Source organism: Anabas testudineus, chromosome 11 (genome assembly GCF_900324465.2).
Source record: "Anabas testudineus chromosome 11, fAnaTes1.2, whole genome shotgun sequence".
Taxonomy (NCBI): Eukaryota; Metazoa; Chordata; class Actinopteri; order Anabantiformes; family Anabantidae; genus Anabas; species Anabas testudineus.
The window spans coordinates 8491874-8632727 of record NC_046620.1 but is presented as its reverse complement, the minus strand read 5'-3'; the positions used below and the strand labels follow the sequence as shown (position 1 = coordinate 8632727).

The following is a 140854-nucleotide window of genomic DNA, read 5'->3' as shown; positions in this document are numbered from 1 at the left end:
GTGTGAAAGGGAAAGTATGTGTGTGTGTATGTGTGTTTTAAAGTGAGAATAAGAAGATGTTCGCAAGGGAACAAGGGAGCGATTGATTAGACGAGTGATGAGACAACATGTTTTTCTGCCAAAAGCAAATACTGAGATGTTACGTGCATCGGAGAGAGGCTGGACTTCTCTGTTTGTTGGTTCTTGGCGCCTGTTTTGGCTAAACTGCCTGAAGATCTGGTATCAAATCTGTATCTGTATTACTGCAGGACCCGACCCTGTGTATCATGGTGCTTTTGTTCATGTTTCCAATCCGCTTTAGAAAACATGCATTTACTTCACACACAGTAAAGTTGTCCGCTATTTAGACCTTCAGAATAACTATCACAGGTTTAGATAATTTGAAAATGATACAGTCACCAGTTCACACCAGACAAGACACAGCATCAAAGTGAGTTGCCAAGCACATCCTCACCTGACAGGCTGGTTTAATCAGCATAGCACAACACTAGGCCTATATGACTACCATTGAAGTTGGTCCTTTTTTTATCTGAATTCTTGTTACCTACTTTTGTACATGTGTAAGTAAGAGACGTGTATAATATGTGTAAAGATATATATATATATATGCGTGTATATATATATATATATATATATATAGAAGATTATATAAAACATCTGTTTGATAAATATGCTAAATGTGAAATTTTCATGTGAAATAAAGGATATTTTTGGAAAATCAGAAAAGCTTTTTGTGACTATTGTAACCAAGCCAGACCATGGTTAGGCATGGTGTGGTCGACATGGGTCTAGACATGCCAGTGTAGGTATTCATTACTGCCAGAGGTAGACGTGATGATCATCCTGATCACTGGCCCTCAGGGGGCCAACTATTGGAGAGTTTATTACAAAGGACTTGTTCACAGGAGGTTCTCAGAATCTTAATCAGTTTAATTAGCCAAATATGCACACATACAAAGGGAATAGTGTCTTGGTGGTAGCTTCCCTAATTCATCATATTACAATAAGAATAAAAATATTCAAGGCAAGATGTCCGTTGTAATCAGAACTTACAAACTTATAGAGTTACTGTTTGCATTATGCGTTAAGAGTGAAGTCAAATTAAATTACATTTTTAAGATCATAGGTCAAACATAAATTAAAACGTTCTTCACCAGTCCATCAGTCACCTGCTGCAAGCAGAGCAAGATTACTCAGTCATCCAGGAAACTTCTAAAAAAGCTTCTCTGAGCATTTGTTATTAATACTTCGAAGCAACTGACAAATAATATATTCAAGTTTTATTTTACAAATTAGGATTCAAGATATTAAACCTGTGAAGACTGTATTTGTTGTTAAAAAGGATAAATCAACACAAAAACCAGAGTGTTGTCTTTCAGAGAATCATCATGAAGCAAAACAATGATCCAATACACTCTGCCAACTCAATATAAGACTTCTTCAGAGGGGAACATGGAAGGTAAATTAAATCAGGACGATCAACAGACCTTAACCCAGTTGAACACGCATTTGACCTGCTGAAAAAAAAAAGGCTGGAGGGAGAAACGCTGGCAGTGATGCAGAGTTCACTCTGAATCCATGTGAATGGATGAATGACGTTGAACTATCAACAAACTGGAAAATGTAGTTTAACAACTAGACCAGTGTAACTGCATGTACTGTAGAGTCACACTGAATGTTGTGATGCCTGCTGTAGCATTTAACACAATGCTCATTGCTTACTCATGATTTGGGGTAAAAGTTGAATTATGTACATTGAAAAACAATCCATTGTCATTTCCTTCCCATCATTCTAAGTGAAAGATCACCTTTTATCCTTTGAACTATAGTCATTTTTGTGCTAAAGGTTTTCAGGAAACCAAGCCCACTTCTCCTTTTGATTACACCGGAAAGATTTTCACAGACAGGGCCAACAGTAGATAATGGCTCACACACAATAATGTGACAAAAGTTGAATACAATGAAGGCCAAGGTGGCCAGAGACACGGTAAACAGCTACAATGGGGAGATAAAGGAAAAACAAGAAGAGGAATACTGTATGTTTATTACTATTGGGTAATAAATGAAACGTACATGTATGTATGTATGATGCCTTCACTGTCTTTACCTCGACCTTCTAGCGAGACTCCATGCAGTCTCAGCACACACATACACATCATGTTTTTCCTCCAACCATGAGACTTGCATGCAAGCTGCATGACAACCCATTGTTTTCATCTCTCCTTCTCTTGTCTCTCCCTTCCCAGGGGAACTTTACGGCCGTGACAGTAACAACAGCTGTAGCACCAAAAGCTGGTGCCACAGCCTCACAACTCCCCAGTGTTTTCAAAGAGACGGCCATAAATTATAACCGTCCTGACAGGCCCCTTAACCGCTAGACCTCTGGAAGAGGCTCCAGTGAGTGGTAGCTCATCAAGAGGAGACAATCCTTTTTATTTATTTGCTCGTTCAGTGAACCAGCTTGAGTAAATGTGAACAGCAAGCGTGAAACCTTTAACACTGTAATAAATGTTAGGGCCAGCGAGGTGATAACCAGCGCAGAAAGTTCCCAGCTCTTTACAGGCCTGAGAGAAGATACGGGATGTTTGCCTAAGACTTGTGTCTCTACTCATCATACAAATCTCTGCTGTTGAGATGATTAATGAAGATTGACAATGCTTTGAGCACCACCCTCAGTTTCTGTGTAAGAATATGGTTTAATAACATACAATAACATGTTTTTTTGTTTGTTTGATTGGTTTTTCCAGGATTCTCAAAAAACTTGTAAGTCGTGCAACCATCTGGATGTAATATTTCATCTGCACCAAAACATTTTTAGCCCATTTCCCAAGTTGCAACCATATTTTCTAACGTGGTGGCTGAAAATGACACATGTACTCATGTATCTCTCTGCTTGATTTGTATGATACAGGAATAACATAAATCAGTTATATTGTATGAAGTTGTGAAACATACAATGAAATATAAATGTAAACTACAAAAACTTTGTTTTTACATTACACAATTTTTGGCACATGCATGCCATTATTTGGAAAAATAGATGATGGATAAAAAATATTTTTGTGCAGGAGAGAGATGTTGTGTTTTTTTTTCATCCAGATGGTTAAAGCAGTGTTGACAGAATAGTGGTCACTGTTAAAGAGCCCCCTGGGTTTTTCAAAGATCACAGAGTGTTTATTTCTCAGAAAACCAAACTCCGTGACTCAAAGGTAAAAGCAACACATGAGAGACACAAACAGGCTAAATTAAATCAAACGATTTCCGTGAAGCTTGTTGGAAAAAAAAAATTAGCATTTAGCAGATCTGAGCCAACAGCGTGCGACATTAAAAACTGGGAGGAGGCCATGAGACGCAGCAAGAAAGATGCACAATTCAGAGTAGGTTTGACATGGCCAGCTGGTCTATCTCTGCATCTCTTGACTGAGTCAGGCCTCACTATCAGCGGGACACATGACGACCTGTCTCTGTCTGCCAGCTAGCGTATGGTACTACTCAGAAGAGCCAGCAGTAACTGACTTACAGGCCCAGTGGAAGGTTACCTAATATTATTGTAGCTATTTGAAGCATTTATAAGCCTCCATGCCGTCCCACAATGGGAGCCCAGTGTGCTGTAAGAATCAAAGCTGCTGTTTACGAGCAGCTAAAGAACAATAGCCTGACCCATCAGTGACTTTTTGGCCTCGATCACATAATTTTTATGTGGTGATGATGCAATGGATTATGGATTAAATGTCTTTTTAATGTAGCAAAATGTTTGGAAGCTGCTTTATTACCTCTTCTGCTTAGTGCCTGTAAAAGCTTTAAATGGCAGCCGGGGTCAGACAAGGTAGATTGGAAGGAATCACCTTGATTATACAGAATAAGTCGGAGTCACTGGACCAAATAGGGCACAATTTGGTCCCCTGCCATGAGCAGCGGTCGGGGTGTGGTCTACTCTTCCCGAAAAAGTTTTGTCACTCACTCTCGGCTGTCTCCACTGCCAGGGTCATCTGTCTTGTTCCAGCTCATGCTTTGGTTTCCCGTCCATGTCACTTACTCACTCTCCTGTTTTTGTTCTGTATCACATCCCCACTTCTTTTGTTCTGCTCTTTTAATTTCTCTTTATCTAATTCCAGCTTTGATTTGTCCTCATGTCACCGTCTCATCCTGTTATTATTGTTCTTTACCTTTTTCTGTATATCTATCTAATGTATCAGATCTCCATCTCCTTCAGCTCCGGCCCTCAATTACTAACTCCATCTCACTTTCTACTCGTCTCTTGATGGGTTTGAGGTTTTGCTGTGAAATGTGTGGGTGGGGAAAAAAAATCTTTTCTGTGCAGAAAAATGATAACCTATCATTTTTCAGTCTTGGTTCTCAGCCTGTCAAGATGTATTTGCTCCCAGCAATGTCTCTGAGCGTCTCTAGAAATGACTTTTTTATAGTATCATGAGGTCTCAGTGGGGCCATGCTACGGGCACAACCTCATGGCCTGTCCCTCTCAATGTATCAATCCCCATAAGGTTTCCTTCTGTTTTTCAGCTACTATCTGAATTTCACCAACACCTCTCACCTTGCCAATTAGGAGCAGAAAGTGAAGAACATTCTGTGCACGGTTGTCGTCTTCCTCCCTGTCGAAATCCTCTATTTACCAAGTCAGGCTGAGCAATTATGAAATAGTGGCTCTTATACCCAAAGCCCCAAAACAAGAATACATGCACAAAAACTGAAGCAAGACATTTCTGAAATTACCACTTAGACATGTTACCTCACTGGGAGACTTTGACGCATGAACAAATGAACAGAACTTACCACTTTGTGATACAGAAGTGAATGTATAATTTAGGTAATTCCTAACAATACGGTTTCATAGCCTCAATGTGAAAATCAACTAAAAGCTAACTTTGGTTTTGTAACATTTTAAATCCAGTGTACGTGGACCTTTAACTTGCCTGATGCAGTAAAGGATATAATGAATGTTTTTATTTGATTCCCTCAGCTGTATGAAAGCTAACTGCCAGAGAAAGAGTCCATGAACAGTTCAGCATAAAATACTCATAGTTTGCAATTTCTGACTCATTAAGGCTCCGCATTTGGCAGGTGCTCAGGTAACAAATCTAGTCTTGTTGTACTCCCCCCTTAACAGCCTCAAAGTCTTTAAAAGGTCCTTTGAAATGCAAGGCCAGCTGCATGGTTACCGACCAGAGGGGCAAACCACTCACCTCCCTTAGGCAGGCAGAGATAAAGAATTACTACTCTATCATAATGATGGATTTTGCTCAGTGATTCAAGTTACTGCGCTCTGTCAAATCCACTCGTTGTTGTGAATAATGCCTTTCATCCAATGGTGATGCTGTAGTGTCGTTACATTTGTCAATAATAATGCTTGGAAATGTTTTATTTGTCTAGTGTGTTTGAGGTCATTTGCATTGAGACAGCTTTATATGCTTTAGATTACACTTACTTACACCTGCACTTACAATTTATGTAAATACTAAGGGCTAAATCTTCAGTGAAGCAAATGTTGTGTATGTTTAAAAAAGGGGATTAAAAAAAACAGCATAAAAATGATTACACTGTTCATATATGTGCTGTACTGTACACAGCCAAATCTCATTTCTACTTTTGAAAGCCTTCAGGAAAAAAAAATTAACAGATGGATATCTTCAAAGTTGGATTTGGGGAGAATGATGACAAAGAATAGTGATCAACTTGCCCGTTCCACATGTGGCTGCGAGTAAGAACATAACTGCCTACAGAGGGAAGCTTTTGGTGTAATTGCCAACATAGAAGGTTTTCTGGTAAATAACAGGTTGCCTTTCATCCAGTCTGCTCTAGCAACAGCTTGCAGACATTCATGGGGGGTGACGTTGCAAGGCATGATGGAGCTGATGCCAAATAGCACAACAGGCAGAGCATGCACACTGAGAACTGCCAACTCTTTTGCATTTGTTCTGAAGTTATGGGAGCTTTTGAAACCCTATAATGATGCCTTTGGCCAGGCTATGCTTTGTTTATGCACAGCAGGGACTCAGTGAAAATGAGCGTAGGCAGCTTTTTAAGGCTCACACAAAAGAAAAGCACTTGCCAATGTGGGATTACTTCACAACTACATAGTTACATTTTCTGATTGGAAAAAACATCTATAAGAGAAGAAAAGAAAATGTATAATGCATAGTTCATATCACTAACTATAAAACAGGACAAAGGAGATCTGTCTCCTGCACAGAGGAAGCATTGAGCAGATATAAAGCCCTTAGGCTATGTGGGTTATGCTTGAAGACAGAATGCATGATGTATGCAAGCAGTCATACACATACTCACATTCCTCTTGGCACTATCTGAACCCCAAACCCACAAACACACACATCTGTAGCCAGAAAACCTGAAGAAGCAGGACTCCCATTTAATTAAGCTCCAGCAATAGCTGCAGGGCACAAGACTGAAACTGGACAAGGGAATGTACACTTCTGTACAGATAAAATCTGACAGGCAACAATCTCCAGACACACACAAGGTCCATACTGTCTGGTACCATTATGGAGCTGACGCAGATTGGAAGTCCCAGTTGAAGCAGTCTTTAGTCAGAACATGTGACCTTTGGGTATCATTTGTAAGCATTTTAGAAATCAGCAACTGGTGACAGATAATAGTTTGGCATTCTAGTGATATGAACTCAGGGATATTTGACTGTATGTGGTTTCTACTGAAGCAAAGTGTGTTCACCGTCCACCTTCTTTAATCTACTTTTAAATGTCTCAGTCAGTACAGCCCCTTACTACACACTGATGAACACAAACTCAAACAGTTTTAAAACGTTTTCTCTGCTGTCACTTGACATGGCTAACCCAGAAAACATCCTTTAGAACTTTAATTTCCTGAATCATATCTGATCAATATTTAATTTAAAAGACATGACGGGCTTTATAAAAACAAACACTGCTCTGAAAATGGTTTGATTGATATTGAGGCGAGGCCCAGTGGATATTAATTCAGAGTTCTGTCACAGTTTCATATTCACAAATTCCCAATAAGAGTCATCACAAGTGCAGACACTGGGTTGTGTGCACAGCAGTCCGTGCGTCCCTTTCAGTAAGTCACAGTTTACAACCTAATCCGATCTGAAGTTCTACATCTTTAATCCCTTCTTCCTCAAGTCCTCCTTGGCTTCTTTTATTTGTTCCTGCAGCTCTTTTGCTGCCTCATCACAGTCATTGAAGGTGGCCACCCTGTATCCCACCGTGGCCAAGGAGTAGCAGCCGAATGAAACCAGTAGATACAGGGGCATCGGCCAGGCAACTTCTCTGTAGGTCTGCGGCAGTTTTAGGTCAAACAGGTCGAAAGTTACCGAAGCCCAGACTCCGCCCAGGACCGACACACCGAACAGCCACTCCAAAAGTTTAGTCATGATGAGAAGTGCTCCGGGGATTTCAGGTGAGCAGCCAGAAAAACAATCTGAGAGAAGGAAACGAACAGTTAACTAAGTAGCTTAGCTTTAGCACTGACAGTTAGCACCGCGCTACAACCAACGAAGACAACACACATCATGTCAGCGTTAGAAAAACAACTATCGTACAAAAGTAATTAATTCAGTCAGTAAAACCACTCGTTTGTGTATTTTATTCAATAATCAGAGTTTAAGATAAACGAACGATGTGTTTACCTCGATGTAAACGCCAGCTCAGCTCTGCGCAGATTTATGACGTAGAAAGCCGTGGTGCCTTATGGGAAATGCATTTTAGGTATTTATGTTTCCAATCAGGTGATCTTGTTTAATTTTCCAATGAGTCTTTGGAAATTTCATATATTTATAAATGTCTTTATTCTTACAATTTAAAATTGTATAATATTATATTCAGTTACATTTATAGCTTTATTAATAGCATTAAGTATTCGTAAATTACCTAAAATCTCACATAGACAATATTTGAGGTTAAAAACCAAAATAATAAAATAAAATGTGGGTACAAGTCACATATTTGCACCAAGGGCTTTACAGTCTTTAGAATAAACCACATCATCTGTCATTTGACCGTCAAATCAGAAAACAAAATTATTATTGTTATAAAACATTATTTTATATGTATACTTTTCTTTACATAACCAGTGTTCACTAAGTAGCATGATTGCATATCTTAACTACGTGAGAAACAAAACAAATGCTTTGAGAGAACAATGCATTATTATTTATGCACTTATGCACATTTTATTTTATTAACATATGAATAAATCCTTTATGTAACTGTGTCATAAGTTTATAATGCAGTTCACGTTTCTTCTTTTGTGTTTGAAAACAGTTGTCAGAAAGGTAATTACTCAACTCATTGGGTTTTTTAGTCCCCTTAGTAAATGTTACTGTTGTCGCTGTCTGTGTTTTCCATTAAATATACTACCCTAGACTGTTAGATGCATTAACAACTTAAATATACTGTCAGCTGAAAGAAAGAAAACATTTTATTTCAACTGCGATTTAATGAAGCCCCTAGTCAGGCTTTTAAAGCACATTAGACCTCTAACTGTTTCTGTGTTTCATCCTCTTAATTTAGAAAAGCTATTTTGAAAATTAGATTACCATTAGCACTAGCTGAAAGCCATCCATAAATACTGTTATTCCAAGGCAAGGAATCCAACAACAATTTCATTAGGCTATCACAAGCTCACTGTTGTTAGCTCTCCATGTGTATTTAGGTGCTGTGGGGCACATCTATTCATTCAGAGCAGTGAACTGTCCAGGTGCAGAGGGCACACACCTCTCCAGGGTGAAATCAGGAGGAGTGGAAGACGTAAACATCATTCAGTAAACTGGAGAGAGAGACACTAAAGAGCCAATGAGAAATAAACATTATTCTTTGGGGGAAAATGGAGAGCTATTCTTAGGTTATTCTTAGGACAGATGTGTTTATGCTTGTCTGCACCAGTGTTAATAGTTTAAGTGTCTATCTGCATGTCTCCCACAACAGTAAAACTACTTTTTTCTGTTTATAGAGAATGTAAGAAGTTTGTCAGGCTGTCTGACAGTGTCAATCAATCCCAATAATCATATAGTTTGATAAAGCTTTATTCTTTATGAATGATTTTGTTGCTTTGTAAAACAGCTGCGATGCTGCAGCGTGTATGGCAAAATCTAAAAGTCTCTTTATGTTTCCATTTCATTTTCCTATAAAGAGCTGCAGGCAAGGAGCACCTTGCCTTCATTACTGATACTTTGTATGAATCTTTTAATAATTCATGATTTAATTCATGAGGTCTGTGAAAATGATAACAACACCTCACATTGTAAAAAAAATAAAAGGCCCAAAGATTACAATGATGTAAAGCAGAAGGAAAGCAGCACAATATTTATCACTGAAGGTTTAGGTTCAAATAAGTAAATCGTTGACACATCTTTGCCTAATTATTTTATGGTCTGTTAATATGTTATTAACCAGGTGATATTTCAGAGACACAAAATGAAAATGTTTCTCTGAAATAAAGTGGTAAATAGAAAAGGTAGAGATTACAGCGAAAAAAAAAAAAAAGGCATATAACCAAATAACAGTCTACTATTTTGAGCTGGTTTGAAACTAGCCAGGACCCATTCCCCTATAGGCCAGTCCAGGGACGGTTACTCCATTGCATCAATAGCATAAACTGAATCCAGGTGGAATTACCAATGACATGCTGCATCATTGCATACATCATAGTGTGTACTGTGTCTTGCCTGTGTTACATCGGTATGAGCAGCAGTGTGAGCGTGTGTGACACTCAGTGGGAACAGTCAAGCTGGCTTTTCTCAGTGTATCTCCCTGCCAGCTCATGTTCCGTTCCAGTACTCAGGAAACCTGTGCTCCAACCGAGAAGGCCTGGCAGACACAACAGCCCGTGTGCGGGAGGGGCACTGAAACAGAGAAAATGAAAGAGTGAACAGCGAAAAGAGAGCATGAGACGGGCAGCATGCAGAGAGAGACAGAAAAGGAGACATGGATGTGGGTTACCAGAGTTTGATAGGTATGACGCAGTGGCAGCAGTTATATTTGATAAAGAACCAGAAAAAAGTGAGGAGAGGATTTCATAGCTGACAGGGCAAGAGAGAGAGAGAAAGCTGAGAGCGCCAGGAATCGAAAGAATGGGTGACCGAGAGTGTGGAGGAAAGAGGAGAGGACAACAGAGAAAAGAGGAGAGGAGGTAGGGGAGGGAGCAGACAGGGGAGAGAGGTTTAGACAGGGGGGTGAAATCAGGGGATTTTCAGGTGCAGCTTGAACAACCAATGACCTTAATGGTGCATTAAATCCAGCTGTTGCTTATCCAGACTTTTCTTCAAGCCCCCTAACACCTTCAGCTGCGCAATAGACTGCAAATAGCACCTTGGTTCCCATAACGGGGTGTGAGTGTAGCAGTGTAGGCACAATGAAGGAAACGGCAAGACAGTGTGTGAGCAGCATTGGCAAGAGACAGAGCGATGGCAGAGGACCTACTTGATCCTCAAGTGTAGAAATAGGAGTGACTGTGCGACTCCTTCCAAAGACCAAAGATAAGAGGCATAGATAAAACAGGAAAAGTGGTAATGGAGAGTTGTGTTGACTCTATCTCTCTGGTTTTGTCAATATTAGTAGAGTGAAAGGTCCAGATAAGAATGTGTGCTACTAAAGGGCTATATAAGGAACAAGATTTAGATAGATAGTAATTGTGTAATATTTCAAGTGTGTGAAGCCAAAGCTGGGAAGGGCAGGGAAAGCCAGACGGAGAGAGCGAGAGAGAGCATGTACTGTCAAAATGCTGTTTAAGATAACAATAGATCTTGGACTCAAAAACAGGAACCCTCTGTTTCCTGAGCTGGAGATCATAGCCGTGTGTTATGTTATCATTAGATATGTGTGTGTGCAGATGTGTGTGGGAAAAGGAAAGAGTTACTAAAAGTGCGTCATCGTATCCAGGTTTCAGGGATACAGCTGGCCAAAGAGCGAGAACTAATACTTGTTCGAGAGAGGTGAGCCTGGTAAAACCAACCAAAATCTTTCAAGCTTAGGTTTTGCTATGAATTATTGGTCTGGAAAGTGGCAGTTGAAGTTAGTGGAGCCTGACAGCTAAATGTTAGAGCAATCAACAATGTATAAAGCGACCTCTTAGATTTCCTGGACCTTATTAACCTCAGTTTAAGTTACAGTATGTGTGATGTTAAATGGTTTCCGTGATTTATGACTTTATATTTTCTTCTTCAGATTTTAAAAATGTAAAAAAGGCTGCTTCGAAGTCTTTTGGGGCAAGTCCAATTTAGGTTTTAAGAGATGCAAATCTTTGCCAAATCTCACTTAAAGAATTATCTTTAGTCCTCCTTTAGATGAGCAGTTAGAAAAATTCTATGAATACCTAAAATGGCATTTAGACTTTGCTAATGCCTTTTGTGTCTGGACAACCAATGTCTTCACTCAGTCAAATTGAGTGAAGCGAAGTTTTGAACAGGTGAAATGACTTTGCAAGTTTAAAAAAACAAAGCTCCTTAGACAGGTGAGGTGACCACGCTTCAAAGTGGATGCATCAGGGTGGAGAGGCCTGTGATACCTCCCATCAGGGGTTCTGAATTCAAGGCAGGGCTTTTGACGTTTTGACGTTGATGAATATGCTGCTCATAAATATCCTTGAGCCAAGATCATTTAGGGACAGCAAGAGGCTGTGTTAAATTGCCAAGATAATAGTTGTGGGACCCCTGCGTTACTTAGGGCCTACTTAATGAAGTCTTGGGCTACTCAAGTGGGTGTAAGGTCAAAGTGTGGTCAAGTGTGACCAGTCTGAACCATGTGAGAATAGCACTTGTATTGACCTCGGCGCCCCGAGTAAAGACACACACCTGTTTCAGCTGCTGCTGTGATGGCCGCAGCGAAACAGTGAAGGAATGCGGCCTCCCTATCCCCTCTTTCTCTCTCTCCACGCTCCCAACGCTGTCCTAATGAATCTCATCACACGGCCTGTGTTTGTCCCACTAGTGCTTTGTTTGTTGACCTTTATAAGACGTCATTGCTTATTATCTTCACGGGTTGTGTAATTCTTCCCCATAACACAACCCCCTTAACCACATCCACGGCCCACAATATGTGTGTGAGTCTGATCAAATGCTTCTTGTCAGTGTAACATCCATTAACAATGAACAACGGGCATGAGCTTGATGATGTCTCCCTCCTCTCCACTCACCCTAGAACACAATGTCCTTTAGCATTACCATTATTGACAGTGGAACTAATTGGCACATGGTTATGAAAGTTCCCCCCGGGCCTATTTAAATTGGACTGCACAATTTTCTTCAGCATCTGATAGGCGGGTCTATGCACGGGACCTGAGGAGGTATTGATTATAAATGCATTAATGTGGGTCAGTGCAGTGTACTCAGCAAGGGGCGGATGATGTAGGGCTACTTGTCTAGACTGGAATAAACTGACCTCATCTTGTGTGTAAATAATGGATGGAAATGGGAGCAAGAAAGAAATTCTGTCTAGCAGCCCTATCTGCTCACTATATTGTTTTCCAATGATGTATCTATTGCAAAGAGGTCTTTGACAGACGTAGCTGCTGTGGGTGAAATCAATCTGATTGCTAGTCACATACATCAGGAAGGCAACATATCTCTGGCTAATGCCGCATTGATTTTTAGTGTAGACATTGGAAACTTTATCGAATCGTGTCACTGATGTGGTGAGGAGGTAGTGAGGAAACTAGGACATGCATTAGATAGCCAAACATGCCAAACTGAACATGGAGCCACACACAAAAGCTTATTAAGTCCAGCCAATGGATGCAATCATCACTGACTGCGTTCAAGAGATTTCCTTTGGTCTCTCATTATATAGAAGATGTCCTGCCTTGTTCCACTGGATTAAGTCACTTCAAAGGAGGGGACTATTTCACAATCACAGATCTGAGCGAGGTCTCAAATGCACTGCACATTTGTGGAATCCATTGTGACCATTATTGACTTTATGCTGGACATGCAAAAGGTCAAGGATTCAAGGATTATGGATTTCTGGTGGGCAATGGGTAATACCCTGAAAGCTGATTGTGGCCATCTAAGGCAGACATGTCTGTCTGTCTGTCTCCCACTGTCTGCAAATGAAGTTGATTAGGTGAGACGGCTGCTCTGTGGTCCCGTCTATCTCCTGTTCTGGACACTAACCATATTGTGAACCCTCCTCATGCCTTCCACCCTAAGACCACGACTATTTGACCTGTAAGAAATCTAACCCTGAGACTCCACGCTACATCCCCCAGGCACCTGCCAACCTTTCACCCTTTCACTGAGCATCTGGAAGGTGAGGAGGGACAGATGAGGAAGCCAGGGTGGGCTGTTGTTGTAGTATTGAAAGATCAGACTGCACATTTATTCATATGTAACTATCATTCCTGTTGGTGTCTATCGCTTATGTCTGTTTCTTTCTTTATGTTTGTTCTTCCCTTCTCTGTTTTTCCCTCTTTTAACTGTACACACAGATCATGCAGCCTTTAATGTATGCACAGCTGGTCTTGACAGAGCCGTCCAGGAAATGTGTGCTTTATGGATCCCCTGATGACGTTGTGATTTGACTTGCCTTTCACTTTTCACAGAACTGGAATTTTAACTCTGTAGGGTCTGTTGAGGTCCACCTCAGCATGTTTGACCAGAGTGGAAATCCACTCAAAATACGCTGAATACGTCCTGAATGACTGACTGACTTACTGGATGTGTCACATCGTACATAAAGCCCAATTCGTTGTCATAGTTTCTAACCACACGTGCAATTCTCCCACACCTGCTCACACCATTTGTGACAAAGAGTCATTAGTCTCGCTAAAATGCTATTCCACACTTTAGTTTTATGGAAACAATAATATCCTAGTTGTTAAGTTACAGACAGAGTGTAAAAAATGAAAGTATGTCTGAAGTTACGCCAGCCTTAAAGTTACAACCTAGGCCAAAATATGTGAAATATAGTTTGGTCCACTTCACACATTTGATGCAAAATACATGAAACCACTGAACCATTCAGTTGAGCTCAGAATGAAATACTTAAAAACAGGATATCCACATTCTGGGTTTCATTTAAAGGAACAGTTAGACATTTTGTGAAGTATAACTTTTGCCAAATAACTTTCTCATATCTGTAAATGTAAGTCACAACTTCCACCCAAGAAATAGTCCGTCGTTTTTCGCTTTCTTTCTGTACAGGTTAGAAAAAGGAAATCGTTGCACGTAAGAGGTGCAAGCAGGCAGATTTTATTATCTGCTAAGATAAGCTACTCAGCTGCCAGCTGTATAGATTCATGTTTAGTGTACAGCTTCTGTAACTGTTGGCAATAAAACTAATGTGTTGCTTATTTCTTATTTTGCAACAGCAGCATTGTGTTCGTGGACATTAGGCTGAAAAAGCCAACTCGCTACTGAGGTGACAAAATTATTCCTGTGCAGTAAAACACGGCACTGGACTGGAAGTATATGTCAGTAAGGAAGGCTGCATGAAAGATATGGTTGTGTCTTAACACAACTGTGAAGTGACGGCCGTACTATCTGCCGTAATAGTTGTGATATTATAAAACAGAGACAATCCAGTAGAGTAGGATATGCCAATGGACTCTAAATGTTAAACTCAATTAGCCATGTGACTTCTCTAACAAGTGCAGTGCACTAGGTTACAGTATGTGGCCATATGGGCTCTGTCTAGCATTACTGTCACCCCTCATTTATTATGGTGAGGGTAGATGGCCCAGTGATGGCTCTCAAATCCTCTTAGCCAACGTTTAGCTGATTGATTTTTTTCCTACTACCCCAATTCAGATTATCAATGCGATAAAAGCAGGAAGTTTTATATTATTAATGTTATCTGGTCTCGTGGGTGGATAGATGGACCATAAATGTTTCAGTAGTGGCCACGTCTGAAGAATAATATCAAGGAAACATTATTGAATTTAAAGGCTGAGCAAACTGAGTAAAAGGAAAGAATAACGTTAATGTAGGTTCCCCTGATACAGTTTGTTCTACCTCAGGCTATAGAAGTTACATAGGGCGTTCACCAAACAAGCCAGGTCTTTTGAAAATGCTGTTTAGCTTCATGTAGTCTAAGACAGCTGCGATAGCGGATTCCAGCAGACTCTGCCCTATGTGTTCTCCAGATGGCACCACACACTGTCTCTAACAGACTGTATACAGCTCTGAGATCCTTCATAAATTCAGATGATTCCCTCCCCCATCCTCTCCCTCTGAACTGTACTAAATGATGATCTTGGAGATTATGTATTGGTAATTCCTGCCAGGTCTTTAAAAGAATGCCCATGCTGTGTGCTTAATACTCAGTGGAGGGATTATGCAGACCCCTACATGTGGTGTTGTGGCTGCATACCTCCAGTCAGACTAAACCCAATCTGTTACAGATTTAGACTAAAGAAGAGAGGTGCAGCAAGCACAAGGGGGTGGATGGTGGGTTGTGTGGTGCTGTATTCATATATTACAGTACATTCCACTTCTTCTATATCATGGGGGATCAGTGTTAAACCTCCCCTTGGAGGTAGTATTTTTATCTCTCTGCATTAGGACATTAAAAAAGAACTTTGACTTGTATCAAGACTGTACATTTTATTATTTCTTTCTCTATTCTGTCTTTTTTTCTGCATTTTTATTTTCCCTTTGTGGTTGAGACAACCCCAAATCCCTGTGCAGTTTCCCCTTGAATGTGGGACCAATTAAACACATATGTGGATTTTCATATTGAAGCTCATAAAAGGTGAACTCCAGCGATTTACATTACATTTACATAAGGAATGCTAACTACCTACACATGTGAGGTGTTAATATCTCTATCAAAAGCAGATGGGCATCACTATTCATTATTTGCACTCAAGGTTGTTCATTGAGCAAGAATCTCAAGCAGGCATGATTTTTGATATGCGTAAAAATCCATAAGGATATTATTTCCTATCACCTCTTCAACATTTTGGGGGTATTTAAGGGCTCTGGGATTAGCCAATAAGTGGCAGCCTGAAAACTCATAAATTCATACAGCAGCAAGAAAAAGGATGCAAACCTTTCATTAATTTCATGATTTTCTGCATTAATTTGTCATAAAACGTGTTCTGAGCTTCATCTAAGTCAAAAGTATTAACAAATATAATGTGCCTAAAATAATAACAACAAGCTTTCTTTATTGAGAACAACCATAAAAACCTCATAGTGCTAGTTGTCTAGTGGACGTCTCATGTGTGGCTCTCTTCCATAGCATCTCTATCGGGTGGAGCTCTGGACTTTGACTTGGCCACTCCAAAGGGCAGATTTTGTTTTTCTGAACCCATTCTGTTGTGTGTTTTGGGTCATTGAATCATCCAACTTCTACAGAGTTTCAGCTGATGTACAGACATTCTCACATTATGATGAAGGATTTTTTATACACTTATCTTCCCCCCAATCACTGCAAGCTGGCCCTGATGCAGCAAAGCAGGCCCAAATCATGATGTTACCTTCACCATACTGTGATTGGGATGATGTTTTCATGATGATATGCAGAGACCTTTTTATATGATGTAGTGCTGTGTGTTCTTTCCAAATAGTTCCTCAGGCCACAAAACATTTTGCAAATACTGCTATGGAGTGTCAATGTGCTCTTTGGCAAACACCAGGCGTGCAGCAATGTTCTTTATAGTAAGCAGCAGCTTCCTTCGTGGTGTTCTGCCATAGACACCCTGCTTGTTCAATGTTTTACCTACTGTAGAGTCATGAACACAGATGTTAGCCAGTTCCAATGATGCCTTCAAATCTTTGGCTGTCTCTCGGGGGTTGCTTGATGTGATTGATGTGTTGTTGTGTTCTTGGGGTCATTTTGACTGGCCGTCCACTTCTTCATAGAGTAGCCACAGTCCCAATGTGTCTCCGTTTGTAGATTGTTTGCTTAACTGTAGACTGGTGAATTTCTAAAGTCTTTGACATCACTGTGTAACCCTTTCCAGCTTTATGTAAATCAACAATTCTTGATCGTAGATCCTCTGAAAGCTTCTTTTGGTGAGGCATGGCTCACATAAGCGTTTTTCTTCTTGTGCAGAGCAAACTCAAAAAGACTTAGTGGTTTTGTCAGTCAAAGTAACTCTAATTCACACCTCCAAACTAATTCTCTTAACTTATGCTAAGACCTGACTCCAATTAGCTTTTTTGAGGTGATTATTCAAAAAAGGTTTCACATACTTTTTCCACTTGCACTGTGAGGTTTTATGGTTGTTCTCAATAAAGACATGAAAGATAAAATCATATTTTATGACAAATTAATGCAGACAATGAACTTCTAAACGGTTCACATACTTTTTCTTGCTACTGTATTTGCAGTACATTTAGAACTATAGGACTAGTATAGAAGTATATTATGTCTGTAATTATGTGACTTTTTTATTACATGAGTGTAAGTAATACAGTTTGATTTAGCTGTAATCAATAGTTCAGTCCTACAGTCCATCCATAAGAGAACATGTGTAAAGATTTATGTATTAATAAAACAGTGTCTGGACTGTCAGTGGCCGGTTAGTGTGCAGCAAAGCATATGTGGTTATAGATTTAAAAAGCTGATGAAGATGTAGTCTTACATCCCTTTTCTTCTAAACAGTTTTAATAAATGGCACATTTTAGATTCTTTAATGTTATACATTTAATACATTAGTAAGTTCTGTGTTAGTTTTAAAATGGAAATAAAATTACAAAAAACATTTGCGATGTAAACTGCATTAAAGTGAAAATAGGTGCTATTACTCATCTTTCTAAATTAAAATATTCTGACCTTTACAAATCTGCATAGTGTGATAAAATGAGGTTGAACATGTCTCTGGTGTTCTGTTATGTGTTGCTGCACCCTAGTGGTGAAACAACGACTGACTCCTCCTCACAGTGAAGTGGCTAATAAATATTGAATGAGTGAAAAACTCTGATGAAGCTAATTGAATTCTAAACAACAAAAGGAAGCAGAAGGTGTTTTGGTATTTTAAACAATTTGTATTTATTCAGTGTTTATTTCCTTAATCTATTTTTCCTTTGCAAACATTCTGCCAGCAGGTGAAGTTTACATGAATTTAATCTGCTAATCGTTCATAAGAAGCGCTGCTCATTAACTCACAATCAAGCAAGGTTAAAAAAAAAAAATCAAAAGTATTGTTTGCGAGAAAACAAATTTTACCATCAGCCAATGAATCAGTGCTGTTATCAATCAAAACACATGCGCACCCATGCGCGTAGGGGAAGTAAACACACACATGTGCAAACACACTCCCACACACACACACAGACATTAGAGTCAAAACAGCTATGCACAAACAGAACCGTGGAAACTAGTGATTAGCTGTGAAGCGGAGGTATAATTGAAGCTTCTAATTACAGTACTGACTCATTGTTATTCTCTACCTCTAATTTACCACATTTACATCCCAGAAAAACAATAACTTTGGTTGGGATCATAATGGGCGACTGACTCGAAAGTTTAGTCATAGATGCCATAAAGTATACAAAGCTTTTTTTTTTGTTTTGTTCACATAATCATATCTCTAATACATAAGAAATTTCAAGCTTTTAGCATTAAGGACTTGAAATGTAAAAGCCTCCAAGAGAAAGACAACATTGTGTGGTGCTGTATCTACATTAGCTTTATAAATGTACAGTATGCAATATAGCCTGGCTACAAGTGTAAGCATCAGTGTTACATATCAAGTGTTGGATATACCAAACACTACTTAAGCATCAGTTCCTGCAAAACTGCATATAACAAAAACGTAAGAAACTTAATTACATTGCATATTTGTTGCTATAGAAACATTTTCTTATACAAAGAAAATTAAAATACAAAACAAAATCGCTGAGATGTCTAATTTTTCGCTCTAGCTGAGTAAATACTTCACAATTACGACTTACATTCCAAATGACCATATAACCTCAGATCAGGCCTCAGTTGTTGTTTAAATTAGAGACACGGGGTTGAATTGTTACCCTCCTCACCGGAGTCTGATCTGCGTTGCGATTTGCTACCAGCTCCTGCAGCTGCAGTGCCCCCCCACCGATGAAGCAGAAAGCTGGACACACAGGGCCGGAGCAATCTACGTGACCCTCCCACAGGGGTCGCAGAGAGTGGGCGTCATAGAAGGTGACACGACCTTTCTCAAAGTCAAGGCAAACCCCAAGCCGGGGCGGCAGTGGGTAGGTGAGGCCCGTGGGGGAGGAGGGGCTGTTGCCATTGGCGACAGGGTCTCGTATACCATTCCCGTGGCTACTGTGGTGGTAGTTGTGCTGAGGCATGTAGATTTTACCCATTCCCATAGTGAGGAAGCAGAAGGGTGGAGCAGAGTCCAAGGCATCCTCTGCTCCACTGTCATGACCGCTGTCTGGGTCATAGCTAAACAAAGAGAGAGAGCACAGTTTGAAATATAATAATGAGATGTCTTCTTGGTCAGTTTTTCATGTTTTATCAGGCTACAGGTGTACACATCAGGGTAAGTATACACCTGATTTGCAAAGACTTTCACACACCACTAGTCCTTATATTCCAGTAAACTAATATACACTTCATTGTCTTGCTACTCACCGTGGACTGGCCATGTCTTGTGGAAGATGAAACCACTCCTGCAGTTTGGATTCAAGACCAACTCCCACCTGATCGAAAGAGAACAAATCATTAGTAAACATGCTACTTGTAGCAAATCTTTAAATAACTGATTGACCTATGTCCTATAAAATCACAAGGTATACATCTGTAATAATTATCTACAGTGCTACAATGCATTAGGACCAGGATATGTAGATCAGATGATACATACAACATGTGTACAATATATGGAAACACATGTGACATATTAATAATTTGCAACCTTGACATCTGCATACAAAAATTGCCTCACCATTCTCTAACGATCTACAAATTAGTTCACAACTTACAAAGTGTACTGTAGTTAGTCTGCAGGAGCAAATATTTCTCCTACTCAAAAATCATATTTTGGCTCAGGCTCTCTAACCTTCTCCTCACCCTTTCCTACCAAGTTTTGCTGCATAGCTAAAACTATGTGTTTTAAAACAGATTCGGGGAGAGTAAAACATATAACCTGAGCATTGATTTTGTCCTTATTTCTTTGCTGTTCTCTACTTGGATCTAAAAACCGAGATGCATTAAAGACACAAAGGTATTATTGGACGCCTTTAGGCAACACCTGCCACAAACAAACATTTTACACCTCTGTCACTTGGTCTCACTGCAAACAGGCAGAATCTCTCCTCTGCTGCTTTTATTGTTTGACCAAAAACCGGAATATGAACAAAAAATGATGTCAAGCTCACTGATCCTTAATGAAACTTCTGGTTAAAATTCAAGTCTGCATTCGAAATACTGAGCAGTTTGCACTAGTAGTGTTAAATACATAGTGTCGAGAATGTACATGCCTTAACAAGGTATGAGCCTGGCTCCACTGAGCATGCCCAGTAGTGGCGCCCCTGTGTAATAGCTACATCCCCAACCAGGAGGTCTGAAGTCAGGTGACAGGAAGTAAGGGCATGGTCAGCAGCCTGCAGCAGAGAGAGACCAGGGACACTGCGAGCACAGCGCTGCTCTTTACTGACCACCAGCCGGTCAGCATGAAGGCCCCAACGAGAGTCCAGGTAAAAGTTGAGCACTAAGAGGAGACAGAGAGCAAGGAGCACAACAGAAAGAAAAAGAGAGGGTCGGAAAAGAGAAAGAGGGCGGAAAGAAGATGTGAGGGTAAAGAGAAGACAAAGAGACAAAGAGGTGCATTCAAAAATTATATTTAGGGGTTTTAGATGCAACAGGAAACGTTTGGGAGACAACAGAGGAAAAGTGATTCAGATTTGCAGTCAGAAAGCAGCAAGGAGAGGAGAAATAAGGACAATCATAAGCAACTGAGAGGAGAGTCTAGAGGGAGAGGAACAGAGAGCAGGCATGCACCTCCTCCCAACAGCACTGGAAGAGAAAAGGACACTGATGTGTACATCGATGAGTCAGGGAGCAAAATACAAAAGGTTTTGCAGAGATGCTCTGGCTGTAGGGAGTGTAGCTTGTTCCAGAAGACAAACAGTTTACAAAGGGAGGATACGCAATAGCAGAAAGGAAAAACAGTCAGCAGTAGAGGGACACAAGGAATTCACCAATCACTAAGTTTGACTATTAAAAAGCCCTGGATCTGAATCCGATCCATGTTGTTAAGCCTCAGGTCTTAACAAACTGCAAACCTCATCATCAGCGTTCAGACAGATCTCGTTATAGGAGGTAGAGTGGGAGGCCGAGGGGTGAGTGGGCGTCTAGATGCAGGTGGAAAAACACTGTGCACGGGATGAGGAGAAGGAGGCGATAATGATGCCGCATGGGTTACAGAGGGGTGGCCAAGAGATATGAATGCACTTCTTACGTTCTGTAGGAGGCATGTAGGTTGGCAGCATGGAAGTAGTGTAGAGGAGGATGACAAGTACAAAGCTGTGAAATGGAAATAAAATATGAGAGAAAGATGAGGAAATAATGTGTAAGACAGTGAGAATGTGTTGAAAGTGGAGACAGGTGGAAAAATGAAAAAGGAAATGGGAATGGGCAGAAAAAAAAGATAATGAATTATTAAGTGTTTCACCATGGTAACCATCTTAATGCTTTTATTCTGACTGAAAAACAATAGTAGGTGTGAAAAGATGAATAGCTCCTAGGTGACAGTAACTATTGCTGGTGTGGTGATATAATGATATTTTTTGGTAACACTGTCAGAGATTTCAGTGATTTTAAGTCATTAAGTAAAAATAGCAAGTTGGAATATATAAAAGGAAATGTTATGTATAAAAACGGCACACTCTGGACACTTAATGCAGCTAAGAGATGAAACCTCTGACATCTTGAATATCAAGTTTCAAATGTACAATTGGGTGTAATCCAATAATTTATTAGTTGTTAAAGTTGAAAGTGTCCGAAACGGGATAATTATTGTTGGAGACTCGGTAGTGAAGTTGTACTGGAGTGCATTATATTGGAAGGTGTCCAAATGTTTTGGTTTTCATTTTATATAGTGTGGCCAAAACATTAGAAACACCTAATAACATAATACACTCCAGTATGACTCCACCACCTCCTACGGCCTCAATAATAACTATACTGTAAAATTTTCACCTTTGTAGTTAAACTAAAACTAGAACCAACTTTTTGCATCTTTGCTGAAAAATTACTCTGATATTGAATAACGCACAATTATTTTTCATTCATTGACTAATCAGTGAATGTAATCATCATTCCCATGATCACACATGTCAGCAAATACTGAAAACACTGTTAGATAGAAAATATGGCTAAAACTAATAAAAAGCTGAAATAAAAAATACAGCATTATCCTTTGACCATGCAGACAACACAAAATCCACAGCAATGATGGATTGATGTTCTTCATCATGAAGGCTGCATTCTAGTTCATCCCTGGTAAAGTGTGTACTCTCACCTGGTGCAGGCGGGGTGTGCAGATACACCTCCTCACTGTACTCCCCGTAGCCCGCCTTGTTGCAGCCTCTCACCCGCAGCACGTACACGCTGTCCATCTCTAGCCTGTCAATCACAGCACTGGTTCCACTCACTTCATCCAATCGCTGCCAGCCCCATCGGGCAGCAGCCAATCCACCTCTGATCCCGCCTCTGGATGCTCCTCCAGGTACCACACCTCGACGGCGATACTCCACGGAGTAGTGCCAGGCGGGTGCAGATTCTTGGGGCAGTCGCCAGCACAGGAAGAGCTGGTCATAGGCCAGGGTACGCTGGGTGTCAATCACTGGAGCCAAGGGGGCTGTGACAAATATAAGCGATACAGTCTATAAGTGATACAACAAAGAAATCAAAGCCTATCCTTCTCCGCCTTTTCACTTTCCTACTTTCTTATGTTGGTCCCTTCCACCATTTTGCATCCATACTTTCCCTTTCTCACCCTGGATGAAGTTCAACTCTGTCAAGAGTTTGAGCTCCTTGGTGACATCCAGCTGGAAGTGTCTGAAGGATGGATCAGCCGCCAGAGTGAAATGCTGGAGATTCTCAATTGCTTTGCTCAACCTGGTGTAGTAAAACAAAAACAACAGCAACAAGGAGGAACAGTGTTTACAAGATGGGTGGAACAGGCCGATGCAGGGCAGAGGTGTATGATCATCATTTAAACAGAATGTGACATGCAGTGAATCCTGGGTCTCATATACTGTAAGCGTTGTTTTGCTTTTTCGAGAACAGCTGAGGTTTATGGCACCGAAAATTAAGTTGTATCACAACAGACACAATATTAAAAGTCTCACAGATCCAATTGCCAAGACATAATCATTTACATCTAGTCATTTGGCAGATGCTTTTATCTAAAGTGATTTACATATGAGGTATAATCAAGTCATCATTTCTTCCTGTTACTGTGAGCTATTACTATCAACAGAGGAATACAGACAGAACACTAACTAACTAAACAGACTATTTTCTATTACAAGCTGGTTGTTTTTCTACAGAAACATTAGGTGTGAGAGAACCCTGCTAATGAATTAAAATAAGCTGACAAATAAAGACAGAGCTAATCTAAGATCTGCTTCAATCAAAACAGAAAACAGTGCCAAAGATTAAAAAAATGAAAAACCTATTATGGGTCTGGCGAGCAGCCTGCACAAAGCAGGGCTGGTCTGTTTCTTTCAGCAGCTCTTGTGTAAACGCCATGAGCCCTGCGTGTTCCATCAAGGCCCGTCTTTCTGCCACTTGAGCAGCCAACGCCTCGCCACGTTTGTGTCGCGCCGCCTCCAGAGCCTGGGTGAGGGAAGCGTGGCGCTCGGCCAGAGCGGCCGTCAGATCCCTGATGCTCTGAGCCAGCTGCTCTCTGGCAGACACGCTGTTTACCTGGAGATGAATAACACAGACGGACAAGTATTAAAAATCTGAAAACTAACACCCCGCTGATGCTATCGTACACTTCTTACACTTTTAAGTTGAGTTGATTCATAAGAGTTCTTCAATTATACAGTATTTTTACAAACACTGACATAACGATCTAAACCCAGTCAGCTGATGAAGGGCATGAGATGAAACTTTAGGGGATTTTTAGATGCTCATTGGTTTTAATTCCATGTTTAGAAGCATTCTGTCAGCCGTAAGTATTAATCACCTCGGTCTGTGTGATGCCACTCTCCAGCTGGGTAATCTGAGCCAAAACTGTGTCCTGGTTGGACAGAATGTAGTTCATCTCCTTTGTAATCTTCTCCTGTAAAACAAACAGCAAAAAACACAACATACAAACAGCAATTACGCACCAGACAGTTTGGTTGTTGCACGCAGACTTACCATAACTTGGCATTAGCACATTGTGTACTGTATACTGCATTTCTTTGTGGACATTATAGAAAACTCGCTCAGGATATGTCTGATTTCCTCAGTCCTACCTTCAAGGCTTGGTATGCCTGGGCTACAGGAAGGATTTTGTGTCCGCTGTGGATGCGTCTCAGTTTGCAGAGAGGGCAGAGCAGCCGCTGACAGGACCTACAATAGAACTGTAGCTTCTCCTGGTCATGGTCTGGACAGGTCAGGACCTGAGGGGGAGAGTCAAATTAAATCAGAACTCATTTATTTGGAGCACGATTTGCCTGTGTGGAGAAAATATAAACCCTTTATTAAGAGATATTGTTTTGATTTTAGTAAGTTACTAGCATTTTAAAGACCTTTGGTCTGAAGTTGAGTGTAGGCAGGATGTGTTCATGCTGTGCTCGTGGTGTCCCCCATGGGTGATACAGCTTGAAACACTCGTTGCAGAAATTGGCCCTGCAGTCAGCACAGCCTTTGGTGGCCTCCAGAGCTTGAGGAGGTTTACAAAACTGGCACATCACAGCCACATTGCCCAGACTCACTGTGTGTCTGTACCTGGTAATGGAAAGGAAAGGATGTAAGAAAGGTAGCAAAGACACAGAGGAGAAGAGAGATTGGTTTAGCTCTTCTTATCAAGAGGGATTTTCTAAGGAACAAACAATACATAAAAAAGTCTGAAACAATTCAAACTGAAGGTTAAAGTGAAAGGAAAAGAGGTTCAGTGTGTGAGACAAGCAGTGGTGAATATGTGATGTAGTGAACACAAAGCTACTAGACTGTGAAAACACACAGTCAGCCAGGGCAGCTACAGTATGTTACAGTGCAGGACTGCACTACTCTGCAGGATTCTTCGACAGCTCGGCTGCTCCTGAATAATTACACTAAATGGGACATGTTTCCACACCAGGCCAACTATTCATTTATTCATTTACATCTGGACTGGAACATCATTGACACTGAAAGACAATATTGTTGTGGCTTTTCTGTTCCTACCCTCGTATTTCTGTGTGTCTGTTTGTGTGGCAGCTACCGTTCTACGATACGCTCCAAAGTGAGGTTGCGCAGACAGTCACTGAGACCCTTCTCTCCCAGCTCCACATCTCGACCACAGGGGATACAAGGGAACATCATCACCAGGGGTGGACCCTCTTTACGGCGTCGCCCTGGATACGTCCCATATCCTGGAGACCGAGGCATGGATGGCGAAGGCGGGTGGGGACCTCAAAGCAAGAAAAAAAGTAATGTTATCCCATGTTAGTATTAGAGGGAGACATGAGAAATTAAATTGATTGTTTCTTTATAAATGCTAAATATTTGACAGTGACCTTAAGGAATAAGTTGAACTTATATGTAATTACATAGTTTCTATAAACATGGATTCACTGTATATGGCAAATGAAGAGTTGTTCCACACCTGATCGCAGAACGCGGTCAATGGGTCGCTGCTCAGTCTTGGGTGTAGGCCTGCGTGCCTGACGAGGTGAGCGGGTGTTGGGCGTGGAAGCTGGGGAGTTGGGCTCTGGCGGAAGTTCTGGAGGTGGGTAGCCATTTGCCACTAAGATCTCGGAGGCACACATGAGGCAGACGCTGTGCTGGCATGGCAGGACCACAGGCTGTTTGACTATCTCCTTACACACTGGACAATGCAGCTCATGCTCCAGGCTCTTCATGTTAGACTGTCGAAGGAAAAGAGGTGAGTGTGTTGGGATCTGTACATGAGCATGTAACATAACAAGTGAAACAAAATAGCCACAAGCACGAAATGCTTGATTTTGTCAAGACAGTTTTTGCTACCTTACAGTTGTTGATGATCAAATCTAATGAGATTTAATCCACAGCCCTACTTGAACGTGCATTACAGAGAAGGGACAGTATTGAATCATTAAAGAAACTGAACTGAGGAAGAGACAGAGCAAAGGCGAGAGTCGTCCCAGACAGGCAGCACAGGGCATCGTTCTTGCTAAATATGGATTAGGACTAGACATAAATTATTCAACCATAGCAGAGTGCAGCCCTTCACTTAGGCTTTTTAGTCAGGAGCCACACAATATGTGTTTTTATGTCGCTGAGATGTTTCCGTATGTCTCCGTGAGATGTTTATTGCATATTTTTATTCTGGACTGGCAATGCATTACATTTATTGACTGCACAGGCCACGAATAACCAGAGGGCCATAGCTTATAATATGCAGTGCACAGACTCAGTATATTACACGTATCACAGACAGTAGCAGTGTTCATTTTAATCAGTTTATATCACCTCATAAAACAAAGCTTGATAATAGGTTTGTTCACTGTATAGCTCATCACCCTGGAGCCTAGCGAGCAGTTAGTGTGTCACTGTCCTGCTCAAGGACATGGATTTGACAGACAAGGACACACTGGGTATTGTAGAAACCTGTTACTGCAGTCACTCTAACTACAAGGCTTCAAAGTGAGATGAGATGGTCAAAAGAGCAATCAGTCCATAAGCCATTTTAATTTTGAGTAACACTGTCATTTTGCCAGACTGCATGACCTGCTTTCTTTTGCTTCCCGGATGTCCTTGACACACAACCAAACTGTTGCAGGGCCAGCGGCGGGTACATCTACATCACTGACACTACAAGTCAAATTCAAAACCAGGACAACAGAAACTGACTGACTGTGCTGCATAGGGGATTTAGGGACTTTGTCACAGTGATGTGATGTGACGTGTGATAGCAGCATCAGGACAACTTTTCACAGCACACAATAAAGCACATTAAAACGGCCGTGCATGTGGATGCAGACTGAAAAAGGATAATTTGGGATCATGCAGTAAATTCTTGACTATTCACTTTAGGCTGAGGACTCACATCCTGTTAAACAGCTGGATGACCAAACCCTCAAATGCAGCACAGATCTGAGTAATGTCTTTCCAGCTGACATGTTAAATAATAAAGCTAGAGGCCCAGTTAACACATAATTAGGCTGCTGCGAAGCGCAAATCGACCAATACTGGAATAATTAGAGATTATAAAACAACCTACTTCCTCTCTCCGTGCACCTCAATGTCAACTCCGGCCTGCCTTTCTCTCCTCCTCTTGCAATTTAGCCTGTGAGGATTTCAGGCTAAGCAGTTCGCATGGAGCACTAACAGCGACAAATTGCGGGCACGCTGCCGGTCTCCATCTGAACTGGACCGTGTGCACTGCTAATGCTGAAGTGACGGCGTAAAGCAGGCGTTGCGACAGCGCATCCTTACCTTCACCTGGAATCTAGGCGCCATGACAGTAGACTACGTGTTTCCAGCACCAACAGTGCGCGGTGCAGAGGGGAGGGGTTGGAGGCACTGCATCCCCAGCGATGAGCCCCCGAAAGACGCTTTGGAGTAAATGACTCTAGTGGCTGATTAACATGGCCGTTTCAAAGTTGAGAACCATTGTCAGCTCCCCCTCTGCTGCTGTGACCATGTCTGTGTTTCAACCCTGTTCTTAGGCCGATGCTAAAAGCAGCATCTACACACATCTCCTCCCTTTGCCTCAGCAGCAACTGATGGTCCTGCATCCCGTCTCCATGGAAACGGGCATCCAATGAGCCCAAAAAAGAAACATGTCCTTTCAGTTTTTACTGTTTTCATTTGATAATGTTTCAAACACATCTGTATCTAATATAGAAGGAAACTATTTCCTCTCTATTCTGATTGTTTTAGCTCGAGTGAGCTAAAATATTCCGAACGAGGATTGTAGGACCTCCATTAGTGTGGGTTAAAGCAACACGACGAAATAACAAACAAACCTTAAGATATAGCTTTTTACAGCAAGGGTTGAGGATTGTCAGTATTTTATCTGCTACAGGCAATGGATTTCATTTTCAGAAAAGTCCATTTTACAGAAATGCTTCAGGGGTGAAACGCTGAGACGCGTCGTGCACATCGTTTCTTCGGTCCTTCTCTTAAAATTACACACAGACTGTCTCTCAGATTAAAAAAATACACTGTATTCTGAATAAACATCCAGAGACCATTCAAAAACACACATATACTCACACTGATACGAACCAGAGCTTCCATCGTTGATGTTTTGAAATCCATCTCTGCCATTTTAAGAAAATAGCTGCCGTCTCTTTTCATCATCTGGATATAAACCGCGATGTATCTAGGCCATAGGCCATTTGGTACATATTAACGAATCAATACTTGCAACTTTAGCCCTATAGATAATCAGATTTTTTCCTTTTAACCGTGCAGTAAATTCATGTTTTAAAAACCACTTGATCCGGACATTTTTACGCATGTAAAACAAAACGCATGTAGTAGGCTGCTGTAATCTTCCTAGTATATAAAAACACGAAGAAAACGATTTGTAGTTAATGTGAGTGTGTATTTATATATATCCAGGGTGAATGTTAACAGATGCCTGCTGCTCTACTCCTCACCCAGACGTCCCGCCCCCCACCCTTACCATCCCGCACCGGATGCACTCAGCAGGGTGGACGCTTGATGTTAGTGGAAGAGAAACGCGGTGTGAATCCTCTATTAGAAAGAAAAGATGACTCTCTAATCAAGCCACGATGTTACCTAACGATGGAGCAATATTTTTAACCTTCACAGTGATCTACTGTATTACTGGTCACATGGTATCAACTATTAGTAAAAGGTCATGGGTTATTACTAAGAAACATTTTTCATGTATTTATGTTTTGACATTTACCAAAACCATCAAATGTGCAAAGATAGGACATTAGATTGTACACATTACACTGACAACAAATATATACAGGGTGAGATCTTTGCAGTTATTTATTATTGTTTATTTTGTTTTTGCAGTGAACATTAATCATAACAGAATATGACATTCGTTTAATTAAGATAAACACAATCAAACATCAGAAATTACATAAAAAGTGTTGCAAACAATACATTAAATGAAACAGGCCTGCAATATCCAAGTCAGGCTACATAGAATACCGCATAGGAACCAATGGATAAAAGCACTGTGACCATGAAGTGCAAACATCTGTAAAAGGCTCAGCTAAAACCTGTCTGATGGTCGACACGTTCAAACACGTAAAGAAAATGTGATAGTTTACTGCTGCAGCCGAGTTGCTGCTTGTGCAGTTAGTGCAAGCTGGATTAGATTGGCCCTGACACAGACAGATTCTGCTTAAGCAAACACAGCTAAGAAAGGATGATGCAAGTGGCTCCGGGATATAAATACAGGGATATTTCATGTATGTAGTTTGGGTGTACTGTGAAGAGTGAAGAGAGACCTGCATGTCCAGGCAAGAATCGTGTGCTGTAGTGTCAGTGAGCACCCAAGAATCCAAACAGCAGACTATACAGTTGTTAGAAAAGTTGTTAATAAAGGCTTTCACCTAAATAGCCATACAAGTAAATGTCCTGCTTAGAAAATTGTGCTTAAGTGAAAGCGCATAAATGCACATTGATGAATACTGTACTTTAAGCAGTGTCAGATTGTAATACCAGAAGAGGGCCACAAGAGGGCCCACAGTTCACCCAAACACACCAGAGCACGCAGAGAGACAAATATACAAAAAACTAAAATGAATAAAATACAAACGTAACTCTAGTACAAAAGTAGATAATCATGTGTGTTGATTTACTGAAAACTATAAACTGATTGTTCTCAGGTGGAGAACAGACTTTGTTTAGTAACTTTGTCTTGTGTGTGATAAATGTCTATTGATTGCTGCTGATTACATTAAGTCCCAGTTCGATCAGTTCTGTTATCAGTTGTAAGTCCTCTAATTAATAATATTGGGTTCGTTTTTTTGTTTTTGTTTTTTTTTTCTTGAAGGAACTGGTCTGGTTGAAAAACCAATCTTCTCCAGTTTTTACAGTATAGTTAGTATTGAAGAAGAAACAGAAACACGTCCCACAAACTTAGATTTAATTACCACTGGTGTGTGCGGTGTCTGTTCAGGCGCACCAGGGGTCGAGTCCACCGTCCGTATCACAGGTTGACTCACACACCGGGGCGGTGCCGGGCTATAAAACTTGTGCCGCACTCAGTCCCAGCTTTTGCACATTCCCACCTCTCCTCTGCAGACCACGTCCCAGCTGTGCACGGTAAGACCTGACGACGCAGCTCGTTTCTGACGCTTTTCACAAACTCTGCTCGACTCCTGCAGGTCGGCTGCAAAGAGTTTAGTTATTTACTTCTAAAACAGTGTGAACTGTCGTTTTTATCTGGATCTGTGTCGTTTCTTCTGCTCTCAGGCAGCTTTTTACATGTGAATTTTTAGTTTCTCTTTGAAAATCACACATTTCAGCTGTGTTGATCAGATGCAGGTTTTAAATACACAGTGTTTGGAGCATTACTCTGTTGAAAAGGTTAAAGGTTTATAATTCCTACACTAGTCTGGCACAGCACTGACAACCATCTTTCTTGTGTTTCTTAAGGTGGATGTCTGTAAGTAGAGGGTGTGGTTGCACTGTGCCCTACTGCTTTAGTTTCCTCTGTCATTTGCTGCATCAGTTTCCAACATGCCACATTTTTTCCTCATGAAGTTTTTCCATTCCCACTTACACAAGTAACACACGACTCCTCTTTTTCCTTTTTCCTCCACAGCAACATGCACAGTGTTTTCACAGTGTGTTGGGTTTTTCTTATTTCTATATGTGCACTGCTATCTCAGTTGTCTGTTTTCTAGCAAATTAACACATCTTTCACTTCTCGTGGTTATTACTCATCCCCAATGAGGGCGTTGGAGCACCGTGTTGCTTCCTCTCCAATGGGCTACACCTTGTTCTCCTCCAAAGCCTCTTGGTCGTCTTGACTCTTTCCTTTACTTTGTCCAGATGAGGTGATAGATTTGTTGATTGGTCAAACATACATGCATTTTATACCAGAGATACCTCTTGTTTACCTGGCTTTTGAACTCTGCTGTGCCTCTTAGATAAGATAACCAGTGAATACAGTATGTTCCTCTTTTGACAGATGTAACAAATCAAATACCTGAGTGAACAATAAAGTTCTATTTGTACTTTATTTCTCAGTCTAGACCCATCGAGCCACCATGCCTTCAGAACTGGAAAACGCTATGGAGTCACTCATCAAGGTGTTCCACCGTTACGCCTCTAAGGATAACAAGGACACCACGCTCAGCCGGCGAGAGCTGAGGGAGCTGATGGAGCATGAGTTGCCTAACTTCCTTAAGGTGAGAAGGGTTCAACACATGAAACACACAATCACAGCGCCCCCCACTTTAAACCCAGTTGTTCATTTATCGTGTCATGTTTATCATCACAGTCCCAGAGGGACCCTGCTGCTGTAGACAAGATCATGAAGGACCTGGACACCAACGGAGATGGTCAGGTGGACTTTGAGGAGTTTGTTTCTCTGGTTGTCGGACTTTCCGTAGCTTGTGAGCAGTGCTATCAGATGCACATGAAGAAGATGGGAAAGAAGTAAAAGCCCAGCAGAAGAAACCAAAATGCATTTCATATTTTGTAAAGATTGTTTTGTCCATTAAATACACCTAAGACTGTCAAACCTGTTTTGTTTAGTGGTCATTATGTGTTGGAAATGATCGTGCATTTTCTCTGATTTGAATATAAAATCCACCTTAATAGACGAGTGTTTGTGTTTCAAAAAAGTCCCACACCTGGTAACTCGGTCACGAGGTCACAATGTACTTGCTTTTAGGCAGATGTACGTGTAACAATAGGTGCGCTGAGATAAATTCCCAACCGCATTTTTAGCTTTCCTGAGTGTGAACCTCTCCCTCGCTGGTTGATAAATCTCTGCTTATCGCCGCCCTGAGGAATCTGCAGAATGTTCTAGTCATGAACACGCCCCTCTGTAAAACATAATCACTTAACTGATGTGGCAACCGCACTTTCACAAACTGATAAATGAGACGATGGGCTGGTTTAAAAGTGACTAAAGTTAGCATTTTTACTCGATAAACCAAGGCAGGCCTGGGCACTGTGAGGAAGACTGAGGGGTGTGAGTCACAGGGCAGGGCACATCAGTACACCACAGTTTTTCCACCAAATACTTTTCATTGTGTTTCACGTCTGGTAAAAATACCAGAGAGGCAGAAAAACTCAACTATCCGAGTCTGAACTCAGGATGAAGTCTCCCAGGCAGCACTTTTTCTCAGGCCATGTTCTGGCACTGATTGAGCTCCACTAATCAAAAGTTTTAATCATCAATGTAAAGCATATAATCCTTAAGGTTTAAGGCCAGGGGTTGTGGTGATGGTCTGTCAATCCCAGCTATGTTCAAAGAACTTTTACTGACTAAGAAACGCCTCCCTGGAAGTCTACACTGAGGGCCAAGTAACTGATGATCCTCTTGTACACACCTCCTTGGGCAGGGCCTGAGTCTGAGTCTGTGGCCTACCCATGTTCATGGTTACACGCAAACACTCAGGTTGCTAGGTTACCATGCTCTGTGTGTGTGTGTGTGTGTGTGTGTGTGTGTGTGTGTGTGTGTTAGAGTTTGTATTCACCCCTCCGCAACTACCACACCCATGTGACCCACTGCTGAGCTTGGGGCCGGGAATTCCTACTTTGCTGACTGTTTTCTCAACATCCCTTTTGTGCAGCTGATCTATTTTCTTAAATCCTGCCGTCATCTACCTGCAACCTGAAACAACACAACACCATAAGATGAAGCAAGAGACCAAACGGGACAAATCTTACTAACACTGAGATCATAGCTAATGTCACAACTTTTCTCAAGTGCAGGCTCTTGTAGTTTTATTGTTTCTGGTCATTCTTGGAGGAGGTGTGTAATGGTGTGAGTTCAAAGATTAACAAACAATGCCACACCTTTCTGGAACACACAGAACAGCTCTTCTCTGGTTTGACTGCTTAGATAATAACATCAATGTTGCGAAAAAGCCAACAAGGAACATCCGTTTTGAAACTGGTTGCCATGGGAAATGACATCAAGCTGTTGCGATCATGTTACGGCCGATGATTGTGTTTTCTTTGTGCTGTTGCTTAGATGTCCTAGTAACAGCTGAAAGGACTTGTGCGCAGTTTTTGCCAGAACAAAACTGATCAAATTCAGAGTGGGTAGAGCAACAAGTTCCCTTCTTGTCTTCATGAGGAGCCAGTCCTCGTGGCTTGGTCCCATGTATAAAGGGTGGATACACACACACACACACACACACACAAGACATTTTTTAGAACAGTTTTAGAAAGCACGGGTTTAAATAATGAAATAAACGGTCGCTGAATAAGATTATGTTGCTTCTGTTTCAGGATTATGGCTCAGATATACAGTTAAGGCTTACTGGGACGATTAAATAGAACTAAGTCCATGTTAATGTTGTTAGAAAGTAACTTTTAGGTTTATTATAATAAGTAGTTATTATTACTTATTATTACGCTCTTTGAAGGAATTCTTCATACATTACATCATGAGCATTTTTACTTCAGCTGTGTTTAGTATTTTTCAGCCCAGTATCTCCTCCATTACTTTATTGCACAGTTTGAAATGTGCATTGAACCAGCATTGAGATTTCATGGTGGTAAATACAGTTTATAGTCGAGTATCATTTAGCAGTTAAGTCAATAACTTAACCTAGGGCACCCCACAGTGGCAAACGGAACAAGCCACCTTTATACTCCCCTCTTTTTCTTTTTAAAAATAACACAAAATAACACAAAATGCCTTTAAATATAATACAATCCAAATTAAACTTTAAAACAAACAAACTAAAACAGATAAATTATGAACCTCCTTTTTGGTTTCTGGTCAAAATCTGCTTTACCACTAGATGGCATAAGAATATAACTGGAATCATAACGTTGGCCATAAGTATTTGATAAGTTATTAAAACAGCTCCAGCTGCATTGAAAATACTTTCCAATGAGTTACAGCTGGTTATAAATCCTAGTGTGGTTTTTATGCTTAGTCCCTGCCTTATTTGGTAGCTCTGGGTGAGTAATTTGAGGAAGGAAGAAGACAAGAAAATGTTTGACCAATGTTTTCCATGTAAAAAGAAATGTAAAAGAGGCTCTCCGATAGTTTTTCCATAATAGATTCACATGTAGAAAGTATGTATGATGGTGACATGGACAAGGACAAGGACGTGAAGCAAAGTGGTAAATTACAAGTTAATTAAAGTGAAGCAAATTACAGAGCAAAACAATTGTACCCTGACCGAATTCAAGAGACAAGAAAAGATCTTTGATATTTAACTCTAAAGTTACACTACAGACCACACACACATAGAAACAAACATACACAGAGTTGCCACGGTGCAGATTCTTTTTTTTTTTTTTTTTTTGGTCTCTGATTTCTGGTCTCTGCAGTATGACTCACGGGCTTCAGAGACATGACTGTGAGTCACAGCCTACACCACCAAATTGCAAGGAAGAGTGGACCCACTCAAGACCATAACAATCAACACTCAGTGAGTCACTGTGTCCAACGTTTTCATTTTAGTATCATGCACATTTCACACAATTTATAATGTAGAAAAAACGGCAGCTACTTGCAACATATGCAATTAAATTGTTCTCCGATACATTTGTGGATAGAAACCAAAAAAATGCAGCTGATTTATCAATAAAGAGGAAAGCAACTGATACTTTACTCAGGCAATCACTCAAGTATACTTTTCAATTCAATTTTATTTGTAGAGCGCTTTTTACAATTGACATAGTCGCAAAGCAACTTTACACAACAAAAGTAACTATGGAAGTTTACATGAACAGTGAATGTGTATGAATCATAATAATCAGATTGTCCCTAATGAGCAAGCTGAGGGTAACGGTGGCAAGGAAAACTCCCTGAGAAGGCAACAGGAAGAAACCTTGTGAGGAACCAGACTCAACAGGGAACCCATCCCCATATGGGTGAAACAGTACAGTACAGTTCTGAAGTACTTGTATTCAGGTACATCACATTTTATACTTTATATGCATTATGTACTTATACATCTGCTTCGTTACGTTTCATAGTGAATCTTTTTTCCCTCCATATAAACAAAGAGTGTCTCCTTGGGACTGCTTGTCACAGTTTTATGATTGCTGCTTTGGTGGCAGAGAAACAAACTCTGTGTCTCTCTGTGTTAGTCAAATGGTTTCATTTAAATTTTTGAGGTCGAAAAAGGTAACATTATTCCATGTTTCACAAAAACAAAGACTAGAGAAAAGTGCAAAAAACTATGAGCAGAAGAACTTTAATTACTTTCCTTTCCCATTAATCCTGCTCTCAGATTTTTTCCTATGTTAGGAACCACTGGTATGTAACATAGTGAAACTACCTGCACCTTCACCAGCTGCAACATTCAAATGCTACTTGTCCACTGATGCATTATGACTAACAACCTGAAAATGTATGATAGTGTATCATTCAGAGGGACAACATACTTTATAAGTACTGTTTGAAGTACTGTGTCTTGATCATACTTTGTTGCTTTTACTTGAGTAGGATGTTAATACAGCACCTTTATTTGTAATAGAGTATTCCTACAGTATTGTATTGGTATTTCCACTCAAGTAAAGCTTTTGAGTAATTCCTCTATCACTGGCAGTGAAACTCTCCTCACATTTAGTCTTTATCTTTAGCCTAAAAGCATATTTGGCACTTGTTGCACAGAGATACTGCATATGACAGACATACAGTGCTGGAAGAAGTTGATCTTTTATTTAAATTAGTGGCAGCACGCTGTAGAAGTACTTTGTTAGAAGTAGAAGACATTCAAAAGCTACTGAAACTTTCTAGTGTACAAAATACTACCTCATTTTCATAAAAATTTACTGTATATTTATAAAAGTGATGCATTAATATATGCACTACTATTATTATATTATAAAATACAATATTTCCCTGGATAAAAAAAACAAGTACCTCAAAACTGTAACTAAGTGCTGTCCTTGAGTAAATCCAATCAGTTTCTTTTCACCACTGCAAACATGTAAACCCAAACTCAGACGTTTGAGTGGGATAAAAATTTTAAAGCAAATATTTTATAAAAATGTAGTCACAAGCAAGCATAAACAAACAAAAGGTATACAGTACCATAAGCAAACAGGACAGAAAAAGTAACAGAGTAAAAGAAAAGTAGCACGGAGATGGATTAACACATGCAAACTATAAAAGGAGCTTCTGTGTGTGACTACATCACTACAGAAGTTGATTCAGTTCACATAGTAATTAACTATTCACACAGTCAAAAAAAGCTTTTTTAAGACTATTACATGACTACATTTAATTATACTGTACTCGTAGCAAGCACGAAGTAGTACAAAACATCCAATTTTTGCTTTGAAAAGAACGAACTGCTATTATTATGATTATGGCACACTGACTGCAGTAGTTTTTGTGAAAGTTTATGCAGTTTTTTAGTGCAGAAGTTGTGAATGCACTATATTAGTCAGCCAGTCAAATATTGTAAATCACACTTTATAACAGCCAGCATGACTAATGGTCTGTTTGTTTGTTGATCTGCTGATGGTTTTCACAGCAACGATACACAAATCTAGAGTTTGTCAAAGAATAAATGAGAAAACCAACGGGGCACCGAGGATAGGTAGGAGTGGTCAAAGATGAAAGGAGCACTATGGAGGGAGGAATAAAGGGTGTGGTGTATGTCTTATAAAGCATCCTCTGCATCGATTTCTCCATCACCACAGCCCTCCGAAGACTCACGGTCACTCTCTATTCTCATCAAAGCTCAGCCTTGGTGAGTACAAACTGTTTGTTGTTGTTTAGTTTAGTTTTCTGTAGTTTAAATGACTTTCTACATATTATTCTGTGTTATTATTTGAACCTTTGTGTGTTGTGTGACTAGTATTCATAAGTGTAAAGTAACTGTGAATTTTCTTCCGTACTTGCAAAACTATGCAACCGCTTTGCTAATTTTGTTCCAATGCCAATGTTTGCTCAACTTTAACCTGAAACATCCTTTTACTGAATCATTGCACGCTCAAATGCTGGCACCAACTTTTACTTTTTATTGCAACCAAATGAAAGAACTGAACAGTAATATGATACGTGCATTCTCTACCTCCGCATTCCCATCTGTTTACAACCCCTCTGATGCCACAGTTTCCTTAGTCTACCACACCCCAGAGAGGGAGCAGCACTGTGTGAGTCAAAATGCCACCAGAACAAACTCTCTAGGGTCTAAGGAGACAAAAACACTTTTCAGTGTAGAGAGTCAAGAGAACGGACATCCGACAACACTGATGCAAACAAGTTCAGCTGAATTATCTGGAGAGATTAAACAGTTTCCATAACGATGGCTTACGTGACTCGGCTAGTTCTTTAGAGACTAATGATGGAGGTTTATTTTTATCCAGCTCTATGGAAAATCTAGAGAAAAACACAGACAGAGAAAAACAATGAGCCTCTGTTTTATATATATATATATATATATATATATATATATATATATATATATATATATATATATATATATATGAAGTAAGTCAAAACAAAACAGAGCAGAGAAAAGTATGTAAGTGAGTATCTATAAAAGGAGCTGCTGCATAAAAACACAATGCAAAACAACTGGCCAACACTGGCACAATAGTGGAGCAGACTTAAAACAAAAATACTTTGACCAAACAGTGCCCACACTCCTCTTCATTTCCTTCCCCTGCAGCCACTCCCTCCAGTTGTGGGTGTTAAGGATGTTCTTTGTTACCACACGTACCACATGATCCGTTATAACGTGCATCGCTGAAAGTTAACAGACTTCAATCTGACCTCTAGATGGAGTCAAAGCAGCTTTCAATGATCACTAACAAATCTCTGCTGTAAATGTATAATCATAGCATGCAGGGACATAATGACTTTTTTTTTCGTATCTCTTTTCTTTAAACAGATATCACCATGTCTAACATTCAGCAGGCTATGACCCTCCTCATCACTACCTTTGATAAATACTCTAGCAAGGAGGGAGACAGTAGCACCCTGAGTAAGGCAGAGCTGAAAGATCTGCTTGAGAATGAATTTGGGCAGATGCTGATGGTGAGTGATCCCTCTTCTCTTTCTGACCCACACACCCAAAGGGATCAGTGGATAAAATCACTTTGCTGAGGGTGTTTGAGATGTTGAGAACTAGACTAGACCTAACGACTAACACTCTTCACCTGCAGAAAGCCAACGACAAGGCAGCACTAGACCGCATCTTCAGTGACCTGGACAGAAACAAGGACAACAGTGTTGACTTCGGTGAGTTTGTCACGCTGGTGTGCTGCCTCACTCAGTTGTGCCATGAGTACTTCATCAGCAAGAAATAGGGAGGAGAGCGCCATCTTGGGGCCAGCAAAGAAAGCTGCCTTTCTGTGATGCAGAAATGTCCTTTGACCGCTGTCCTGAGGAAGGAATATTTACCACTACTTAAAGGCACTAACACAAAAGAATGACAATTGAGTCGCAAACATTATATTGTAATGCAAAATTAAATAAACATTTTTTTCTTTGAAACTCTTGAGGTGTGGACTATGTGTTACAGCATGAACGGGGGAATGAAATTGGCCAGATGCTCAGACATGTTTAAGAAACTTGTGATGTTTGCCCAAAACACTCGGGGTTTTACTTTTGTTGCCACAACACATTATGCCTTAAACCTTTAAGCTAAGTTCACAAAAGGAACAACAAACTGCAGGTTTCAACAGGAAGGATGTCATTAATGTTGGTTGTATCAAAGAGGTAACAGCGCACATGCCCTAAAGTATTCCACGTGAAGTAAGACTGTAATTTTTTTAGAACCAACACAATATTTCGCTTACAAATAAAATGTTAAAGTCACGCTGTGAGGAAAAGAAAAAGAAGAACACTAAAAATCACAAAGTTTGGGTTGAGTCATTTTCAGATTTCCAGTTCTCAACATATTCCAAGTTGGAGCAACAATCTTATTATTGTCACAAGTCAAATACTTTACTTCTTTTAGCTTACTCAGATGTAACTCAAATCGTTGCATTGTATCTGCTTGAATTTCACTTTTAAGATACAATATTATAAATAATAATGAAACCTCATGAACCAATATAAAACAGTTGCAGTGTTATTCTTAGAACAGGCCCAGGGTCTTTATTTGTCAGCACAATCCCTGAGGACTACTGTTTAAGTACAGATACTGTAGGAATCTATGGTTTCCATTGTTTTAATTTTGCTCAAAAAGCGCCTGACTCCTGTGAGGCACATGTATAAACTGGACAGCTGTAAATCTTACTTTTTTTAAGAATAAAAAAATAAATACTAACGCATTTTAACTTAGATGAAATGCATGCTGGGAAGCATATGCAAATAAGCAAGCAATGTTTGTAGCAACCTAGTTTGATGAATTAACTAGGCTAATTAATCCATTTGACATTTAGTAAATTAAAGAGATCACTTGAAGTTATTTAATTATAATGAGTTAAAAATAAATGTTTATTAAATATTGATAACGTATTTTAAATGAAACCTGACCAGAGGTCTATCTGTGCTCACTTGAGATTTAGTATTCAGCCTTGGAAACAACGTGTTTCATTCAGTTTCTGAGGAAGACAGAAAGTGCCTTTTGTTTTAATTTGAATGAGGCTGAAAATGAAGTTGAAAAAATGTATTAGCCTTTTTCATCATGATTTCAGAGTTAAACCTTTTTAGAAAATACTTAATAGGAATTATAGTTCGCTTGATATGTCTGATAAGTGTAGATTACTGTAGGTCTACATCTAGGATTTCTGACATAGCCCAGTTTATTTTAGATGCTTACCATCAACACATGAGAGCACTGTATATGTAATGGATTATATGCATATATATTGTAATATGTTTTAGAATTTATCCTTATTTCCTCTAAAAGTAATGGGGCCTGGGCGCCTTGTGGTTTTGTAAATAAAGCATGAATTATTAATATTAATAATTACTATTTACAAGTTTACTGAACTTCCTTAGCTTTTGAACTTGTAACTTTTATTGATGCAAACAAATATATATATATATATTACAGTCATAAATTGTTGGTGAATGATGATGTACTGTCGGCAAACTTTAGGTGTTGTTGTACAATAAGTTGACTTTATATTTACATTTTAGCATTTACCATTATCCTGTAATTGTGGTGTGTGGTCACAGTGAGTGGTGTTCAGCAAAGGTTTTTGGTTTTAAGACACCCTGAAGTGACTTTTCCAGGATCCTGGAGAAGCCTTTTTATCTGAAATCATATACATGCACTCTCCAAACTAGACGTGTAAGAAGGAAGTTGAAAACTGCTGAAATCACCCTTTAACAAATGATATATGGAAGTATTGAGCATTGAAAACATGGGAGCAGACTTCCGGTGACGCCTCCGGGAGGAGGTCACGTTGTGAGTCCGTGTCTTGTGACACTAAGAGGGGCGGGTTATCAACAACAGAGTCGGTCTGTGCGGCGGGGACAGAGCTCGAGTGTTGTTTTGAATTTGCTAGAATACACCCTCTGGAGGGGGGTAGGGCCTGTGGATAAGATGGCGGATGTAGAAGGCGATGAAACTCGGTCGGCTCCACCGTCAGCATCCCGTAACGGTCCGGCCGTGTGCTCGTCGGTGGGCACCCCGGGTCAGAACACCGTTACGGTGTCGTCAGGTCCGCGGATAGTGAGGATCGTCAAGTCGGAGTCCGGCTACGGGTTTAATGTTCGCGGTCAAGTCAGCGAAGGAGGACAGCTCCGGAGCATCAACGGCGAACTGTACGCTCCTCTCCAGCATGTCAGCGCGGTTTTGCCCGGGGGTGCGGCGGACCGAGCCGGGATAGTAAAAGGTGACAGGATCCTGGAAGTGTAAGTCAGCTTGTGTCCGTCCAGTGGAGCCACAGAGTGACCAAGTGAGGCTAGCTGTCGAGGTTAGCCCGTGTGGATCCAGTGTCCAGCATGTGTTAACGTTAGCCACCTTCAAGACATAATGCACCTCGCTTGTGTGTTATGACAACAAAAGCACAGCTAATGAGTTATTTGTGAAGTTTACGACAATCTGTACTTAGCTAATTAAACATTTGCCCCTGTAGCTTCCCCAAGCTAACGCTGCTGGCTAGCTAACCAGCGAAAGCTAACCAGCTTACATAAGTTGAACAGCCTGTGCATGTTGATTAGCTTTAGCTAGCTAGCGAGTCAGGTAGCTGACATCTTGTTTAGCTAGCCCTTGGCGCAGTGACTGTTTCAGCATAACAGTTGCAAGGAAGGAATTTTAATGACAGCCTTGTTGACATTGCATTATTGTACACAAAGTAGTGTGGATGTGCATTTCGACCCTGCCCGAAGACAGTGGCTGACAGTGCTGTCACTCAAATTAAACATCACACAGTGAGATGTGAAGGCTTGTTGTCTTGAGACAGAGGAGCTTGAGTATTCCTGCTGTTTACATGAGACACTGTATATGCTGTTTGCTGTTTTCGTCTTTTATCAATACCAGTGTCCTTGAATGGTTTTGATATATGTGGCCAGATCCTGGAGACTCCTTGAACAAGTGGGTTTCTTTGGCCAGACTTTGTTGGTGTCAAGTGAACTGTCAGTCAGTTAGAAGAGATGTTGATTAAATTACTGCAATAACAGATGTGTAACAGCTGATTTAAATAGAAAAAATGTCCCCACATAGTGTATTTAATTCAAATATACAGACAGGTTTATAATACCCTCTGCCTCCATGACTGCATTCGGTCGTACTTCTATGCATATTATCAGTGACTCACTCGACACGAATGTAAACTTTGACCCTAACACGAGGTAAATGCTGGAAAGGGATATACAATACTACAGTTCTAAATGTTTCTGAGTCAGTGAGTATGTTCGATCATAATCTTGAGCATAATCTTTAAAGTTTGGGCTGTGAAATTATGTGTTTGTGTGATAGTACTGACTTCATAGCTACTGACTTTACTACTCTTCACATAAAAGAGAAGGGAAACAAAAAATAAGGAACTCTGGACCTACGGTTACTTGCTGATTTATCGGAAAGGTTTAACCCAACCTGTGTTTTCTCCATTATAGCAGCTAAATCTCCCTGTGGTCATATGACAAGAGCAATACCAATCATGTGACTTATTAACCAGCTTGACCATTTCACAAAAACTTAAAACGGTAATCTTGTAAATCGTGTCATATAGCAATATTTAATTTAAGTCTTATAAATCAGAAAAGGTAAACAAAAAAAATCTGCACTCTTTAGATTTGATAAAATATTCAGATATTTATTCATTAAAAAAATAACCATTATCTTTCCGTTGAGGTCTGCTTGCATATGACTATTTGATATAAATTTTTTTCTTTTGCTCTGTTTTAGCTTATCAGACACAATATTCCTACTTTATTTTTAAATTGGTTTAATTTATATTCTAGACTAATTTAAGGTACCAGTTCATTTGTTGCTAACACCTAACTGAGGCACCTTTCTGGCACTGCTGTATTTCTGTTTTGTCTAACAAGAGAATAACGGGATCCCAGTTGTGTTGATACCAAAACATCTCCCTTTAGTTAAATCTTTTTGGTCACCGCTTAGCACAAGTTTAACTATTCAGCAAAGCAACACAAAATTTACACAATACAGGTAGTATTTTTATTTTCACTAAATTATTCCTAAGGTTTTTTTCACTCAGTCTCATGTGAACATAACACATTGCATGGACCTACTGAATGCTCACACTCTTGCTTGCTCTTTTCATGTCATGCTGTTTCTCATAGGAAGATTAGCAGAGACACCTGATGCTGGTGCCATCTGGCCTCAGCCAAGCCAAAAAGGGAGGTGTCTCAACACTAAATGGAAAGGAGACATTAGACCCGACCTGGTTACTTAGCACTCCCAACATTGTCTTTGTCCATGAAGGGCAAAATGTGCTGACTTATCACACATTATAACAGAACAATGTACAGGAAGCATATTTATAGCGTATAACAAAATGGTATAAATATGCACTGCATAACTGAGCTTGTCATGTCATTGTTATTTTTAGGAAACCTAACCTTATTTATTATTTAAACCTAATTTATTAAGCCGTAAAATGTTTGTATTACCAGTTGTATTCATTCAGTCACGGCAAGCTGACAACTCGGTTTTTGCGCCACAGCCTGGTTTCATTTTACCTTACATGAAACTGATTATTCACAGGATTTTAAATGCAGTAAAAACAAACTACCCATATCAGGTCCATATTTGATTAGGGTATTGAAATCTGTTTGTGGAGATGTTTTCAAAAGTGCTGTGCTGTGCATTACTAGTATGGCAGACGATTTCTAGAAAGTGAAATGACACTGAAATGTAATTTTGAAACATTTATTGATCATGTGAAATATGTGTGCATAAAAGTTTTCTAATTCTTTGTTTACTTTTCCCTACCCTTTCCTCCATCCTCCTCTTTCTGTCACTTTTTCTCCAGTAATGGGGTGAGTGTGGAAGGTGCCACCCATAAACAAGTAGTGGACCTGATCCGTGCAGGGGAAAAAGAGCTGGTTCTGACTGTGCTATCTGTTCCACCTCAAGAGGCTGATGGATTGGAAGGAGGGGAGGATGTCCAACCCAACTACGACTACAGTGACAAGCAGGCTGTGCCCATTTCTATTCCCACATACAAACATGTAGAACAGCACTCCGAGAGGTTTGTGGTAAGTGCAGACTGGACGAATGACCCTTTTTTCTTCCTCAAAACAGCCTCGTGTGGCTTCTCTAATTCTGTTCTGATTTTGTTTAATGGCCATAGGTGTACAATGTGTACATGTCGGGTAGGCAGCTCTGCTCAAAGCGGTACCGGGAGTTTGCCATCCTCCACCAGAACCTTAAGAGGGAGTTTTCCAACTTCAACTTCCCAAAGCTTCCCGGGAAATGGCCCTTCTCCTTGTCTGAACAGCAATTGGATGCTCGTCGTAGAGGCTTGGAGGAATATCTTGAGCGAGGTAGACTAAATTTGAAAAGTCACTAGTATATGTTAACAGCTGTGTGTTTTCAAAGCCCAAAAGCTGTTCAGGCTGTTTAGTTCTATCAAAGTACATATTACCTACAAATACCTAAAGAGTAAAATGTTATTTTAGTTTTAGTTTTTAGATTTACTTTGACTTCCCTCTTTCTCTCCTTCCATCTACATTTGTAGTTTGCTCTGTGCGGGTGATTGGGGAAAGTGACATCATGCAGGAGTTTCTGTCTGAATCAGATGAGGTATGTATTTGCCTATCTGATGTACTTTCTGTGATGTTCCAGTTTGAAAGAAATTGATTTTGTATTTTATAAATTCTGTGGTATGAAAGATGTTCTTGGTATCCAATATCGGAAACTGAGCTTATTTAAGAAAATCTTGACAAATTCTTGACCTGCTCCTGTTTAAACAACACCTGTTGCAGTTAGGTTTCATTGCTTGAAAGTAGCTGACTGGAAGTCTGGAAATCAGATAGTTTATTGCATTGCCTTCCTAGAGTGAGAAATTACCTCAGCAAATTAAATTCAGTATTACTGATTTAATTCCATACTTAAAGAAACACAATTAAGAGGATTACCAGGGCTGAAACAATTCCTCAAGTAACTCAAATAACTGGATTACTAAAAATCCTTGAGGCAAATTCTTTTCATCAGGGCTTTGTTTAATCCATATATTTATATACAGTTTGCTGTATTTTGCATGGATAGGTATTAGTGCTGAGCAATGTGGCATGTAGTACTGTGGCGTGTAGTAGAATATTGACACTATTACTTTGTGCAATTTAAGAAAAGAAAAAATGTATTTTTTTGTTAAAGAAAGCCAATTAGTTGTTTATTTTAGGTGATTTGTCTAATTTGTACATGGAATGATTAGTAGAATGCTTAAATACTAGAATAATTGACAGCATAACTGCAGCCCTGCCTCTTGCAGATGTGGTTGTAGCTGTGGTTTCGTTTTTTTGCTGAAAGCTGCACTTGCATGCACACTCTTGCAGGCACATATCCCTGTTAAACTTCACAAGTTATTTCAGCTCTCCAACCGTTCTTGTTATGTTGTGCTTCGCTTCACAGAACTACAATGGAGTGACAGATGTAGAACTGCGGATAGCACTGCCAGACAAGACCACTATCTCGGTCAGAGTCCGCAAGAACAGTACCACAGACCAGGTTTACCAGGTGAGACTAAATAATACTCTGCCCACCAAAAAAAAAAAAAAGTCACACACTCTAATATTTTGTTAGACCGCCTTTAGCTTTGATTATGGCACACATTCACCGTGGCATAGTTTCAATAAGCTTCTGCAATGTCACAACATTTTATTCACGTCCAGAGTTGCATTCATTTTTTGCCAAGATCTTGTGTTAATGATGAGAGAGTCAGACCGCTGCGCAAAGTCTCCTCCAGCGCATCTCATAGATTTTCATGGGGGTTAGGGTCTGGACTCTGTCTCTGATGTGTCGTGCCCCCTAAATCACTCTTATACAATTTGAGCCCGATTAATCCTGACATTGTCATCTTGGAATATGCCCATTGATGGAATAACCTGGTCATTGACCTCATTCTTTGAACACATAATGTTGCTGAACCTAGACCTGACCAACTGCAGCAACGCCAGATCATAGCACTGCCCCCACAGATTTGACAGTTAGGGTTAACTTGTTTTTGGATGGACAATGTATCTGCAGATGCAAATAAATAGTTTTACTGTTGCTTGCTTGTTTTCTGAACTGGGCTTTGCATTCAGTCCTTTGCTTGAATTATGGTGGTAAATGCATGACTAATTTTTATATGTTTAGAAATAACATTTATGCTCAAAGAAAACCTGTAAGACCGAATTTATAAAACACACCTGTTAGGTTTAAACATATTACATTACTGATTCTGTAATTTTCTTCCCGTAGGCGTTAGTGATGAAGGTTGGAATGGACAGTATTATGGCAAGCTACTTTGCCCTTTTTGAAGTCATCAACCACACCTTTGGTAAGAACTGTTTATGTTTGAGTGTTTCACAGAGAAACTTTGTAAACCATTTCACATACATTTGTGTTAAATTTAAAAGCCTGGGGCAAAATCATTGTGTGACCACTATTTTTGAACTAAAGACTTGTGTTGTCCCACTGATGAGTTACATTCATTGTGTCTCGGGGTGTGTGCACCTTTCTTTCAATTTTTGTTGCAGTACGGAAGCTGGCGCCTAATGAATTTCCTCACAAGCTTTATGTGCAAAACTACACATCGGCAGTGCCAGGGACATGCTTGGCACTCCGCAAATGGTTGTTCAGCTTTCAGGAGGAAGAATTACTAAGAGACAACCCACTTGCACTACACTACTGCTTTCACCAGGTAATAATATAAATATATATTTTTTCAATAATAATCAAATCCAACTTTATTTTTTACATTTATTCATGGGAACTTGGCACAGAGTGTGATGTTCTGGGGTTTTCTCTGAAGGTCTTGAATGTTTGTTTCTGACATTTTGAGCTTTCATCATTTTTGGTCATAGATAATTTCTAGCCATAATCATGGAAATTTACTATAATCCTCTGCTTCTTTTTCCTGAACCTCATTTATAGTTTTTTTTATGTTTAAAGTGTGAACCAGTTTATTTACATTGGCCTCCATGCCAATGAACTAAAAATAGCCATAGCAGCAGAATCATCCTACAGGCTGTCCTCTGCCTAGCAAAGGTCACTAACTGAAACATTACAGGCATGTGAGGTTCAGCAGTGACCCAATAAAGTAAAATCTACTAGAAAAGTCAGCATTTCTCAGTGCTTGTACTACTGACAAGCAAGAAAACAAACTTTCCAGAATAGCAAAACGTGCAATAACTATGTGGAAGTTGAGTCATGGCAACTTCTTGTTAGATTGAAATGCTACTCATCCAAGTATCTTCTTCAGTGCAATAACTAGCACTTAGCAGCAGTGGAAGCAAGCTGTGAACAACAACACGGGATATCTTTCAGTGCTGGTTTTGGTAACTGCCAGCTCCAGAAGGAAATCTGGCTCTTTAGCTGCTAAATGCTCCACTATTTTCACCAGTTGCTAACTGTTTCTAATTGCTCTGACCACATGGCGTAAAGCTCTTTTCTACCACATGGTATCAACTTTACTCAGATATTTTGGATTTCCATCAGGCAAAAGTTGTGGATGGTAGCTGGTACTTTTTTATGTGACACTAAGGTTGTAAGCCAGCTGAGGTGATGCCAAAAGATGTTAAAAACGCTACTGCTAGCCACTGATTGGTGTAAACGGCTACAACCACAGTTGTCATTGTTGTTATTTCCAAAACTCTCAAGAATTTTTTTTTTCAGCAATGCAATAATATCATTATTATTATTATTATTATTATTATTATTATTATTATTATTATTATTATTATTATTATTATTATTATTATTATTATTATTATTAGCAGCAGCTTTTACAGCTGAAAACATCTGTCTGCTATGATTGCAAATGATGTTATGAGACCAGACAGCTGGACACTGAGCTCCTCAAACTTCATGACAACTGAAAAGTCATGTGATAGTTCTCTTTAGTTTTACCACTTTGAACAACCTCCTTTACACATTTCACACTCACATATTTAATATTAACACCCCTTTTCAAATGTACACAAGAGCAGACTTTGTTCTTGCTCAGTGTTTTAAATGAATAATCATTTTTGTTCTCTAACCTCAAATGAATAATGTTGTATCTTTACATACTATCGTGACTCCCTATTAACCCTACCTCTTATCTGTCCAGGCTTTGGATGATGTGAAGAAGGGATTCATAAAAACAGAGGACAAATCCTACCAGCTGCAGAAACTGGCAGAACAGCGCAAAATGGCCACGGTCAGTCTCACAGATCAGTCTTTGTTCGGGGAGGGGATTAGGATGACTACACTTTTTGCCTGCTGACCAGAGCCATCACCAAAATGTTACCAAATAAGAAAGGGCTGAAGAGTCGAAGACTTTTTCACACTTCACAATACAGCCCTGTATGGTATAAACAGAGATAAAGCCACTGTGTTTAGATTAATGATTAACTGAAAGTGACTTGTGCATGTGAATGTGACGGCTCCTTTGTGGATTCAAACTACATTCATAGCTATGCAGCCGCTAAGCATTACATTTACAAGCTTTAAGGCACAACTTTAGATGATCATTTATTTACACTTCAGTGATCCAACAGTTACAAATGATCCTGTGACTAAAAACAACCAGGGGGAGAAACTAATGCTGTCAATCATAGTCTTTAAAAGAAAGGATATTGACAGAGATTATTTTAAGAAATAAAAAAGAAAAGGAAACTGCATTCGGAGCATCTATAGTATGATGTTTTATGACCTAAATTCATGTGTCTGAAAGTTTCTGTTCTTCTGCATGAGCTGTAATCATGGCTTAAGAAGACATTTAGGACTTATGGACAGTAATGTTAACTGTGGTTAACAGCGGGGCCACAGCTACTTACTGACACTCCCCCACAAACACACACCAGCGAGTGTCTCATCTGTAAACTGTTAACCTGGCACCACTGATATCCACACATTGACTATCTCAAAGAGCCATTTGTGTGCTTGTAGTGACCATCAAATCTCCAACTGACTCTCTGTTTCATCGGTGAAAAGTTTGACACTATCTTCTTGTGACTGTTAACTTTGATACTGTGTTCTCACTGCTTTGTTGAATTTTTAAATATATTGCGAGGCTTCTAACAGAATGCGATGGTGTAGTTAATCTTTTAAGTCTAGATTTGCACTGCCTTTAGATACAACAGTAATGTAGTTGGGAGTACAAAGTATTTGGACAAATAAAACTGATGTTTTGACCGTAATTAAGTTATAGTGACTGATGTATGTGCTGTATAATGCTTTTCTTTTAGTACCTGAGCCTATTGCGAACATGTGAGGGTTACAATGAGGTGGCCTTCCCCCACTGCTCCTGTGACTCCAGGAGGAAGGGACACGTCATTACAGCTATCAGCATCCATCACTTCAAGCTGCACGCTTGCACTGAGGACGGCACATTGGAGGTGAGTGTGTGCTTGTGCTAGTTTGAGGAAAAAGTGACATAGCACAATGCAAATGAATGATACACCTTATTCCTATTTAAAAGAATTGGACCAGTCTAAGCAATCATTTATTGTGGTGAAAATTTCATAGATATACAAACCGACTCTGTCTTTTATAATAAAAATAATTTCTCTATTTTCTCAAACAGATTAGTCAAATATTGAATTGTGATTCAAACTTTTGTTAGGCTAAACATATACGGCTACAGTGGTCGTAGAAAGTTTAATATTACGTAATAAGTCCGATTTAACCGAATGAGGAAATAAATCACACATATTTATTTGTTGTGGATTATGATCACAACATAGATATTTATGTGTCGAAAAAGTACATGAACCTTCAGTAACAAGTGAACCCATTTTTGCAGCACTAACTTTGACTGAATGTTTATGGTAACAGTTAACCAGCCCTGCACATCCTTTGGACTTTTAGCTTATTCCCCCTTCAAGGCTTCACACCTAAGAACGTTGTTGCCTGTCTTATATGAACTTCCTGCTTCAGTTGTTCCACAGCATTTGTTTACGATTAAGATCAGGACTTTCTCTCAGCCAATCTAAAACATTAAATATATACTAACACAATCCCTTTTAGTAGATTTCTGATTTATCCACATGGCCTTTAGCTGTAGACAAGCCAAGAATTGCTTCTTTTGAGAGTAGCAGCTTCCTCGTTGCTATCTTTCATGATCACCATTGTCGTTTAATGTTGACTGAATGGTGAACCAGTGCACATTGATATTAACCACTGCAAGAGATGTCTTTAGTTTGTTGTCCCCTGGGGTTTCTTGTGACTTCATTGTGATTGCACATGTTGCTCTTGGTATGATTTTTGTCGTTCAACCACTCTTGCCTCCACCGATAGAATACATACTTTTTAGAAAATACTTTTCTATCCCTTTTCAGCATGGTGAGGATCAACACGTCTTTTTTGTTGTTTTGTTGTTGTCATATTTATGCAGAAATAAAGAAAATTTAATAAACTTAAAAAAAAACGCTGTGTGTATGCACAAGGTTTACATATTCTCACCTCTTTCTCTAATTCAGAACCAGGTGATAGTTTTTGAGTGGGGGGAGATGCAGCGCTGGGATACTGACGAAGAGGGAATGGCTTTCTGCTTTGAATATGCTAGAGGAGAGAAGAAACCTCGCTGGGTCAAGATCTTCACTCCATATGTGAGTGTACACACCCCTGCACCATTTGTTTTTCTGTTATGCTTATACACTTACATATTCAGCACATTTACTTCACAAGAAAAAGAAGAAGCAAAAGCGACTGATAAAAACTTAACTTGTGTCTGTGACTTTGCAGGCTGGTTGTAGAATATAAAAAATGTATATAACAATTGTTTTTGCTTTTTTTCCCCTCTTAGTTTAACTATATGCATGAGTGTTTTGAGCGGGTCTTTTGTGAGCTGAAGTGGAGGAAACAGGTAAGGACCACTCCTTTCCCATTCCGAGAACCACATGACTCATTGCCAAGTTAGATGTTTTGTTTTGTTTTGTTTTTTCTAAACTATTTTTTTTATTATTCATTCAATAAGCTACTCACATGCTTTCTTCAAACTTTTGTTTAAAGTTATTAATTGTGTATTTCCTGCTTAATTATTTCTTTGCTGCCAGGTTGAGGAAGAAGCGTCTGACAAAGACAACAAAAACTGCAGTAACAATGGTAAGCAGCAACTCCAGTTAGTTTTATTGGCCTGAATACAAACAGATATTGTGATAATGTTTCACCCAGGGGGCATAAAAAGAGCTTTTTATAATTTATAGATATGTATTCAGAAATGCAACTGAGGTGGGCTTTGAACGATGGTGCCCATCAGCCAATATGAATTATGCATGTCTGGCTAAAGCTAAAAGGGCAAGGGCCGAAGTTGTATAAAAGTTGTATAAAAAAATCACGAGGAACATTAGTTCAGTGATATAAAATAACATCTATTCCTAGAAAATGTGCTTTTATAAACTTTGTATAGTTTATTATATCTTTGTGGCAGCTTGTATTGCATTTTTAAGAAACTGAACAAAGTGGAGGGAAAATTGCAAAGGCTGCATTTTATAAACAATTCGCTAGATCCTTACAACATACTTAGAAACTTAAAAAAGAGTAGGTTCTCCTTCAGTATTATCTGATTATCAGAGTAAGGCACACTGTTGTATTTGTGCATACAGTGGAACAAGGAGACAGTATAGACATGTCTGTGTCTTGGAGATAGAGACACATAAGGGAGAAGCTGAAACGTATTACCCATGTGAGACAGCACATGACCAGCAATACAAAATTACTGTGTGGACAAGCAACTGCAAGGCAAGAGGATAAGGGACAAACCTTTTAAGTTACAGGAACAGACACTGAGCAGAGGACTGAGATGCTGAGATAAGTGAGAAACACCCAGATATAGTATGAGGGCTTCAGCAGAGGGACAGTTAAAAACTGGCCTCAATGCCACCGCTGCTCAGACGCACTGACATCTCTGTTGTTGCAGCGTTTTCGAAAGTCACATGACACGCGGAAAAAGCCAGTCATTCAGACTTGTCTTGTGAACTGTCTCTCTGTGTTCCAGAGTATCTGCCTCCTCTGGAGACACAGCAGAAGGGATGGCGCCACCTAGGGGGGGAGATTGCAACTTCCTAAAACCATTATCACTTAAACTAGAACTGGTTCACTTGCCATCATCACAGCCACCCCCAGAGAACGCCCATCAACAAATACAGAACTGAGTGACAGACTGAGGCGATCCATGCCCCGAAAACGAACTGGAAGTGACAAATTTGGGAAATTGGAATAGATACATTTAACCTAACCCAGGGATACACACAGAAAGAAGAGGAATGAAGGAAAATAAGCAAATGTCAACTTTTATGTCATTTACTAGATCTTCATAGTGTGTCTGTTGTTTTCCTCCATGTATCCCTCCTGCAATTTGGGCAGGACACAAGAAAATTCTCGCCAATGATCAAAAGGTAACGCGTGCATGTGGTGGGTGAGGTCAGGGTTACTACAACTCTGCAACACTATTTGCGCAAAGGGAGCACCTTAATGAAACGTCACGTGACAAAGGAACTGACATCCAGGATGGGATTGTGATGATTGGCTCGGCCCCAAGCGGATGGAGGATGATGGAAAATAAGAAGGGAGGGATACAGAAAAATGTGGTTTTTCATGTCACAGTAAATGATAAAGAAGAAAAGCAAAGAAACGCTTGACACTGATGGTGGACATTAACACAAAAATTATGTTTTCTATCTATCAAGTCAGAAATATTCTGTCTTTGTCAGAAAACATACGTGACACAAATGTAACTAACAGAAAACTGATGTGAGGGGACATGTTCATAATTATGTGTATGTTTAACAATCTTACTTCTGATGAAATATAAATTAATATAAGACCTATAATAATTGGTTTCTTGATCTAACACAATGAAACACTAACTGAACTGCGTTCGAGCTGCTCTAACTAATCTCCATTGTCTTCTGGTCTAACCCACAGTATTTCAGTAACGCTGTCTGTTGGCAGTTGGCCATTAATGTCACTTGGGTATATATTCCTCTCTGAAGTGTTTTACTGTGGTGATTTTGCAGAGCTTGGAAGTTGAAAGGAAGAGGCTTTCTCATTCTCAGCTTTGTGCAGAGATGGCGTCCTGAACAAAGCACTGATGCATATTTTTCTCATGTTCTACACAGGGAACATGAACAGTGAATTGTGAATATAAGGATGGGGCTGTTGAGCTGCAGTTTTGTAAACAGGCAGCAGGGAGCAGCAGAGTGCAAGACAGATTTAGTTGGAGGCTTTGAGCAGAAATAGAAATCTACTCAGAGTCTTAAAGACTGATCCCTTGGGATGTGTAACTCACCTAAAAGTATCACTCCACAGTCTGTCCATTTACCACCTTAGGAGGACAGGCGTGTGTGTGTGTGTGTGTGTGTGTGTGTGCGCGTGCGTATGTGCGCGTGTGTGTGTGTAGATGGTGTAGGAAGTGGTGTGACTGCATCCACAGCCATCAGCATACGTAGCAATGCAGGCAGCTGCCTGCCTCTTACTGCACCTACATGGATACAGTATTAGTTGTGTGTGAGCACATGTCATGATTATAGGACCGATTACTACGATTTACACGATTTGTTGTTTGTTTTCAAGCTTGTCACAAAATGACGTGTGTTTGTGTTCTTCTTTTTCTCTGTAGACTTCAGCTTAAAAACAATTCTCATTAAGTGAGTAAAATGCAAGTTTAAATGTTGATTTTAAAAAAAAAATAGCATCTGAATTAAGACATTGTTTGTCAATGTAGTCATTTGAACTGAATGCTACAGAGTTTTGTTTATCCCTCCTAAGGGCTCGTACTTTATCTCAGACGATTCAACCTACTCATTCTCGTCCTTCACTCACTTTCTGGCAGCAACGGAAAAAACAGAAATGGAAGATGTTTATTTTCTAATCACCCGCACTATTAGAGCACAAGTTTAACTTTAAGGATTTGTTTTTACAGTTGTATTATGTTGATTTCAGTCAGTTACAACAGAGTGTGTATGTGTGTCCTCTGTGTTTATCATTGACATTGCTGATAAGCTTTTAGGCTCTGATTAGATGTTTCTGATGAGCTGTCAGTGTGAGATCCACAAAATGAAGATGGGTTTTTGTCTCTGTGTGACAGCGGGGACGCCAGACAGATGGAGACAAATGAGAGGCGTCTCCTATTGTCTAGCAAACATTCACAATCGCTCATCGTCTCTCAGCCTAACACACACACACACACATATCCATATCTCCGTCCTTCTCTGTATTTATAGTTTGACAAAAATGGTTAGTGCAACATCACAAGATAGTTTGTTGCTCCAGTTGTTGCCTCTGAGGGCAGGTCTCACTTACTCAACAGCCTATAGCAATACATACCACACTGTAGCAGCATGATGTGTCTTACACACACAGCAGAGATCGCTGGATAGAGAAAGACACAGCAATGTGAAGATTCCTGGATGGTCATTTTGACAGCCAAAGTAATAGCCAATTTAGAGATGGATGACATAAGAATTGGAGCTGTTCAACCATGATGTTTTGGTTTTTTTTGTTGTTGATGTAGAGGGAGAGGCAGATGGGGGTTATGTGATTGTGTGTGTTGGCATGTCTGTCCTCTGCTCTTACTCTCTCCAGGTTGGTCTCCCATCATCATAGGTGGATGTGGTTGCCGTGGCAGCACCACGTTGGCTCAACACGCTCAGTGCAGCCTCTGTTCCTTTTATTCCTGTCAGCCAACTGACTCACTCCTCCCAATAATGTATTCAAAGCAGTGTTTTTTACTGTTTGATGTTTGTTCTATGTCCCTGTGGCTTGTGCTGCTGTGAATAGGCGTTTAGAAAGCTGCTGTCTTTTTGTTTTGTGTTTGTGTGTTTTGGTTTGTCTCGTCTACGCCAGGTGCCATCATACGCTCAGTGTCAGTCAGAGGCAGTTGTGCGTACCGTCAATTGTTGTCCGTTTTGGTCATCAGTGACATTTATGTCATAGACACAGCGTTTAGGTGAAAGCAGAGGGATGACGGGAATGTTAAGAAGCGCGTCTTTGTACGGTTGGCCTGTGTTTGGTTTGTGTTTTTGCTTGTCTGTGTATGCTGTGCTATGGGCCTGTGATGACATGCTGGAAAGCATGGGCTTGTAGGTAAATGACTTATTTACGAAAAGAGGATTAAGTTTCACACAGGACCTTAGAGATAAAAAAAAAAAGAATAATGCTGGATTGTGCAACAAACACAGTGGCAGTAGAATAAAAAAAAAAACATTTCTGCATGTGTGGACCGCACATGAGCCACAGAAAGTTTGTTCTTCACAAATACCACAGAAATGATCATTTAATGGATGCAGTTACTATAGTAACACATCAGTTTTCTGAGACTTGTGTACCAAATCAGCATCGATTGCCATAGCATTCAGTGGTTAATATCGTTTCAGATATTTTCTGTATGACTTCTTCAGCATTTTACAAAAGTCAGACTTGAGTGTTTGAAGTGATTTTTGATAAGGCCTCTCAGTCGGCCTCTTTGCTTTGACACTGTTAAGTCAGAGCTGCTACATTAGTCTTATCATCAGCGGTTTTCTGTAAACTATTGAAGTTCATCAACCTCTGGAATGCACATCTGGTTCAGAGGGCACCAGCTGCTGGCTTTTCCATTTCAACTGACATGCCCTACCTATGAACATGAAGGGTGGATGTAAGTGCTGTTTAAAAAGTGTTTGCCTTTTGTGTAATTAATTTCTGTTCATTACTTTTAAACACAGGGCTTCTCCATAGCAAGTAGACAACAGCATTAATTAAAAACCTTGTTTGTCTGTCTTCAGCATAATCTGTAAATAGGTGTTTTAAAAGAAAAGAATATCCTTTGGACAAAATGCACTCGTTTTTTTTTTTTTTTTCTCCAATCAAAACGTTTATTTATTTAAGCAGAAATTATAAAAATTAGTAAATGACAGTGTCCAATGCAAGAGCCACTGTCTGTCATTAATGTTGTGGGGAGCAGCTGTATGGAGAATTAGCTAACCACACAATGAAACAAGTTATTTAAAAGACAACTGGTCTCACATTTACTAAGTGTCTAAAGACAATTAACACTTGATGCTGAACTAGGCAGCAAAATGGAGTTTTATATCTTAAAAAAGAAAAAACAGAGGTTTACTAACCAATATAAGAAAAAGGAACAAAGCTTTGAAAATGTTGTGTAGAGTTATAAATTGTAACAATATTTTAAATAAAGTTATATATTGGGAAAAATGCTGTTGGGCTGCATGTATTTACTCTCTCGGGATATTAAATAAACCAGGCTTATTTTCTTTATGCTGCCAGTAATCTGAATTGACTTCCCCGAGGCTTTTTACCTGTTGTTAAATGAAGCACTGAGCTTGTGTTTATCAATGTATGGATTCTCTTCCTGTCTAGAGAGACCTAGCCAATGTCAGGCCTGTCCCTCCCATAAAGACATAAAATGATAAATCTAGAGCAGTGCTCATCGGGGACCAATTATTCTCTTGAAGGAGAAAGACAAGTGCACCTAATAAGATTTTAATGTCTTTAAATTAGAATTGGTCAAAATGTTACAGCTCTACTGCAGATATTGTTTTAATGAGTGTTTCTCTTGTGAGCTGCCAAGCAAGGTGGTGATAGAATCTCAGTGATGCACTTTATTAAGTCTCAAGGTTTACTTTAACTACCTCCACTTTGGAGAAAGAAGTCCTGTAATTTGCGCATGTGTGGGAGGCATTTATGCAAATGGAGTTCTTATTGAGTCGCTGGTGGCAAATGTTAAGTTCAAAATTGTTTGTACAAAATAACTGAGCTTAGAGGCTGATATGTCTTTTTTTTTCTCAGCATTTCTAAACTGCGCTGCACAATTAAAAGTGAAGGACAGCTCATGAGAAGAAACAGATGTGACAGTTTATTGGTACATTTCAGTATCCTTATTCGTCTTTCAGTAGTTTAAGGATTCTCATGTGCTGTAAATACAAATGTACAATGTCAGTACTTTTCTGAAGTTAAGAACCAGTACTTTTCTGGTCCCTTGACAGGGAGCATGGTCACAAATGAAAGGTCCACAGGCACATTATTCTGGCAGAAACAGGCAAAGTGACATTTCTATGGTCACATTCTGCACACATCTTATTACTGTGCTGCAGGAGTGTTGCAGTCTGTGGGGTGTTGGTGGGAATCTGAGGTGAGGCTCTTTTCTTTTTTTTCTAGTCCAAAAATACAAGGCCCCTTAATGCACCTCATGGAACCAAGCCCATAAAATGTGTGCATTGGCACTGCTGAGGTGAAAATACTCATCTCATTAGAGCTGTCTCACGTGTGCACTATACACTGACAGCAGGCTGCCACCCTGACTTCGTTACCTGCCCCTGCGCTTCATGTTTATGTCTAACTCAGAGAAAAGGTAGAATATACAGTAAAATCTCTATAATTGATACTTATTCTCTGTCTGGTTTGAATTTTGACTCTTTGGTAGAACTGCTACTTCTGATGCCAATAACGAATGCAAGTCTTCAGAGTAAAAGTCCAATGATTGTTAGGCAGCAGGACTGTCTCCAGTAACACCCACTGGATACTGATTAGATGATCAAAATGTCTAGACATCAAGGTTAAAACTGAACTGAACTAAACTTGGATGAAGAAAGTGAGTTTTTAGATGTCTCATTGAACCAGAGCTGAACTCTGGCTCCTCTCAACCACATACAATATCACAGTGTTGCTTTGCAGCTTTCAGATGATAGCTCACACTGACTTCATTGAATAGTGTCACACAGCTGCATTTGTGCCATATTGAGAGAGGGGGCTGTGCAAAATTGATGCAACCTTTTAGTACCTATCTACAGGTAGAGACTGTAGGTCTCTTTCCAAGTCTGCCTAGTGTTTTAAAAAATGGCTACAGGCAGTGTATGCGGGGGTTTTAGTAGTGTTATTGTCATTTGAAGGAAGCAAATCCACATTACCAATAAAGATAAGAACATGTGTAGCATCTCCCCAGAGTAGTGCCTGCGTTTTGATAAATTTAATTTGAGATTTGTCTTTGAAATGACAACATAATGGAATTTAATTTGTTGTAGGGCAATTATAAAATAGCATTCAGTATGTATAATTGTTTCGACCTGACAGTTCACATCCACAGATCACATGCACCGTTTTTATTGGAGGCTTTTGAAGAAATGGTCCCCATGAAAACTGGTCTGTGAAAACCGTCTCACCCATACCTAAGCCCCCAAACCTAATTTGTCAAAGACTCCCCCTACTTGCAAATCCAAATGAAGCCCCTGCATGTAACTGCAGACTAACAGAACTGAAAGACAAATGTGTTTGGCGACATGTCCAGGGTTTACCCCGCCTCTTCGTTCAGTCACGGCTGGGGCTCCAGCACCTCTGCAACCCCTTAACAGGATAAACGGTTCAGATGATGAATGGATGGATGTAACTACTGCTTAAACAGCACTTCTGTGACTTTAATTCATTGTGCGTTAAGTGCTTCTTCACCTTGAAATAAAGTAATTAAAATGCTGGTGAACCCGTCTAAATATAGCTTTAAATGAAACCTTTTCATTTAATTAAATCTTTATTTTAAGTTTTGTATGTAAAATACAATGTTTTACAGCTGTTACGTAAAAATCCAGCAAAACATATAGTAGATGTTGGATTAGATTGTATCTATAATAATCTACCCAGTAAAAACTAATATTATAATGTATAATAATCTACAGTATAAGACTGAACAATATAGGAAAATAAAACAAGCCTTTTTAAGAGTAATGTTGTGTTTTGGTATGTTGAAACAGTAGTACATTTGTTGCGTGCTTGTGTTACTGTGGTGGTTGTGGTTTTCATTTGCACTCCTGAATTTCAGTCCTACTTGGAAACTTGCTTTTTTGCTTATTGAACTTTCTTAGTTTTTGGTCACGCTCACTCACTTCCTCTACAGGTTTAACATGAACTTTGTCCTTTGAAGTAAAATATAAAACAAGATGTCTAGGGTAAAACAAATAGACTAAATTTAATTAAAAATGGAACATGCTGCTGCTGAATCATCTGGAACAAAATATTTATGTAATCCTAATTTTGTAACCAAATCAGCTCATATTTATTCTAAATGTCTAAATTTCTATGAGCTGCAAATTAAGAAATCAATCCTTAGTAGGAAGGAGAGAAAGTGAGTCTTTTCCTACAGTAGGAGCAGCTCTCTCTCTGAACAGCCGAGCAATTTTATCTGTCAGGTTGGAATAATGTCCTCAGACTCACAGAGTGGCTGTTTAACCGGTGGTCACACCTGAGGCAAACTGTGTTAAGTCCATTTAATCTCCACTTCTGTTGAGGCTTCAGTGAAAACGGTGTGGGAGTCTCTCCAATGTGCCATTCTCAGTTTTATACAGAGGCAGCTGTGGCGGTCTTGTTCTGCTGGATTTATCCTTTGTGTGTGTGTGTGTTTATCCACCAACCCAAGCAAATTGCTTTTTTGTGTCTGTTCCTTGTCTGCTTCTCAGAATAGAAAGATGGATCTGACATCTCACATAATATTATATAACACAAAAAATGGTGTAATTATGTAATGTATAATTAAAAGGCACAGCAGCTGTAATTCCCTTCGTGTATAGGAGTTCTGGATTTTCCCTGTTTGTGTCTCCTTTTTTAGTAAACCCACTTGAGTTGCACTCAGTTGCAACATTCTCCAGAGAGGGGCCACTAAAGATGGTTTATAAGAACAGTTTGTCCCACAAACTGCTGTCGCATGTCAGAACATTTAAATACAGTTTCATCATTGTCATTACTTAGAAACACTTCTTAACTAGCGTCACAGTCTAGTTGCTGGTGCACAAAAATACAAAAAACACTTTTTCTCTTCCTGATGATACATGCGTGCAGTTTGTGAGACATTTGTCTTAAATTTTTTTAATGTTTTAGTCACAGGCTTTTGATGTGATTTATTGTGACTCTGTAATCTCGAGGAACATAACAAAGTGTCTAAAATAATCAGTGTCTGGAAAAGGCGGGCTGCATTGTGATTCCAGCCTCAGTGCTTTTCATCAGCCAGATCATTCACATGACATTTTAGCACTTCACCAGTTGACCTTGGCACTGTTTAAAAATAATAATAATAATGAACAGATGAGTCTCACTTCATCATTTCCAGTGCATAAAAAACTTGATTGATCCTCTCCGGTTGGAAATTGAGTATAATTGTTAATTAATTATAACTGGCGCCTTTGCCAGTGCTGTAGATTTTATAGGTCACTGAGTAGTAACTTCATAAATGAAACTCACCTAAATAAGGTAGATGTATTTTTATTGCACTGTCTTCTCCAGTTTAAGTTAGATATCAGAACTCAATCAACTCAGAGTCTGACTACAGCAGTACTGTAACATCCAGCCACCCTTGACTTATTGGTTAAGAGACCTGTGTTCTTCAGTATGGACACCTTGTGTCCACTTAACCTTGTGACCGTGGCGGCCCAGGCTGGTTAAACAGCCTCCAAAAGGTCTGTGAAGTGAGTGAATGTGGCTTGGCAGGATTAATCAAGCCCAATGACACATCTGTAGGATGGCTCGCTAGGAGAAGCGAGCATCAATCACCGTCTGAAGCATCTCTCGTGCTCTCTCTCTCTCTGCTTCTCGTCAGCCGTATCGACCAGTGCTTTGGGCCCTTGGTAATTAAAAGGCATTGATCAGCCTCAGCCGCAAAATGTTGGGATGCATTCATGCAGCACAGCACACTGGGACCATTAGAGAGAACAGGTGTGTATGCATACGGGTGGGTGATTCTGAATATGTTCAAACATGCTACATGTTTGCAATAAGCATGTTGTGCAAATGCTTAACGTGTAATGGATATGTGTGTTTTTCTGCAGCGCGTTTGCCTCCTACTGTTCCTCCTGGTGTGTTCAGCCGCTCTCTTTCTTTTTGGAGGTGAACTTATTTCTGATTCATTTGTATGCTTTGCAGATTTTAGCTACATACATATCGCCGGCCCATTTACACAGTCAGGGAACTGTGTGAGGCCTAATGTGCCTCCAGTGAGGTTCAGCTGAATTACTCTTCAGGGTAAAACATCTGAGGTCTGGGAGAAACCAATTGGTCCGCACTCTCTTATTAAATGAGAATTGGAGCAGAGAAAAAAAACAACAACAGCTGATTGATTCTGTGCATACACAAACCCTGAGGCTCATCTTTCCCATAGACACACACACACAGACAGTGTTTACACACGTTCTCCCTCTCTCTCTTTTATTCCATCTGAGCGAACACAGTAAATCTAAGTGCCTCTACATTGCTAGCACTGCACATTTTTTCGACCTCAGAGTGAAAGAGAGTTAGCCCGTGAAACAGGGCTGAATAAGGACCAGCTCACTACTATAAATACGCCTCTGACTCTTTACTCTGACACTGAGTTATACAGTGAAGGCCACAGAGCTACACACAATCCCAAAATCTGATGGACAATTTCTTGCATGAAACTCTGTCTCTAAATTCTGTTTATTTCTGTAGTACATATTTTCCCTTATAGTGTGATATATTACAGTGGCCTTTCATTTAATGCCGGTGACTGAGTTATGCTTGTCTGAGCGCCCATCTCTCATGACTCTGTCCCTCATAAATCCAATGAATTACCCAGAATACCCCCTCTTTTTGCCATTAAACCCCCCCTACTCTTTCTCTCATCTTACCTTCCCCCCTTCTTCACTTCCTGAAGGAGTGATCAATTAAATCCCTGTCCAGCTCTCACTGTGCGTCAGCACTTTCTCTCCTGCTCTTCCCCCCTTGCTCTGTCATTTTTCTCTTCTTTTTTGGCTGTCGGGCCAGCCACTGTCAACACAGAGACTAGGGAGCAGACCAGAGGTGATAGAAAACAAGATAATCCTTTATTTTTGGGATCTGAAATGCTCTGTACAGATGTGAGTGTTTAGGTGTCAGTATGTGCTGAAAGGAGAACATCCTTCTGCAAAAACCCCCAGGCAGGAAGTTTTCTTTCCACCTGCTACTTGACTTTAGAGAGGAAGTGAGAGGAAACAGAAGATGAAAAGAGGTTTAGAAATTGTTGCACTACTGTATCTACGCTCGATGAAGCAGTTCACAGTGTAAGAATGCATCAGCATAGACACTTGAGACAGACAGTGTAGGTCAGGAATGTAGTAAACATGTTTTTGTTCTGTTGGTATAACTTAAAACAATAATTTTAATAAATCTGCCCGTAATATCTATTTTTTATTGGAAAAAAATAGAGACTATGAAAACTAATAATGCCTAGATTTAGTTCTTTTCGTGGAATTTGTTGAAGATGAAGAAAAAAAACATAAAAACTCCACTCGAACTTTTTTTTTTGTACATTTCTCCAACTACAGCCAAGCAAACTGATTTCTCTATGTCTCTGCTTACAGTTTGAACGTGCGGTTAAACATTGTTGTTCATCCAAGGTTGTTATTTATACATTTATTTAAGCAAACCACAGGTACTCTTTATAGCATTACTGCTTTCACAAATATAGAAAGGTACATATATTCTGTCATGTATATCTATATATATCTATATTTGCTTTTTAGCAGCTGTGTTCCATAGCTGTGTCCCAAAAGTAGAAGAAAATGTGACAATATCTTGGAATCAGTGAAGCATCAGGAGGCTCAGCTATTACCTGTGCTGAAGTGTACAGAGAACAGTTGTTAAAGGCACAATTGTAGCTGAATGTCTGCTCTAGCTATTTCCTCTAGGTAGTTTGAATGACGCATTGTTCCCTTTTAATCGTGGCCTATGTGTGTAATCACTCCTTCATACAACATTGCCTGTACAATATACTTTTACTCTATAGTGAGCAGCAAATTGAAATTTCAGAAACTTGTGAATCATCATTTTGCATCATCAGTAATGTAGTGTCACTCTGGTAATTTGTATAAAATGTGACACAATGCATTGTATGATTGTTTGCAGAAATGATGCATGCCATCCTGGGAAGTGTGGGAACGAAATCATAAAAGTCACAAATTTCACACTAGGAATTCAGAAACTCTCCACTATATAGTACAAAGGGAACTGATTTTTGGCTCAGTGAGAAGTATAAAAGAAGTAGAAAATTTAAAGTCTAATTTATCTGTTAATTCAAAATTGTTTATGCATAATACAACTTCACAACGTGGCCACGCTGTGAGATTTTTAACATTTAATAGGAGCAGCTCTTTGTACCATGAACATTCAGCATACATTCAAAGTGCTGGCAGAGACACAAGAAAATCATTTATGGTTGTTTGTAAGTAAGTTCAGTCTCTCAAAGCCAAGACAGTTATCAATTATCTCTGGCAGCAGATTGTAAATCACCACTTTAACTGGAGTAAATGTCATGAAAATACACATGTAGTCAAATCTTATCTTTCATTTTAAAATTTTTTGTGAAATCAATCACCAAGCTGTAAACCTCTGCAGGTTGATGGGATGTTACTTCTCCTTATTTCCTTTAGGATATTATGTCCTGATTTGTGCGTCTCATTTTCTTTTAAAGACATGAGCTCCCATTTCAGTTATTGAACTTTTAATATGAAATCCAATTAGATCTGTTGGTCTATTAGGATCTGTCAGATACACTTAGGTAACTGCTTCATGAGTTATTATTGGTGTAGGCCTCTACTGTGGTGCAGCTACTGGCCACTGCGTTGCTGATGACCGCTTAATTCAGTTTCTCGGTCATGATAAGCCCTGCACACTATGCCCCTGCTGAGAAGCTTTTGATCTCTGCTGATTGTTGCAGATTGGCAATCGTCTCAAAGAGATAAGGCCCTGGAAGTGGTTTGCGAGAGCAGAGTGGGGACTTCATCTTTTAAAAGCTTATTAGTCTTAAAGATTATCCGAGGTCTTTCAATTTGACGGTCATTAGATGGATTTGACTGAATAATAGATGAGATCGTCTTCTCCTCTCCACTGCACTATTCTTGATATTCGGTCCACTTTTGTATATATTCGAGTATCAGGCTGCTTATTCCGCCCAACTCGCCGCCAGGGATGAAGTCTCATTCCTCCACAACCACTCTTTGTTGTCTGTCCTTGTAAAAGTCTTTTTCTCTTCGCCCCACCCTCTCCTCGCATCACTTTTAATGATGCAGTCTTTTCTCAACATGTGGGAGTGAACGGCTGCCTTTCATCCTTGAGAAAATAACACAGCCAAAGTCTGTCTTATTTATCTGTCCCTATCTGCCAATCTCTTTTCTCTTCTTACACACTCCTAGCCTTGTATCAAGAGCTTTCTTACTTGAACTTGCATTTGGACTGATATCTTCTCTTTCTTTTTGCCTGTCTGACTCATCTTTCCCCTGATTTTTGGGGAATGTTTAATAAAAGCAACAATCCATTTTCACCTTGTCAAGAATCTGAGAAAGCACCGTGCTCAACCTAATCTCATTTTAACTTCACTCTGTATTCCTCCCTCATCTGTTTTCCTTTTATATTTCAGTTACAAACAGAATGTATTGCAAAGAAAACCATTTGTGTTTTTTCCCACTTCCTCGCAATCACAAATCACAGAGCCTACAGTCTGCTGGAAATTGTGTTTCCTTGGATCCAGGCCCACTTCATCCTTCATCCTATATTTATTTCTCCTCATCCGTTCCTATGCACTTTTCTTTTTTACTCTTTGCTTTCAAACAAAGTCCTTCGAAATAGCCTCCACAAAGTTGGGAGCAGACATGAGGATAGAGATGGTGCAAATGATGTTAAAAATGCTGAACGCCACCAAACAAAGTCGGTCAATTACAGCACCTGCAAATTTCCACTGGTCTGCCATGCTTTCGGCCTCGTCTTGCTCCCGGAAACGGTCTGCCATGTACCGTACCTCCTCTAGGATAGCCTGTAGCTGGGGATCTCCAATCCCTACAGCAGAGCACCCGCCAAGCCCCCCAGGTCCACTTCCAAAGCCCCCACCACTGGAGACAGTGCTGGGACAGCCGACAGTATCCATATTAGGGGTGGGAGGTGGTGGGGAGCTGCAGAATTGAGATGGCAGGTGCGGAGGTGGGCTTCCTGCTACTCGTGGAGGCCCCACTGAAATGTTATTCCTCTGAACAGACTCTGAGAGCACTGAAGGATCCTCCATGCTCTGAAAGCCCATGTAAAGAAGGTTTCCATTGTTGTTAGTGCTGGACTGGGCATGAAGGTGAGGGTGTCCCGCGTGCAGGGGCCCTGCTTGGAGAGGAGCCAGGTTCTGTGGGTGGAGCGGATGAAGGGTGGAATCAGGAGGGTTGGGAATGCTCCCACTCTGGGAGCCTGAGGAGCAGCGGCGGATGTGGGGGGCACATGGAGGTCGTTCTGGGTCGTCATTTTCCCCCGGTCGCTTCATACGCAAGAACCATGCTACCCACTGCAGCAAGACAAGCTGCACCTGTAAGAGATAAGTAAGGATAAGATGGAGCAGCTGAGCGAGAAAGCACAGAAGTCCAGAAAGCAAAAGAAAATAGAAGCCAACGAAAGCCAGCAGCCATTATATACCACATTTTGACCTCTATGTAACACGGCAGAGACGGAGTACTAGCCTCATTTGTTGCCTACTGACGTTGGTGCTATTTCCAACCTTTTTCAAAATGCAGCTCCACTTGGATAAGAAAAAGTATGAGATCCACACCAGGGATACTCAGTTAAAGTGCCTGAGGCAAAGAAGATTTTTTGCTTTAACGGGATTCCCAGCAGAGGTGATAAAAAGGCAGCTTTAGATTCAAACTGTGGAAGTATTGAGATTGACTGCCAGATTACAGTTTCATGACAGTAATGAGCCTATAATAATGTTTCAGTGTAGCATTAAGCATAAAGAGAAGATTAGGTGCTTGCGTCTTGATTTAAACCTTGTTATTCTGTTTCCTTGTTTCCTCTCCTGTTCTAGCTTGGCCTTATTTCTCCTCTCTTCTCTCCTTTACTTTCCCCTTCTCTCCTCCTTTTTTTTCTCTCTCCTCTCCTTGGAAACTAACTCCGTGTCCCCTGAAAGGGCGTACTGGCCCAACAATATCCAGATGGGTGTCTGGCATCTAATGGCAAGCTAATGTTCAGATGACTGCTCAATTAGTCCCCAATAAGCGTGTTTACTGACCAGGTACAAGTCCTGTTGTTGGTGCTGCTGATGTTGTTTTTGTCTGAGCTACAATTATGAACTGTGCTGGTTCAATGCCCTTGTCTAAACCATATCCATTATCTTGTTAATTGGCCATCTTGCTCTCTGAACAGGCCATTCATCAACAGAACATCCTTGCAACGTGTCGATACCTGTGCCATCTGTGCTCTCATGCAACCGAGCTAATTGCACATATATTGATAAATGTAGACCTGTCGATTTTGCTCTGCAGCTCAAACATAAATCACTTAATAAATGACACCCTAAAATGATTATTTCCTGTATCACATTTGATGTCACATATTTAATGCCCCTTTTTCCACATTTCACATTTTTGATATATTCACAGTTGAACAAAAGTTTAGTAAAAATGGATTGATGCGTTTTTAGCGTTAAGAAATAAGAAGAGAGAATGAGTCGAATTGAATCCTCCCACATATCCAGAGTACTTTGAAACACACTCCAGTCGAAGTCTGCGGTAAAGCATCTGATGAACACGCTCCAGCAGACTGACACTGTTGGATGAGTCACAGCTGAGGAAGTCGGAGAATAAAAACAGAAAGGAAACTGGCAGAGAAGCACAGGTAGCACTAACAGATGGGTGAAATGTTATTGAAAACGGTAGAGCAGAAGAGTGATACTAACGCTGACGCAGAGAAGTAATACAAGGAATATATCATTGCTGAAATGGGCAGACCAGCAATTTAGAAGATTTAACAAGCCGGAAAGCATGATGTATGTAACTGATAATGTACTTGGGGTGATGATTAACAGCGTGAACTCACCCATTTCGGCATGTTTCCTCCATTTGGATCATGGTGATGATACTGTAGAACCACGACTGTCGCAATGACTGACATCCCAACGATGATCATTATACTGGCAAAGTACTGACCTGAGTATGAAACAGTGTCATATTTCATTTTTAAGTCATTCAACTCACAATGTAATGTATTTCTTCTGATGGCTGCAGTGACCTTACATACACAGACCAATAAAGGTCTTCTATTGTTAGACAGACAGAGACAGACAAATTCTACATGAAAGCCTGAGGTTATTATGAAAACACATTTTCACTGTGAACATCCCAACATCTACATTTGGTTATATACCAAATACATATACTCCTTTTCCATGCACTGCAAAGACAGCGAGACGAGCTCCTTTGATTATTTCACAGACATACACTGGAGATCAAAATTGGAGAACAATATACAATTTCTCAAATACCAAGGTCACTGCTTAGTCCTATTTGAAGTGATCATAACAGGAGTAGGTATATAGCAGTATTATAAGCATTTTTCAGTAGTTTCTGAAAGAAACTGAAGCACAGAAAATATATATAAAAAGCTAGATATTTGAAAGAGAATCAAAATTAGAAAACACTTTTTAATACTAAACAGTTATTGATGTTCATTTAGCACTTGGTGCTGATTTCCTTAATTATCTGACAAACCCTATTTAACTGGGAGCCAAACTTTCCAATTTCAAAAGGCGGTGACCCGTTGAAAAGTGACTAAAACCCTCAGACAGCGAAAAACGATGATCCTATCAACCATACCATACCATGGTCATTAGAAATCTGTGATTTCCACTATATTGCATCTTTACAACAGTAGTTTTTGGCTTTCTAACCAGACCTTCAATAAAACACGACATCAGCATCCAAGTAGGGTCCACAGCCAGAAACCTGGCAGTGATCATTGATGATCAACTGAGCTTTAGTCATTGTTGTAACCTTTAGAAGATTTGGTTGTAATCTTTCTCCGTGGTCCGTGCAGAAAATTACAAGAACTGAAATTCCAACAAATAAGAAGCTATAAAAGCAGAAACAATTGAAATAATCTGATTGGCAGAGAGACGAGGCTGAACCTCATTTAAAAATCTGAACTGAATATCTCTGCCCTGCTGCCAGGTTGAATTTGGGTCACAGAAGCTTTGACAGCACCTTTCCCCACATTAAAATATGTTTTGGACCTTATTTTCACTGATGAATATCACAAACTATAGCTTTAATAAAAATATTGCTGAAAGCAGCACAAATGATCATGCCTGCATTTTTACAATGTGTCTTTGCATCTGTCTCTGGCTGCAGTCTGAGCTCACTAAACAGAATTCCCTGCAGTGTGACCACAATCAATTTAGCCAATTAAATTTTAGGCTGAGCAGATGGCTAAAATAAATTCTACTATGTTCTTGGCATTTAGTGGCTTTACCACTTTTTAACACTTGCTGTGTAATTGTGCTTTTTTTTTTTTACATTGATTTAGTTTGTTCTCATCCAACTCTAGCAGCAAGGCTCACTGGGTGGCAATATGGACAGTAACAATTAGATAGACTGTCATGAATATTAACACTCATTATTCCAAGAGGATAAATGTTAATATATTTGATAATCCACTGTCTTTTCATCTAGAGGTCAAAAACATTATTTAGATGACAAATTATGTATATATTGATCATGCAGTATCTCTAACAAGTAAAACGATTTAATTTCACATCAACAGCTATTACATTTTCATATTTGGTTTTAGTTTGTTGTCCTGAGTCCAGTTAAACAACTTTTTCATCAAGAAGCATGTGAACCTCTCAGGAAAATGACTGTGTGGAACATACCTATAAGAGGGACGGAGTCCGACGTGGCCGGCATTATCTCTGCCACCAGCAACATGAAAACAGTGAGAGACAACAAGACGGTGATACCTGCAGACAGATACATATCTGTTAGACCAATCTACAGCATGGTTGCTCCTCCTGTAAGTCACAGTACTTTCTTGTGAGAAACTGCAGTAGTGTGTTCGGTATTTTGATAAATGATCACACTCAGGATGAGACCAAGTTCGATTTATGTAAATGACCCGCTAATGCTCATACAGTGAATTACTTTCTGACTTTCTGTACCTCTACAGCAAAAAGCACTTCCACAAAGCAAACAGCCATTTGTTAAGTTGTCCAAACTCTGCCTGCGTGCACATTAACACACACTCTCATATGCTCTTGCACTGGAACTCATCTCCATCTTCATTTATCCACCTCCACACTCTTCATGTCATTTCTCCAACAGACAGAATTTAAGGACTGCTTTGCTGGCATAACTGTTCCCCATTCAGAAGCTTTCAATTAAGCTCCTGGGCTGAGGGATAAAATATGAATGCCCTTTAAGGATATTAAGAAAATTGAAAAGGCTTTCTTTATATTGTTTGTGTCCCCTAGTCTTTATAGAAGCCAGTTCCTTTAACCCTGAAGGACCGGCCACTTGGTCCCTGTGTCTCCTTCATCAAGTCGAGTGACAGAGTATTTTCCTGGAAGGCAGCGTGTAAGCTCTCCCCCTCTCATCAATTCACTAGCCTTAATTACATCAATAGGTTAATTGGCCGTGTGTAAGGCTTGGCATTTTTGTCTGTGGAGAAATGCTGCGTAATGCATCCTGTATTGAGATTAAGGATGTGCTTTGACAGTGCTGTCACTGCCTCCCTCTAAGTTCCCACTGGCCTCCATGATGGCAGAAGGATAAAAGGCTTTTTTTTTATTATTATTCTGGGGTATTCAAGGAGTAGTCGGACTGTACGAAGAAGATCAGAAGTCAATGCCTAAAGATTAATCTCAGCCGCTGATCTGTGGACTATTTTCTCAATTAATTGATTAACTTTTAGTCTATGAAATGTCAGAAAGAAGATGGAACAAAAAGGGGTGTCAAATGTTCACACTGCAGAGAATGTTTGGCCTTTTTTACTACTAAAAACATTTAATTGAATAGCTTAAAGAAAAATAATAATCAATTTTACTACTTATTCTTTCAGGTTAATAAATATAGATTAGATCTGTAGTGATTAATGAACGATCATTAATCACGAAACACATTCAAACAGATATAAATGTTGCAGCTCCTGTTTAATCCACTCCTCTCTTCCAGTCTGTTATAGTGCGATTTGGTTGTGTCCCATCTTTTCCTCCTTCTCATTCCTCTGCCTCTTTCTTTTTTTGAAGTCTTCCCTCATTGAATTCTTCTCCTGTCTGTGTTCACTACCTTCCCACACCCATCCCCCTTTGTTCCTTTTGCTTACATTTCATGTCTTTCTATTTCCTACTGTAATCCTCTCTTAGCTTCACACCATCTCCTTTTGCCTTTATTCTAGGACAGGTTGTAAACACTCTCTCTGAGGCAGTAAATGCTCATACACCTAAGAACATGGGACTTGTTTATGTGCATTTCATGGGAACGTTGGTCTAAGCTGTCCTCATGAAGGCAAGAATCCAACCAAAAACACTCCACATGTTTTTATGATGGACTTTTAAGGTCACACTAGTCTGCACCTTGATGTGGGGATGTACTCAAAGTTAGAAATTAAGCGTTTAACCTAACAAGCCCCCTTCTCCTGTCTTTTTGCCTTTTACTGCTGCTGCGTTTTGGTTTTGATCTACTCACCCAGTGAGATCTTCTCCCCAGAATCAGCTGGTAGCACAAAGATGAGCAGGGTCATGGAAGAAAGCAGCACACAGGGGATGAGCAAGTTGAGGGCGTAGTAGAGTGTTCGCCGCCGGATTGTCACAACAAACGTCACATCTACATAGGGCTCCTTACAACAATCATAGAAGACCTCATTTCTGGTGCCGGGAACTCCTGGAATAATAGGTGAAGAGAAATTGAGTCTGTTGCTCTATGAGTGGAGTTTTTGATGAGGATACGATGCAAAGGTTGCATCCTACTCACCAATTAGGTCCCACTCTCCATTGGGCATGTAGGTTGAAATGTCAGCATCAATCATTTGAAGATCCAGCAGCCAGCCATCATACGTCCAAGAGCCAAACTTCAACTTACATTTCTGGATATCAAATGGAAACCAGCGAACATCCACGTTGCATGTGCTCATAAAGATTCCTGAGAAAAATATTAAAGAAGACAAAAGGACAGAGGCAGACAGATAGAGCGCTGCAATCAATTGACTAAATGGCAATATTGACCCCTTGCAGTTTCCTGCACAGCAATGAGAAGACAAAGCTGCATTGAAGGGCCACTTGTGTTGTGCAGACATCCTGTCCTGAATATCAAGTCGCTGTCAGAATGATAATTCATTCCATATCTAACCACATCTAAAGACTTGATTTTCAATTCAACCACCCTACTCTGGTTTTTAAATAACAGCAGTGATAAAAATACTGTATGCTAACCAAGAGTGCACATCGCAATGGGATTTTATTAACAGAGATTTTACTGGTTTGACATTAAGGTTGAGGATGTGAAAGAAAAGATTAGAAACAATGTCTCAAGAAATGTCTATTAAAGATCTTTTTAGCAATATTGTCACTCACAGGTTTGAGATATTTCCTTCTGCAAACAAATGCTGTTTCTGCATGACACTGAAAAATGAGATTGTGCACAGTGCCCTAATCAGATTACCATTTTTATTATGCAAAATAAAATCACTCACAGGCATATGCATAAGCACACACAAGCACAAAATCATGAAGACACACTTATCCACCCCCAAACAAAGAATCAGAGCGATCCTCGCAGTGGTCGCTGGCAAACCTCAGCCTTTAATGTAATTACTGAAATAAATGAATCAAGCCGGTTAGGGCATTCAGACACACACACAGAGAACCAAAATGCCAGTGAAGCTCTCAAAGACACTCATTATGAGGCTGCCGACATGCAAATCAGCCTTCAGACTGGAATGAAAGCCGAGTTTGGAAAAGAGTAAGGAGGTTAGCAGATTCAGTGCTTGTTTCAAAGCAGAGGTTGATCTCCAAAATGACATCAAACAAATGAAAACGCAGCTATGAATTCATATTCTCTGTTATTAACAGCAACTTCATGCTTTTACTTTATGAAGACAACATCTTTATAATTACTCCTATTAGTAGTTCCTGAGGCACTACCCTCTAAATTACACTGATTATGTAAAAGTAATCTTATCTGCATGTGTGCAACTTAATGCACAGCACATTTTCTTAGCTTGCTTCTCACAGATATCCAGTATCCTTGAATCGACACTCAATGAAAACACCTGGATTTTTTCTTTTGCGGCTTGGAACTATCTTCCTCATGCAGCATATGCAGCTCCCAAAATAAAACATCATCATTTTGAAAAAACACTTCCCAAGAAGGCATAACAAGGCCTAGAGACCTGACTGCCTTGTAGCAAATGTCACGTACCACAGATATGAGCTAAAGCCTATTACACCTTATCTCCTGTTGTTCTATTAAACCCAAACATAACAGAACACCTTTACCTCCCCAGACGAATCCTGCAAATGATGGCATGCAGCAGACATTTGGGATCCTCCTGATTTTTAATTATTTACCGTGTGTCAAGCTTGTGCTCCACACCAGCCACCCACAGACCTGTTGCCCTTTATATACTGACAACAACAAGCCCAAAAACACGGCAGGAACTGTAACCAGTTCAAAAAGCTGGTTTGCAGCTCATTATGCATATTTTTCCATTTGACCCATCTCTTTCTCCTCATGTTTCTTGAACCTCTCCTGCTGTTTTACCAAGCCAGAGCACTGTCTATTTATTCTTCCCATAACTGACTCTAATTCAAATTGCCACATTAAGGAGCTGTTTTTACATTCAGCAGCAGACTATTAATAAAATTGGCTGCTGAATAAAATTCATAGACTGGCTTTCTGAACTCACTTTTATTTCAGAAGACTATTTCAGTTCAACCACCATAACACCGGAGATTCACTTTCACCCTGTAGTATTCTAGTCTTTAAAGAGGTGCCTGAGAATATACAAAGTAAAGACCTGTGGAAACTCGGGGGACCAATCGCTTTCACAGGCTTGCGCAGGTCTTGCGTTTGGGTTAAGACGGGAAGCAGAGGAAGAAAGCATCTCCTATTTATAGGTGTTACTCACAGCACTGGGAATCTGTTACCAAGGATGCTGTTTTATAGTGATAAAATATTAATGTCAATGTACAAAAGGAGGAGACGTGCAGATATTGTAGAATGAGTTGCCCCGGTTGCACCGCAGGGAGATGAGGAAGTGATATGATGGTAGAAGGAGGCTCACCTGGAGGTAGATACTCTGCATAGCCGCTGGAGTTCACCAGAACATTAGTCTTAAAGGTGGAGTCAAAGTCGTCATCTGCACTGAGGAAGGACAGGAGAGGAAGTGGCACAGCTTGTTGAAATATAACGCTTGTGTTGTGTATGTATGCGTGTTAAGGTGTCTTTGTGTGTTTTACCTGTTGTAGAGCAGAACATCTGGAGTCCAGATCTGATCTGTGGTGAAGCGGAGATTTTTTACTCCAGGATGTTCGCTCTGGTTCCACTGGAGATAGTGGTCGAACCAACTCTTAAAAGTAGAGTAAAAGATACAGTCTGCACCTACTAGACTAATGACAATCAGCTTTATTTCCACTTGTCAAATTTGTTCAGATGCAATATAAAAAAAATCAAATATATCATCTACAATTTGCAGATTTACATGTACAAATTCATGTCAAGTTGAAGTAAAAAGCAACTAAACCCCTAAAAGCAGCAATATTTAAAATCTCTCAGGGCTTCTTACCATCCGTAGCCACATGTTAGAGGTTAACACCTGGTTCTTCTCATCCTGCAACATGTTAAAACATTCAATATAATTTGCAGTCAGAGAGTAGAATATCATGTTGGCTCTCTATTGAGGTTTAATTAGAAAAATGTTTCATTTTACCTCAAAAGCCACAAATAAATCCATGCAGATTTTAAAAAGCCTGCTGTTATCAGCACTGTTATTGTCACAGGCATAAACAAATAAATTAGGACCTGAATTATGAATTAGAATTTTATCAGAACCAAAGATGAAAAGACTGTAAAGAACAACAAGTCATAATTTACAGTATCTGTATTTTAAAAATATATTTTGTCATATTATGAGGTTGAGCACACATGCAGCTAGAGACACCTACCACGTCCATGATCTGTATCAAACTCAGTGTGAAGAAGACGGTGATAGGGTGGGAGTCATTGGCCACTGGTCGTTCCATCCGGTTGTAGTCCTTCAAGAGGTTCTTCAGCAGGTTCCTCTGGTGAGGACCCTGCAGTGACACTGAAGAGAAAGAAAAAACATTCAAATGCGACAAATGCTGAGAAAATGAAGAAAAGAAAACATGTTGCTGATCAAATCACAAGATTTATCCCTCAGGAACTTTATTTTCTATAAATACACCCAGAAGAACAAGAGTAAAAGGAAATGCGAGAGTGAAGCAGGTGATTTAGTGATGAAATTGGCAGAAATAAAAACTGATCTTTTATCACCATTAGTCACACTTATCTTGACTGTTATGGTTTAAGCTTTGCAAATGAGACGTGGAAGATGGATCCAGCGCCTCAGTCACACTGAAACATTTAACATTAATCCTAAAAATACAGAAAGAAATTTAACTGGTACAAGATCCGGGAGGAGTGTGCAGAGTGCAAACTGAATCTAATTAGAAAAATCAGGGTATAATTGGCACTAATGAATGTATAATTAGTTTTGTTACAAAATCTCAGAGGTGATAACATGAAAACTGTTGATTTTAGATGTTCATTGACTTTCAAAACAAATGAATGTTCCAGCAAACGGCACTACTGTCCTATAACAACACATACTTTATCAAAAGTCAGAGAATTTTATTTTAGATATCCCAAGAGATCCCACGACTTTTCAGTCTACTGTAAAGGGAGTTATTTTAAAGTGACACTCAAAAGATTTCATGGATTTGAAACTTTCGCTCAGTCTGGTGTTATATAACCTCAATAAAGTGCTGGGAAAATTAGATGCACACTGGGGAGATTGGATGAACGGCACAGAGAATTAAATTATTTATTTCTCAGTGGCACTTTTTAGGGGAAATATGAGGGTTCAAGGTGTTCCAGTGCTGAGAATATGATGTCAGCAGTAGTAGCAATGGATTCAGCTCACTACATATAGTTTTTAAAATTCAGTCCGCAGAAATATACTGAAACTTTTGCCTTCTCTTGCCTCTTGCTGCACTTTCTGGCCCCAAATCTCTTCTTGAAAACACAACACCTCTGCTGGTACTTCTGTCTGCAGGGAAAGTTCACCCACTCTCCTCTCAGCTCCGATATCCACTATCAACCTTCACACTCGGCTGCGACTTCGCTTGCTCGGAGCTCTGGCATTTTGGCTGCAGCAACGCGTTCACAACACAGCGGCGGGGCAGCACAGAAGAGCGGCTGATCTGTGTGAAAAAAATCCCCCGAGGTGGACACGGATTTGAACAGAAGAAACGAGTAAAGAGAAGAGGTGATGCGTTGCTGCTTCAGGTTCTTTTACATACTGATCCTATCATCTCACTCGCTGCACAGACCAGATGTCAATCAGCCTGTTAAAACATCTCATACAGAGCCATCCACCTTCTAGGTCAACTCAGCACGTATAAGAAAAATAACAAGCAAACAGGTGAGTCTCTTTTTTTTTACCTGGAGTTTTTGTTTCTACTTTATATTCTTATTCCAGTCTATACTTTACAGATCAACTGTCAGCACCACCAACATCAGCTCCTGAAGTCCAATACAATCACACTTTGAGTCAAGTGTTGCTGCTGCAATGTGATTGCTGAAAACAGAATGAAAGACAGAGACGGAGGCAGGCATACTCACCGTGGATCAAAGCAGAGAATCCAAAGAGGAGCAGAGCAACTGAGTACCACATCCTGGTGGTGACAAGGAGGAGGAAAGAGGAGGCAGAAAAGGAGAAGCTCTGGATGTTGGAGGAGGGGAGGGAGGAGAGGGAGGACAGACTCAGGAAACTGCTGAAAATCCTCCGGTCTGATTCCAGTCAGCATCAGGGGAAAGGAGTGTGAGCGTGTGCTGGAAGAGGAAGGAGTGCAAGAGGAGGAGGAGATGGTGGCTGTAAGCACTCTCTCCCTCTCTCTCTCTCTCTCTCTCTCTCTCTCTCGTTCTCTCCCCCTCTGTCTCTCAGGGAGGTGGGACTAAAATGGAGAGCACAAGAGAGAAATGTCAGTGATGGGGGTGAAAGGGATTGAAGATAGAGCAAGGAGGTGGAAGAAGGAGAGATTTTTGATTGGCCCGTTGCCAAGAATTGACCTCGTTAAACACAAGAGAAACAGATGATGCACAGAAATTTTAATGATCTTAACGTTAATAGAGAATTGATTGGAGATGGTTGAGTGTGGAAACGGTGGGAAAACAACCATCCTGACAGGAGTAACATACAGAAAAGAAGGGACATGTTTAGTGCAGGAAAGTGAAAAATGATTCAAATGTGCTTAACTATTCTGACTCAACAGTAGCTGCAAGTTGAAGCCTTTTTGCATACTATTGAAAAACTGTTGTAAAAACTAGTGGCTGCATTGCCAAGGTCTTCTCAAAAAAAGGGAAATTGTAAGAACTGTGAGAGCTCGTTTCACACAAACCGCCCGTCTTTCATTGCCTTTTTCCCACTCTATGTGTTATGGCTGGTTAACATGTGTAGCACGACATTTGTCAAAATAAATGGCAGCTGGTCACACATATGACAACGCACCACCGTGGTTATGGTCACGCGCTGGTGGACTGGAAACAGTGTGTGTCTGCAAGTGTTTATGCATGTATTCAAGCTTCTCCCACTCAGCAGGGGGTGAGTTTTGAATCAGCGGGGCAGATGGACTTCAGTTTAATTGAGAAAGTGCTGGTCTCTGCAGGAGGGCAACAGGAATGTGCATAGTTAAACTCTACTTCTCATTTGTCCTCCTGAAATGCTGATGCAAGGGCAGAGGCAGCGAGATACCGAGACACTGACAGAAAGGAAGAGGAGGGGGGAGCAAGGGAGGAGGAAGAAAGAGTTGGACTGTATAATAGATTACCCTATTACTTCTACTGCCCTTCGGAATTACCCCTCTCCTAGGCAGCCTGTCACACATCCAGAGCGCTCCTCAGCTACAAATTCATGCTCAGCTGCACACAGAGGATGGAGAGTGGCCCTCGGAGGCGAAAAGAAGGATGGCTAAGTCACCAGTTAAAGCAGAGAAAACTGCACCAAGCATGAAGCGAGGACACACGATGTGCCTCAGTAATGTATCATCAAAGTAGCAGCAGCAACAGGATGCTGCATCTGCATCTTCCTGCAATATGGCTGCCTAAATGTGTGCAAAATTGACTTTACAATTACCTCTTGGGGGGAAAAAATGCTCCTTGTGCTGTTATGCACCAAGCACCAGTGTGACACTGTGCCAAAAACATAATTCACGATGCTTCATAAAAATACAGATTGGAAGCATTGAGGCATGGGTGACATCTGGTGGTTTGTCTTCCAACTGCACAGCGGCTGGAGCGCAGCAACACTGGCTGTTTTTTTGAGAGGAGTGAGGTGATGGTGTTAATTAATGAGGAAAAGAAACCGGGCGAAATGAAACGAGAAGATGATGAGAGCCAATGCTATAAAGAGAAGGCTAATTAGGAAATAAAACAGGCAAATGAGTGAATACACTGAGCAGGGTGAGGATTAAAGCCATTTGGAAGAAGACATTGAGGATTATGAGCATCATGTGGACAGTAACATGGCACTAATAGTGCCACAGATGCCACAGATGACTCTCTGCACATTTGCTGGGTTCTCTTTTTTCTTTCTTTTTCTTTTTTTTTTTTTTTTTTTTGGGAGGGGGGGGTCCTGATTGTGAGTCTAATTGCACAGCTGCAGCGATGGCCATCGTTCTGGCCGACCTGGCAGGAACACAGCTCTGTGCTAAATGCTGAATGCCGCCCTTGACAATGCAGCCATCAGCCATCAGGGCTGCTGCGCTGTGTGTTTTTAATTACTCTGCTGATTGGATTAGGTCCTCTCCTACGCTGACACGTCCCCTCCACTTAATAGGATGTTATCGACAAAACTAGCACATACATCCACTCGCCTGTGACATCTTATTTGTCAGAGTGGCCTTTTTTGTCTTGAATGGAGTTGAGCAGATGAAGTTCTAGTTCTTCTAATAGGCAGTTATACCCTGTCACTTCAACTCAAGGGGCAGCTGACAAAAGTAGACAGAAATTATATGATGTAAAATCTTAAAATACTTTTTTAAAACAATTTAGCATTGTATGACATCGCCTGACTTACGGTACAGAACTAGTACCAGAAATATTGTCATGTATTATTCCAGCTTACAACACAAGTCAACCACTGACTCTGTTTAGTGAGAGATGTGGTTGTGTTAGGATAGTAGCAGCCTAACTTAATGTGATCTAGCAACCAGGCAATAGCTGACTTACGGAGTCAGGTGCTATCGTCACCTGGAGCCTTGTTAAGAAAATGAGTTTAGAGGTGTGGACTAGAGCTACTTCGACTGATAAAAACACTAACTTTTTGAGTGTCAAAACTGATATTACAGTGCTTGATTGGTCAGTCAACTCACCTGACCAGAACTCCAGGTGAGGCGAGATTCACGGTGCCTTCATGAACCTGTGAGATTCATGGTGCCTTCATGAACCTGTGAGATTCACGATGCCTTCGTGCCTTCTTTTATTTTTACATTTTCTATTTCCAACTTGTTACTAAGAGATTTAAATATGCTTCTACAGCTGTGAACCATTAGTTAGATTTGTATATTATTTCTAAATTAATGTTGATTTCTATTTTTTAGTGCTTAGCGCTGTGACTTTAATAGAATATTAATACAGGAAGGCACCAATTGGGGATACAGATATATTTCTCATTTAACTCTCAGCAAGAAAGCAAATAATCCTGAGTCCCAAAATGTCAAATTCAATCCTAATCAACACCTTTACCCTTTACAACACAAAACATACTAACTTACAAACATAATGTTTCCACTGTTTCCATCCTAGTGGAACATGTTTATCTTTTGACTGATGCCTCCCAACAGATCACACAGAAGCAATTAAGAGTCTGACCAGAAGATGAACTGGCACTCAATAAGATTCAGGGCATGAAGCAGATTTGCCATTTGCCAGCCGCAGCAATTAGTGGATTCAAAATATCCCAGTTTAATTTCACTTTCTTAGCCGCCAAAGGATGATTTGCAATAGAAGAGACTAATTGAAGACCTGGTGGCTACCGGCCACAGAAGCAGGAAGAACTGACATACTTAGACACCCAGTACAGCAGCCAGGATTTACAAGCACTTGGCTGGAGGCTGGAATTAATTTGAAGCTTTGCAGATGTGCATATATCCTTTCAGCATCTTGTTATTAAAAGGACAACATAATTTAAGAACATTTGTAGTCTGTACATCACAGCAGAGTCAAAGTAGTTTATAACATACTTTACTTATGTACTCCAATAAAAAAGCCACATTTCAGAATCTAGTTCTCTGCCAGAATATGAGATGCCATCTGCATTTATCAGATACCATCCACAAGGGTTTAGTGTTGACAGTCATGCGCTGCAGTTGGGAGCTCCCTGTCTGCAGAATATCAGATCAAAAAATCCAGACAGCAGCATCTGGCCAAGTCTGAGAGGAGAACTAAGTCGTTTTGGCATAATTAATCTATTTTGCATCTGGAGGGATGTCTGAGGAGGTAAAAATCATTCTAACTGATCACACTACCAGCATGTTTTCGCTGTTCCACCTGTGCACAGCTACATCCCCCCACCACGCTCCTTCTCCCTCTGTCTGTCTTTAAATACACGTTGTCCTCAGATTAGATAATACTGTTCTTCATCCTGCTACTATCCGGATGGGATCCGCCCACCCTTTGCTCCATGGATCTTTCCATTTGGAGTGAACTCTATTATCTTTAGGCCCATCTGTCACAAGGATTTAGATAAATAAATGATGCTGAATGTCATTGTTATGACTTTAAAGCCTAATACTCTACCCTGCTCTGTGCATATTGTTTGGTTCAGGGGTGACATATTTGATATTTCATAAGCTCATAAGTATCAGATCTATGCCTCTCTTGATTAATCTGTGATACTAATCTGTTGAATTGATACTGAGAACCGTTTTTTTTTCTTTAAAGATTAGATTGGTTTAAAAATAAAAGGAAGTTTGTATAATCCATTTGGAATTTCACCATTACAATAATGACGCCAATTGTTGAAATTACAAATGAAAAGTGATGTAACAGCATTTCTTATCACTGTGACTATGATTTCAGGCTGACTTATGACACCAGGCCACCCATGTATAGACAGACATCCTCACACACACATCAATGTGCACACATAGGGAGGGGAAAATCTGCCAATCCCGGCTAAAACATCCCTGACAGATGACTCATTCTTTGCCTTTGCTCTGTGTAACATCTGCAACTTAGAGTCTTTGCGGTCATTAAGCCCCTCCAGCTTTAAGGAAGATGCCCTGATGATGGACAGTCGTAAACATGGCCAAAGATGGGAATAAATGCCTGAAAATGTTAAGGAAATCTATTTGTATATCATCATAACTGCTTCTTGAATCTATGGGAGGGGCTACGAGATGCTGATGCTGCTAATGGAGACTGGAAAGTTCATACATCCAAAGTGAGGCCGTCTGGAATATTTTGATCTGATCACACTGGAGCTTACTGGTGTTGCAGCTCCATCTTTTTTACTGTGATTGACTTTAAATGTCGAACGTTTTCTTAATGAAAGTGATGTGTTTGAGTCCTCTGTGGAAGTTGCAACAGGATTTTACGTGGAGGATCTCTTCGTGATTCGGCCAGATGTGACCTTCAGGACCATAAGAAGATTGAATACTAAAATACCATAAAACAGTTGTCGACGTCAGCGGAGTTAAGGCCTTTTTCTTATCCACGTAGCGGATTGCTTGTGGAAATCTTTACTGAAAGGTGAGAAATGCAATACAAATGTTTTAAATAGGCCTTCTGCATGAATGATTTAACATTAAGAGCGTATAGCTGCTTAATGGAAGTGAATGTGATGTATGAATGTTGAGTAGCGAAACAAACATTTGACTGAACAAATTGTTTTTAACATCATCTTTTCCAAATCATATTATTGACAGAGGATCTGCTATTAAGAATTAAGAAGAAAAATGAACACAAGCAAACCTAACAGGTATTCAATTTTATTTCATATATCTTTTACCATAAATCACATCAAATCAAATATTGAGTAAATATTTAGCTGCATTTTTCCTTCACATGCTGTTTTCCCATGTTTCAACTATGATTTGTCTCTGTCTCCTGCCTCACTGCTTGAACCCCTTTAAAAGATTCTGTGAATCTTCACCTTTAAACCCCCTCACCATGGAGCACTCCCCCTCTATGAACTTGTCAGTGGTAGATGGAGATGAGATCGAGGACCAGCGCCCCCTCATTCCACCGAGGATGGTACCACCGTCTCAGGCCTGCATGCCTCAGTGTGGGATACACCACACCATGCAATCATCTATCGATCACACTGTTTGGCTGGACAGAACCCAGGCCATGGCCACCACACCTCTATACAACGGTCACCTTTATGTCACACCGTCACCCCGCTGTGGCAAGAGGGGGGACAAAGCCAAAGGCAAAGAGAAGAAATGTGAGAAAAGGTCAGGGGGGAACAGACAGCACCCAGGACAGAAGGAGAGAAATCACCAGTTCAAAGCCAAAGTATCTCACAGACTCCAGGAGAAAGTCACCTCGTTCACTGACATCCCCATTTCTCCCTGTGGGTCACCCTTTAAGGGGCCCTGCAGGTCACATTTAGAGGTCAAGGATGTTGAGGTCAGGGGTCGCCGCAACGTTTCTTTGGAGATGCACGACCGCCAGACTCTCCCAGAGATCATCATCACCAGCAAGGATGACGACATCCAGCCACACAGTGAGATATCCCAGTATCGCCAGGACTTGTCTGAGGGCAAAGGCCTGCTGCCAGGAGCTGAATGTCCCAGTCCAAACCCTAGTCCTCCATCCAGTCCAAAACGCAAGCTGAGCACCAAGGACGACCACTACTGGAAAACCCATAACATCGGCTGGCGGCTGTTGCACAGGAGGGCTCTGTTTCTGAGGAGGCAGCGGCTGAACGACTGTGCCCTGGCAGTAGGGATATTCGGGGTGGTGATGATGGTGATGGAGACGGAGCTCTCCTGGAGCATCTACAGCAAGGTTTGAGAGGGGCTCAAATCTAAATGAAACCTCTGAGAGATGTCAATATAATTCTGGGCTGTAAACCAAAAGTAAAAACATATTTGTGTATCTATCTCCCACAGAGCTCCGTTTACTCCCTCGCTCTGAAGTCTGTCATCAGTTTGTCTACGCTCATCCTGCTCGGCCTCATCGTAGCGTACCACTGCTGTGAGGTGCAGGTAATGCATCCGTGCATAATTACATAACCTGCGTTTTTTCTACTAAAGTCCTCCTCTAGTGGCTTTCTCTGAATTTGAAAGACTTATCTGAAAACCTGTGGTGGCATACAGTATTACCAAGTTACAACACTGTCAGCTATGAAGAAATCACATTTCATTAATTTTGCGTTCTTATACTGTGCTTTTGTTGGCTGCGCTTTTGTTTTGTTCTCACGCTGGAATAATTAAAGCCTTTTGTCCTCTACCTGTTTCTAGCTGGGGTTAAATGTGCATTTGATTCACATTTATTTCTCCATTGTTTGAGTAGTTACTTCTTTTTAAAGACAAATTTCCAATAATCTTTTAGCAACAGTTCGCTGTTGAGGTTCCTTTAAATAAAACAAGTTTGCTTGCGACCCCCCTCACCTTAGTGTGAGTTTTCTTTCTCAGGTTATTTAATTGAATGGATTTTTAAAAATATTTTTTTAACAAAAGTCTTTATGTTGTTCGGTTCTCTCTGGTAGCTCTATGTTCATGACATTGGTGCGGAGGATTGGCGGATTGCTATGACAACCGACCGTTTGGCTCTGATAGCCCTGGAGCTGGCAGCGGTGGCCATTCATCCCTATCCTGTGGGTCTGATGTCCTACTTCCAGCAGACCACTACTCGCCTCACTCTGTCAGAGACGGAGCTGGAGATCATCCTGGCTCTGCCCATGTTCCTGAGGCTCTACCTGCTCGGCCGTGCCATGATGCTGCACAGCCGCCTCTTCACTGACACAGCATCCCGCAGCATCGGAGCGCTCAATAAGGTGGGAGGTCACCCGTGGGCTCCCTTCAGAAACTGGCTTTGGGCTTGACTGGCTTGGATAGTACTGTGATGAGATCATAACACATTTAAACTGAAGCCAAGAGTGAAATTTGTGGCTCTGCACTGTCAATTTTTATATGATTTTACAAACTGCAGCCATGGGCACCAACCCTGGTACAGGACATGATTCATGGGATTTTAATCTATATTCTATATTTCAGATAATGACTTGGGCTAGGCTTCCTCTATGAACATTTCATGCACATCTGTTTATGTCTTATGTCTAGGTGGGCCGAGAGGTCTGTAGACGTGTGACTCTTGAGGTGTGACTATCACAGTTTCGCTCCCATGAATCCCAGTGATTTCACATGCTGATTATGTCCCTTGCTAGCTCTCCTCTGCTTGTCTGCTTCTTTTCCAGTTGATACCATCCACCTGGCTAATCCCCTCCCTTATTTATGCTATTTAAGAGTGATGAAAATGACCTTTGTGTCCCCTCTGCAATGCCAAACCTACTATCCATGTATCAAGCCAGATTGAGAACAAGTTTTCTTATCCCTCATCTCCTCTATATTATATAATCATAATCTGACAGGTGCTATCCTAAATAGTCTGGCTAAGTAAGCGCCTACTGTCAAAATTATGACGTAATGTATCCTCTTTGTGATCTTTAGATACACTTCAACACCCGGTTTGTTGGCAAAACACTAATGACCACCTACCCCGGCACTGTGCTGATGATTTTCAGCGTGTCTCTGTGGATTGTGGCAGCATGGGGCTTACATGTTTGCGAGAGGTATGACATGATACATTGGTCCCTAGAGTGTAATTAATAGAAATAGTTTACACATCATGAATCTTGACTTAACAGTGATAATATGACAACTAACTAGGATGGGAAAAAGGAAATAAATCATCAGTATAGTGATAGTATCCACACATTATTCCTTTATAACAGTCAGATAAGAGTAAAGGAGAAAGTAAGACCACAAAAATGACAGAATTGAAGGTACATGATGAACTAAAGTTATGTTTTTCATGTCAGGATGTCAATGCAGCCATTTAACAACCAGTTCTACATGAGGAACACTGTGTCAGAGACTAAATGAGTCCTTTTTATTCCTCCAGACACCACAACTACAGAGACCTCAGTAGCAACTACATGGAGGCCTTGTGGATGGTCTCTGTCACTTTCTTGTCCATTGGTTATGGAGACGTGGTGCCTCATACTTACTGTGGACGCAGCATCTGCCTCCTCACGGGGATAATGGTAAACACACAGTGGACGAACACGCAAACAGCAGAACGTTCATAGTTTCCCAGCAACAAAGGAAAATGTCAATGTCCTAATGTTGAATCTCACAGGGAGCAGGCTGCACAGTGCTGGTGGTGGCAGTGGTTGCCAGAAAGCTGGAGTTAACCAGAGCAGAGAAACATGTTCACAACTTCATGATGGACTCTCACATCTCTAAAAGGGTAAATATCAATATCTGTGTGGCTGCATGTTACATGCCTCTATTATTCCAAATAGCACAGTGGTAACTTAAAGTGTGCAGTTTTGTCCTTAACTAGTATTTAACACATTTTAACCCAACATACAGATTTTTGCAGGTAAAAAATAGCCTGTAGTAGCGTTGTATTGAGCGCTGGTATCCGAATACTCCTGAAGTAAAACACGAGGTGAAATAAGTTCACCTCGCTTTAATACAAATCATCTTGTTTACATACATTTCTAAAAGCATGTCCTTTTTATATGCTGATATTAATATACTGACGCACACATTTTAAGAAATAGCCTCAAACAAGAGAGTTTGCATTGGAAAATAGCAGAATTATCACCCGATGAGCAGAATTTTGTCTCCTCTGTAGGAAAAATCAAGTCTATAAGTTGTGAAAAATGACTGCAGTATGTTAGCCTGTTTACATTATGTTGATGTTACTCAGCGTGTGCGGTAAATAACAGCCACTTGAGGTTATGTGCATAAACATAAAATGACTCTTCCGAGTGATTTTCTACATCCTTTCACTAGATAAAAATTTCTGCAGCAAATGTGCTGAGAGAGACTTGGCTTATCTACAAACACACTAAGCTGTCAAGAGAAAGAGACCACACCAGAGTCCGCATGCACCAGAGGAAGCTGCTTCTGGCCATCCACCAGTAAGATTCACAATCACAGTGCAAGAGAGAACAGCTTTCTCACTGTGTGTTGGCGCTATAACAACCACATGTTTATGAAACAATGCGGCAACATTAGTTTTACAACCTAGAAAACAGCAGGTCGTTGGTGCTTAAATGTTTGTAGGTGGAAAATACATTAGTACTTTTACTTTAGTACAATTTCAGGTATTCCTGCTTTACTTACATATTTCTGTTTTCTGATACTTTACTGATACTTGTTCAGATTAATAATAAAAGATACAGTATAATCATGACACGTACAAGCTGTTCAACAAGATGTACAGTAATTCAAATGTTTTTTACTATATTAACAGCATGTGATCATCAGTGTATAAGGTAGTTAAAATGCTGCAATATTAAAGTGACAAACATGATAATGTATCAATAATTATGATCCCTTAACATTTTAAATGGTCCATCCTGCATAAAAAGTATTTTAATTGTTGTATCTTAAGTATTTTGAGGTAACCCTCTTTTGAATTGACCCAGATGCATTCACCCATTCTAATACTGTATTTTAAATGTATTTCAAAATATAGTTTTATCCTACTGTGATAGTAATCTGCAGAGTATAAAAATAAGGGAATAAATTCAGAGGGAGGTAGAAGACTCAACTAAAAGTTAATGTCCAGTTATTTATCATTAAGTCACATCATTTGTCCTACAGTGGTACAGTGTGCAGCCTTGCACATTGTTTTATGTCCCAAAGTTTGGAGACAGTTAAAGTTAAAGTGAGATTGTACATTATGACAGAAGAAATAACACAATTCACTCAGGCTATATTTATTAAACTGAATACAGTGCAAAGAGTCACAAACTAAAAATGATATTTAAAAATTCTAATTGCATAATTATTTCAATTGTATATAATTACATCAACTGTAGTCTGCTGTACACTGAAAACAGTCGACAGTTCATGTGGGTGAACTGCCTGTAGCTCCTAAAACTAAATGATTTCATGTGCAGGCTGCGCCGTGTAAAGATGGAGAAAAGGATACTTGCAGATCAGGGGAACACGTTAGTAGATCTCTGCAAGGTGAGCAAACCAAGTGGAAGCATTATTTTATACACCACCTTTTGAAAAACTCTAAAACATAACATCAAATTTCTTTCTCAATCCCAATACAGATGCAGAACCTGATGTATGACGTCCTGAACGAGGTGCAGGGCTGCAGGGCGGAGCTGGACACGCACATACACAGTCTGGAGAAGCACGTGGAGGAGCTGAGGGAGGGATTCAGGAGCCTGATGCCGCTCCTGTCGAGCACCCTGTCAACGCAGAACTCCTCCATCCGCCACCTGCTCAGGGAGAGAGAGGTGAAGACAGAGACTGCTGGTGTGAGTGGAAGCGACAGATAGAGGCTGAGGAAGGTGATGAAGAACTCCGTGCTTCTAAAGGTGCTCCTGGGGAATTTATCTGCTTTTAATGCAGCTAAACAGATCGAGTTTGGACATTTTTCTTACAGTGGACACAGAGGAGTAGATAACAAAGTAAAGGCTGTACAGAAGTATGTAAAACTGTATTAAAATAGGATGTAGCAGAAATACTATAAAACCAAAATGTAGAAATTAGTCATATTTTAATTCTTACAAAAAGTTTTTGCATATTTCCTGGAGTGACAGACAAAAACTGTCCTGGAACCAAACTATAAACATGTATCGATAGCTGCAAGGATTAGCTGAAAAAGAGAAAACAGCCTGCAACAGTTTTGACCAATAAATTAAAGTCCTCGTCCACTCAAACATATGTTTTCTTGTACTTTAATCCACTGTGTTGTCCTCCGTTTTCTGCTCAGAATGATTTATGTACAGAGTTTGACACTTAAAGGAAAGTTTCTTTGGGCTCGTCAGGAAATTCCACTTTAACTTTACCTAACTTTAACTCAACTTTAAAATGTGAGATAAGCTGGATCTTAACTTCCAGCACACATGAGCACAAGTGAAGGAGCTCATATGAATAGCAGTGACACATTCAAATATCCAGAAACAGATCTAATGTTTAAACTGAGAAAATGTACCATTTAAAGACAAAAATCAAATAATGAAACATGTCTCACTAAAGTTGGAACAGAGGAAACAAAAGGCTGGAAAAGTAGGTGACACGAACAAGGAAGAGATGGAGGAACATTTTGATAATTAGGTTAATTGGTCAGTAATATGACTGGGTATAAAAAGAGCATCTTAGAGAGTCAGTGTCTCTCAGAATTCAAAGATGCAAAGAGGTTTGGTGAAAAGCTGCATCTACAAATTGTCAAACTATTTCAGAATAATATTCCTCAACTTTGAATCTATCATCATCTACAGTACATAGTGTGATAATAACACATTATTAGATATTGGATGCCCGTGATCTTCAGGCCCTCAGATGCCGCTGCATTGGACGGACATCACTGCATGGGCTCAGGAATATTTCACTGTGCCATCAAAAAATGCAAGTAAAAGCTCTGTCATGCAAAGAAACCATAAATGAATGTGAACCAGAAAAGCTGCCGTCTCTTCCTGATCAAAGCTCATTAACATTTGTGAGAGAGGTGCATTAGTGGCTATTGAATAGACAAATCAAGGTTTGCTCCCATTTATATATCTATGTCAGCAGAACAATACTAAGCCTGGCTTCATAGAAGAAGAGTCCAGGTGCTGAACTAACCTGGAACTCAAAATCTCCCAAAACTCCAGCAACTGGTCTTGTTAGTTCCCAGGAGACTGTTAGGAGAGAGGATGATCACCATGGTAAACATGGACCTGTCCCAACTTTCCTGACACGTGCTGCTGTAATCATTTTGAAAAACTACTTTTTCTTAAAATGGTACATTTTCTCAAACGTGTTTTCTATGTTCTATTGTGAATAAAATATGAGTTTGAGATTTTCAAATCATTGCTTTGTTTTTAATGTACATTTTATACAGCGCCCCAACCTTTTGGAACTGGTGTCGTCTTAAATTCTAATTGGAGAGTGTGTTTAAGTAATTTTTTGTTGTAAAATTACATTATACCTGTAGTATCAGTAAGATAAGCCTCCTGCATCTATTAAAAGCCTACCTGACCCTTGCACAGAAAGAAGAATGTTTGCTTAAAGCAGGACAGTAACCACTCAAACTACTGCTTTAGCCAAAACAATATTTTATTACGAGAGACAAGGTTGGAGGGTGGATTACAGCAACAACCGATCTGTCAACATGAAAAGTGGAAATCCATCTGCTGCCCAGTCCATCTTCAGGTCACATTTCAGATCTGACTGCTGGGTCAAGACGCTGATATCAACCGGTCCATCCCCTCCTCTCCCCTTCAGCTCCAGGGAGCATAGCTAATGCTGCTTCCTCCGGAATGAGCACCCTGCCAGGAGACAATGAGAGAGCAATGATGACAAAAGAGAAGCCGCACAGCACAGAAATCCTGCAGCCGGCACACACTGCTATTGTGCCACACAGTGCTGATACATGAGTTATCACAGCAGCTTTGACGATAAAACACAAAACAACTAATTTGTGGAGATCACGCAAGCTACACTACCTACAGCACCAGCAGGGTCTGACCTGTACTGTATAGCAGCTTGAGCAAATGTTTGTTCTCAGCCTTCGAAAGGGGGGAACCATGGTTCTAGCTCAACCCTTCTGCAAACTGAGGTCAATCTGGCACTGGAATGAGATTGGAAGACCACGATAGAGGAAGTCCAGTCACTTAGCAGTGCGGCGTAAAATCTCAAACCATGCTAACAGTATATACTATATTTATAGGCAAAGGTTACTTAAAAATAAGTATTCACAGGGCAACTAGTAACTGAAATCTGACGTTACATCAGTCCCGTGAAGGTAAAGTGAAAACCTGAGCATGTCCTGTTACAGACGACATTAATTTTAACCCATTTCTGACAGAATAGAAAACAAAATGCAAAGATGGTTCTTAATGGAACCCCCGCATGGAAAAATAAAATCTGGCTGTGTCAAGTTGTGGAACGCAATATAAGGTGGTAAAATGGTTCTGCACACTTCTGTAGAGCTTTGATATGTTGAGTTCTGCTGCTAAATAACGACCCTTACCAAAAGCCTGCATAAATTAATGATTATTACACAAACAAATTTTGGTTCCCTTTCCTATTAAACAGCTGAATAGTTTGTGAATAGTTTCCTCAACTTCCTCAAAAGGCTGTAAGCATAAACATCTTCAGCTTTTTCCTCTTTACCAGAAACATTAAAGTTTGATAAATAGTTTATTGTATTCGACTTGAGTGCTGTGAGACTGCACACCTATAAATGATTGTTGTGACAGTGCGTTGTGCTGCAGGAGGCTGCTGAATCATCAGACCTATTACAAACTCCTACAAGCTACGGTAGCAAGGAAGTTGAAGCATCGACTTAGTATTTAACTTATTAACCAACTCCTGACACTTATCTGAGTTGAGCTTAATGTTCGCAGTTGTTCATAGTTAAAATGTGATAAATTATTTTAATCCTGGTCTACAACACATTAAGACTTTATGTCATGACAAAGTCTTTAATTTATTTTATAGAAACTATGTTCAAAACATACCGTATTTCTACATCTGAGAGAAATTGCCAAATGACCTCTGACTCTAGGAAATCCACTAAAGTGCACATAAAGCACCAGTCCACTAACACGCCATATGTGCTACTGACATGCATTAAAAAAAAACCTATCTAATTCAACTACAGTTAAGCTGGTGATATGAACGCTGCTCCATTATACTGACCCTCTGTGAGACGGGCTTTGCCTCCAGTGGGCTGACACAGGACGGTTGAACAGCCCACACACAGCACAACTGTCTGAGCGTGGCTGAACACCGTTGTGATCTTGTAGCATCCTGTAAAAGAGAGAGGACAAGAAAAAAAAACCCAGTTAAAAATGTAAACCCAACATTACCGCTGATGCCACATGTGGACACATAGGAGTTCAGATCAGGTGTTTTAGGATGTTTTAAACCTGTACCTGGACATTTCACATCCATAAAGTATGAGTTAGGACTCTGAACAAGGCGCTTCTTCTTGTGCCTCCTCTTCTCCTCCTCAGGGGATGGGTGCAACAAGTCTTTTGCAAGCTGCGTTAGAGAAATGGGAGAAAATGAACAAAAGGAAACAGAACCACATGAGAAAACTACCAACTTTAACCAGTTGTAATTAAGGGTCACACACGTTTTGTCGTTGTTACGGATAAAACGGATTGCGGTCGTTTAAATGTAAATTCGGCTTAAAATACTGTGAGTTAATTGTTTTATTAGCATTGTTTTGTTGTAACTGGATAAGAGCTACGTTAAGGCTCCTCGTCTGGCCTACATTTCTTGGATTAGGTAACGCAGGCTGCGTATTTTTGATCAATCGCCTGCGTTTCTTCAAATATGTATACATTAGTGGTAAAGCAACTTCGACATTAACCTAATAAACCCCGTCAAGCGAAAATCTTAACTACACATGCCGAGTTATCTGTGCTATCTACAGCCTCCCTACTACTGGCTCCATGTTTGCCGTGTGTGCGCAGCCATCTTGTGTCTCAACGCGCTCGCAATGCGCTCAAATGTTCACGGTAATTTGTGTAAAACTGGAGCCAAAGCGCCACAAAAGCCTCTAAAACTGACATCAGTCGATTCGCTTCTTTCTTATGTGTATTTGTATATGTGTGGTGGCTCCGCAGCACGCGTCTAAATGGTAGAAATGTGAATTTACAATGGCCTATAGATACTCACTGGCATGTTGGCGAGGAAATAGCCGCTGCCGAAAAGGAGGCATCACCGGAAGCGAGGGGTTCATATGGATGGTTCCTTTGAGCACGGGCCGGAAGTGACGACTTTCATACGACATGGCGGCCATGTTGGTGAGGTCAAAACTCAACTCGTACAGCACGTCCTGATTTTACAGTTTCACTAACAGTGCTAATAATACTATTTTCTAACCTGTTATATGTTTTATAATAACCTGCCTTTTGTTATGGTAATCCTTCAAACAAATTGTGTTTAAGTACCCCTAATTCTTATATTACCCTATATGGTCTTTATCAAGAGTGTTGAAACTATCCGGTCATAACCGTGTTCCACCATAAGAAACAAGGGACAATAGTTATATGTAACATTTATTTTATCAAGTAATCTCATTGAGGTCAAAATCTTTTTTTGCAAGAGACACAGAACTACAGCAGAATAAAAGACAAACAAAAAGCACAAAGTCAGAACCAACAATTACAGACATATCTAAAAATGAAAACAAGTTAGAGTCAGCATAGTTCTGTTTAACTCATATTTCACTTCAGCAACCTAAAATATACAGTATAAAAATGGACGAAATTCCCTTGAGGTTCAATTGCTGAACTGCTTATAAGCAAGGAAACATATGGGAACACAAATATATATATAATTATAAGAAATAGAAAGTAACTTTAAAACATAAACATCTGAGACAACAGTCAAATTTATATTTGGCTGTGATGCCTGTGGTAGATGAATCAGTGAATGTGGACTGGCTGACGACTGTGACATACAATAGTAATGGTTCATCTACATTTAGTAGCTTATACTCGTCTGTTCTGTCTTTGTCCTTGGCGTAAATTCCAACCATGAGCAAAACAAAGCAGTAAAATGAATATGGTAAACAGGGTTATGATAAGCTATACTGGCAAAGCATCTTGATTTTTTATGTTCCAACCAATGTTTAGCCACTGCTTTTTATGCCCCACAAAAATGTTACTATTTATTCTTCTAATTTCGTCATCTCGTCAACAACTGATAAAAACTGTATGTGTGTATTTTTATTTCCATATAACAAATAGAAGGCTGTAAAAGTAGATGTGTGTTGTCTCAGTACTATGCTCCCTGTCCCTCCTGCTCCTCTGTCGATTCAGGGATGTTTACTTCGAGGGGATCTGAGAGCGCCATCAGTTCCTTTATCTTCACATAGGACTCACAGTCTGGTGGGAAACGGTTTCTCTGAGAAAGAGAGACCAGAAAATATCATACAAATCCAATTTGTAATCCATAATCTTTAACCACAAATACTACAAAAATAAAGGGAAACATGAACTAATATCTATAGAATAGAATAGAATTAAAATAGTAAAACATATTGATATATCCAACTTATAATAGTGGTATCAAAAGACTACAACTAGGCTATTTTTACTGAACCCCACCTGCAGACATAGACGCAGGAGGCCTCCTCCCTCACCCTGCCTCTCTAGTGAGGCCAGGAACAGAGGCAGCGACTTCTTTGTAATTCTGTTTCCTACACAAAGACACAGCATAACCAATTTTGTCATTATTTATTTTGGGCATAAGCTGAACCGTTCAAGTGGGCTGACACAGGACAGAATTTTATTTTAAGCCGTGATATAGAAAACACATTTACTGACCTGCCAGGTTGAGGGATGTCAGAGTCGTGTTTCCAGGCAGAAAGAGCAGTCCATTCCTGTGCTGCACTGACTGGTCCAGCAGGGGGTTCACTATCTCCACCGTCTCTATGTGCTGGTGGAGAAGGACAGAAGGGAACGAGTGCATGACAGCATATTGTATGTTCAAATCAGACAGTAAAATGTAAAATGCATTAAACAAACCTCATTCTGAGCAACACTTGATTGATCCTGTTAGGAAAACAAAGCAAAACAAACTAATTTTAATGCAACAAGCAATTTAATGAAATCAGCATGTTTACATCCCTGTGGTGGAAAAAGGTACCTCATGTGAAGACAGCTGTTTCTCCTTGCCCATCGGCTTGCCTGCTCTACTTTGAGGCCCCTTTACCTCAGATGCTAGGACAGATTTAAAGAGACCCACAAAACAAGATAAACACCCCAATGTTAAAAGAGAGAAGAACGATTGTTTATCTGTGTGCTGAGCAATTACGTTTCTTGACAGACTTCGGGTTCTCTTTATTGGCAGCTGGTTTCTCATCTTTTTTGGATGCTTCCTGTAATTTTTCAGATATCAATAGAATCCAACATTTACAAAACACCACAGACTGAACTTTGCTGTCAGTTTTATAACTGTTACCTTTTTCTTGGAAGTGCCTTTGCTCTCCCCTTTACTGATGCTCAGTGAAGTGCTGCTGGGTACTGAAGGGAGCTGGTCAGCAGGTGTATATTCAGAATCGACTCTTAGAGATAACTGCAGATTTGTAAAGTGTGTTTAAAGTGTTTCTAATTAACCACACACATAAAAACGAACAATATCTTCTATTTCTAGTGTTTACTATTAGTTTTAAGGTAGTAGCAGGCAGGTGTTGTTCTTTCACAGTGTAAAACATTCAGAATTCAGAGCTGGAGGTAAACATACTGCATACAAAAGGCAAGCAACTTTGAGCAGACGTGATGTGGGGGAAAGAAAGACTGGGCCTGAATCTTAGACCCAGGTGACTAATAAACCAGTTGAGCCAGCCATGAGAGCACATACAATCCAGACACCATGCTGTGTCATGTATGCTCCTGGTGTTCAAAACTTTAAAGGAGCATTGGATCAAACACTGTTCAATTTCTGATATAACAAGTAATTATTGGTAAGATAAACAGGAATAACGGCCAGACTCCTGATGGGGCAGTGGCATTGAGATGAAACTGCTACGTCCAGCAAGTGGGACTGGCTATAGTAGCTTAGGTGATGTAGGTAATGTACATATAAAGCTAGGTCAAGCCATTGACTATTTACTGTTGGCTTGAGTGAATATAGGAATAAGAAGCCGCATTAAAACATTTTAGACAGTTAAAATGTGCTGTTGGTTAGATTAGAGAATGATGTCACCTGTCACAGGGCCCAGTAGATTTATAACCACATGCCTGATATCCCCTGTGGGGGCCGGTAATAGGTCAAAATATCATTTAACATGAATACTAGGCTTCCGCAGCTGACCTAATGCTTGGCACATTTTATTGATGGCTGCATGTTAGACAGAGTCACACTTACAGACTGCGCTTTTTCCAGAAGCAGCTTCCTCCTCTCCACAACTTCTTCATGAGTTAGAGCAAACTCACCAAGTATCTGAAAATGGAAGTGGTGAGCAGTGGAGGCTTATTAAATTACTAAATATAATGCAATAAGCAGAATATAATTTAAAACAACTTAACCACTGATTTAAATGCATTATCTCTCATGTTAAAACCTTTAAGGTAAATGGATACCTTGGCCAGATGAGCAGCTCCTGAGTCTCCAATGTGATTGTTGGACAGTGAGAGAAAAAGCAAGGCACGATTTAACCGCAGGCCCTGAGATAAAAAAGGATTTTAGAGACTATGAAGAACATATAGGGAGAATATGAAGTCAGTTCTTGGCTATACCTTTGCAATATGTGTAGCACCTGCATCACCAATTGAATTGAATGCCAGGTTGAGTGACAAGAGGTTCTTGTTTGCAGTTCTGGTTGTTGAGAGAGCCAACCCGATCAGACGGGCACCCTCATCTCCTATCCGGTTATTTCGCAGGGACAAGTGAGAGATGCTTGACCAAAGAAACACACAACATGAATCATCTAATCTATTTGTGCGTCAAAGCAAATCAAGATTCATGTGAACAATTTGTACTTCTATGTGAGATGTGTAGCTGCTTCATAACTCACGCGCTGTCCTCAGAGAGTAGAAGGTGATAGCTCTGGTCTGGAAGAGGGTTGCCTTCTAATGCCACAGCCCTAACAAAATACAAAGAGAAGAACACAACTAACCCTCCTCTTTTGTTTTATCATACCGTGGAGTTCTTAATTAAATTTAGTTTCACATTATTCTAAAAAGATACATTAGACTTATGCAAACAAAGACTCAGTGTGAAAAATCCACTCACCTGAGGTTGGAGCACAGCGGTATTGTGCTCATCAGGGAGATTACCATTTGATCTGTCAGTCTCGCCTGCCAAAGCCTGCAACACATTGGACAAGATTACAGCAACAACAAAACAGTGACAGTGTATTCCCTGTAAAAAGAGTGTGCCTCTCCTCAGGAGCTCATTACTCACTGAAGGCTCTGTAGCTGACTCAGGGAGGGAAGCACCTTCTGTAACACTCTGTAAATCTGCTCATCCACCTGCCATCCTATGCACATTAAAGAAGAACTGTGTCTTTATATATTATAACATTAAATACAGGGTGTAGCTGTTGGTTGCAGGCAGCTTAGAAACCATAATAGTTCTATTAAAAAGTGAAAAAAAAATGTCAAATTGAATATAAATATGGTATAAAATATGGTTATGAACATTCCTCTGTGATGTTTTTTTCTCACCAGAAATCTTGAAGCTCTTGGCGCTAAATGGGTTTTCATTCTCCAGCTCCACTTGGAGACATGGCTTAAACGCAGTGTTAATCTGGGACTGGCTCTCCTCTGAAGGTACAATTAATTATAAATGAATTAAAGCTGACATTGTAAAAATGATAAATATTGTACATTTGGGGTTTCTTTATTCTGACAGTAAATTATATTTTCATTGTAGTAAATGTTCCTGGCTCTTAATGTCTTTACACCAAAGAAGTCACTAAAGTAACACAAACCTAATATTACATACAAGTACAACAAGCGAAAAACAATCACTGTTAGAAAAAGCATTGTATTGAAGTATTTAAAGCTGATGTGAAGCCTCACAAATAATTTATCATCTCTGTCAGTGAACAGATTATTCAACATTTAAGAACCAGCTGTCTAAATAATTATCACTGAAGAATCAACAGTGAAATAACTACTTTATGATCATCTCTCTGTTTCTCAGTTTCTTTGTGAGTGATTGTTTACCTGTGTCGCCTGCTTCTGAGGTAGTCTCCGCGGTAGAGGAGACTGGATGCATTGTGCTGACAGCTGGGATATCTTTTATGTCCAGAAGAGCACAAAGCCCAGGAAAATCAATCTCCACATTTCCTGAGCAGTGATATTCATCTGTGGGAGAGTAGGTTTAAAGCAATAACCAAACAAAGCTCAATTGTTGGCAAAGAGACCTTGTAATGTAAGTAAGTAAGTAATGTTACTTACCAAAGGTCTGCACAGGCAAAGTTTCATTTGGAGTTTGACCTAAAGAAAAGACAAAGTGCAAAGTTTATACCCAATATGTATCCTTTTATTAACCACTAAAGCCACAAAATGTAATTACTATAACACACATGAGACAAAATTGTTGATTGACTGCGAGTGGTATTTGATCCCTGACACACACTGTCCGTCCAAAGAAAAGGTCACACACTCTAATAGGTCGTTGGACCACCTTCAGCTTTGATTACACAGATAAGCTTTTACATATTCGATAAGCTTCTACAATTACTTTATTTGGACGGGCAGTGTATATTACAATTTAAAAATTGTGCTATTTTATAATTCTACAGTCCATCTTTACTAACTTCAACATTGATGTGATGAATTATGCATCAACAATGAACAGTTAGCTATAATCCCATATTCTACATTATTCTGAAGTGGGTCACTGTGGTTGCTTTAACGCTAGCTAATTTCTAACAGAACATTATGTCCCTCTTTTGTGGTTGCTACTGTTGTTATTATTGTGTATTGTTAATAACAGACATATAATTTACAGATTAACACTTCCTCCAACTATGTAACTATAACCGGTGACAGCTAGCTAACTGTTAGGTTAGTTGGCGTCAACGTTGATTAACATGCTGATGAATGTGTCTTACCTAAATGTTTCGAGGTGTCTTCTTCAGCAGTTGCTTTCTCTGTTTTGTCTTTTGCGAGTCTCTTTCTAATCATTGTTGTTGAATCATCAGGTGAGCAGCTGAACGCCGATGCTAAACTAAAATTAGCCAAAACGAACCACTTTAGCGTCTCTGCTGTTACTATGGCAACCGCGAGTTCGAGATTCGACGTCATCGCGAGATTTGTGGCAAATTTACCAATATTTTTTATTTGTATTTGTACATTTGTTTGTAAATAATCAATAGTTGTGTGTTTAAATAGTTGATTTAATTTTAATAGTTATGTCGTTTATTAGTTAAGACCGCTGATACAAAACATCAGCGCTTAAGTTCTGAAATATCGCGAGGTTTAAAGACGAATGAGGAAGTTACATTACTGTTTATGTAACATGCTCCTACTAAATGACCATAAAGACATCAACAACATCAAGTGTATTCACAATAATGTAGTGCTTTTTATTAAAAAACAAACAAAACAAAAAAACAAAAACAAATATAAAACAAAAAGTAAAAACCAACAGCATTTTTCATGACTTAAGAATCATAATTACAAACTTTTAACGAGTGGAAGAAGTTTTTTTGACAAACTGTACACATCACAAAATGTCCACCAGTCTGCCATTTACAATGCTTGCATCTTATTTTGTGATTGTCTAAAAATAACTAAACAAATCACACAAAACACACAAATACAAGTACAAGCATCATACAATGACTGCTATCACAAAACAGAACCATTTCCTATTTGAAAGAAAAACGAAAATAATAACATGATATTGGGCTGACAGCTTTACTTTTGTTTCTGTCACCATTTAAAAATATCATAACATTTTTATGTTGGTTTGTTTTTTTAGTGTTCAACACTTTGCAGCAAAAAACAAGGAGTACATTTCTCCTTAAAAGTAATATTATTAACAATATTCACTGACAAAGGTGCCGTTGCTGTGTCACTGTCATGTCCCAATGCCTTCTGTGTCTGTTAGACATTCTTCTTGCTCATGCAGTACATAGATGAATTTCATTTATAGGCAACGAAAACCCAGCTTAAGTTTCATGTCATCAGGACAGTTATGGTGAGATTTTCTGGACATTAAAAAAATCATTTCCTCCAGGTTTAAGTGTCTTCATTATAGTAATACAAACGGAAGAAATTATATTATCATCATTATTATAATCATAATACATTTAGGGCTGAGTCCTGTACAGTACAATAATAAACAAATTAATTTCAAGATATTGCTTTTGGAGACACTCCTCAATGTAAAGTGTGTATATTTACATAACTTGGCACTGTACAGCTTCCTCCCTCCCTCTCTCCATCCGTGTCTCATTCTCATCACTTCTGTCAGTTTAACGCTCTGGGACATTGCAGAATGTCCCTTTATTAGCAGAGGCATTTGGGGGGGTGAAAGAAATCTCGTCAAATATCACAATTTCTTTTTAAAACATTCTCCATGGCAACCAAAAACATAGTCTAAAGACAAAAAAGGATCTTAAGGCCCCTTCCCTCCCAATATACAGTATACACCGCCCCACCCATCTCACAGAATATTAAGAAAATATGACCATCACGATACATTTCATGTTAAGTATTGTTTTCCATAGTTTTCTTAAAACTGTTAATTGCCATCAAGCCCTTAATTTTTTTCATTTTTTTTAAAAAGGTATATCTTCAAGAAATCTGGCAGAGTACAGACACACAGTAAGTGTGTACTCAACGCACACACTTGCACGCAAGGCAGTCGGAGCACGGCTGTGTAAGGCGTTACAGTTAAAGCCGGTGTCCCACCCACACGCCTGACTTAGTTAAGCTGGTGAATCATGTTACTTCGAAAAAGAAGGGGCGAAGCTGACTGCCTCACAAGAAAATAAAAAATTAAAACCTCAGCAAGACACTTTGACTGACAAAAGCGCACACTCAATCCTCCCTCCCCTCCCGTTACTTTAAAAACAAACACACCCCTGGCTTCTTCTGCTCCTAAATGAGTTACTACAGTATAACAGGAAAAAGATAATAGACTTTTTAACTCACTTTTTTCAGACTGCATCATCCAATACTGTGAGAGTGTTAGTGTGTTTTCATTATAGATACATTACACAGAGCTTCACAATATCCATGGTACCAAAAGTGCAGTTCGCCACCCTCGTTCACGCTTCTCCATGAGCAGCATCTGAGCACACCGCTCAAGTTACATTTCTTCTATGCCATTTTCCCCCACGGTCCCATCGCAGATCTTCTCTCATCTGTCAAATTTTGTCATTGCAGCTAAGCCCCACTAGGGGGAACAATTCTCCAGCATATAAATCCCTACTGACTCAAATGACTAGGCATCCCTTCCTCTGTCTTTCCCTATTCAGTACCACTTGTTTAATTTTTGATGCTTGCTAGTGGAATTTATCTACCCATGTTTGTAATGTTCAATGCTTTTAAGTGCATTGGTTATTTCTCCTATGTTCATTTAAAAAAAACAGAAAGGTTTTGCATCCAACTACTTAAATAAGCAAGAAGTCTGGGCCAGCTCTCTCTTCGTGCTCCTTGAGAACTCTGAAATTGCCATGGAGTCAGCGCTTCCAAACCCCCTCCACCCTCTCAGAATTGAGAGACAGTCTTGGAAGAGGTAAACTGGAAGAGGCCCCCAGGGATGCATTGTGGTCCTTAATGGTTGGATAACCAACAATGCTTGTTTCCCTTTTTGCTGTCTCTCCAATTTCTGCCTCTTGCTCACAAGTGAAAGGCAGTGTGCTTGACAGGCACGTAGCAATGTTATTTTCTCCCCACAAAATCACCAAATCCAAGCGTCCGTCGCCGTAACCGACGCCCAGCGCCCTCCTCCAGGAGATAAGTGACATCTATTGCTGTTAGAAGAACACAGAGAAAAGGAGAGAAGAGGAATGAATAGATTAGACAGTAACAGCTGACACACATTATTATATCAAAGAATCAGCAAAGGTAAAGGTGAGCAAAGGAGCCTCTGTTACAGACGCTTACAAATTTGTTATTTAGTATGTTAAAATGATGTGTGACAAGTGGTCTGAAAGGTTAGCCCTCATTCATCTGTTGACCTACCCCCCTGCTTTGTTCCCGGCCCCTCACCATTCTTGTTGGGAGTTCTGTGCAGCAGATCCAGCAGAATTTTGTTGAGTCGTTCCCTCTGGGCCTCCCTCCTACCCAGAGCTGGAAGGTGTAATGGTGAGGAGGCAGAGGACGACGGGAGTTCTAGCATCTCTCCTATCCTCTCAGTGGAACTATCCTCCAGCTCCTTGCGTTCCTCAGTTTCCTGCCCTTCCTCTTCCTCCTCGTCTTCATCCTCGTCTGCGTCCCCTTCCCTCTCCGCTCTTCTGGACTTCAATGAGAGAAGTTCAGGATCCTCTGGAGCTATGTCCAAGTCATCCTCTGCTCCTCTCCCATCTTCCACCTCAGGTGGGAAGTCATCACCCCGGTCACAGGAAGAGCCGTCATCCTCACAGCCTCCAGCTCCTTTGGGTCGTTCACTCTTCCAGGCAGAGCGGCCCCCATTCCTCTTGTAGTTGTCAGGAACATAATGAGGCTGAAAAAATGTCACAATCAGACAGTGTTTGCAAATACTTTGTTATTGTATGTGGATAATAATCTAGACAACAATATCAGTGCAACAGTTTAGAAATCAGTTTTGGAAAGTCACCTTAATTTAAAACAACAAACTTTTTAGGAGAGCACTTGTTTAGTTTACCATAACTGCTATTTAGTTACAGTTACGTTCTCTTCAAGTTTGCTATTATTACAATGTATTAACAAATATATGTTGTCAAAATGATAACATTAGTGGCAAAAGAGGATTTTGGATGTGTCTCCCTGCGGTCTATTATGTGGTTTGGATCAGAATCAATACACAGTTGCGGTTTTTCTCATTTGTTTTTGGTTAGCCCCGCCTTCACCTGTGACTGTGCTGCAGGCAAAAACTGTGAGCAAGATTAGGTGCCAAAGCAAAATGTGCCCTGGGCTGTAATATTACCTCTGCTCTTAAAATATCTTTCAGTAATTATAAATCAAGAATACATTCCAGCGCAGTGATCCCACCCTGTCAAGACCCCCCATCACCCTCACCGAGAAGTCTCTTTTGGGCGTGAGCCGCTTGGGGAAGTGGTTGAAGGCATATGGCTTGGTGCAGACTGGGTAGCGGTTGCGATGGATCTTGTAGAACAGGTGAGCCGACTTGTCCAAACGGTAATCACAGATGTACACATCCTGCTCTTTGACACCTTTCGGTCGTCCTGTATGAAGACAAGAACTCTTACATCCAGAAACTGCTGCAGCATATGTTGTTAAAAAATCTATAAAACAGATTTGAATAACAAATACGTGTGTATTTGTTCTAATATGTTGTGATTTAAGCCTGACTGAATTCACACGTGGGACTATGTTAAGCAAAAAGTAAATCTCAGCAGTAGTTGAAGGAAAAGATTACCCTTAAAAAAATGTAAGGACAATCCAAAATGATGATTAAAGCCAGTACATATGGGTTTGCACATGTGTTTGTCCCCTCACCCTTGCAGTAAGTATAGAGATCGAGGACACAGCAGGTTCCCACCACTGCTTCCAGGGGGATGATCTCATATAGTGGCATGCGGAATAACTCGTTGTGGTAGAACCTCCGCGATGGAGAATGATGTGTCTCACGGGGACGGATGTAGTGGTGGCCAAAGGCAAACCTTTCACCCCTGTAGAATGTGAAAGGACACAAAAAAGGCCAGTCTATTACACATGCACCTCAACAAATATTTAATAGCAATAGGCAATTACAACAATTTTACCTGTAACATTTACCACAAGATATCTTTAGTACAATTTCCGTTAACTCACTTCTCATTCTTCCAGAGTTTCTCAATTCGGAAGATGTCGAGTTTGTCTCTGTTGACGTGAGGAAGGAGACGATAAGACTGTCTGACAGGCTGGCCCTCAGGTGTGCGTCTGCTATCTCTCATCAGATACACGCAGTCACCTGTACACACAAACACACAGGTTACTTGTGTACAATGGTACATTTAAAAAGTTGCAACTATAACTACATCAACCTTTACCTGGCAGAGGTCAGATATTCAAGAGCAGTTAGATAAAAACTAAACTGTGCTTAATTAATAGTAATACCTTGGTGTAGCAACAGGTCATCTCTAAGGAGACAGATGTAGTAGACAGAGCCAGCCTGGGCATAGCTGGGCTGTGGTATCATGGGAACCTCCTATAGTGACAACAACAAGAGTGAGATTAGAAGAGGCTGATTGCAAATGTGGCCTAGAGAGGGTCAACATAAAATGTTTTCATGGCTGTTGATAGACATACCCTGTCTACAGGTCGAGGATCACACTGTTCGCATAAGTAGTGCTCCACTTCGGTCTCCAGCCGCATACAGTCAAAATGCTGCCACACCTAGAATTACATGAACAATTATTACCTCCTATAAAAAAATTAGAGATTGAATCAATTATCACAGAGCTGGCACTGATAAAGTCTCAGTTTTTCTGTTTTGAATCACTAACAAGGACAAAACTATTTGATTCAGTCTCCTGTGCTGGTGATTTACAGCTGTGGTAGCTTCTGAATTCATGCTCCATCAATATTTGTGACCTGCCTTGTTTACTTTTGTCTATAAATATACACAAAGGACTGACTGCTCACTCTGCTTTGGAAAATCTCCTTGACAAAGTACTCCTTAGTTAGGCGAAGTCTAAAAAAAAGCAGCCACTACAGCAGGTGTAACCCATCAACCAGTGAGAAAAGAAAGAATGATGGGAAATGTATCTGTATAAAACTAGGTTTTTCACAAGCTTGTTCCAGGTATATGTATCTGACACTTTTTCTTACCATGCATTTTTCACACTGGATCATCAGGCCTTCGTCCTTGTACATGCCACAGATGCAACGGATGACATCATCATCCTTGTTGTGGGACCCCAGTCCGCTCCCTCCATGGTGGTGGTGGCCATGGTCCCGCTCCAGCGAATCTGAGCTGTCGGCCTCGCTGGCAGTCTCGCCCACAATCTCATCAATCTGGACAGCAGCTTCATGACGTGCACTGTAGTAGGCTTTCCGCAACCGGCACACATCCCTGCCTACCGATGACTTCCTGCCGTAATATTTCTGGTGAGAAAAGGAGGAGAATCGTAAATACAGCTGCTTTGTTACTAATAGGGTGTTCTGACCCAAGGCAAAAGGTCAAGACCTTAAAAAACAGCATAAAGAGATTACATAATCCATATCTAAGGGAGCAGAATGCACGTTTAACCCCAGACTACCCTCATTAGTTAGTCACTTGGACAAGGTACAGAGGTGATCTGCCTGCAGAGCTAAAGTCAATTTGCTTCAGAACAAGGTCAATGACATAGAAAAGATGTATTTAAACTAAATTTGCAGCTGCCAAAATTTCACAGGAAACATCCTGCTGTTCTCGGTTTAACAATGAGCCACATTCCCATCCCTTTTTTCTGTCTGCCAAAAATGGCACTGGGACCACGGGTCAATCTAATTTAGACATCCACTTCAAACTTCTCTGAATGGAGGAGTAAGCTCCTTTGAGAGGTTTCAAGTGGCACTTGTTTAAACTGCTACACCATACAGACGTAAAAGTAAAGAACCTGCATTGTGTGCACAGAGGATCAGCACTTGTGAAGTTATATCCCATTAGGGAGGTGTTTGTGCATTGCAGAAGAAATGAAAGCAATGACTGAGTAGGAGGAAAATTTTGCTGGAGCTGCAGGTTAACAACTTAAATGATCATTTTAATGAGGTTTTCAAATGTTGATTGGACTTTGAAAATCTGAGATCACACTCATGAGTCCCACAACAATTCTTGTTACCCATGTTACAACTGATAAAGACTGGACTCTGCAGCAGTGTTCGCCTTAATGCAATCACACGACTGTTGACATAAATTAACAGACTTATCTCTAACACCAAGTGTTAAGTTTGCAAAAAAATATTTTCAAGTAATAGATGTATTAGACTAAAGTAATAATAATGGGTTTGTTCATGACTGCAGTATTTTATTTATTGAAGCAGCAGTAAATATAAACAAGATTATATGTCTATGTGGTAAATTTATGTAATTTCCTTCATTTAAGGGTAATTTAGATTCTGGGAATCTGTGAATGCAGAGTTTTGTGAGCGTAAACACAAAGTTTGGACCCAACCCTGTACCCACAATTGTTCTTAATTAAATTCAGACATGGCCCATCCCATTATACTATTGCTAGTTAAACAAATGCTCTATTAGTCACTCACTTCAATACTCAGCGAGGCTGTAGGTTACTTAATCGAAAGGACTTGTAGAACAACTTGTCAGTAAATACTGTCTCATTTAAAAGTACAACACACTTGTTCAGCTCCAGGCTGTTTGTGTAATGCAAAGTGACACAAAGATAAAATATTTTGCACTAATCCTCTGTCCACATATGCAAACTCCCAGCTGCTGTCAGTCAGCTACACTTGTACACTATTATTATTATTATTAGATGAAGAAAAAAATAGCTAAATAAAAATTCTCTTTTTTGTTTTCATCACCTTTATTTCACCTGCTACCTGCCTACACGTAGCCCACATGTGCCCATAAATGTGTTTTTGCAGGTTGCAGATAACTTGTAATAGACCCAACCACTAACCAGTGAAGGCAACAAATAGACCAATAAAACTGAGTTCCAGTATGATGCACCAAATGTAAAAAACATCTGTGCTTTAGGGGCAGTATTTCTGAAACAAACAAACAAACACCACAGCAACTACAACTTGTGTCATTTCAAAAAAGACTGATGTACTGGGTGCATGGGGTGAAAGATAAAGATAAGAGAGAGACGGAGCTCCTGTTTTTGCAGGTTTCAAAAACAACACAGGATCATTAATGGTAGCAACTGATTCAAGTACCACCTGCATACCTCAGCATTACGAAACACTTTGAGCATGTCTGTGTCGAAAGCTTCAGCGGTCTTGTAGTGCCCGGTGAGAATTTGCTTCTCAATGGTGCTGAGGTCCAGAGGGTCAGACACCTTCTCATAGTACTGGCTGTTCCTTTGGGGCATACCAAAAGAGCACAATTAGTCTTGCAGATCTAATATGTCAACACTAAAAATACATTTAAAAAATCTAATGAATCTGAATATAAAGTCTGCAGATATTAACAATATCCTAGTGGAAACCATACGACCAGACCCAGTGTTTTAATATAAAATAAACTGTTTGCCATGTAGCTAAAGAAAAATAATGAGTTGTTATTGTTTTGACACACAGTGATTACTGTCAATACTGGACAAGAATCAAAGCACAGGCTGTCACGGCTGAAATGCGCTGTGCAAAATAAACTGTTACACCATGTGGGTGTTGTACACTGATAGACAAGATAACACAGTAACTCTGCTGAGTGCATAACAGCTAAACATTATGAATGAAATAGTCGACATGCGGGTTTGCAGCTCTTACCTTTTCCGCGATGGAAGGTTTACCAGCGGAGCAGCAAGTGTCTGACCAGATGAATCTAAGTTAAGATATAAGAATACAATTCCAGTCATCATTTTCAAATTGCAGCACCTTCTAATACAATATAAGCATAGACTCAAAACAGACATGGTTTAGAGCCTAGAGTTCCTATTAAAGAGAATATTTCATAGGTAGACAGGTAGTTTAGCGTTTAGAAATTCAGCAACTATGTTTTAAATGCACAATAAATGTTATATCAATGTGATTAAATCCAGAAACAACTGATTAATTGGTAAGCTGTAAACAATTAATACATAATAATTATGTTTTCCATTTTAGTTATTTAGCAAACACTCTTCCAACACAACTTCCAGTCACTCACAGTCAGTTGGAATCACAGCTATAGTTTCAAAGCTTCGACACTAAGCTAAAATAATACACAAAGCTTATCAAACATACCACAATTCCTACGCCCATGACTAATCTTCACTTATGCTTTGTATTTGTAGTGAATGTGTACTGAATAACCTGGAGAAAGTATTTAGTATTTTGTCAGTTGCTACTAGTTTTGTTAACATAAAAATCACAATATTTACAATTTTACTATATGCATGTATGATTGTATGATACCAACTGTTTAATGTTTCTGTCATGTTATATTAATAATAAAAACAATAACAAAGATCATTTATCTTCCCTGTGTGGGATCGTGTTGTAACTATCACGACTTGTTCCGAGGGCAAGAGAAAACCATCTGTTGCTCTGAATGTTGTTTGTGTTGTAACGTGTGTATGAGTCTGTACATGCCAGAGATCGAGTAGATGATATGAAACTAATGTGAAATGTCACATTGAGCATAAGATAACACAGACACGGCTGCAACTTTCTGTGGTTGTCTATATATACACTAGTGTGAATATTTCTTCCCTTATAAACTAACCTTTGTAGCTGGTGATCATGTCACAAATCTCTTTGAAGATGTGTGCGAGGCGTGCAGTGCGCGTGACTTCTGTATTTTCCTCTGCAGCGGCGAGTCTTCGTGTGCGAACTGACCGTGACGTCTGCAGGGCCGAGAACTGCGTCAGGAACACATCTGCAAACCAGGAATAAGTATTACACACAAAGTTTCTTTTTTAAACTTTTACTTTACATTTCAGAACATTAACATTTCCGTTACATGCTTACAAGTTGTGCAGAGCCTCTTTTATCTAAGTCTAACCTTCCTATCTTCAAACTCATATACTCACCTGACTTAATGTTGCCGTCGTCTCGGATGACTCCTCCCCAGCGTGTATACATGGACAGAGTGCCAGTGTCCCGCTCTCTCTCACCCTCTCTCTTCAGCAGCTCTTGTTTCTCCCTCATCTTCTCCCAGTTCCTCAGGAGAAACACTCGGTGCTTTAAGACAAAGTTCCTGATGATTGAGGAAGAAAGGACAGAACTTATTTTACTTGCACTAACTACAATTTTAGATATTTAACCAAATATTTTTATTGAAAGATTTCACCAAGAACCCATTCAAATTTTAATCGGTTAAGTGTTTTTACCTCTCTCTGTTGGACATGGGCTTCATGAGGTGAGGGTAAAACTTGTTGCTGTCACTCGATTCTTCCTCCTGAATATAAGGAAAATTGTATTAGAGCATGCACTGAGCTTGATAGAAAACAATCCTTAACCTAAAAGCTTAGATGTTAATCCTGTTGTCACTGCCAGGTTCAATTAGATTTTAAAAACTTTTAGAAATTTAAGCATAACATGATACACTGTTAAATTTTAGGTCATACGATTCAGTCCTAATTCAAACATATACCCTTTAAGGTATTCTGAGTTACTTTTTTAGATACCTTGTGGCCCACTAAGAGTACCTCTGGGACACAGATACATTCATGCCCTACATAGAGAATGCACCTGATATTTAACAAGCACTATGAGATTTGGACTAGTCTTTTATTAAACCATCAGTGATGACAGATAACACTTTAGTTTCTGAATCTTATTAGCAAATTAGTATAAATCATTTAGAACAAACTATTATAGACTCTTTCTCAGAAGTGTTCTTTTCATCACTCACTCGTTTCTTGAGCTGATGTTTGGATTTCCTCTTCTCCTTGAGTCGTCCCAGCCGCCGAGTTCCTCCTGTCTTTGCGGGCAGCCCATTAATACGCTGGCTTTTCCCTCCGATGATGCCCCGGCAGCTTTCCGAGCCACACTTACACGCTTGCTGTAAAGAAAAACAAAGAAAAGAGAAACAGCAAGATGTAATTTTACAGCTACAAAGACATTTCTAAAGTATTATTCCATGAGGAGGTCAGATTGGTTACTGATGCTTTACCTGCTCTTCTGTATTGAAGGAGTGAAAGTTGTAGTCATAGGTGAGCTCAGTGCCACTGCTGATGTCTTTAAGGGCAAAGAGGCCAATTCTGTACACTCCATTCACTGACCTATAAGAAACAAGAGGCAAAGTAAGTAAATCCAGCTGTATAAAAAAAAATTAAAAAACTGCATTAATTATAATAAAGAACTCGAGTATATAACAATTTGAGGAAAAAGAAAATGGAAAAACAGAAAACAAGATACTTAAAGATATTTCCCTTGCTGTCAGGTACTAAAACGGCAAGGATGTGGTTTTACCCGCCAGGAGGCCATCAGCTTTTTAAGAATAGTGCTCCGTTAATTAAGTAACAAGATAAAATCTTATTACAGTAGTAAGGAAATGCTCCAAATATACATAAAGCATTACTCCAACTAACAGGTTGGTAAGTAACAGGTAACAACACGCACCAGTTTAGCTCAGAACAAAAAATAGTGTCATTTTCAGGCCAACAATGGAAGAGTTTGACAATTATCTATGGAGAGCACAACTTTGCAGTTAAGTTAGGTTCAATCATGAGCTTTGAATGTGAGTGAACATTGGGGTGTCTGAGTCAGATTTAAGAGGGGCATTTCCCTCCAGTTTTCAAGTTCCTGTCTAAAATTCCAACTTAATGTTTAAACGGATTGATGTTAGAAAGACAATTAAATTAAAGGAATTTTAGAATGAGGATTAAAACAGGACAGTCCCGGTTTTCATGTGCTCAATATGGCACCAACTTAACACACTGTAATCCCTATTTTTCCTCTCTCCAGATGAAGCAGCGCTCCAGCTTTCACTATTCTTCTAAGAATAAAGCGCACTATTCTGTTTGCCAGCCACTTGATAATTTATTCTTTCTATAGGGGCAAAAAGCTGGTTCAGCGCATTGTCTTCAGGCACTACAGCTGTATCTAAGGCCTGGCTGCATGTAATCTCTCTTCTGTGACAAGATGGATGACTCGTCAGGCTTTGTGCTGAAAATCCTCCAGCCTTGCGGAGTCTTTTATTTCTATTCAACTAGTCTACACACTAGTCTATTACACACACACAGACACACAAACATAAACACACCAATGCTCTATACTATGAGTTGGTCTAAGCTGCAGGGTAGAGGGCACACTTTGACAGGTTGTTTGTCGTTTGCTATCAAATCCTTTGAGGGGTAAACAGTATGTGTTGCAGAGTCGCCGTTTAAAGGCAAATCACAACTTAGGAAAAAAACAAGCAGATTTTATTTAGTTAAGTCAGGCACATAGAGGCTAGCTAAGTCAGGTCTCCTATTGCAGTGGATTTATCCATGCTGTGAGAACGATCCCTCAGGAAACCAGTGAATTGTTTTGGCGTGGTGCAAGGCCTTTAAGCCATTTAGGTCTCTGAACCCTGGCAGAGAGTGGCTGAGGTGATCTCATCAGATTACCACCACACAACCACATTAATAAGGCTGGGGTTTTGAGGTAAGGTATATGCACATATGCCCCTTTTAGAGCATGTGTAAAACATCCATACTAAGCCCTAACTGAATAGCTTAAATAAATTAACACTACTTTAAAATCTTTAAAATAAACTCAGGAATTGCTGACAGTAAGCAAGTATAACGCCACACATTCAAGGTCTACAAAACTACATGCACTGAAGCACATCCACAGTGACTTCAACTGCAGGATTCACTATAACTTAGTTAGTTATAATAATACTAAAACTAATAGTTGTGTAACCACTGTTCTCTAATCCCATCATATAACATTGTAGCAGAATACTCTCTATTTGTATCATACCATACCCTTTTCTTTATGGTATTTTTCACTACAGTAAATTTGTACTCTTACAGGGTGTGTAAAATATTCCCCATTTCACCCATTTCACCCAAATCATCAGGCATAAAAATGGTGTGCCTGATGATTTGGGTAATAAAATAAATAAGTGAAACAATTAAGTGAAATTGTAATAGGTAATAGGCTAGTCTATTTTCTAGTTCATAAACCTTAAGTGACGGAAGCATTTGGAAAACAAAATACTAAATTATCAAGCTGGAACATTTTTTAATCAGCTTCTCCTACTGTCTTCTCTTAACAACCCTTTATTATACCCTGTGACAGCTGAGCTATCTTAATTGGCAAATTCCACTCCTAAACTACTACTAATGGAAGTTAACATTACAATTTTCGTTGAGTGTATGGTGTTTTTGTCATCACAAACACAGTTTACACCAAGTCCGGCTAAATTATCCATCAGTTACAACTTGTGGCAGCTGCTCATGCTTGCACCTGAAAAGGTTTAGCCAAATCTGGGTTTTGGTAAGAACCCAAAAGCACCACAAGGACATTAGCAGGAACTTTAAATCATTTAAATCTGCCATGACACCCACCACTTCTGCATCTCACAGTTGGGTTCGCAGCTGTGGTTTATAAAGCGTGCTTCGTTGCCCATTCGGTAGCTGTCAATCACCATGCCGCTGTCCAGATTCAGACAGTAGTGGCCACTGTGGGAGAAGTACTGCTCCATCATACGGCTCCTAAAACAGGGTAGGAAATAATTGCAAATTGGAAGATTAAAAGAGAGATTTTAAACCATTTGTGTGTCTAAATCAGTAAAGAGGTTAACAGAGGAATTGCAACAGAAAAGGCAGAATGACAAAAGACATGTCTACTACTCACCTAAACTCATGTTCGCTAACCACCTCTCCTAGGTACTCAATGATAAACTGTCCAGAGCGGAGAGGCTCCTTGGTGCGGATTCCCCAGCCCTTTCCCTCAGCACGAAATCGCTCCAGACATTGCACCCACTCATGTCTCTGGATGTGCTGGTTGTTACACTGATCACCACATGGACAGGTGCTCGGCGAGCACTCAGCAAAGCTCATCCTGAAAAAAAGGCAACAGTAAATATCTAAAATAGGTGGAGACTTATTATTTTGTCCTAACAAAATGTTTACCATCTATTCAAGGTTATGTTTATTTCTAAACAACATTCCTGAATAAACATAACTACAATTGAGTGCTAACTTTTAAAAATAGCTGAGAAATATCTTTACCTATTCAGGCAATCATCCAGGCAGCCTTTTTCATTTGAGCTCTCAGGAGTTCTACAGTTGCATGTAGTTGTTTCATAACCAGAGAGAGGCTTCACGTCAACATATACATCTGTGACAAAAACATAAGATTACATTACAAGTTTTTTACACTCTCCAGCAAACCAGCTTATTTTTAAGTCATGTTAATGCAAAAAAATGCAATTGACTGATGCAATCAACTGAAGCAACCAAGGCAACCAATGGAGCAAATATGCCTGTGTCTCATGGAATAAAAGGGAAGTAGCAGTACATAAATTGATCAAGCTACAAACAAAGTTCAATACTAACTTGATCTGATCTTTTTGTAAAGCGGAACATCAGGCCTCTTGTGAAGCTGAAACACAAAGACGACAAGCACAGAGGGGTTTAATAACAAAAGTTTAAAAACAAACTATTCAAGCTGTAACTTTTGAGACTAACCATCAGTTTCTTACTCTGTACATAAAAACCTAAAAGCACAATAAAACACAAAACAAAAAAGCACAACATGAATGATCACCTGATCATGTTTCCATAGCCATAAGATGTCGTAAGGCAACTGAAAATCAATACGCTTCTGTCTCAGGTACTTCCCTGAAAAAAATGAAGCAGTAGAAAATTGGAGAGACACAATCAAATTTAAACTAGAAAGTAAGGATGTAATGTTTTTGTTACATATACAAAAACACAAAGTTCCTGCATGTAAACGCCTTTTATTGAAAGGATTTTCGGTTTTCACCAAATCATAGCTGAAAATGTAGGTGTGTGATAACTGAAAGAGAAGAGTCCTAAAACTCGAAACTGGTTTCCTGAAAAATGAGTAAGTCTGGAAAGCATTCAAATATGAAAGATGGGCAAATGTGCAAAAGTTATAAAACTTGATCAGATCAAATTTGACACTTACCAACATGTATAGGAGCTGGAAACAATCCATACTCATGTTCCCCTGGTATGTACTCTAACTTCTCTTTCTTTAGTTGCAGAAGCTGACTCCGGGGACTGCAGAATGTAAAGTAGAGAAGTTGTGAGAAATTTTATTTTGCTAAGTTTGAATGTAAAATAAACATGAATATGGGACTCACTCTTCAGTCTTGTACACGTCAGAGTACAACCCGGCTTTCTGAAACTTCTTCTTTGGAGGTCTGGCTGCTCGCTTCTCCCGTTGGCTGGGTATGGGCATGGGTGGAGCTTCTTCCCTGGAGACGGTGCCTGGGCGTTCTGGGGAGCAGTGGCCATCTGGCTTGCTTTCCATTGAGCTAAAATAAGAATCATGATTTGGTTTCTAGTAGTGGCTGGACTTCACAAATGTTCCTATATATGCATACCAGCACCTTCACATCAATACTCTGTAAATCATTCTAATTGTCCCGCAGCTGAGACTCAGGTAAAAAGATAAACATGCAACAGTGTGGTGAATATTGGCTTACCCACGAAAGTGCTGGAGCTCATCCTGGGTAAGCCAGCTTCTTGCCGTCCCAGTCCTGGACCTTGCCACAAGATTGCCCAGATTCTCTTCTCTGTTAGGCAATTGCTCTTCAGTCTCTTCTACCGCCCCATCCTCTTCTTCCTCTTCTTCTTCCTCTTCCCCATCTCCCTCCCAGTGCTTCCTCTTCTGACCTTTTCTATGCTGACCCTGAACTACCGACTCAATAGCATCTGTCACAGTATCTCCTTCCCGCCCCCTAGCCCCCACTGGCCATTCGCCAACTCTTTCTCTGTGGCGGTTTTGATTCATATCAACAACAGGAGGTGGGGATGGCGGCGGGGAAGGTAACGGGTGTTTCCTGGGACGTCCAGGGCCCCTCTTTTTCACCACATTGTTACCTGTGCGAGCCTGTCTCTGCAGCTTCTTAGCACGTAGGATTTTGTTGACGTGGTGCAGGCTATGTTTGAATGGCTGTGCCCGATGGGTGTGGTGGGGCAGGGAGGCATCCAGGCAACAGTCCTGAGAGGGAGAGAGGCAGGAGGAAGTGGCAGAGACGTGCGGGTGAAACAGAGAAGGTTGGTGATGGTGCTGCTGCCGGTGGTGCAGGGAACCTTCAGGCCCTTCAGGGGTTGAGAGGGCAACACCTCTCGTCTGTATCCCAGATGACCCTGGACATAGAAACGCATCTCAATTATGTTGAACAATGAGTGATGCATCTCAAAAAGATACTGATTGTGTGATATAAGGGCACAGGGACACTGCCAGACATTAATCCGAATCGCTGAAGCTAAGCAAAAACACAGACAGTACAAAACTATCAAGCCACCTGGAGTGAACTGAAAGACTTGTTTGACAGAGCTACACAGTATAAAACACCATGATTTCCCTAACACAATGGCATCTGTAAAAACTCAAGTAATTGGAAACACAAATAAATACTTAAATACTTAATACTTAAAACTTTAATCCATCTATTCACCATCTCTTAGCAGCTCCTCTTTTTCTCCGACTCTCCTCTTGATTCAATACATCACTTTCCCTTCTCATACATCCATAACCCGTTTTAATAATTCTCATCATTCACACTTTTCCTTTACGTTTTACTTTCCTACAAGATTCTGCTTTAGTTTCCACCTATCTTTACCTATTTTTTACAAATAAATTTCAGACAATGTCGGGAGAATCTGGTCCAGAAATTGTTCGGCGTTTTGCTTTCACACATGTAGCACACAGTAGGACAGCAGGTTTATATATTTTTATTTTAACACTGTTCTCCTTAGCTTCATCACGACAACTTTCTCACCTTCTCCCACATTTCTCCACCTGTATGACCTTAGAAAAATTCTCCCCTCTATCTCTCTATGCTTTGAAGCTTAGAATTTAACAGTTTATTTTCCTTCAATTTCCTCCAACATACTTGCCTCTCTTTTACTGGACAGAAAGTAGTATTATTTCCAAATCATATAATCCTTTCCATACAAAAGTTTTATTTTTCATGGAATTGTTATATTCAAACAGTTACTAAATATTTCTGGACACTTATACTTATACAAAGATCATCAATGGCCACCTGTAACATACTGAATCATTAAATAGAATTATTTATTTTTATTAATACATCTATAGTTCATTATGATGTATTTATTATAGGTATGTTACCATAACTTTGTGTCAAAACATGCCCCATATCCGCAGATCCACAAAGACTATCCACAGTGAGATTAGGAACCCCACACATGTAACTCAGGTCACATGCGTGGGGTCACTTGTCTAATCTGATAACTATTTTATCAGTGCAGACAACAAATTTCTCTTTCCCATTGCCATGTCTTGCATGTTATGAGTCAGTCCAGTGTTAGGAGATGTACGTTTATGGGACTTGTTGACTGAAACACATTTTGCTTCTTATTTTGTTGGCTTGAAAATTTAATTCCTGAGACTTCCTCTTTTATACATCTTATACCTCTCTTTTCCCACGTTACTTACTGCCAACACCCTTCTGTCAAAGTGCATCTATCTATTGCTACTCCTTTCTTGTCTTGTGTGCCAGCCGTGTCCCCACTCATGGCCTTCAGTCTGTGACCGCTGTTTGACCCCTGTCCTGAGCTCTAATCCAGGATTACCCTAGGTTGGTATGATCCGCATCATGCTGCCTCAACAGGCACCTTCCCATCTCACTTACAGACATGCACATAAACATAAGGTAATACTCACACACAGTAAAAAGCCTCCCACACAGACACACAATCACATCAGTCTTTGGGGTGACTGAGAGACATTCAAGGCACACTGATGAAGCAAGACCATAACTGAGGTATTGTGTACTAAAGGAGGGGACTAGGCCTCACACTGTGAGCTTTTGAGGAAAATGTCTACTAAATATAGCATGTTAACAAAACAGTCCACCTCTGCAGAAAGATGAGCTCAGGAAGAAATGCTGCATCAGCTGTGCCCAACTGTGACCATCTACAGTCACAGTAGAGACAGCTTAAGTCATTACATGATTTTTGTAAAGACTGTAACCCTGGTGAATGCTAGCAAATGTGAGACAGTGTATGCACAGGGGATGTTAAAGTGTCTTTTAAAGAATCTTTTTTCCCACTTAAAAAGTGGCCCATTTTACTTGTATTTGTTTAGATAGGGGGCAGCTAAGAGGGCTACATCATCATTTTTAACAACTTAGAGATGGATGGTTCCAGTACTAACCACTATAAATGTTCTTTACCATTAAGGAAGAGATAAACAGGTTCCACTGAGCAGAAGTCAAGCAAGATCTGAGAGCCCAATTCATGTGCCACATGGCAACACTGAAAGGGTAACTGCCCAAATAACTGCCCCGGAATCAGAGCTGAATCTAATTGATTGCATCCTGTGCCAGTTTCAACTGTGCCAAGCCATAAAGCTAATCACACATAAGCCAATCATATTCACTAGGATTCTTGATACAACTGCAGCAGAACTATTTTTGGAAAGTGAATTTGGTGCACAATTGACTTCAACAACCTTTAACAATGTCAAATTTAATTTGGGTCAAAGGATTTTAGTATTAAATAGCTCATTAAACTCATAAGCTTATTGAGGTACATGAATAGTACTTGATTCAGTGCAGTTAAAAGAATAAATTCCACAAATACATGCAAATAATTCCCGGATGCTATGATTACAGTTTAGTGTTTGCAAATATACAACTCAACTACATTGTTCTTACCTAACTCTCTCCTCTCTGCTGATGTTGAGCGGTCCTTTCTCATCGGCCGGTCCATCCGGGAAAAGCTGGAGGTCTCTGGGACTACCTCAGTCTTCCTACTCTTGCCAGGCTTTAATGTAGTGCGGGTGAGAGCAGAGGCAAACAAATTTGTAAGGTTTGGAGAATCATGGACTCCAGTCTCTAGATCCTCTGTTGGAGTTAGAGGCTCCTCATCCTCACTGTCGGAGCAACCCTGTGGGACTTCAGCACATCCATTTGAGAAGGGACCCTGGCCAGGTGCCACATGACTTCGTGAAAGCTTAGCATAGTCTGCCTCAGAGCTGCCCATCCTGAACCAGGACTCTACTGGGTGATGACCTTTTGAGCTATTACCTAGGGCAAGCCTGGAGGGCCCTAGACAGGACACTGAGCTCTCTTTGCGTTTGTACCTTTCTGCAGATGAGGATGAGGAAGAAGAGGGGGAGTTGGCAGAAGTAGCAGCTGCTTGCTTGCTGCCACTTGCATTAGATGGTTCTCGTCCAAACCGGCATCGTTGCAAAGACTCCGCCATTCCCAAACTGCCAACTCGCTCTTTCCCTGATGTTCCACCATCAGAAATCCCTGCACTAGCCCGGCTCCCTGAGCCACCTCTTGCTCCTTCCTCTCTGTCCTCTTCAGAACAACGTTCTCTGTGTTTGTGTCTGTGTTTGTGTTTGTGGTGCCAGTTGAAAGAAAGCTCAGAGGACATAGGTGGGTACAGGACAGGAGACCTTCCTCCTCCCAGGTACTCCTGCCTGAGCAGCTTATGTTTTTTCTTGTGAAATTTAGAGGGGTTAAGCAGGAGATGGGAGGGGTGGTGATGATGCATATAAGATGTAGGAGGAGGAGGGGGGAAAGTTGGTGAATGGTGAGAGTGGTGGGATGGGGCCGTGTGGGGTGACTGGTGGTGTGGGTGGGGATACAGAGCACTAGCTGTAGGGTAGCGCCTGTAATAGCCCAACTCCAGGGGCCCAGAGGAGTAAGGAACACTGTAGGTGGGGTGGTAGAAGCCTCCACTTGAAAGTGGAAACCCAAGCCCAGGTACAAAGGGAACCTCAGACATGGACTCCCTCAGTTTAGGAGGCCGCCCCCGTTTCTTCTTCATGTCTGGTTTGCGAACATAGTGCAGTGGGTCACAGGAGTATGCAGGATGGGAGTAGAAGCTGCCAAAGTTAACCCTGAAGATTGTAGGCAGGAGGTCTCTGTGGACATAATGATGTGGTGGAGGGCCACCTGTGCCACCTAGGCCACTACTGGCTCTGCTCCCCACCCCTGGCACTCTACTGGTTCCTGCCGCTATGCCTATTCCACTGCCAAGTCTGTGTCCTGTTGTACGGTGTGCAATCCGTATTTCACTCAGTCTCACAACAATTTCATCCAACTCAGCAATAAAGTCTGGGTCATGTCGGCGGGAGCGCAGCTGCAGGTACTTCTTCTTGCGTTTCCTTTTCTGTCTCTTTAGTTTGTCATAGCCGGTGCACCCATGGCTGCGGCGTTTACATTTGTGCTTATGTTTCTCCTTGTGTCCAATTAAAGAGGAGGCAGGAGCTGCTGGGTGAGGTCTTCGGGGATCAGGTGATGACCTTGCTCCGTGAGGGGATGGAGAGGGTGAGGGATGTTCTATAAGTGCAGCTGAGTGTCGTCGCCTGCCTCTGGAATTAAGGCCCATCCCTGGACCCAAAGCTGAACTCATGACCCCTGGCATTAATAATGCACTGCCCATCCCAGGTGGCATCCCAATTCCACCCAAACCTGCCCCTCCAGCTTTTTCACCACGGTCAGAGGTACTGTTATTGTCTGTTCCTATACCACTGTCACTGGGCACTGTCTCCTCACTGTGTGACTCACTGACTGGTGATGGAGTGGCTTCTTTTAGCTCACTTAGGGGGGCAGGGGAGGTGGGGTGGAGTGGCCTGGGAGGAGAAAGCTTATGATAATGGTAGTGCTGCCTGTAATGGTGGTGGTGGTGATGGTATCCACGGCAAGATGATTTTTTCTGGGAAGCTACTGTGGTCATAGATGATGATGTCGATCCCAGCCCTGGGTTGCGAGGATTAGGGGCGGAAAAGGTTGGGGGAGGAAAAGAGAATGTGCTGTGGCTATGATGGGGGTTAGAATAGTGAGCATGACCTGCAAAGTGCACTGAGCCTGGCTCCACAAAGCTGGCATCACTGATGGGACTGTGGCCTCCACTAGATTGTGAGAGGGAAGGGGAGGGAAAGACCTCTGAAGAGGAGAGCTGGTGTTGTTGGGACTGTGACTGATGGTGATGGAGGGGGGAAGTGGTATTTGGGGACAGGAAAGGTTCTCGTGTTGGTGAAGTAGCTGTGGCACCAGTTACTGCTTTTGGTTTACGTCCTCTCCTCTTTCCCATGTATATTGTGCCCTTTTTACTGACATTAATTTGTGGCCCTAGTTTTCCTCCAAAAGAAGCAGCCAGGGATGACAATGACTGAGTGGCAGCTTCTACAGAGCCACCCACACAACTGGTGGGACCTTTAGGGGTGTCTTCTGTTCTTGGGCCTAACAGGATTTGACTGAGTATACGCTTCCGTTTTACACTTTTCATCTTATTGATCTTTCCTATAATAGTCTTCATGATAAGCTGCCCATTTCCTTTACTGCGGAACCGTTTATCTCCCATGTCCCCTGCCTCTGGAGCCAACGTAGGAGGCTGACCCTCCTGTGGTAAGGTAGGGGGAAGGCGCTTAGGACGTCCACGTTTTCTAGGCATAGGTTTTGGGGGATTCAGATCCACCTCTGGGTGAAGAACAGGGGGGTCCTGCTCTTCTTTGGACTTCATTAAAGAAGAAAAAACCTTGGAGGGAGCCAGCTTGTTAGGTGGGTGCCCATGGGCTGGGCCATCAAGCCTAGGCATTTTCGACTTTGGCCTTCCTCTTTTCTTAGGCTGGGGTGGGAAGAGCTGTGACACAGGACCTTGTGGCACAGGATTTGGTTTGACCTTATTTGGATTAGGAGGCCTGCCCACTGGTCTTTTAACTGGCGGTGAAGGCGTTTCCAAGCTTGAAGATAAAGGCATGATGGTTTTGCTCTGGTCGAAGGGACTGTCCTGGCCTGCTCTTTGACTCTGTGCCTTGTTCATAATGCGGCTCCAGCGCGGTTTCCTCCCCCTGCGTTTTTTAAGGGGTTTACTGTCCTGCTCTGCAGGAGAGTCTATCGATGAATCAGGAGAGTCATCTCTAAGAGGCGTTTGTGAGTCTTCTTCACAATCTGGCTCTAGTGGAGAAGGTTCCCTTTGTCTTACAGGCTCAGAGGGACTGCTAGTCCGACCGGATCGGCTACTATCCCAGTTCGGACTGGGCTTACTTGGACTAGAGCTCTTTCCCCTCTCAATTCGCAGTGACTGATTACTACCCCCCTTGTCTTTCCCTTCTGGCTTTCCTGTTGGAGCAGGGCACTTGGTTAAGTCTCTGGGGCTGTCCCTGTCCTGCTCCCTCTCATTTCCACTGCTTTCCTCTGCCAGGGCAGGACTCTCTCGTGCATGGTGTCCTTGTGAGGGAGCAGGGGAGCCCAGATGACTAACTGCACTCACTGTCCTCTGCTCAACTGAGGTGGTGGATGAGGATGAAATGGGACACGGTGGTGAAGATGTGGTGTGGGGTAGGCAGTGAGCAGGACGTGACTGCGTCTTAGAAATGCTACTGTTGCTGCTGTCATTGTTGCTGTCCTTTGACATGGCTGACAGGCGGTTATTGCCATAGATGAGTGCTGGGCTGCTGCTGCGACTACTGTTGTTGCTGATGTTGTTACCGCTACTTATATTAGCTTTGCAAGTCCCTTCTGTGTCCTCTTTCCTTAGTGGTATCAGGCTAGGTGAAATTTCCAAAATGCTGTCTTTGTTCCTAGAACCATAGGGGCGACCAGGTGGCCGTGACACAGGAGGTGGGGGCGAAAGATGGACCATTCGCGAATATGTGTTCCTATTGGCCATAGCCCTGTCTCGTTGCTTGGCTGTGGGGGCCATAAAGCCTGAGCTTGGGAGAGGAGGAGTGGAGTCAGTCTTTATGGTTTTAGCTGGTTTAGGGGTCTTTGACGGTGGACATGTTGCTATGAGCTGAGCTAATTTCTCAGTGACTGTGGGTGCTCCCCAGTTTTGAACACCTTTGTCCTTGTCTCTCTGACTCTCAGTGCTGTAGGTATATTGTGGAGGTTTGACACCTTCAAAATTGGGTTCTTTTGATGCAGTTAGTGGTGGAGAAGGTGAAGATGTCCGGGGATGGGGTTGTGGAGTTGGTGTTTTCTTTCCAGAGGAATGCGTTCTGCTGTCTGGTGGAGGGCGGTGAAGGTTAAGGGGTCTTTCAGATGTGATGGTAGCTGACTTTGTGTCTGACTTTGTATCAGACTTGCAATCCATCTTTGGTGGACCCTGCAGAAAAAGATGGCACACTATTAATGTCAACTAATATGCAGTAACTGATTAATCACTATTATATTTGAGAAATGAATTGCAGAGATTAGGTTACATAGATTTATATATACAGTTTGTCTCTAAAACTTAATTTAACTCCAAGTAAAACTAAAATAAAAGCAACATAATATTTTGCAGAAATAACACTTTTATTTAAATACAGTTCAAACTATCTATCAGACATTTCTATGCTCTCTCTGCTATTGATAAGATTTCCTGTCAAAGGCTACTTCCTAGGAATGCCAATGAGGGAAGTTACACTCAACTTAATAGTACTTATCAGGGTCAGACGGGGGACAGCGGGGAGAGTTTGAAAGAGAGGTCATGCAGAGGAGGGGGTGGAGAGGACTGGGCCAGGCAGAGACAGAGGATAAACAACAGAGGGTGAAAGACTGAAGGGGGCGTCTTGTGATGAACAGTGACAGACCAACAGAGAAGTCAAAGAAAACTAAAGAACAATTTATGTTCCCCACTTTTTCTAAGCAATAACATGATGATTACTAGAGTAACCTTGTTATGGACCACTGGCTTTCTGATGGCTAACTCCTTATAAACACAAATCTGTGCACAAAATAAATATAATACATTGGTAAACATGTTGACTGTAAATACTGCATGTTCACTTTCAGCAAAGTTAAGTCAGTACATAAATAGACAATGCCCCTTCTCCTTACCCTTTTTGCTGGAGCGCTCCCATTCACTTGTGAGGGTGACAAGGTGGTACTGCTGGCAGGAGGAGGAGCAGCAGGAGGTGGTGTAGGTGCTTTAGAAGAGAGGACTGATGAAGATGATGAGGCTGGTGTGTTGATGCTGGGACTCCTCTCCCTCTCTTTTTCCCTACAATGTGAAGGACTCTGGCTCTGACTGCCTGGCCCATCACCGGCAGCCCCTGCACGGTTCCCACGAGCGCTGCCTCCTCCACGACTTGTATGTCTCACAGTAGCCCTAAAGGCTGGTCGACACACATAGTTCTCCAAGATCTTAGGTGGCTTTTTCATGCGTTTTGCTTGAAGACCAATCTTAAGTTTGACATTACCCTCAGACAGGCTGCTCTCTTTGATAGAGAAGTGGGACTGGTCACCGCTGGTAACTCCTTGACCACCTGTGCCTGCCCCTCCGGCAACAGCAGAGACAGCAGCAACTCCCTCCTTCTCTCTGTCTCTTTTCTTTTCCTCCTCATCTTCTTTCTTTCCACCTCCTCCCTCCTTCTCTCGCTCCCCGGTGGGAGCACCTGATATAAGAGGGGGTGGGGTGGCAGCCCCCCCCCTGAATTTTCTGATCCATCAGAACTTTAGGGGGTATGCAGGTTTACAAGGGAGGAAATGTTGTGGATACCAGGGAGAGTTTTTGTCAGGGGATGGGATGGGGGTAAAGGGGGAAAAGGGGGAGAGGGATAACGGTGAGGGTGAAGCACTCCTTGTTTTTAGGTGGCTTCGCTCCCTTCCTCGGCTGTCCAGCCCTCTTTCTCCGTCCTTCAACTGCAAGAGCAAAAGCAGGTATAGCAGGGAGAGAGAAAAAAGGGGAGGGTGGAGGAGCCAAAAACAATTTCCACATTAGTCACTTCAACATCAACCAATCATAACATACAGCAAACATTGACAGTTTTAAACAATGCCCTAAAACTGAGAAGTAAAAAATTTAATGTAATGAATGATGAGTAGACAGAAGGTAACAATTTTTATCATCTATTTGTTCAGAGGCTGTCCTTCAGTCTGCCTGGGTGACTTTTTATGGTGTGTTCATCCTCACTGCCCAGGACAATCTGTGACCTATTTACACAGCCAGCGTACTTCTACCTGAGAACTGTAACCTTAGTCTCAAGGACTCTGAGTGGTTCACCTGAAAACTACAAAGCCTGCAACGTCTGGAGTCAGTAGTTCGTCCCACAGTGCTGCCACATCATCTTGAGGTGTCACAGCATACGAACCCATATAAGCTGCAGTGAAAACAGGTGCCTGGGATACAGTGGTAGCCTGCTCATTATATGACGTTAGTACAGCAGCAGTAGAGGGCAGCATGTTTCTTAATTGTGCTCCTTAGAGAACTGCCCAATTCGATGAAGTTGTCTACAGCTCCCCATGGTCACTGAGTGATTTAATGCGGATTCGCCCCCAAGCAGGTGCTTTCTCTGGGTGAAGTCATTTGGAGGCAATTCAGAACTGTGACCTCAGCACATTGGACCCTCTGGGATTACACACAGAGGATCCAGCCGCTTTTCCCAGCCTTCACCAGCAGCAACTGAGAGTGAGTGATAGAGCGTCAACGTGCCGGCGGTTTCTTTGCGCCCTACATTAATGGAGAGCACTAAAGGAGCTACTTAATGGAGTCTCTGGAAAGTCGTACAAGACATCACATCAGTACAGCGTCACAGCAAGAAAAAAAAGAAATCTGCCCTGAGTTTGGGCCATGTTTGTTTTGGATTATGACTGTGGAAAACAGTAGTAGAGGTTTTTTTTTTGTTGAACCACACGGTTCAGCCCAATTTTTGGAGTCTGGCCTGTAGTTCCCCCACGCCCTCTTTCTGTGTTTACTCCAATTACTCACTCCATTTCGCCTCAAAACTGCAGACTCCCCCTTGCTACACATACCACACTCAAATCACACCTCCCTCTTTTCTTTAACACTCCATCAATGTCTGTGTTCTTTCACCATTTCTTTTAAGCTTTTCCATCCTCTTTCTCCTCTCTTTCGCAAACTTGGAAAGCAGTAGTAACAGCACACAAACCAAAGATGCTGTGTTCCTGCTTTAATAGAAAACACATTTCACCCACCAACCCCCCTGTTCCTTGTGTCCTTCTTACACGGAGTGACAAATGCTCTCCTCATTCTTTTATCCTAAATGCTCACAGCGTTAGAGCATAGCTGCTTCCACTGCCTGACAGCAGCTATGCCAAAAATAAGCCACCGTAGTACCTAATTCTGAGTGGCTACTGACACAAGTCTAGAGAAAAGCCTCCTGGAGAGTCAAAACATTCCTCTCACCTCTAACAAGCTGAGCCAACTCATTTACTGGCACTTCCTCTTCTGTAAATGACCTGATAGTGCACAGTATTATGTTCTACTTTTTGTTTTAATATGCCTTAACAGTAACGGATACTATTTTCAGGTTCAGCATCAAGGTACTTTTTATATTTACAAAGCAGTTGAGACTACTGCAACTACAATAGTCATTTTGATTTTTACAGTCATACCGCAAAACAACAAGAAAACAACACTACTGGTTTCAAATATAGATATTAGTCATGTCAGTCTGTCGTTTGCCTGGTTCTTTTACTTTCAGAGCAATACCCAGGAGTTGGAGTAATGGGAAGGGTATATAAGACAAGAACAAACCACAAATTTAATATGAAAACCAGAGAATCAATAATCAATATCAGGCCAACAATCTAACAAATGGCAGAGCAGGCAAGAACGTAGTAAACAACTTCCCGCGCCCCCTCCCATTTCTTTTCTCCCCTTACTCCCTCCCTCCTTTCACTCCCTCCTCACTTTTGCACACGTTGTTCATAACTGCTGATTTCCCTTTGGCCATGGCAATAGTATCCAAACCCACCCACCCCACCTCATTCACATGAGGGCTGCCGTCTGCCCCTTTTCAGGGCTTTTACTCCATCGGTATTAATACAGAGCCGTGCTCACACAGAGGAAAGCAGCCAAATTCCTTTACTACTACCATTAGGTTGTATCATCTTACAGTTTACCTGCACAAACAAAACTGTATTAGACCTTGGCCTTCAATTAAAGAGGAGGCGATTGAGTTTAAACCACGGAGATAAACGTAGTAGAAGCTGAGATTAATCGGACTTGAATGACAGGTGTCAGTCAGAACAACAACATGCGGACATACTCAGGCTGCACAAACACAGGAAAGTTCATTCCGTGTTGCTGAATAGCTAATAGTACAACGCAAAAAAGTGTTTCATATTTTACCTAATTATGCTTTGCCTCATGCAAAAAACGTGGTTGGCCATCGGAGGCTTGAACAAGCCAAATAACGTTATCTGCTTTCGGTTTCCTGTTCAGTCTACACTGCCCCCCAAGGGAATAAATCATGAGTCTGCGAACAGATCACCCTCAATTTTCACTGTAAAGTATTCATATTAACTCAGCAAATACGTCCCCGTTTAGTCATAGTCGTAATTACTGCCTCAGTCAAAAGGAAATCCAGCCCCAGAGACAGTTTCTCAAAGCTGACACATGACACTTCGTGCAATCGAGAAATATTTTTGCAGACATCTACTCGTGTGTAAACATTTGAATGTTTAAAGTACTGATGGGACTGGGAAAACAGAACCAAGTGAATGGGATTTAGTGAAGGCACTTAACAATTAATCAGCATCGATATGGATCAAAATGTGACCAACTCACCTGTGTAATTGTCTAGTAACGGTGTTCACATTATTTGGCTCTGCGTCCTCCCTTCGTGAGCGTCAATGTGGTGGCCGCATATTTTATCTTCCAAGTGCTGAATTGCCAAAACCAAAACATGAAAAATGTCAGATTTGAGCTAAGGCTAAATCGCTGATATTGTGGTATAAAAATTAAATCACGGACTGTGAGCTAAACAGAGAAGCTAAATTAGTATTTTGCCCCTTATAGTCAAACTATAACTGTACATATGTCAATCAGAAATCAGCGCACAAGCTCCTGACCATCTACAAAATGTGACTGCTAACCTTCCCACCTCCGAAACACAAAGTTGCGATTTGTGCAAGTCCGGTGTCTGCATGTAAAGCATCCCCCATTGAGATATACTCCAATAATAACACGGTAATAGCGCGTCATGCAATAGTAAGTAAGCAAGTATTGGCAATGGCGTGGCCACTTGGCAATTATTGCGCCTTGTGTATAGTGAGAGGTTTGTGTTTATTTTATAGCAAGCTAGCAGCTACCATCCCTCCAATAATAGACAGGCTGCGCTACGTTTTGTATCAATGGCACTGGCAGCGGCTAACTAGCCATCTATCAGCAGCCTGTTTGAGGACGATTTAGGCACGTTTCCCCATGCACGCCATTAACTTATACTGTTTATATAGACTGCAAACGAGTGGCGAACGCCCACAGCTTTCATACAAATAGTGTGAAGCGAGTGGATATGAAACAACCCCGGACAACTGATGTACATAATCTTACATCTCCGTCACATTCTCGTAGGCACTCGTGTTACTACATCTCAGCTACGACGGCTAACGATGCACTACCAAGTCGGCTAAATCACAAAAAATCTCCAACGCTGGTTCGGAGACAGAGGCACGAATAAATCGATTGAAATACACACGCAAAAGGTGGAGGAATATATTCCAGTGGTAAAAAAAAATAGCAGATGCTGCGCCGTGTAGGTTATTAAAAAAAACACCAACTGTCAACAAAATGGCGGCTGCGTTGAATCAACAGAGACCCGAAATGGATCGCCCTCTATTTCTTCTTCCTCGCTGCTAAAATCCCTTTTTCTTACAGCAACTGGTATCCGTGATATGTCCCGAGATGCTCCGAAATCCACTCCAACACGGCGTTAGCTGGGCCTGGATGTGTCAGAACGGGCCTCTCTCGTTGATCGGGCCTCCATGTCTGCTCAGCCCGTATCGCTACTGTGTCAGTACAACACGGGCATTCTCAGTCCCGGAGAGGAGGGAGGGAGTGAGGGAGGAGGACGCACCGAGGAGGGCGGAGGGGAGAGGAGAGCAAATGTCGGTCCTATGCGGTTCCTGCGGTCCCAGCGCACTGAGAAACATGCCTGGCTTTTATTATTTCTCTATTTTCGGTTGCCGCGGTGTTTTCGGCTGCCGGAGGGTGTGTTTGCTGCTATGCAACAGTCAACTGTCACGCTGGCGGTGCTCGACCAGAGAGAGTGTCAACACACGCTCCCACATCACCTCAGAGGGTAGACACAGCTCGTACATACAGTTTTTCTTTGGTGTGATCCTTCATTTAATTCATGTTGGCCCAGGATAGATCCCTTCCTAATGCACTTATAGTGGAAGTAATGAGGAATAAAGTAAAAAAAAAAAAAAATCAAAATATGAGAATAATGAAGCATCAGGAGTCGAACTGACTCCAATTAAACAATTTAACTCAAAAGTTAGCACTGTCCATGAAAAACCACTGATGACACCAAACTGTTGTTCAAGAGAGTCTTAAAATATATATATAAACATATATAGCATATTTACTACATAACCTACAATTGTTTTATAATCAATTAATATGTAATTATTAAGCAAAGCCACTTTGGTTCTGCTTCTCAAACTAGATGATATACTTCTCTTTTACTTTTTTTTCCAGAGGACTTTGGAAAACACTCAGAGGCAGCATTCTTTATTCTTCTACATTTATCGTAATGACTAAAGCAAATTTTCTTGCCATCCTATTAGTAGTGCAACCGCTACTATATGTGTCTTCAACATGCTTGTTTTGTTTGACCAACAGCCCAAAACCCCAAATTTCATTGATATAAAGCAGAAAAAACAAATGTTTGACTTTTCTTTCAACTGATTAATTAATTAATTCAACTCTTAATTCAATACACTAGCCACTTGAGCCTACAGATGCTGTTTTTTTCTCATATCTTTGTGTTTTTAAATACTTTATATATACAATAGGTCAATCAGACACCTAAAGATAAATACATATGATCATTAGCATTGCCCAGAGAACAAATTTTGCGGTGGCTTAAGAATTTTGCACAGTACTGTACAGTTAACTAACTCTGAATTTCTCATAATTAGGGAGATGAAAGAAGGTGCAGAGGATGAGAGTCGCAGGTTTAGACTTTAATAACAGTTTTATGAGAGCAAATGGTAACAGAGAACTGGAGGGAAAAGGTTAGTAAAATACTGAATTAAGAAACTGTCTTACCAAAACCCTTAATGAAACAGCATTATTTCCTAACTCTGTGAATTCTCATCATTTTGACAAACCACTGGCAGCTCACGGGTGATTAATTCATGACAGCAAAGTCAGTCATTCAGAAAACCAGCTAGGAGAGCAGCATAGCGAGAAGGACGCATCGCCTTCACATCTTTTTCAACAAACTGCCAGGTCCTTTCGCGTGTCCTTAGCAGAGGTGCATGAATCACGTGAGAGTTGAAGCTGTGTGTTATGACTGTTACTGTTAATAAAAATGGATTTTATTTAAAAGCAGAAAAAAGTCTCTTGAAAACAGTAAAAGTTTCTTGGCCTGGTTTTCAGATGGCCTGTCGCTCCTGTTGCTCTGTCCTGATAGAGCTCACTTCTGGGGGTTCTGATGTAGGTGGGAGGCTGTTGTCGACACCATCAAGGCTCTTGCGGCACACAGGGCATGTATCATGCTGAGAGAGGAGAGAAACTTAATAATTTGCAGAAAAAATAAAATCTGTGACACAACAGCACGTTCAGTATGGCAAAAGAAAACATAGTACACTTTCAGTACTGCTCTCAATAACAAGAGCTTTCTATGTTGTCTTCACGGCCTTCAAGTCAGGATGTGTAGCATACTGTGAACATCTTGATGACAAATATAACAGACCTTCAAACACCTCAGCCCACTAACCACAGCCACTCCTCATCCTTACCAGTTCTAGCCAAGGCACTATACATTCACTGTGAAAGTAATGGAGGCAGGGTAGCTTCCTGACAGATTCCCCTAATGAATACTCCTCCCTACAAACTGGACACTCCATTCTGCTGTCTAGGGGAGAAAAATAAGAAAAGCAGAGACAGAAAGTATGAGTGTGTGTCTAAGAAAGAGAGAGAGAGTCGATACAGAAAACCCAGTCATAAAATCCTTAATGATTCATCACACCTCAAATGTGCAAGGCAGGTCTTACAAATTGGTAAGTAAAGTAAAGTTTGTAAGTTAGTTCTTTGTCAATCAGTGTTTTCCCAGTTTAATAATGTGTGAATGAAGCCTGTGTAACCTTCCACGTTAAAATTCAGACTTCAGTGATATCACTTAAACGGAAAATAAATTGCATTAAAAACAGTAATATGTCATTATGGAGCATGAATATTACTTTTTTGTTGTTTCCAGTCTGTGAGTGATCCTTTCTGTGGTTAACATAGTTTGCTTTAGCTTTATCTTTGTTAGTTCTTTATTGATTATGAGCAACATCTTCATGAACTCGTTGAACCTTTCCAAAACTACACATCCAGGTCAAAATCATTTATTATTGACATACTAATGCATTCTAAACAGTGCTCGTGGCTAAGTGGTCTCATCTGTACAATAAGGAGGATGAAAGTAAAGATAGGATGGTAAAAAAGATTAGAGGAGGTAAGGAAATATGGAGGGACGACAGAAGAGTACAGAAAATGGAAAGACAGCAGAGAAGAAAAGTCGGGAGGAGGGAAGGAAAAGATTTGCAAAGGAAAGGAAACAGTATGAGGAAGTAAGTGAAATATAAGAAGGACAGAAACCTAAGAAAAGGGAAGGAATGATGAAAGGAGACAGGAGACAAGGCAGGAAAAACTGAAGCAGGAGTAGAAAGATGGGAGGAGGGAAGGACAGACCAGAGACGGAAGTGAGGGATAACGGGGGAGAACAAGAAGAAGAAAAGCACTATGAATAGAGCAAAAAAAAAAGAAAAGTAAATGACAGGGATAGAGTAAACGTAAGATAAAAGGAAGGAAAAAAGGAGAGGGAAGGGAAATAAGAGGGGGAATGGAAACACACAACAAATAATAGGAAGCAAAGAATATTAGAAGGATGAGAAAGAAGGTGGTGAGGAGTAAAAACCAGAAGGAAACATAAGATAGAAGAATAGAGAACAAAAAGATAAAAGGAGGAAGGAAAAGACAGGAGAAGGAAAATAGGACTGTACATGGCTGTAAAGTAGCAATGTCTCAATACAAAGCTTTTCTTTCTTTAAATAATATCCTAAAAATATGTTTCAGTGTGGAGTACGCCACCTGTCTGTTCCTGAGAGATGCAAACTGTTGGCAGGGATGAGATCATCTCTTTTTCTGCAGGGGGTGGACCTGTGCTCTCCAACTGTCCTAACAACTAGGTAAGTGGGAGAAGAAATTCATAGTTTGTTTAGGTGGAGGCACCAGAGACAGAGAACAGAGGAGCAATCACTTAAAGAATCTTGGAAGGGTCATAATATGCTTTTCATGTTCTAATGTTACATATATACGAATGTGTAATATGAATGTTCATATTACGAATAGTCAAAGGCCCAAAGCTTGAAAATAATGTGTCTACATGCTGGCTGGTAGTGAAATGCCGAGGTTTCAGACCAGTTAGCCTTGTTCAAGAGTTGATTTTTTTCCAAAATGCTGCATTGGTTGACTAATTTCAGTGTTTGTATAGAGATTGATATGTCTTGCAAAACATGTTTTTTCGGCTGTAGAGGAAATGTTTTTTTTTCTATTTACTTTTCCAAAAGACAAAACTAAAGCACAACAATGGACACAGTTACAGTGCAGTAACAGACTTCAAGCAATGTCTCTATCTATTCTTGGCGTTTAATTCATGACTTCTACAAGCTGTCAAATCAAAACAGAGTGGGATGGCAGAAGAGGGACTTTAAAGACGCAGGAGCTCAAGTGAGCCTTATTAGTTTCATGACAAGAGGAGCGGTTGCATAAACAGGCATGATAACATATATCAGAACTTGTATCCAAGGACACCCAAGAATAAAATGTAGACAAATATTGAGTCTGGAATAGGAGAAAATGAAAGTGAGGTGTATAACTACAAACAATAAGGCTAAATTCTTCAAAATCACTACTCAGACACCACTGACCTCAGTGATGACAGCATCCAGACCTCCCTGACCCCATGCATAATCTCCAGGGTTTGAGTGCAACTGTAGCATGCTGGATCTGAGAGACAAACGGAAAGTGAGCAGGAAAGAGAGAGAGGTTCTCACACAACTTCAGATGAAACCAAAAGTTAATTATGTGAATTGAAAATGTAAAGTGTTTACAGTGCAGCTGGTGCAGCACCGGGATTTCCGTTGTTGGCAAACAGGCCAGCCAAGAACTGCTGCACAATCCTTGAAGGGACAAGAACAGAGAACAAAAGTCTGCTTTAGTGTGCTTTCAAAAGACAGACTCAACCGTTTCAATTCATGCCATGCTTGTATGATTTTATTTGGGACAAGTGAATCCACTGATGCAAGCAGCTGCTCTCTTAAGTTGAAATGACTGCAGGCAGATTAGGGGTGCTGTAGTGCATGTATATAATAGGTCTGACACTTGACCAGACTTTACATGTGATGTTGAATTAGCACTCAAATAATCTTACATTCAAAAGCTTCATGAAGATACATGCACACTATTTGCAACAGATAAATGTAATATAATCACAATTAACTCAAATATGAGTGAGAAATCTTTTGACAGAAAGAAATGTACACGTTTATCTTTATAACAGATATTATAGAGTTTGATTGTTACATAACAATCCAACAATTACTTTTTTCTAAAATATGCGAGTTAAAAATAAGTCTTTTGCCAGTAATAAACACAACACTTCTCTATACTGTTTACTGCCTTGTCCAACAGAATAAAAACGTCACACTCTTAATCTCAAACAACATTACTTATCCCCTGTATTTGAACATCATTTACAAATGTCACTATAGCTGAGCTATAAAGGTACACCCTTCCTATGCTTAGTCTTCTGTTTTTTATGTAGCATTATTCCTTATTCCCTAACCTCTTCAATTAAAAATAGTGTACTTGCCCCATAGATTCCCAGTGAGCGTTCTTATTGATATACACTTTACAGATTTGGAGGCTGCAATCTACAATCTTACCAAGTTTAATTATATTTTGAAGCATGTAATTAATTACTTGTAGAAAGCCTTTAGGGACTATGAAAAATTTTTTGTTCTCTCTTCACATCAATATGAATAATACATCCAATACGTCCAAAATCACATCTGTTTTTGAATTTAAACTACTGCATGTACTGGTGGAGGTAAAGATAGATAAAAAGAAACATATAAATCCCTGGCAGTTACTGTATAAATCACTGAAAACATTCTCAGAGTTCAACATGCACAGGTTAGGTGTCTGTGTACCATGTCCACACACCCTTCCACTCCAGGCGTTTGGTTAAGTCTGGTCGACCGTTCTTGTTCAGGCTGGGAAGGAGACTCTGGTTCTCTGGACTCTGCAGCATCCGGTGACACTGTAGGACGAGTCTGCATGACAGATACCTGTTCGCTGTCATCTGGGTCGGACTCTGAGGAGGGTGGGTGTGACAGCAGAGCAGAGCGCTCCATAAACAGCAGCTGCCATAACTTAGAGAGAGACAGGAGAAGCAAAGTGTCAAACATAACCTTAGAGAAAGAGGCGTGCTTTTATTAAAATGCCATTCGTAAGGACATACATACTTCTGAGAACAACGAGTTTGAATCCTCAGTGGCCACTGACGTGCTGTCTTGCAGGAGACTGGAATCAATTAAATAAAAAACAGTTTCCATATCAGTAGTTTCAATTGAATAACCAGGGGCTCTTGTGTGTCCAAAAATGTCCACTTTTTAAATAATTAACTCTTAGTGACTATATTTTAATATGTATGGAACATACCTTTTCATAACCCTTTCCATAAACAGGAGAGTAAGTTACAAAACAAACAGTGAAACACCAAACCTGGGACATACCTGGAGTCTTCTGTCACCTCTTCAATAAAGCCAGATTCACATCTGCAGCAGACAAAATCCTTTGAGAGAACAAAACAAACATCAACCACACTGCCAAAGGTATGTAGACTCTATGTAACATTTCATTATTAAATGTTCATTCCAAAACTACAGTAGATCCACAGCTTAGGGAGCAGTGGTTCAGGAGGTAGAGTGGTCATCTACCGGCTGAGTGATTCCCATCTCCTCCTGTCACATGTCAAAGTGTCCTTGAGCAAGAGTAAGCCAGCTGCATGACAGCTCTGCCATCAGTGTGTGTGCTTGTGTGTGTGAATGGGTAAATAGGAGGCAGTGTAAAAGCATTCTGAGTATTAATAAGGTAGTAAGGTGCTGTACTATATAAGTGCAGACAATTTAACACTATTGTTGGAGAAATTAATTTTGGCTTCAGAGAATAGATCTCAACAATTTATTTGGACACTATTTAATCAACCGAGGTATATTCAGGCTAGATTATATGCATCTTAATCACGCAAGGATGCCACAAATGACTGTCACACTAAAATGGGGACTGCCACAAGTCCACAGCAATTTAAATATTACTGTATCACAACCGACCTTGCTGGAACAAAGAAAAATACCCCAAACCAAATCTAATGTGCTTCATAAATAAAGTTCAGGGGGTAAAAGTCTGTAGTATGAGGATCAAAATAAACTTACAGTATTACTACTAGTAGTATACATAACTAATTACTATTATAGAATGATCTATTTTGGGATGATATATTTTGCATTATTGGATTCTAATTATTGATATATCAATGCATTATAAGCACTTTATGTACTGGCAGACGGTCAATCCCTAAAAATACATAATGATTTAGCTACAAGCTAGTATATATAGTAGTTATATAACCCTGACCCTAACCCAACTAAATATAGTGGAGTAAAAAAGTACAATGATAGTAATAATAAGCTAAAGTAGCATGAAAGTCAAGTACAGTACTTGGTAAACAAGTCATATGTTTTTTTAGGTACACAAACAATGATGTCCGTGTATTTTTGGCCATGTGGTGCAGCCTGATCAAAACTTTGACTCGCTCACACACACCCACTTTCTGTTCCACAGACATGCTATCGGTCTATCATAACCATATCAGTGCGTAATTGTGCCATGAACTTCTGTGCGCTCGTCACCCATCCAAACCCAGTGCAAGTGCACAATTACGCGCTTTAAACTGCGCTGCACGTAGAAAGAAGAAAACAAGGGTCAAAACAAATCTGGTCGCCGGAGGTACAGCATGTATTTGTGGCTCTGCGTCATGTAACGTGGCCCTGAATGTGCCGTGCGTGATGTGACACGCCTCTTTACATCTCTCACCCGCAGTTGACAGTGGACAACTGGAGAAGTCGCCAACAGTGGTGCTTCTAAATATGGCAACGTGAATCGCCAGATTTCACTCCCTCTCTCTGTCTAATCTAAGATCTTGGTGCATGCTGAACGCACATAAGCACTAATAAACAGGTGATTTAGTGATCCAAGTACTTACATGTTAGGATAAATAGTTACAGCCAACCTTTGCACGTTCAAAACATAAAGAAAGATATCTGTAAATGTCTCCCTGTGTGGACGCATTGATGACACGCGTGGATTAAAACACGCTCCAAAGTGACTCACCGGGAGTTTAGGGTTTGTTTCACATTTACAGCAGTGACAGAAAAACCGGTGTTGTGGTGCGTCCGCAGCCTCCGCCATCTTCACGGTGAAGTACAGCTAGTGCCTTACGTCAGTGTGGCAGCCCATAAGAGTCGTCCTGGGGGGGTTTGGTGACCAGGACGCGACAGAAAACTGGCTGCAGATCGCACATTTGTGTAATCAATAAGCAGGAAACATAAACCTCTAGTTTACTTTTTATCTGGAAAAGTTTTTAGGCGTTATGAGGGTTTTAAAGAAGGGCTTTTCGTTACCTGCTTCGTCAACGTCGCGTATTCAGCTGCAAAAATAAACCCGGAGCTTAAAAAGCAACAAGTTGTCGAGGATGACGCCTCGGGTGTAGTTTGCTTCAAGCGTGTGGGGTGTCGCCAGAGTATAAAAACGTTTAAGAGGCTTTTAAAAAACTTAAATACAAACAAATTGGGTGTAAATCTGTGGGGAAATGTGCCCGAATTAACCAACTGACGTTATAACGCTGCTCTCTCATCTCTACCACGCCAGCCGTATCCTAGCAACGCCAGGTAAACAACCAAGCTAACAAGCTATCTGTAAGTCATATGTTAGCATTAGCTTAAATGCTAAGTTTCAGTGAGTTAAAACCTAAGTATGATATTAACATAAACTTAAGTTTCACTGTGATAAACCAAACTTAAATTCCTGTTATTCCAAACCCTTGGAAACAGTTTCCATAACAACTGAGTGACTCCCTCCAATTAGCTAATTAGAAGTGCAAGATTTCATCAATCAAAGACATAAAACATCAGTGACTGCAGTGGAGTGTGTCAGCATGACAGTGTATTTTTTATTAAAATCATGATAGTGACCTGTAATATTCATGACAACAAACAAGCAGCACCAACATAACAGTGACAGACAGAACCAAAACAACACTTGTTCATAAGCTTTAGAGTATGACGGGTTTTGGCAATAAGGTATTTAGGCATTCTCATTTGGAATAATAACAAAAACAAAACAACTTGTTAGTTTTACACTTGAGCAACAGACAGTAGAAAGTTAAAGATCAGATGTTAGAATGGCAACATTTCAGTATTCACTTTATCTCAACTGTGGCTTCTTGTAAACACAATGTACATCCAACTCTTTCAAATATGCAAAATGCTCAAACTATCCCACTTGGCACACAGCTTGTTTTTTTTTTTTATTCATATCAAAAGCATTGTCTTGCAGCACTACATTTCACACAGCGTCAGATTTGTACACTTTTCACATCTCACAGCATCTTTCTGTTCCTCGAATCAACACTTGGGTTGTGTTGGCTTCTGGTTTGGCAATATAGCTAACTGGTCCTGTACACGTTTTGAAATTAGACAACCCCACCTCTTGTCTCATGCATGTACCCTGAATGTTAAGTTAACCAGGGGTTATTTTATAGGCTAGCCGCCGCCACCACCACCCATAAAATTCCAATCAACTGTGGGGAAATAAATACCAAACTGATCCTCTACCAAGCTGAAAGGGCTCTTGTCTTCTCCTCTTCTTTTACTTCTTACCCTTCCAGCCCCTCTTTATCCCTCTCTATCGAGGTGGACTAAAGGCCCCCTGGGCAGCATTGGCTGCGGCCTGGCGTACGGCCTGATTGGACAGGACTTCGGTGGTGAACTCAGCCTGGGCCTTCTGGAAGCTGGCATCGGTCTGCCTGTACAAGCTGTGGATCTGGAATGGGAGAAGAGCAGAACACGCTGACACCTGAGACGAGCAGCAATTCATCATCATATCATGTACATTGTGAGGGTGAAAATGATACGCAGAACCTGATATGGTGGCTATTCTCCGGACCATTTGTTATCCACTGACTGCCTCGTGGTAGGTGGACCACCTGTTGCGAGTGTTTTCATGGAGCAGGTAGAAAGCCAAAGTAGAACCGTACAACACTGCTTTCACTGTCTGACTATGTAACCTACTAAATCATGTCACACTGTTTCTTATAGTTTCCTACTGATCTTTGCATTTACTGAAATTCGAATATTAGTAGAATTACACCTGCTAGTTTGATCATTTAATTTTATACTTTAAGTAAGGTTTTTATATTATTCCGATTGTGTAAACATTATATTTGTGTTACAGAAACTTTTATAGCTGGAGGATTATGGCACAAACCAAAATATATCCAGCTTTCTAATCATCCTCTACCTTGTGCATTACCTACACTAGTACCATAGAAGTTGGTCAGTAAAAGAAAGAATATATGAAAGACTATAGAAAAATATGATCTACACAATAAAATGAAAAAGCTGCACTGTGGTTAATGTAGCACAGTTTGCAAGATGCAAGGGTCATATTTTGTCCCATTAACTTGTGTTAACGCTCTATGCAACGTATATTTCAATGCAGCATATTGCAGTATATGTAGAGACCTATGCACTACTAAAATATAGAGCCTTACTTTGAGTCACAACCAGTGAATCTTCCCTGTACGTAAACAGGTGTACTCACTTTCTTCAGCATGACAACCCCCATGGCAGTTTGGGCAGTAAAGAGGATGGCATTTATCATCATGATCGCGCCAACGGCAATGTTGGTCTTCAGAGCAGCCAGGCTCACAATCCACCCACTGAGGACAAGAGACAGACACACAGAAGACAGAAAGAGAGATTTAAAAGGTGAACAGAGTCAGTAAATATCTCTCATTTGCACCTCAATGACATTTACAACTGTTTAATTATGAACTCATTATCTTTGCTCTGTCAACACTGTCAGCTCAAATAAGGACGATGTGCAATTAGGTAAGCAGAGTTAATATAAGGTGACTGATGAAAGAACATGTTCCACTGTCATCCTAGACTTTTCTGAAGAAAGTAAACAGGTGATGGCATTTATACCCTGTGTTGAAAATCTTATCATGTACTAACTCTAAGCAGCTGTTTTTTCATGGCACAACACTTCATTCATGTAATTACATCCAAACCAAATGAGAAGGGCCTATGGTAGCTGTGCACTGTGCATTAGCATAAAATAGAATAACCAGATACATAATGGTTTTGCAGGTTTTAAACACGAAAACATCACCTGGGAAGAGACGTGCATCTCTATTAACACAGCTGTTTTGTTTATTAGTAATACCTGAAACCCCATCCAGGGATCCCAATGGTCATGATGACGTAGAGGCCCACTTGGGCAAAGAAAATGAAGAAGAAGACGAAGAAGTTGAAGGAGCTGTCACTCCTATAGACGAGAAACAAAATATATCTTGAAGCAACAGCTCATCCATTCTCAGTATTCCTTAGTAATGCAGATACATACAACATTTTAAGAGTAAGTATTCAAACTTTAAGTCAATAAAAGCAGGTATAAGTTATCATTCCCTGTCAACAACGAAAAGGCCAAGAGAAATGTTCTGAAAAAACAAACTGCGGAGTTGTACGATTAGTTTGAATGAGAAATTGGGGATATATAAATTAAAACTAGACACAACAAGTTAAAAGCATGTCACGGGATTGTATCTCTTGTTTGATTGTGTTGGCTCTCTGACCTTTTACTTCCCTGTTGACACTACTTGTGCTGATGTTCTCAGTTCCACATTAACCGCTTTCTCTCTTAAATTTAGTTCCTATTTAAACTTGGGGCGTGGTTGCAGGCTCCTTTTGAACATTAATCAAGTGAATAACTCTCTAGTAATGATTTAACTATTCTGGGTTACTGCTTCTGTCATTTCTGTTTTCCTACTAATTAAGCCAATGGCAAAGCCGGTCTGATGTGAACCTGACGTGAATATCAAACACAGTGAGACTTCCTTGACTCCTCCCAAATCAAAATGTAGTCAAAACCAAAAACTGTAATAGGCAAGTGAAAAATAAAAGTCACATGTCTCGTACACACCTGAATGCTTTATACATAGGTCGGTACCAACAGACGAAGGAGCACGGGGTGAAGAGCAGGGCCCAGAGGACGGCAAGGCCCAGGCCGACACCATTATTAGGGTCCACGCAGAACATGGCCAGGGATGAGATCAGATTAAAGAGAAGTGTGCATGTACCAACTGGATATTGATAAAGACAGAGGAAAGAAGAATAGAAAATCGCTTTAATTAGAGAAAACAGTACAATCCAGCCCATCACATTCCCCTTGTAAGAGAAGGCCAATTTGAATTTGGCTATTGAAACATGATCCTATATGTTACCACTTCTCTGTACGAAAAAATGCTGAATAATGATTATATAACTTTTTTAGGTCATTGATGTTATAATCTCATTCAGGCTGAAGACTTATTTCTACTCTTCTGCCAACCAAGGTGGAGGAACAAGCTGTTTGAATAATCCACCAGCATTAAGTTTAATTTTAAATTGTGTCAGAACTTGCATTTGTGAACATGCACGTGAACCCAGTCTCATTTCAAACCCCCTTTTTGTGCCCAGAGGGGAGGCAGCTAAGCCTTTGGTGGACAATGATTTCAGCTCCTGCCAAAACTCCTCAATCTAGCAGTGAAGTGTGAAGAATCTTTGAGCAAACATTCAAGCTCATTCTCCAAACAGCACAGGAAATGTTGCATAGGCATGAGTCAGCTGTAGGGTCAGTTTCTTCAGTTTTACTGCCTTTAATTGATGAGTGTTCACTTGTAGAGATCTCAAACTCAGTGTAGTTTTACTGCAATCACGTGCCTCTAACCCCTAAAGAGCTAAAATGTCAGTGACACAGAACGAGGAACTCACACATCCAGAAGTAGTACATGATGGTGACGGTGCGCTGGAAACGCTGGCTGATCTCTACATTGATGTCCTGGTAGAAACAGGGGCCCACAGGGCAGAATGAAGGCAGCGGGGGCCAGTTATTCTGACGAGCTGAAGATGACAACAGTGAAGTAAAATGAAGTCAATGACAGCGATTTCTTTCTTAAGAATTAAAGTTACATATAAGCATTTGTAAGGGATATAGACTTTTTACAAAAGGTTTCATTTTACTGCAACTCCTCCTGTGAACACCTATTGCTTGAGGTTCGTGTATTAATAACAATTATAATATAATGAAACACAATTGTACTTACATACAATGTATTCAAATTAAAACTACATAATATTATGGTATATCCCCTTTATTACATGTTTATAGCCTACATAGAAGGTTTTCAATTAGAAATTCTACATATTTCAGAGTTCCCTCTTGACCCCTCATCTTGCTCTTCTCTTACAGGCTCCAGGTCCCAGGCTATGTGACGAGAGCTCCCTCTCTCTCCTCTCCAGCTCCTGGGCTTTCTTCTCCAGCTCCTGCTGCTTCCTCAGCAGCTCTGCTGTGGTAGCATTCACTGCAGTCTAATACAGAAACAGAACAGAAACGGGTAAAATTGCATGTCATGTTTCAAAAAAGTGGGATATGTTACTGTCATAAGTAATGAAAATATTATATAAAGACCTCATATCACAACATGTTCTAGGGGCTAAATGTAGGTACAATTGTTTATGTATAGATTTGATATCAATGTATTGTTCAGGTCTGCGGGGTTTTTATTATGGTAGATTTCATAACAATATGTATGATATCACTAACCCTAACCCATGGCACATACTCATTTCTAATTATACTAATTTCTAATTATAATTCTCAAGATGCAATAATAGTTTAGTACAATCCCTTTTGTGTGCACCCAATTGGAATTTAATTTACTGATGTTAAGATCAAGTCTAACAGGTACAGCAACAAGCCTCTGTACAGAGCTCACCTGTGTGTCGTAGGAGCCATAGTTGCGAGGCTCAGTGGGTGTTGTCCTGCTGGGTGGGGTCTGTGCAGGCACAGGCGGAGCAGAGGGAGAGGTGGCTTCATATGGCGGTGGAGGCTGGAGCATATGTAGAAAAAGCATCCTTACATCAGTGTGATATCATGCAGTACATGTATAGCCACATTATCTGGGAGCAGGACATGTTATCATGGCCTCTGGGACGAGAAACTAGAGAGACTTGGACAGAGGTTTGGGGACAGTTGTCAAGCTTTCAGTTTTACTTTTAAACCTCCATCAGAAGCAGACAAACGTGACAAGGAAACAATGGTCAATAAAAATAAATGTGTTTGAACACCCGAAATATTTGACCTTATCTTAGTCTGCCATATGATGCAGACAAAAAAAAAACACATCCGATTATAACCTTTCCCTCCTTACTATCAGTAATTTGGCTTTAGCAGCTACCAACTGTGACAAATAGTGACAAGGACGGTCTCAGTACCAGACGAAGACCAGCGTGTACCTGCATTATGTCAAAACAGGGTTACACAAAAAGGGTGTGTCCCAATACTAACTGTGGACATTTGTTGGAGTTGACAGAAGGTTTAATAATGAATCATTTTTAACATCCTAAAGGAGTCCAAGTTTAATTCCTGTTGCTGCAGTATTTGCTAATACCAAGAATGGACAGGAAGTACACTTAGACCCAAGCTGTTTCCTAGCAACAAGGACATTAATCTCTGTAATGCATGTGAGACTTGTCTGACTTCATGGCCGATCAGTCTTGATTTTGCTGAACATTGAAATACAGCATAAACAGGTAATGAAACCTAGTAGATTTTAGACTTCAACCCTAACTCTAACAATATAGTCAATTATTGTAGCACCTCATATTGCACGGTAACATGTAATTTTATTTATTCTATATTTAATAGTGACACACAGGATTCTTGCACTTTGATTACGTGATACTTAAAGTGAAAGAAAAAACAGGTCAATAGCTTTGACCTGTTTTTAAGCCACCAGATGTCACTGCACTTGCTTTGTTAGAGCCCATCAATACGACTATAAAACAAAAGTACATATGAAAGTTATTTTTACATGTTATTTTTTTGTCTCTTTGTAGATGTTTTGTGTCTCTTTGTGGCCAATTAGCATCTTTTTGTTATTCTGAGGTTGCTTCTGGTCTCACTATACACATTTTGCATTGCTTTGTGGTTATTTTGCACCTCTTTGTAGATATTATTATTATTTGTGTAGGTTTTTTTTTTTTTTTTTACATTAATTTCGGAGGACATACTACTCACCCCTGTTGTGTTTTCAAACGGGTTGTAGAGGTCCAGTGTGGCATATCCCGTGTTGCTGCTGTGTTGAATCACCGCAGGGTCCTACAGCAGACGACACAGACAAATAAAGGAGTTATTCAGTTTGACTTGGTCTGCTTGAACATTGATCCTCAGTGATTATTGATAATGGGCTCTTTGTTAGTAAAAGCCACAAGTGTGCAAAGACTATGGAGCGGAAAAGCAGCACAAGTCACATGACCAGTAACTTGCCTCCTATTTCAAAGACACACTGGCTTTCTTCAATCAAACACGCAATGACCAGCTGCACCGTCACAGGCTAATAATAACCCACCTGAAACGGGTTGTGGTCGTCCATCGGCTCTGGAAAGCTTGTGTATTTTGACATATAGATAATTGACAGCTGACTTCAAATAGCCACCACTTGTTGTTAATGTTAAGGGAACAAGATGCTCCACTTCCACTGAGATGCGCCGCGTTTTTCTCCAAAAACGAAAGGACGGCCGGTGTTTCGATTTATTCAGTGAACCAGCTGAGTCCCCGCCCCTTCTCCCGTGATCATTTCTTCGCAACTAAAATAACAGGTGAACACGGCTTCACGTTACAGCAGGTTGATGGTGGTTTCCACCGGGTTTCTTTCCTCCTCAGTCCGTACTGTCGGGATCTGGTTTGGAGGTGTTTGATGTCGCAGGAGAAAACGACAGATCCGTTATTTTCCGCAGCAAAACAAACCGTGGTACAGGAAGTAAAAAACCGGAAGACGCGGTCATGTGACCGCTGCTGCGGCAGAGACACGTGGGAGCCGACTGGGGCGTGGTCAAGCGTGATTTTTATTTTGAATTTAAATTTGATCTTTATTAAATTGATATTTTATTTCATCGTATAGTTTTAGTAGATTAATTAACCACATTACGTACAATACATATCTGAACATTGAAATACAATACATGGTACAAGTGGTAAAAGTACACAAACGCAATACTCAATACATGTCTAAGCTAATACTCCAATACAGGTAGAAGTACAGTAATATATTAAAGGACTACCAAGTGCATGCTCTTGCTTTTACTCTAACTACAAAACTATAAGTACTTGACTTAGATGAGCACTAATCTGAGCTGATCTGTTTGATAAATTAAATGAACTAAAATTT

The 140854-nt window shown here is 40.5% G+C and overlaps 13 protein-coding genes and 1 non-coding gene across 17 annotated transcripts in view; 5 read left to right on the top strand and 9 right to left on the bottom strand.

Moving 5' to 3' along the window:
- efna1a (ephrin-A1a) overlaps positions 1–674 on the top strand; it is a 13511-nt gene extending 12837 nt beyond the window's left edge. The window contains exon 5 of one of the 2 annotated variants that reach the window (XM_026349621.1): positions 1–674. This exon is cut by the window's left edge and continues 1058 nt beyond it. The gene's annotated coding sequence lies outside the window, so the exon portion shown is untranslated. The other variant, XM_026349620.1, reaches the window with a different exon arrangement.
- A 5676-nt stretch (positions 675–6350) lies between these two features.
- dpm3 (dolichyl-phosphate mannosyltransferase subunit 3, regulatory) lies at positions 6351–7694 on the bottom strand. Its single transcript, XM_026346810.1, has 2 exons — positions 7643–7694; positions 6351–7434 (listed from the first exon to the last, which is right to left on the bottom strand). Exon 2 carries the CDS (start codon positions 7385–7387, stop codon positions 7109–7111), a length of 279 nt encoding a protein of 92 aa, XP_026202595.1. The 5' UTR covers positions 7388–7434; positions 7643–7694; the 3' UTR covers positions 6351–7108.
- A 10318-nt stretch (positions 7695–18012) lies between these two features.
- Positions 18013–28373, bottom strand: trim46b (tripartite motif containing 46b). Of its 2 annotated transcripts, none has more exons than XM_026348994.1 (12): positions 28287–28373; positions 25693–25954; positions 25309–25498; positions 24635–24833; positions 24359–24505; positions 24085–24180; positions 23566–23819; positions 22885–23006; positions 22408–22746; positions 20366–20595; positions 19518–19585; positions 18013–19328 (listed from the first exon to the last, which is right to left on the bottom strand). In XM_026348994.1, exons 1-12 carry the CDS (start codon positions 28371–28373, stop codon positions 18884–18886), a joined length of 2439 nt encoding a protein of 812 aa, XP_026204779.1. In that variant the 3' UTR covers positions 18013–18883. The 2 variants fall into 2 exon arrangements, with proteins under 2 accessions (XP_026204779.1, XP_026204781.1); XM_026348996.1 differs by having other exon boundaries at positions 25309–25459; positions 28287–28360.
- Positions 28374–30223: 1850 nt separating this feature from the next.
- On the top strand, positions 30224–31755 carry s100a10a (S100 calcium binding protein A10a). Of its 2 annotated transcripts, none has more exons than XM_026349921.1 (3): positions 30224–30329; positions 31260–31420; positions 31513–31755. In XM_026349921.1, the coding sequence occupies exons 2-3, from the start codon at positions 31280–31282 to the stop codon at positions 31672–31674; spliced, it is 303 nt and encodes a 100-aa protein (XP_026205706.1). In that variant the 5' UTR covers positions 30224–30329; positions 31260–31279; the 3' UTR covers positions 31675–31755. The 2 variants fall into 2 exon arrangements, with proteins under 2 accessions (XP_026205706.1, XP_026205707.1); XM_026349922.1 differs by having other exon boundaries at positions 30270–30329; positions 31265–31420.
- Positions 31756–36805: 5050 nt separating this feature from the next.
- Positions 36806–38664, top strand: LOC113155300 (ictacalcin-like). Its single transcript, XM_026349923.1, has 3 exons — positions 36806–36913; positions 38060–38205; positions 38334–38664. Exons 2-3 carry the CDS (start codon positions 38068–38070, stop codon positions 38475–38477), a joined length of 282 nt encoding a protein of 93 aa, XP_026205708.1. The 5' UTR covers positions 36806–36913; positions 38060–38067; the 3' UTR covers positions 38478–38664.
- Positions 38665–40588: 1924 nt separating this feature from the next.
- Positions 40589–55905, top strand: snx27a (sorting nexin 27a). The gene is made up of 13 exons (XM_026348180.1): positions 40589–40980; positions 43566–43791; positions 43887–44079; positions 44274–44338; positions 45167–45271; positions 45998–46076; positions 46276–46439; positions 47850–47939; positions 48970–49119; positions 50203–50331; positions 50529–50588; positions 50779–50827; positions 51720–55905. The coding sequence occupies exons 1-13, from the start codon at positions 40670–40672 to the stop codon at positions 51788–51790; spliced, it is 1692 nt and encodes a 563-aa protein (XP_026203965.1). The 5' UTR covers positions 40589–40669; the 3' UTR covers positions 51791–55905.
- Positions 55906–63098: 7193 nt separating this feature from the next.
- chrna11 (cholinergic receptor, nicotinic, alpha 11) lies at positions 63099–75543 on the bottom strand. The gene is made up of 10 exons (XM_026346872.1): positions 75352–75543; positions 73653–73792; positions 73274–73318; positions 72948–73057; positions 72773–72852; positions 70462–70629; positions 70177–70371; positions 68367–68453; positions 66536–66645; positions 63099–65030 (listed from the first exon to the last, which is right to left on the bottom strand). Exons 1-10 carry the CDS (start codon positions 75401–75403, stop codon positions 64293–64295), a joined length of 1725 nt encoding a protein of 574 aa, XP_026202657.1. The 5' UTR covers positions 75404–75543; the 3' UTR covers positions 63099–64292.
- Positions 75544–80898: 5355 nt separating this feature from the next.
- Positions 80899–86269, top strand: LOC113153305 (small conductance calcium-activated potassium channel protein 1-like). Its single transcript, XM_026346871.1, has 10 exons — positions 80899–81741; positions 81846–81941; positions 82445–82732; positions 83019–83054; positions 83406–83527; positions 83860–84001; positions 84097–84207; positions 84762–84889; positions 85877–85946; positions 86039–86269. The coding sequence occupies exons 1-10, from the start codon at positions 80899–80901 to the stop codon at positions 86267–86269; spliced, it is 2067 nt and encodes a 688-aa protein (XP_026202656.1).
- A 1741-nt stretch (positions 86270–88010) lies between these two features.
- Positions 88011–90684, bottom strand: rps27.1 (ribosomal protein S27). Its single transcript, XM_026350238.1, has 4 exons — positions 90606–90684; positions 89855–89963; positions 89619–89729; positions 88011–88243 (listed from the first exon to the last, which is right to left on the bottom strand). The coding sequence occupies exons 1-4, from the start codon at positions 90609–90611 to the stop codon at positions 88215–88217; spliced, it is 255 nt and encodes an 84-aa protein (XP_026206023.1). The 5' UTR covers positions 90612–90684; the 3' UTR covers positions 88011–88214.
- On the bottom strand, positions 88471–88600 carry LOC113155546. The gene has a single exon (XR_003298154.1). It is a non-coding gene; the product is annotated as a small nucleolar RNA SNORA35 (small nucleolar RNA).
- Positions 90685–91016: 332 nt separating the features above from the next.
- Positions 91017–96650, bottom strand: lrrc71 (leucine rich repeat containing 71). Its single transcript, XM_026348943.1, has 17 exons — positions 96502–96650; positions 95843–95881; positions 95609–95749; positions 95105–95203; positions 94842–94917; positions 94671–94745; positions 94453–94521; positions 94175–94334; positions 94019–94102; positions 93804–93878; positions 92898–93011; positions 92751–92814; positions 92583–92656; positions 92462–92488; positions 92261–92372; positions 92042–92133; positions 91017–91838 (listed from the first exon to the last, which is right to left on the bottom strand). The coding sequence occupies exons 1-17, from the start codon at positions 96572–96574 to the stop codon at positions 91716–91718; spliced, it is 1497 nt and encodes a 498-aa protein (XP_026204728.1). The 5' UTR covers positions 96575–96650; the 3' UTR covers positions 91017–91715.
- Positions 96651–96945: 295 nt separating this feature from the next.
- On the bottom strand, positions 96946–120725 carry ash1l (ash1 (absent, small, or homeotic)-like (Drosophila); the record flags this gene model as incomplete). Its single annotated transcript, XM_026348079.2, has 25 exons — positions 96946–99375; positions 99614–100067; positions 100604–100770; positions 101045–101217; positions 101360–101498; positions 101645–101735; positions 101837–101923; positions 102359–102634; positions 104422–104554; positions 104963–105017; positions 105900–106052; positions 106207–106373; positions 106507–106574; positions 107031–107180; positions 107292–107400; positions 109678–109824; positions 109967–110173; positions 110344–110452; positions 110671–110716; positions 110882–110955; positions 111266–111360; positions 111444–111617; positions 111789–112455; positions 114996–119400; positions 120117–120725. Coding segments are annotated over 25 exons (8847 nt in total), but the record flags the coding sequence as incomplete, so codon positions are not given.
- A 5479-nt stretch (positions 120726–126204) lies between these two features.
- Positions 126205–133352, bottom strand: si:ch211-81a5.1 (E3 ubiquitin-protein ligase RNF115). The gene is made up of 10 exons (XM_026346836.1): positions 132984–133352; positions 132694–132868; positions 131037–131095; positions 130767–130824; positions 130465–130673; positions 129351–129419; positions 129168–129246; positions 128329–128422; positions 126993–127108; positions 126205–126749 (listed from the first exon to the last, which is right to left on the bottom strand). The coding sequence occupies exons 2-10, from the start codon at positions 132769–132771 to the stop codon at positions 126627–126629; spliced, it is 885 nt and encodes a 294-aa protein (XP_026202621.1). The 5' UTR covers positions 132772–132868; positions 132984–133352; the 3' UTR covers positions 126205–126626.
- Positions 133353–133502: 150 nt separating this feature from the next.
- scamp3 (secretory carrier membrane protein 3) lies at positions 133503–140452 on the bottom strand. Its single transcript, XM_026349670.1, has 9 exons — positions 140036–140452; positions 139705–139785; positions 138401–138514; positions 137873–137993; positions 137397–137525; positions 136567–136726; positions 135811–135912; positions 135184–135301; positions 133503–134403 (listed from the first exon to the last, which is right to left on the bottom strand). Exons 1-9 carry the CDS (start codon positions 140087–140089, stop codon positions 134266–134268), a joined length of 1017 nt encoding a protein of 338 aa, XP_026205455.1. The 5' UTR covers positions 140090–140452; the 3' UTR covers positions 133503–134265.
- Positions 140453–140854: the final 402 nt, after the last annotated feature.

What these genes read in the sequence shown, in the direction of transcription:
- s100a10a (XM_026349921.1), top strand. Translation starts at nt 31,280, where the DNA reads ATGCCTTCAGAACTGGAAAACGCTATGGAGTCACTCATCAAGGTGTTC. An exon ending in AGTTGCCTAACTTCCTTAAG is followed by an intron (nt 31,421 to 31,512) that starts GTGAGAAGGGTT and finishes TTATCATCACAG; the next exon opens with TCCCAGAGGGACCCTGCTGC.
- dpm3 (XM_026346810.1), bottom strand. Translation starts at nt 7,387, where the DNA reads ATGACTAAACTTTTGGAGTGGCTGTTCGGTGTGTCGGTCCTGGGCGGA.
- lrrc71 (XM_026348943.1), bottom strand. Translation starts at nt 96,574, where the DNA reads ATGATTAGAAAGAGACTCGCAAAAGACAAAACAGAGAAAGCAACTGCT. An exon ending in GAGCTGCTCATCTGGCCAAG is followed by an intron (nt 93,879 to 94,018) that starts GTATCCATTTAC and finishes TTCCATTTTCAG; the next exon opens with ATACTTGGTGAGTTTGCTCT. An exon ending in CAAGTGTTGCTCAGAATGAG is followed by an intron (nt 92,373 to 92,461) that starts GTTTGTTTAATG and finishes CTTCTCCACCAG; the next exon opens with CACATAGAGACGGTGGAGAT.
- rps27.1 (XM_026350238.1), bottom strand. An exon ending in TATGGATGTGAAATGTCCAG is followed by an intron (nt 89,730 to 89,854) that starts GTACAGGTTTAA and finishes TCTCTTTTACAG; the next exon opens with GATGCTACAAGATCACAACG. An exon ending in CAAAGCCCGTCTCACAGAGG is followed by an intron (nt 88,244 to 89,618) that starts GTCAGTATAATG and finishes GTCTCCTGGCAG; the next exon opens with GGTGCTCATTCCGGAGGAAG.
- trim46b (XM_026348994.1), bottom strand. Translation starts at nt 28,373, where the DNA reads ATGATGAAAAGAGACGGCAGCTATTTTCTTAAAATGGCAGAGATGGAT. An exon ending in TGACCGCGTTCTGCGATCAG is followed by an intron (nt 25,499 to 25,692) that starts GTGTGGAACAAC and finishes TCTTGCTTTGAG; the next exon opens with GTCCCCACCCGCCTTCGCCA. An exon ending in CACTCAACTTCAGACCAAAG is followed by an intron (nt 24,506 to 24,634) that starts GTCTTTAAAATG and finishes TCTCCCCCTCAG; the next exon opens with GTCCTGACCTGTCCAGACCA.
- si:ch211-81a5.1 (XM_026346836.1), bottom strand. Translation starts at nt 132,771, where the DNA reads ATGGCGGAGGCTGCGGACGCACCACAACACCGGTTTTTCTGTCACTGC. An exon ending in AAACAAACCCTAAACTCCCG is followed by an intron (nt 131,096 to 132,693) that starts GTGAGTCACTTT and finishes GTTCTCTCAAAG; the next exon opens with GATTTTGTCTGCTGCAGATG. An exon ending in GAGGTGACAGAAGACTCCAG is followed by an intron (nt 130,825 to 131,036) that starts GTATGTCCCAGG and finishes AATTGATTCCAG; the next exon opens with TCTCCTGCAAGACAGCACGT.
- LOC113153305 (XM_026346871.1), top strand. Translation starts at nt 80,899, where the DNA reads ATGGAGCACTCCCCCTCTATGAACTTGTCAGTGGTAGATGGAGATGAG. An exon ending in ACCACTGCTGTGAGGTGCAG is followed by an intron (nt 81,942 to 82,444) that starts GTAATGCATCCG and finishes TCTCTCTGGTAG; the next exon opens with CTCTATGTTCATGACATTGG. An exon ending in CTGCTTCTGGCCATCCACCA is followed by an intron (nt 84,890 to 85,876) that starts GTAAGATTCACA and finishes TTTCATGTGCAG; the next exon opens with GCTGCGCCGTGTAAAGATGG.
- chrna11 (XM_026346872.1), bottom strand. Translation starts at nt 75,403, where the DNA reads ATGTGGTACTCAGTTGCTCTGCTCCTCTTTGGATTCTCTGCTTTGATC. An exon ending in TGGAGAGTGGGACCTAATTG is followed by an intron (nt 70,372 to 70,461) that starts GTGAGTAGGATG and finishes CTATTATTCCAG; the next exon opens with GAGTTCCCGGCACCAGAAAT. An exon ending in TGGGGAGAAGATCTCACTGG is followed by an intron (nt 68,454 to 70,176) that starts GTGAGTAGATCA and finishes ATCTGTCTGCAG; the next exon opens with GTATCACCGTCTTGTTGTCT.
- snx27a (XM_026348180.1), top strand. Translation starts at nt 40,670, where the DNA reads ATGGCGGATGTAGAAGGCGATGAAACTCGGTCGGCTCCACCGTCAGCA. An exon ending in CCACAGACCAGGTTTACCAG is followed by an intron (nt 45,272 to 45,997) that starts GTGAGACTAAAT and finishes TTCTTCCCGTAG; the next exon opens with GCGTTAGTGATGAAGGTTGG. An exon ending in TACACTACTGCTTTCACCAG is followed by an intron (nt 46,440 to 47,849) that starts GTAATAATATAA and finishes TTATCTGTCCAG; the next exon opens with GCTTTGGATGATGTGAAGAA.
- LOC113155300 (XM_026349923.1), top strand. Translation starts at nt 38,068, where the DNA reads ATGTCTAACATTCAGCAGGCTATGACCCTCCTCATCACTACCTTTGAT. An exon ending in AATTTGGGCAGATGCTGATG is followed by an intron (nt 38,206 to 38,333) that starts GTGAGTGATCCC and finishes CTTCACCTGCAG; the next exon opens with AAAGCCAACGACAAGGCAGC.
- scamp3 (XM_026349670.1), bottom strand. Translation starts at nt 140,089, where the DNA reads ATGTCAAAATACACAAGCTTTCCAGAGCCGATGGACGACCACAACCCG. An exon ending in TAGCCTGGGACCTGGAGCCT is followed by an intron (nt 137,526 to 137,872) that starts GTAAGAGAAGAG and finishes TGTCATCTTCAG; the next exon opens with CTCGTCAGAATAACTGGCCC. An exon ending in ATCCCTGGATGGGGTTTCAG is followed by an intron (nt 135,302 to 135,810) that starts GTATTACTAATA and finishes TCTTGTCCTCAG; the next exon opens with TGGGTGGATTGTGAGCCTGG.